This window comes from Dermacentor silvarum, chromosome 11, assembly GCF_013339745.2.
Source record: "Dermacentor silvarum isolate Dsil-2018 chromosome 11, BIME_Dsil_1.4, whole genome shotgun sequence".
NCBI lineage: Eukaryota > Metazoa > Arthropoda > Arachnida > Ixodida > Ixodidae > Dermacentor > Dermacentor silvarum.
The window spans coordinates 96075459-96202220 of NC_051164.1; the positions used below are offsets into that span (position 1 = coordinate 96075459).

At 43.9% G+C, this 126762-nt stretch overlaps 3 protein-coding genes and 1 long non-coding RNA gene across 4 annotated transcripts; all 4 read left to right on the forward strand.

Moving 5' to 3' along the window:
- The first annotated feature begins 8219 nt into the window (after window positions 1-8219).
- Window positions 8220-18590, forward strand: LOC125941340 (neprilysin-like). The gene is made up of 6 exons (XM_049658381.1): window positions 8220-8408; window positions 9341-9427; window positions 10246-10376; window positions 15631-15856; window positions 18331-18408; window positions 18474-18590. The coding sequence occupies exons 1-6, from the start codon at window positions 8310-8312 to the stop codon at window positions 18588-18590; spliced, it is 738 nt and encodes a 245-aa protein (XP_049514338.1). The 5' UTR covers window positions 8220-8309.
- Window positions 18591-19778: 1188 nt separating this feature from the next.
- LOC125941372 (uncharacterized) lies at window positions 19779-20928 on the forward strand. Its single transcript, XR_007464207.1, has 3 exons — window positions 19779-19828; window positions 20699-20750; window positions 20857-20928. It is a non-coding gene; the product is annotated as an uncharacterized LOC125941372 (long non-coding RNA).
- An 8805-nt stretch (window positions 20929-29733) lies between these two features.
- On the forward strand, window positions 29734-34048 carry LOC125941371 (membrane metallo-endopeptidase-like 1). The gene is made up of 3 exons (XM_049658474.1): window positions 29734-29815; window positions 31594-31670; window positions 33894-34048. The coding sequence occupies exons 1-3, from the start codon at window positions 29753-29755 to the stop codon at window positions 33991-33993; spliced, it is 240 nt and encodes a 79-aa protein (XP_049514431.1). The 5' UTR covers window positions 29734-29752; the 3' UTR covers window positions 33994-34048.
- A 16636-nt stretch (window positions 34049-50684) lies between these two features.
- LOC119432757 (neprilysin-1-like) lies at window positions 50685-79332 on the forward strand. Its single transcript, XM_049658473.1, has 19 exons — window positions 50685-50738; window positions 52026-52187; window positions 53622-53702; window positions 54636-54835; window positions 55815-56009; window positions 56459-56545; window positions 57582-57712; window positions 59185-59410; window positions 61173-61271; window positions 63299-63376; window positions 64182-64294; window positions 67077-67135; window positions 68422-68473; window positions 70626-70693; window positions 74295-74425; window positions 74819-74884; window positions 76826-76930; window positions 77042-77118; window positions 79119-79332. The coding sequence occupies exons 2-19, from the start codon at window positions 52103-52105 to the stop codon at window positions 79216-79218; spliced, it is 1953 nt and encodes a 650-aa protein (XP_049514430.1). The 5' UTR covers window positions 50685-50738; window positions 52026-52102; the 3' UTR covers window positions 79219-79332.
- Window positions 79333-126762: the final 47430 nt, after the last annotated feature.

Here is a 126762-nt window from a genome sequence, read left to right on the forward strand (position 1 = left end):
GTGTCCGATGTGCTAATGATTACGTTGGAGTGGTGCGATGGTGTGTGCAGCTACAGAATACGACTGCCTATATTCTGGTCGGTGAGTCATGACTAGTTTAATAATTCATATAGCTTACGGGCCTAACAAAAGAGAAATAAGGGCAACGCAAGAACAAGCGCACAGAAATATGGCGTTTGGCAATAGTACAAATCTTCCTTAGTTCTTTGTGTTGTTTAGTGCCGGTAAGTTATGAATCACAATACTTCATACCAGGTAGCCAACCCTTCTTGCTTAAATTGCTTGTGCTTTTAATTCTACAATTTTTTTTCTGGTAATTAGAAGGGTCACTAAAATGACGAAGGCGGGTAATATACTGGCCCGTTACATTTGAATAGATAGAAAATAAAGATACATTTTCCCGTCGATGCAATTACATCATCAGCTCATCTGAACTATTATCTAAAAATGCGGCAGTTGTATAATGTACGGTTTATTCCTAATTTTTCAGTGACCCCGAAGAGAAATGTCTGCCTGACAACGGTGTGCCGAAAGAAAGGTAGTTCAAGTAAATTAGACAAATTTAGAACTACTGGCATAATATTCTTCAGAGGGGGTCATAGCGCTAGAAGACACGGACAAGGACGAGAGAACAGGGCGAGCGCTAACTCAGACCTAAGGATCTTGCCGATCCTCATGCCGTGACCAAATGAGGGCGCAAAGTCTTCAAATAATAGCTTGACTTCATATTTAAGTTTGCGCCCTCATTTGGTCACGGCATGAGGATCGGCAAAATCTTTAGGTCTGAGTTAGCGCTCGTCCTGTTCTCTCGTTCTTGTCCGTGTCTTCTTGCGCTATGACCCCCTCTGGTGTATCTAACCAAGTAGTCTAAAAAGCCATACTTTTAAATAATAATCTTGTCTAGCCTTGTTTGTAGTTGCTTCGTGTCGACTCCGTGACATATTTATTTAAAGTATATTAGTTCATCAAGATGAACCACTACCTATTGAGGAACAAAAAAAAATAGAAAGAAAAAACAGGTATGATGTTGACTATGTATAATATGCTATAAAAGCTTCATTATTTAGGTGCAGAACAAATAGTTCTATCAATTTTTTAATGCACTAAGTTCTAACACCTTGTGAAGTGCGGTGTGGCTTTACACGCGAATCGGCAGGCTATAGACCGTTTGATTGATTACAAACATAGGTCCTGCAATGACTTCCGGTTTTGCCCACTGACGTAGCTGCTGAATGTAACTGGCAAAGAAGCAACCATACGTTAAAACATAAGCCCTCAGATTTGCAAAAGTTTTACCCTCTATAAACATAACCATAGTTTTACAAGTGCAGTTTGCAGTGATTACACGAAAAAATAATGCAAGTATATATTAGCCTTGAAGCATTACGCGTCATTCTTTTATTTGAAAACGTAAAAAGGGACTTTCCTTACACTGAAACAACTTGGGAAACATGCTTTTTGTTCCCGCGTAGCAGACTGATAAGGCACATGACCGGAAATTTCTTGGGGGCGACACGCTCGCGGCCGTTATCGCGAGCATGACGCCGTCTATAGCCGTCAACGCCGAAATTGCAAGTATGTAGTATTCACGTGGTATAGAAGACCACCGACGCGCCCGCCAGTGAGCCTTTACTGCTGCGGTCGAAAGCCATGCAGTGATTATTCAGCACGAAGTTGGCAGCGGACCGCAATATGCGCTCTTGATTATGGTGGTCTTCGTATTCGAGCCGCTTATCTAATTTTCTGTTACTTAGCTGCTTCCCCTTCGACTCTTCAGCGAACTAAAAAAGAAACTGTTTTTACACCCTTTGTGGCTTATCTTGTCCGCAAACCTTATTCATCACCTAAAGATATCTTACGCGCAATTCATTTCTTCGGCGCCCGGCTATGTCACGCTGACACGGGCACGCCGTTCGCGACGTTATGTGTGCCGTAAGTGCATCATTAAAGTGCGCACAAGATTAATTACATATTGCAGGGAATAAGGTAAGCCCCCAAAACTGCGCATTTATGAAGAGTATGCACTCTGCCATCACGCAGCATGGTCATTGTGTGGTATTACGTCACGACCACGTTCCGTTTCGGTGACGAAGCCGCGCTGCGTTTGGCGCGCATTTTGAACAGGTCGCATTGAAATGCGACATATTTATGCTTATGTTGCGCCCTGGAGGAATTCTGGCTACGTACCCCAATTCTTACGCATCGGCGCACCTTATTTCGCTTGAGGAAAGTCTCTTGCTTAGTTGTTTTTTCCGCATACTGCAGCGCATCAGAATTCTCCTTCACTGCCTAATAACGGTGTCATTATGGTAGCTAATTTTCTACAGTATATAAATAAATTGAAGAATATGTCGTGGTAAAAATAAACTTTTAGGGCTTACCTTACACTGAACGCATTAGAGTAAGGTTTTGGTGACGACTGTGCTTATAGTGAAATTTTAATGAGGATATGACAATTTTTACCGGATTGCGATCAATCCAAAGCAGATAATTAAACCTTCCATGAAGTATATTTGTTTTCAGAAATTTTATCGGTCTATATGGAAGAGCTTTACATAGATAAATACAGCCATGGAAGTCCGTAAGCTTTGTACAGAAGACAGTCGGGGAGATAAAGCTGAAGTAGAGGAAATCAATGCAAGAAAGAAAAGAAAGAATAATACTGTACACTGCCTTGAAGCTTGCAGTTCCTATTTGTAGGGTGGATGTCATAATGAAAAAATCCGTGATGAAGAAGGGGAAAATACACTTCATTGTTATTTGAGCGGTACATTCTGTTCAAATACGAGGTATTCGATCACAACACCGTTAAGCCCGGGCGCCAACCTTCTAAGCATTTGTGCATATACGTTTGGTGTACTGCTGAAATGCACCGCACCGTTGTGTATACGCGGCAAATATAATAGCTGGTTTCATTTCAGCGAGGCTTTAATTGATGATGTTTACATGCGTTTCATCAACGCTCGTTGATATTTAGTAAAAAATAACCGGTATTTACACACAGCATAAAACATTCAGCAAATAGTTTCTGCCGCAACTGCACTATTTCTTCAGTGTAAACTGGCCATAAATGAACAAAGCGAATGACAAAACACTGCGCATCGGGTTGATGCGCATAGGCCACAGAGTCCTCTTCTAATTTGTGACGAGTCAGTGCTGAGTAAATACCTTACTGGAAAAAGAATGCTAAAAGCTCGAATTTCAGCGGATGAAATTAGGAGGAGCTTGAACACTAAAGCTGACCCTTGCCAAGACTTCTACGAATTCGTGTGTGGCGGATGGAAGAAAGCACATCCCCTTCCAAAGGACGCCGCTCATTACGGGGTATTTCAAAAGCTCGACGAACAGCTGAATACAGAGCTTAGAGGTAAGTGCCGCTAAAAACGCAGCCTCCCTTTCTAGCTGGCATCAGATTTGACGAGTAGCTTTCGCATGTGTCATCTCCGATGTCCCCAATGAAATGCACAATGAACGCGAAGAAAAGAAAAGTTCTCCTTACAACTTCTGGATCCACATGAAGAAAAATTCCTTCATTTAAAGAAAAGTTACATTACAGCATATACTATGAACCTGATATCACATTCATGCCATCAAATGTCTGGGAAGAATTGTCGAAGGTTGGTGTTACGTATATTTACACAGTTGTAGGATTTCCGATTCAGCAAATGCAACTTTTTGTGTCCTTTAAATTTTTTCACAAGCATGTGCGGTAAATATAAATTAAAAGCCTGCCACCTACAGTCAGTATGATTTCACTAAAATATTCAAACGCGATAATTTTTAATGCTATTGCCGGTTGCCTATTACTGTGTATGTGCGCTTCAGGTGTGCTTCTATAAAAGAGGCCCGAGGTCACATTTTTCTTAAAGGAGAAGTGTGCGATTTGGAAGTTCAGTTATACAGCATCGCTTTGTAGCTAGACATAGGTATACCGAATAACATATTTACGCAATATACAAATATTTGTATCCATGACGGAAACTACAAATTCATTATAATTGACATAAGTTGCTCTCTTTTCGATTATACTCATCAAAAATAAGGTCAACGTACTGCATGATCCCCTAGATTATTATAGGAATAACTGACGTGCCAAGTTTTATGCAATAATTGATATTGCGTACTGACAGCCATCTTGCTTCCAGCAGCAAGATTCCTCTCATACATGCATCAAAAAGCGCTTTGTTGCATTTTTAATGCTACTTACTTCCATCTACTCCCGAAAATGCCACTTAGGCGAAGACCTTTCAAGAAATAAGTGCTGTATGTTGTGTGTCGTCTCGGAGACTATCTTTGTTACCGAGTTCAATGCTGACGGCACAAGAGAAGTTCCGAAGTCTCCCAGCCGATACCATCAGAGGTTTGAGCTGTGCAACCTTAAGGCTTTTGGCTCGTGTGCATGGTAATAAAAATACTAAGGGTGTCATATCCATCATGCATATACCACACCTAATGTGTCCATTACGACATCTGTCTGATGTAATCGCAGATCACATAAAAGTAACAAGCTACCGATATGGGAGATAAGAAGCTATCGTAAATACTTCATAAAAATATTCTGGACAGACTTAAACAGCACACGTCTTACCTTTCATGTCGAATGTCGACAAGCGTGAACATTTCTCGGCACAAAAAAAATTGAAAAATGCGAAAATCCTGACGGTCATACGCACACATGTTCGTTTCTCACCTCATAATATAAATGTCTAAACAGAGAACGTCAAATTATGCAGTGTGCACGTTTGCATTTATTATTCTTATGTTTTGTGCTTAGGAGTGCGTAGATACGTTCGCAGTCTCGTTGGAAAGATTCAACTTCTGTCCGTGTTCTCGGATTCTTTTGTGTGCTTTCGTTTATGTGTCTTTCGGTGTTTTTGAGCACTCTCATGGGCTTTTCTTTGCACATATTCACGGGATTCAATTCTCTCCGGTGTTTTTCAGTGCTTCTTTGGGTTTTTTTCTTGCCCAGCGAAGAAAAATAGCCGTTGTTGCTCAGGTGCCAACTTCTCTTTGAATTCTCATAAAAAAAGCAGATGCGCTGATTCCAAACGCTCTTCATTGTTGACCATACATCATAGCCAAGCTGTAATTCTAAAATGCGAATGTAAAGGAAGTCCAAACCTGCTAATAGTGATGACAATATAAATATTCAACATGTGAAGCCTTTACAGGTTAAAGAGTTCATAGCGCATGCTTTTACGTTTTACCTCACAGTGATATCGGAAGTTACAGGTTGCCATGTCCATTTTTTTGCATCCGGCTGTTTCAGAAATCCTCAGCAAGCCTTTACATTCAGGAAGAAAACGACAGAGCGTCAATGAAAAAGCAAAAATTGCATATCAGTCCTGCGCTTCAAACGGTACGCAACTTATACAGTTCACTTATGACGTTTGAAGTGGGCAATGTCGTCATTCTGATCCTTAATTATCATTACAAGTAAAACCTAATAGACGAGGCTTTGTCACGTCGTTTGTGTTTTCGCAGTACCCATTGCTTAGTAAGAAAATTTGATTTCTGAAGCTTATCTTTACTCGGCCTAATGGAGAGTATCGGCAAAACAGACCTTCATATGGTAATTGCCTTTCATTTTCAACTCTTAGTGCATCATTTCCTGCCAGGCTAGACATTTCATGACAAGAACAAACATAAAAAGGGTTTTTTCAATATGTGACCTGAATTGCGCAAAAAGTCAACATTTACGTTCGCATTTTTCGTTGCTGCACTGCGCCTGAATTTTGCACGATTGCCGCTCTTTCCACGACAGTGTCCTCGTTCACTTTGCTGGAATTTGTAAGAAACTTAAGCGGCGGTAACCACTGCGCCACTCTTTGCCTACGTCATAACAATGATTAGTTCTACCAGAACACCCACTTTACACCAATTACACGCGGTCAAGTCCTTAAATCACATTGGTCGCTGCACCTCAAATCAAATCTTTGTCGCCCCACTGCGCCATTCTTCACAGCATAATAGCCATACCTTTCAACCCCTGTACACGGCGGCACGCGGTGACTCTTGCTTTATTATTTCAAGAAGAACCGTACTAGCAGGTTTTTCGTGCACGCACCACCGAATTTGTCATCACGGCCAGCTGCCACAGAATAATTTCCTGATAAGTTCCTATCACTTATCACAGCAATAGCACAGTAAAATAGCATCAAATTGAACGCAGTAACAACTTACTACAATAATAGTCGAGACTTACATGGTGGCAGCATTGCAAAAGATATGCCTTACTTACTTGGTACATGGCACATTGTAATGCTCTAGAAGTTAACCAAACACGCGGCAACCTATGAGCAGTGCCATACAAAGAACAGCCCTTTAAAAGTCACGCTGAGATGTTTTAAAGCGTTACATTTTGCGCGTTCTTATTCCAGTACTTCTAACTGTTGTCGTATACGCTCTAGAGGCCGTTTTCTTTTACGAGGTATACGTTTGCAGGTACGTTCTCTGCAGTCCTATCACATGTCGATGTCAGCTGCAATACTCGTTAGAATTCAAGATACGCCAACTTTGTGAAGCCCATCTTTATGGCGCGAGTTCTAAATATCTTGAAAGACGAAGTACTGATAATGTTTTCATGCGACACGTAATAGGTAATCCTGGACGAAGAGACATGGTCTTTCTTAAAAGACTTCTGACGAAAAATGGATTGGGAGAATGGCCCTTGGTCGAAACGACGACGTTTACGGAGTCACATAGACACCCGACAAAATCTGAGGATGACTGGACGCCGCCTTCAACGGAGTGGACAACGACGCATCTTACAGAACCTCTGACAAATTTCTCAAGTTGGACTACCGAGTCGACACGATCGACTATCCACTATGCACTCTCATGGAAGGTGCCGAGAAATACCGAGATTTATTCTACACAACCTACAGAGGAGTGGACAGAACAGATGACCAATTCTACTCCACCCAACACGATGGAGTGGAATCATTCAAGAATTCGTTCAAGGTGGTCGCGGAACGAAAATAAAGTTGTGTTTCCAGACTACAAGTACCTGCTGCTGACAACGGGAATGTCGTCACTGTTCGACTATTCTATCGCAAGAGATCCTGAAAAGCTCTCGTCACATATCATCAGAGTAAGCTTTATTTTCTTACTTTGGGAAGCATGGTATGTTGGTGCGGACTTCCTGGAAGAAGTTCCGAAGAAAAGTGGTGCTGTCTTTAAATTCTCACCCGTAGTCACGGCAAGCTACACAGCTTCACTGGGATTTATGTTTTGTGATCAATCTGTGAGACGTGAAAATATAGTTTATTCTGTAACTGGGGCCATACATGACCACCAACGATGGGTGGCTGGAGCCATAAGAACATTCAAGAGAGGAACAAGGACAATGTGCATGTTTATTTCACAGTTTGAAATGTTATAGCTGTTATAACGGGCGATAAAGTAAACGTTGGATCACATGACATTGTCTTCATATCAACACACACACATCTTGCCATCTACACGTTATTAACGCAGTAGTTTAAATTCTTTTAACCCTTGTCACAGGTTTGTTTGTGGCTAACACGGAGGGTCGTCAAACTTTGACTTCGTGATTAAACAGCAGGAAACAACAATGCGAGAAAGGACGAAAGACACTCAGCGCACATTGTGTTTCGTCTTTTCTTGCGCCTTGTCCTCTTGCGCTGTTTATTCGCGCGCTACTACCACCTGGGCCATCAGGTCACCATTGAGGTTTGAACAGCACAATAGAATGAAATGAAAACACACATTCCAACCTCTTGTAATAAAATATCGTAAAGACTCTTAAACATTCTTTGTTAATTAAAGGCTGGGCAAAGCAGTACTTGAGTATGCATTTCGTAATACGGAACATGTAAAACTGACTAGACTGCGGAACCTGCCAGGATTTAGTAGTATGTAATTTCATAAAACAAGTGATAGACATTTACAAACATCTTCAATTTACTAAGTGCAGCCTGTGTGGAATAAATGTCCTTGAGCATCGACACTTCCTTCGATCGAGCTCTTTACCACTGTTACAGTAGGTCACTGTTATTATCATTCCATATGAGCTTCACTAATTGGAACATGCGAATCCCGTTTTACATTGGTTCCACCAACTAAGTTGATTGCACCAACTAAATTTCGCATGAATTATCAAAAATGTTACATTTACTAGGGCCACTTATTGAAACGAGATTTAGAATGTACAGCGCTGAACTAACTGCCAATTTTTGTTCTCATTACAGCTGGACCAAGTCACATTTCGTTTACTTGGACGAAACGAGCGCTTGCACCCAGAAACGAAAAGAAACCGTGCATTGGTCAGTGCTTATAAAACGCTAATGGAAACAGCACTGCGCATCATGAAACCACGGCTCCACAAGAATAAGATAAAGGCTATCACTGAAAAAATTTTTGCTTTCGAAAGGGAACTCGCCAAGGTGAGCTAAATCCGTGCTGAGTCTACATCCATGCTGAAGTGAACCGTTAGTCGTTTAGTTAACTGGCTTATTTCCTTATTCAGTTCTTCAGTTACGGAGTTGACTACTCTTTTTCGTAAACTACATTAGCAGATGACCCCTGGCGCGACGAAACGGCTGCTCATAGTACGAAAAATTTCACCTATTCACTTTTTCGCATAGGTGACACCGATTTTTTTCTTTACCTTCTTGCGCAACATTAACTTGCCACTCCCACGTTTATCTTACGTCTTCCTTTTATCTACAGATGGTCACCACCAAAAGCAGAGGCCGTACCATTTTATAAATAACAAAAGACTTTCATCATCATCGTCGGCTTTCACGAACATCATTATTTTTCAATCATCCAGGAGCATTCATGATGCGTTTTACTAATTTATAGTTTTTTGGCTTTACTTTACAGTTTGCATATTTAATAAATCTTTTCGCTACCACTAGAGCTAAAAGACAGCAATTCACTTTTTTTAAGGACCGACTAAGAGTGCCACTACAATATCTGCAAAAGGAATACATTATAATATTAGCAAGTCCTACTTCAAATATAACACCTTTTTTTTTCAGGGTTACCCTGTATTGCCCAAACACAGTTCCACAACAAGAAAAAATAGAACAACTTCTTCATCTTGATTTCTGACCATGTAGAGTGCATTTGTGCTAAAAAAACTGTATTTGTGATAAAACATAAGCGTGGTAATTATTGAGTAATTCCTTTGTAGAAATTTCAACAGGCCTAACTTTACTCAAGCCGAGTGAAAACGCAGCTATGGACTATGCGTCACGTTTCCCACCCGTAAATCAGCATCTTGAGGCATCAGGCTAAGTGTAGCATGCATGCTACGGTGGGTTTTACAGGAATCAAGTGAAAATTTACGCCTTCCTCCCTTTTCTGACAGCGGAGTGCTCCCGAAGAAGATCGACGAAATCAATGGAAAATCTATAACAGAACCACTGTAAAAGCTCTTGAGTCGGCGTTTCCAGGCGTAAGAAAATTGTCTCCATATTCCTGGATTGTATCAAGTGAGCTCAAAACCTAAATAATCTGGCTGCGTTTCGTGCCATTTCCGCCTGCCAAGACGATGATTCGAAGTTTGTATCATAAGCCTACCGTAGAGGTGCGCGCCTCAAGATAATATCGCACGCTACTAAACCAGCATTAGAGGTGCTCAGTGTATGGACACGGCCGACGTGTAAAAGTTATGCAACAATATTTATGATTCTTGTCTTTCAGATATCATAAAGTGGCAGTATAATACGTACTTATTCAAGTGATTACTGATTCAACGTCTGTAATTATTCTATGATTGATGGCTTGTGTCGGAGCCATGTCATATGGAGCAAAGTTATAATAACAGTTACGGCACTTTTCTAAGACGATATTGGAAGAAGTGGCCGATCAAGAGGCTTTCTATACCAGAAACGTTGAAAGCGTTGTTATCAAGCGAGCTTTCCTGTCCCCGCTAAGCCATTGTAGACTGGGAAATCTATAATAAACCGACTTGTCTTGTCAGGAAATAAATTCATATTAATACTGAAAAACGGAACGGTGACCAAAGTGGTGTTGTGAAAGAATTCGACATTTTGCCTTCCACACTCGTTCACTCGGGACCTTCTTCCCGGAGCCTTGTTCTCCGAGAACTAGGCTCCAACGCGGAAGCAGAAGCGTCAATCTATTTCCCAACGTCACTCTGGGCGGCGGCCTGTTTGTCTGTGTCTAATATATAAAACCCACAATGGCTGTAGACGTTAGTGTGTTCGTCCTGACCTTTTCTTGTTGTGATGCAGTTCTCTCTTATTTCAGCTTCCTTTGTTGGACCTTCTCAACAAGGAATTCCGCGCAGTTAACGTAACGCTGACGGAAAATGAAGTCGTCAGCATTTTCGCCAGCCCTTACTTCGCATCGACAACAAAGTTGCTGCACACCATTGACCCGTTAGTGGAAGCATACAGCGTTTATATGTTTGTGTTTATTTATGCATATTCAGTTATTATTGCGATAGCAATTATATGGACACTCAAAAGCAGATTTCTGCCGTCGGCGTCGCCGTCGCCGTCGGCGTCGCCGTCGCCGTCGCCGTCGCCGTCGCCGTCGCCGTGAGGTTCCGTATGACGTCAATGGAGATGAAATCGTGGCCGCGCGCCGCCGAACGCTGTATGTGCGAGTGAAAGGGCGCGAGGGACGCGCTCTTTCACGGGGAGTGAACGCACGGCGGAGAACAAACGCGCGTTCTGCGCCGTGCTTCCTTAAGGGCTGCAGAAGTAGGCGTCTCTTTCCTCCTTTATAATCACCATATATGTAGAGCAAACGCGCCTTCTTCCGATGCGCGAGAGGCCGTGGGGGAGGGGGGGAAGGGGGAGGGAAGGGAGGCGACGTTTAGCTGCGGCACCAAGTGCCTATTTATATCAGAGGCTCCGGCAACAGTCACCAACGCCGCACGCATTTTGAGCGAACGCGGGCAAAATGCCGACGGCGTCGACAACAGTTCGGCGCGTTGCCGGTGCTGCTGCATGTCCAAGTTTATACAGCTGATAAAGCTAATATCATTACTCCGTATATCTCTCTACAAATTTGCTATCGCAATTGATGCTTCACCTTTCAGGTGAAACTGCGACAACTTTTTGATATACGAGAGTGTTTTCTAGGTACAAAGAAAAAGCGGCACATGAGATTGACGAAACCTTTCTCATTCACATGGGGGGTCAAATGTGTGTCGCTGGATCATCTGTCGCATTGCCTGCCTGTGAGAGAGTATCTGAGTACGCACCATTAACTTTTATTGCGATAGCAATTATATGGACACTCAAAAGCAGATTTCTGCCGTCGGCGTCGCCGTCGCCGTCGGCGTCGCCGTCGCCGTCGCCGTGAGGTTCCGTATGACGTCAATGGAGATGAAATCGTGGCCGCGCGCCGCCGAACGCTGTAGGTGCGAGTGAAAGGGCGCGAGGGACGCGCTCTTTCACGGGGAGTGAACGCACGGCGGAGAACAAACGCGCGTTCTGCGCCGTGCTTCCTTAAGGGCTGCAGAAGTAGGCGTCTCTTTCCTCCTTTACAATCACCATATATGTAGAGCAAACGCGCCTTCTTCCGATGCGCGAGAGGCCGTGGGGGAGGGGGGGAAGGGGGAGGGAAGGGAGGCGACGTTTAGCTGCGGCACCGAGTGCCTATTTATATCAGAGGCTCCGGCAACAGTCACCAACGCCGCACGCATTTTGAGCGAACGCGGGCAAAATGCCGACGGCGTCGACAACAGTTCGGCGCGTTGCCGGTGCTGCTGCATGTCCAAGTTTATACAGCTGATAAAGCTAATATCATTACTCCGTATATCTCTCTACAAATTTGCTATCGCAATTGATGCTTCACCTTTCAGGTGAAACTGCGACAACTTTTTACTTCAAAGTTCCCAATGCAGGTCATTATATGAGGGCTGGGAATTGTTGAAGGCTAAGTAAGTATTGATTCTTGTGAATGGGCTTGAAGGAATTTGAAGGAAGCAATGTAAGTTTTAGTGGAGCGGGAATAACAATCAAGTCTCGCGCAGTCCGCAGAAAAAAGAAACTTCGCTCGTACCTAGAGATACGGGGCGTTCACGCGAAAAGAGCCTCGTAAGTGTTAACAAATCGTCAAGAGTGACTTGGTGTAGGTATAGGTTAATGTTGCTCATACGCAGCTCTGATGGTGCCTTAGTGCGTTCCTGTGGGGAGCTCAGATTACGTAGTGCGTTTTGCAGAAATTATACGTCATTTAGTGCAAAATTCGCGCTTTTCCCCTTGTTCACCGTGGCTACTACACATGATCCGTGTCTTGCTATACAAGTATGTAAATTTATTGAAAAGGCACTTTACCAACAAACAACACAGATTAATCATAATTGACATCCTTTACTTTACGCTGCCGAAATTGCATCCAACGTCATCCGGAATGTACAGCGCATGTAGAAATTCTAGTATCGGTGACACGTACGGCGCTGAAATCGTACAAGAGCGAAGGCACCCGCCCGAGAGACAATGCGATAAAGTTTCAGTTAGGCGAAACCGGTTTGTCCAAACTGCGCATGCATGGAAAGCACCCCTCTAGGTGTCGTCTTCCTGCCTACTTCAGACTGCGCGGTACGCGCACCGCTAATATTTCTTAGGGCTACAATCAAACATGTGTCATTTCCTGTAATTGTGAGCAAACATGTTGGGACCTGTGCATTTTTTTCCCGCTGATATTAGACGTAAACCTGCAGCGCTATAGACCGTTTTCGCGGAGTAATTTGCTCTGGAGAAACCAGATGGCTCATGCGGTGGCGCGCCGGGCGTTGCCTCAGCTAGAGCGTACGAATATGAAAGCATTACCGCTTCTGCCCTGCTACTGTGCGGCAATGCAACAGGGTGATCCCTAACACCCAGTGTTAAATTTATGCTTCAATATGTGGAACGGCAGATGGAAGACGTGTGCAGTAGTTGGCTGCAAAAGTAGTTACTGCCATATTTAAATTAATTTGTGCGCTACAAGCTCCTGGATCGTTGCTGCGCAAGGGCTGTCCTGTGTCACTGGCCCGAATTTCCTCGAAGGCAAAAAGATTAATTCACGCGCCAGCGTTGTGTCGCTAACTTCCTAAGAATTCCACCACGAAACGCTGGCAACAGCGAGTACTGCTCGTTACACAGATACACAGAGAGTAGGCCGCTGCTTGGCATAGTGTTTCTTGCACATTATCTACGCACATCTGCCCAAACTCAACCTTAAACTTTAGACAACTCTGTCACCCACGTATCAAGAATGACTGAATTGGCGCACTCTTGAATCAATGCGCCGAAGCATGGGTGACGCAAAACAGCGACAGCACACGAATGTTTTAGGCTGAATGTGTCGTGACGCTCGACAGAGGAAGCGAGTGAGAAGCCCTAATACATTTCGGCTATACAAGCTATTACGAACTACAGAACATCGACGTTACAACCTGGTGTGCGGCAAGAACAAATCTACCGCAGCGGAGCAAACTCTCGGGCTATTAGGCAGAAAAATAAACAATCAGATAGTGACCGATAGTGATCAGACGAGGAACGTTACTGAGTCAGAAACGTGACAAGCCATTGCTTCAAAGCGATTGGCAAATAAAAAAATGTCACAGTTTCGCCCTAAGGGCAAAGCAATGAATGCGATAGCAACACAGCAATGTCATACGAAGTAAGGTGAGCGGCTTTGGTAGCAATATGAATTGTAGTAAACATGCGCTGATTAAGTAAGCAGGTGTGCTGCGGCGTAAGTAGACCGACATGAAGAGAGGCTCGATGACCACGAGAAGACGCGTGTGAAACGGTGGTGTTGATGAGAAGCGCTGCCCGTGGGCAGCGCGTCCGAAGGGACACACCTGTAGCGCTGCACTGCCGATCCGGGCAGCATTGCATGTGTAGCGTGCGTTGGAAAATGTCGCCCGACTAGTACTAACTGAATGAACGAGCGTGGTGTGAGCGCGCACAAACAAACACGAATAGATCACACTAAATGACTGCAGACAACGACTGTCACAACGCTGGCAGCAAGCATATGCCCCAGCGGACGAAGGTACGTGCGGTCTATCGCTTCAACGGAAACTGAGCGGCGAATGCACGGCGCATAAAGGTCAGAGCCGTGTGGAGATAAGAGACGGTGCGGACGAGCGACGAGCGCGGTTGTTGGCAGAGTAGAAGTGCCCCCCCCCCCCCCCGCTCCCTCCGGCGCTGGCTTCCCGCTTCCTTGCTTGCGCGTGGGAGATGAGTGCGTTCGCTCTCCGTGATAGCGCGCGTCCCCGCACGCTTCCGCTCGGGCATACGGCGCGCGGCGAAGATTTTATCTATACGGAACCTCACGGCGACGGCGACGACGACGGCGACGGCGACGACGACGGCAGAAATCCGGTTGAAGTGTCCATATAATTGCTATCGCAATAAAACGAAGAGTGAAAGACGCTGATCCTGATTTATTTCATAACCGGAAAGTTTTTGCAGCTCGTCCACACAGTCACTCTATACAATATACACCGAAACAGAGTTCTGATGAGCCATACCGGCCATCATGCACATTCATTGTAAACACGGAGGCAACGGAGGCAGCTGAGCCAAGCAATTGGTGCGCCACTATGTGATAAAACATGGCGGCGTCCACGTGGTCGCCGTGAAAAGGGTCTATATCACATGGACTTGACGAACAAACAAAGCACCGTTGAGGATTTCGATGGGCAATATTACTCAAAAACAAAACCTAACAAAAAACACATAATCTTCGCTAAGTCAATACATCCATTTTGATCATACTGGAGTAATAAAAAGTATAATGTTGAAGGGATCACATTACCTTTCATTTGTTTCGCAAACGTATTCCTGCTACAGATGTTCTCAATTATCAACCTATTATTGATTTAGTTGTTGCATAATTAAGTAAGCAGCGCAGCCGCAATGGTTATACAAAGTAGCATAACCGCACGCGTTCTAGCCTATCCCATTTACCTCTACGAATTTTGTGAATGACCCAGTGTTACTAGGCTAATTTGTTTTTAAAGCGCAGCTTTCTTGCGGAGTTCGGGGCACTTTTTCTTGCGCATCTGGCCTCTACCGCCGAACGCGTTGCAGGGGATAGTTTCGTCATCTAACAGCTGTACGGCTAATATCTTTCAACGAGTTTACCGCTTCAAGCATAGAGTTTCATACAATAATTACTAGAGGGAACTGCGGCAGCGTGTCTACGAAAGCTGCAAGCAGGGCGATTTAGCCAGCATGGGAGTTATGGTTAGTCACATGGATTTGCCTAAACTTCGCCCTTTTGGCTTCAAATGGCTATGTGGCTTTGCAAACGCATCAGTGCGGTGTTATAATTATACGTATAAAAAACATTAATAAAATTCGAACACAGAACTTTTAGCTCACTAGCCGGATATTGAAACATGCATTAGGGTTTGTTTTGTAATTGTGTTGTTTGTCAAGTAATTCACGCCCGAAGCGAAAGACTTGAAATGACAAACATTTGCTATTTCAAGTAATTCGCTTCGGGAGTCTACAGAGCACTGAAAAAGAAAGCAAGTTCAGCCATTTCCTCAGGGCGTCAGAGCTCATTCTTCCGTTTCAAGCGTGTAATTAATTTCAAGTAATCCACTACCTTTGCTACTAGTGGAACTTCGAATGCTTCCGTATTTTTTTTTTTACATGTCTTCATCCTCTAACGCAGGTACACGCTCTACAACTACTTGGGCTGGTGCGCAATGCAAAAGTGGGCCTATTATGCATCGAACAGCTTTCGAAACGCCATGCAAGTTTTCAGAACTGCTGCGTACGGATATAAGGAGGCGATACCAATCTGGAAAACGTGCATCAAGCTGCTGAAAGCGCGCATGTGGGAAGTTGTCGGTCGGCTTTACATCAAAAACAAATTTACCCCGCACGCCAAGAAGAACGTAAGTCGGAATAAGCAAAGTGTTAATGCACGACGGAGGTCATTTTCTGGTACATGGAAATAGACACCTCACTTGCGTCGACAAAAGTCATAGGTTGGGGACTTACGAACTTTATGATTTAGCACTTCAGACTTTCCACCCTCCAGCCCTTTTTGCACATACTTTCGTGACTGTCGTGAAGTAGGGCACCAGTTTTAATTCTACCACATCTTCTACGTCTTGACGACGCATACCGTTTATACGTGACGCTGAAAGGCAGACACGCAAACACACGCACAAGTCCAATGAAAAGTACAGCGCAAGCGCCGTTCGTTCTACTTGTGTCTGCATTTGTACGCCTACCTTTCAGTACCTGTCTGTTCCTGCCAACTTTCTCAATTTTCAGTCGTTATAAACCGTTTATACATTGTACACAAAAGTATTAGCAGGAAGTTTAGCTGCGTAGCTTCTCATGGCCTTTACTTACAGGTACAAGCAATAGTTCACAGTATACGGAGAAGCCTAAAGAGAAGGCTGAAAAGCGTTACGTGGATGGATGAACGTACTAAGCGAAGGGCCCTTCACAAGGTACGCTCGTTAGCTTAATATTTCGCCTGCATTACAACCTGTGGCTGACGGGTCCTTTTATACTTTTCACAGTTATTATCGTTCACTTTCACAACAATATATTTATTTTTACCACTAGTTTAGTTCTAGGCATGAATTATGCCACGAATTCAGTGGTGATTAAGCGGTAAATGCGAGAGCATGCGTTAGCATTCGATCGCACCTATTTGAGGTCCTGAATCCACGATTTACGTACTGCGTTCGCCACATTTCAAAGTTGTTGTTCAGGAGTTCAGTCGACACACGTCCTGCCTCTTCCAGGAGCGAAGTGCTACTAACAGTGTGCTGGAGCAGACCTCCGTCAGTGGCACCATATATAATATATATATATATATATATATATACGGCGTGTTTAAACTATCATGTGCCAAGAATTCGAAATATGCAAATTCCACGTAGCTGGACAGAACCAGGGTAGTGTTTACCGTCGCTCGGAAATACTCAGATAATTTTTGCATTACGCCTGATTAATAAGAAGTCGTAATTAATTATGCAACTTTAAAATATTATAAGTAGATAAAAAGTGCCAATGAGAAAATTGTAGAGGATCATGGAAAACTCCCGATACAACTTACTGTTGCTCATTACGTGCTACATAAAAGCATTTTTGCGAGCGTGAAAGAAGCCCACGAATACACAGAAAGTGCCTCGCGCAGCCAATATACCTGCCTAGCTTCATTATTTCTCTTACTGTCAACTATATAAAATATCAGTTATGCCCATTTGCTCTATCGTCCACACCGCTCCCTTCCTGTCTCTTAATTTTATGCCTATCATTTTTTCGTTCCATCGCTCTTGCATCATACTTATCATCATCAGCCTATGTTTATGTCCACTGCAGCACGAAGGCCTCTCCCTGTGATCACCAATTACCCCTGTCTTGCGCTAGCCGATTTCAACTTGCGCCTGAAAATTTCCTAACTTCATCACCCCACCTAGTTTTCTGCCGTCCTCGACTGCGCTTTCCTTCTCTTGGTATCTATTCTGTAACTCTAATGGTCCATCGGTTATCCATCCTACGCATTACATGGCCTGCCATGTGCTCTTTGTGCGGTCTTTGTGCGGTTCTTAATAACTTGTTCTCGAGCTTCTTTGTTAACCTCCAAGTTTTTGCCCCATATGTTAGGACGGGTAAAATGCAATGACTGTACACTTTTCTTTTCAAGGACATCGGAAAGCACCCAGTCAGGATTTGGCAATGCCTGCCGTGTGCACTTTTTTATTCTTCTGTAAATTTCCGACATAATGCGTAGAGTAGATAATCGGTGGACCATTAGAGTTAAAGAAAGGGTGCGAAGAGAAAGGAAGCGCAGTCGAAGATGGCCGAAAAATTGGCGGGGTGATGAAATTAGGAAATTTGCAGGTGGAAATTGGAATCAGCTAGCGCAAGACAGGGGAAATGGGAGACCGCACGGAGAGGCGTTCTTCCTGCAATGGACATCAACATAGGCTCATGATGATGATGATGAGGATGATTTATAAACCGCGTGGTCATGCTTAATGCCAGTTTCTCTATACTTGCGTTAGTATGAAATAAGCGCTGTAGGAACATTAAAAAACAATGCGATGACTTTGCAGAATATTTAGAAAAACATTGCAGCTACGAACAGAAGCAGATATGCAGCTCTTCACTAGCCTACCTGAACGACTAGCGTTTCAGTTTATTATCTGCTAAATTATTTGAATAAGTAGCCAAATGTCTCATAAGTTGTCTGCGATTATGGCTACTACATATGCCTAATGCTCAGGTATGAACAATACGAACAGATTAAGTTATTTTACAACTGCAGACCAGCCGTGCCTCTGAATACATAACACTAAAGATTCATGACAATTTAATTGTACCCGATGTTTTCTTTGTATGACAGCTGAAAGAAGTGAGGGCAAAGATCGGTTACCCTCGATGGATGCTGAAAATCAAACACATCGAGAGGCTCTACGAAAACGTAAGCTAAGCACTCCTCCAAAGCACCCATTTCTGGCTGGCAGTAATGACATCACATTCTTTCAGCTCGGACAACTCAGTCCAAAAGATCCATTTCTGAAAATCTACCATAAACTAGACGAACACGACAGGAGACGTGCTCTGCTGGATCTGCGCCGTCCATTTAACAGGGCACGTGAGTGAGTATCCTGGTTTCGTTTAACACACGTATTATGGCATAGGCGTTAATAGTTTTTTTATTTCTTACTTCGTCACCACGTGTAGTAGACTATATGTATTTACTAAGATATATAAATTTATCCACCCACTTCATTCATAAAACAGTTTATTCATGTGTAATTCTGAAAGTTATTGGTGTTTCTCAAGTCAAGACAAAGCGATCGTTGCATTTATTACATAACAGCAGAACTTTCAGCAAAAGGCTGGAGGAATAGAGCCAGCATTGTTACCGCTTAAGAGAAACCTTTATCTCATGGCTAACTCAAATTTATCTGTTCGAATGCTTGTAAAATGCAGAAATGCCCTCATGAGATAACCGAGGGACCGATCAGAAACAACATTTGTTGCACTTGAGCGAGAAAGTGAAACTCTAGTAACACTAGGAAGCAGAATTTTTATTTAGAGCATCACAATATTTCCGAAAATTGCAAATTATTGGTAAATTAGAAAAAAATATATATATAGGCACGTAGTCTACATATATATGTAACTCCGCGCCTTGAACAGATATTGCAGTTCTATAAACAGCATATTTTAAAGAATTTGAAGCATTAACATCTGAAAAATGAATTTAGTCGTACGGGAAATTGTTGCAATTTTCAGGAGGATTTCGAAAAAGTGCTGCTCACACATTATTGACTTATATTTCAGAGCAATGTATAATAATACATCAAGTGTATATCGCACTTTAGAGGTCCCACTAGATGCAGACAGTATAACCTATGCGCCGCTAGATATCGCCTTGCACCAACGAGCCTATCCGCACTGTTATAGTACACACACCAGCTAAACGACTCTATGCACCGCCCCCCCCCCCCCCCCCTCTCAGCCCACACACACACATGCTTTAGGCGTCAAGTGGACAACCGGAAGCCTCACGACAGCACCCACTTCATTTATCCAAACACAAAATTTTTCTAATAAAACAAAACCGTAGACGGCACTAAAAAGAAAAAAAAAACCTAAGAAAAAAAGGAAAAAAAGGAAACAAGACACCGTGGTAAACTTGAAGAACCTTTAATGCTAAGCATTCTTAAGGGTGAAGATCATTGCGTATTTGCTGTCTTGAACCATTTCCGTCGCTCCTCTCTCACACGCGTTCACCGTTTCTGGATTTTACTTATCTTTTTTTTTTGTTTCCAGGTGGGGGAGGGGCCCAACTGCCGTAAACGCTTTTTACAATCCGGAAGCGAACGACATCAGTAAGTTAAACTAACCATCCAGTGCTTTTGCGAAACGCACTTGGATATGTTTGACGTCGCCCTCTCCTTAAAGAACAAATCAACTGTCATCAAAGAACAAATACAACGTATCAAGTATATGAACATATGAAATTCTCATAGGAAAACTATTTTGTTTCTATATACCACATGCTGCCGTATGTTAATGTTAACATATAGAAATTACATATGTAAACCTGCATATCCCTATATCATACGTGGCATGTCTAGTGTAATAGTTGGAGCTTGCACCATATGATATATGCCACATGTCCATCTGATATATGGGAACATACGATTTTCTATATGGAATCATTATATATGTTCACATGGGATTATTGGTTATGGAAAATACCATAGTTTGTGATATCCCGCTGAAAGAAGGCATGAGTAGGTACTCATTAATGATTATGTTTCAGGAAGTTAATAGATGGCACAGTGGACACCACATGCGCCAGATAATAATAATTCGCATAACTAGATAATTGAAGTGGAAAGGCAGACAGTGAACGAAAAATTTACCACCCCACTAAGATCTTTCTAGTGAATGACACACTGGGCATACGTACAATTAACGACACGAAAGGCGTACCCATATTTGGACATCTGATCTCAAGAAAGCCCCTTAGCGACTTTACAGACGCACTGACATTAATTGAGAAAATTTCCTACGTCAGCGTGTCTTTATTAAAACGGGAGGTCTGGAAATGTCCTACAAATTAAAATAGAATATCACGATGTACAAAGATAATGTACAGAACGAGTCCTCTATTAGGAGGACCCAAATAAATCTGGTGTCTGCATTCTAAACACAAGAGAGAGGTAACAAGCCTGGTTCTCAATTTCTTGCAGTTTTTCCTTCAGGAATTCTTCAAGGAGTGTTTTACAAGGATGGCCTACCGGCGTATGTCTCGATATTTGGCATAATATTTGAGCCGTGCACTTAAGTAATGCTTATTTCCGCCACTAAAAATGTTCATGCGTTCGTTCTTTTCCCTTTACCCGTCTAGATCTGTGAATCTTGGCGCCATTGGGTTCGTGGTCGGTCACGAGCTGACACATGGCTTCGACGATTACGGTAGGTGGGTACTTTATAGGATTTAGTAGGCCAATGCGACGTGCACATTTGAAAGCTACTAAAACCTAACATAACTAACAGCACAAAGCGTATGAGTATGAGTAGACACGGGTACGTAGGCCAAAGGGTGCATAGAATTATATAAAAGTATAGGCTCTCAGCCTTTCTCTGAAAAGTATCGCCAGCATTGCGCGCTTACACTAAAAGTATAGTACCGTATTTGCAGGATTCTACCGCGCCCCTAATTGTAACGTGTGGCTATATTATAGTGCCAAAATACATTTAAAAAATCAAAGCCCCTTTCTTAAAGAAAGATCGGTGAACGCGAAGCTTTCTCCCATGCAAACTGAATCAAAGTCAAAGTCCAAAGCCAACGACCACGCAACGAACCCAAGAAATGCTGAGCGACCCGATGCGATGCACATGTGATTTGACTGCTTGTTTAGGATTCTACGCGCTCGTATTTTTTTTATCGTTGAAGTTGAATGACAACACATTTGGTTAAGTTGCATAGCCTTTATTTTAGATCGTGTAGCCGTTGATTACACGCACACACTCACACTTTCACGGACGACTCTACTACTTGCACAGTATTGCCTTGTGATCGTTGTGGTAGACGGTCAAGAGGCTCTGCCTTTGCCGATACACGGGATTGGCCTAGACGGGCACGACCGCTGCTCGCGCATACGTTCGCGTACGGCAGCCTGTTCTGCCGTGCGCTGTACCCGTGGCCTATACCCATGGTGACGGCCGGGAATGCATTGCGTGACGCGCGTAATGCAATGCAGACATATGCAGATCGTCTGGGTAGTGTGGCTTTGCAGTTCCCATTGTTCTTATCGGTACAACTGCGAATCTAAACTGTGGCGTTGCAGTTCCCATTGTTCTTATCGGTACAACTGCGAATGTAAACTGTAGTGTTCTACGATACGTATGTCGTGTGCCGTCGCTCTATTGTGTGCGCTGATGCGCAGATAGTTCTATTGAGTAAGTTAGCTTTCCTGCAGTGCGTTTCCGGCACTCCCGACTTTAAAAATTTTGTCCCGATTCTACCGCACACGTCAAGTAACAAAACATGAGCCGACGCGGTCCGTTTTGAAACGATTTTAAGGAAAAAAACAAAGGCACACAGACACGCAGAGTTAAATCTTAGTGGCTAGTCTTTGTCCGAGTCCGACGACACTTCCTTTTCGCTGTCTACCAACCACACAGTCATCTTCAGTTCCATCTAATGCATTAAAAATGCCACACATCTTAAGGACTCGCGCAACCATCGTCTGCAAAAGGGTATTTCAGGCACCATGAACCCACCTTGCGATGTTTCCGAGCGTCGCTTTCTTCAGACGACCCGCTGGTATGAAAGTCTGCCCCTTGAGCCAGTTATTTTATGGGGCGCGGACGTGGTCTTTCATTAGCTTAGTTACGCAAATATCCAGAGGCTGGATTTTAAATATCATGCCACCAGGAATTATGACGAGGTCGGCTTGGCAGGCTGCGAGCTTTGATTTCACGCGATCAGTAATGTGGCACCCGAAGGAATCGGGCACCAACTGCGCGCATAGTACGGTCTGCTTCCTGGCCTCTTCCCCACAACTAAGTCGATCCAATCAATCATTATCTCGGTGTCCATCCACCCCTTCGGTTGCACTCGAACAACCAGTATTATCGGGGAACGTCATGTTCTTCGGCACCATCTTTCGCTTGAAGGTCAACTATGGGCTCAACTTGTATCCGTCTGCGGTGCCACAGAGCATGACAGTAATTCTGTTCTCGTTGCTAGAGGAAATGTGTACTTGCTGAGCCCCTGTGGATTACACTGTGTAGTTCGAGGGCATGCAAAAAAAAAAAAAAAAGAACGGCGTTTTGTCGGCGTTTGCGAGGGGCTCAATTGGGTAGTTGTTCCAGAGGCAAAGTTTGATTACAAACCGCAGGAATGAGATTAACTTCTCCTCGTAGGCTTCGGGGAGTTCTTGGCCTATACTTGTTCATCGCCGAAGTGAAAAGCCGTTCCTTCTCATAAACTTCTGAACCTATTCTCCTGCTGGCTTTGAGACGAGTCCTATGGATTTGATGGCGAGTCCTGGCAAGCTGGAGGGCCTTGACTTCGATAACATCCAAGGAGACGGGTAGTCGGTTCACATGCAGCTTCTCGGCGTAATCAGCAAGTGAGCCTCCCAGTTGTGGGAATCGCCCACGATGAAGGCCAGAAAAGCGCTTTGCAATCGACAATCTGTTTCATTTATCGCCGCCAGTCGCGGAAGCATGTCTCAGGAACGCCTAACACACGCGTCGCTGCCCGGTTACCCTGTTCTTCAACCAGAAGGATCACCTTACGCTTGAAGGATGCCTGGTAACGAAAACGACTTTTTTTCGCCTTCCTGCCACTGGACTACCTCTACAAAAAGCGGTTAAGCAGAAGCCCTATGAGAGGCGCACAGCAAACTGGAAAGTGGCGACCGCGAACCAAGGCCTAAGAAAGCAACGTTCGATGGCAGTGTGGCTAGCGGCCTTAACTGCATTGAGCTTTTCTTTTAGTAAGAATCGGATTTGTTTTTGATTTTGAGTAGAATTAGTTAACATTGGAACGCAGAATGAAAAATTGAGCACACATTTTATTCAAGACAGAGAGGGAAAACATTTATTTCGACCATCGAGGTCGTAGCTCAGGAGGTCGAGTGGGTGGTGTCCTCGTTCCAGGACTCCACTGGCCATGGCTGCTCGACGAACTTGTTGAACGAGCGCTTCTTGGCCCGCCAGGGTATCGCTGGTCAGCTGTACCTCCCACCGTTCAAATAACGTGTTAGGTGATAAAGTGCGGAGGTTTGCTCCCGCACCTCCACGAGATGTGGAAGAGTGTAGGGCATGTGTGGACGCACCAGGGGCAAATGCCGCGATATGTCAGTGGGTACATTTTGCTGTGTTGCGTAGGTTTGGGAATGTGTTAGTTTGGATAAGTATGAAAGCTACTGCCTCGTCTGCGCTGAGCTTTTTTTGAGATGGAGGATAAATCCTGCGGCTAAGCCGTTGTATCTAGAAGCGGTTGCAGTAATTGGATGGCCGGGGCATGAAGGTAAAGGGTGGGGATTGATGGGACGATTGCTTTTGCCCCGCTCGGTTATTAGCACTCGAGCTAAGGCGTTCGCCCTTTCGTTCCCCTCCGGTCCCGCGTGGCCCGGCGTCCACGTGATTGCACGGGATTCTTGCAGCCTCGGGCCTAGGTGCACGTTGGAACCGTGCAAGTACGGTACAGACATTGTTTGCCTGATCGAAATATATAATACGTTCTAGAAACGTTTCCCTCGTGTTAAATTAGCTATGAACACAAGGAAGATTAAAAGCACTTAGAACAAACCTACTGTCACGTCATTCCGATCTCGAAAAGCATTATATGGTCCACCCGCATCGTTTTTAAATGCGCTGGCGTATATACGAGTATATATATATATATATATATATATATATACATATATATGTATAACCGATACTGACTGATGTAATGACTCCTTCCTTGCGTCATGGCGTTATTTTTTAAAGAATGAGGCATAGACATTTTCGGCCATAGAGGTTTCTACAAAAATTACTAAAGGGAACTGTGGACCTGCGACCGTTCAGCTGCCATGGGAATAATGGTTAGTACGTGGATTTGTCTAATCTGCGTGTTTGTTCCCTTCAAGCATTCTTGGTAACTTACTGCGCCTGATATTTCCAAATTTCCTAAACCTCATTAGTTTCCTAAACACAGCCAGGCAATGAGTCGCTGCGCTTGCGAGTAATTGTTGGATATTGCAGCATTTACAGGAAAATATTTTGTTCAAAATGATCAATTTGCGAAGTCACAAAGCCGTTTGAAACCATAAGTACGAAGTTTAGGCAAACCATTGTTCTCGCTGTCATGCTGACGTTGTTTGAACTACAACCCGTGAAATTCCCGTGGGCAGTAGCGCCAAAGCTCCCTGTATAGTAATTTTTGTAAGACTCTATGCTCACGACAAGGTTTCTTGCAAAGACTAAAACGCAGGTCAAAAGAGACGGATGTACTTCCTCTGTGAGTTTATGTTACAAGGACACTCACCAGCAGCAAATCCCTCCAGATGAACTAAACTTCACCTTAGTTGAAAGTTTACACAGTTGTATTCAATGTGCATTAACAGCGATGACATGGAAACATTGGCTGAAGAAGAGCCCGCCCAGCTTATTCTATAGATACCTAAACTGTCACAATTTTGGGGCAACTCTTGCAACATTAAAAAACCACACCACAACTACATTACAAATAGACAGTATATTTTTTATTATTTTAGGTAGTCAGTACGACGCGATGGGAAGCCTACGACGATGGTGGAGCAACAATACACGCCAGCGCTTTTTGAAGCAAGCACAATGCTTTGTTGACCAGTACAACGAGATCGTCGATAAGACCACAAATATATCGGTTTGTATTGTCTTCGGCCATTGCTTGAGTGGCATAATTGTTTTTTCGCACTACTCAAGTTACATTTTTTTTGTAACCAGCACCAGGTGCATGCAACTGCGTGCTTACGACGGGACAGCTGCGGCAAAAATACTACAATTGTGCACTCGTATAATTGAATGGAATTTGCCCAAGACCTACAATACGGTTTATATTATGGCGGTCGTGGGGGATATCACGTAATTTCTGCGTGACATTTTCAGTCTCCCCATTAGAGAGGTAAGAGACTGCCATTCGCTGCGTTAGTTGAGCGATCTGCTCGACTGGTATGTTGGAGCTTTACGTTGGAGTATGAGTTTGCCGGATTTCCACGTTACCGTTGTCTACAGATCAGGCCGCAAATGCAAAGATGCTGCCTAGTTCTATCAAGTGACCTTCAAAGTTTGCGATCATGACGTGGCGGAAGACAGCGGTTTCCTTGGAGCTGTCACTGCATCAGTCTGATCACATGGCAGTGCGAGGGTGCCGAATTACGTCTTGGTATCGTCCACTTGTACAGCCAAATTATCACTATACCTGGACACCTTTCTCAGAACCAAACAATAAAAAACAACCAAATGACGGCAACAGACAATCAAGCCAAGAAATGCGTAGAATAATTAACATTTTTTTGTTTAGTTATTTAAGTTATAAATAGGAATAACAAAACAGGAAATGAAGGGACAAAATCGGCGGATCCCGTGCATATGCCGGAATCGTTGTTAAGCGAAGCTTTCTTTGATGTTTACTGGAGTGTCTTAGCTCCTCCTTCATTCCTGTGCAGCTCAACCGTTCTCGCCCAGTGCACGCGCTTGACCTGTTTTGTTCACTTTACATCATTATTCACACAGCTGATTTATTACCGGCTCCTTCACTTTTCTGTACCCGACTTTCGTTTTATTGTTGCCGACTTTTTTGGTGCTTGCCTCTTATTCGACTTGTCTATTCGGGCACCTATTCAGTGGTACATAGTGGTTCTGGTTGTCTGACCACGAATCTTCACATACACCCAATGCCACGTGTCCAGTTGTAGATATCCAGCCAAGTTGTCCATTCCGGCATATATCCAATAGTCCAAGTAGTGTAAACTCGCCAAGACAGCATTGGTCTGCAGCGAACATCCGCAAAGTTGAGAGAAAGGGCAAAGAAAGCTTGGCTCTAAAACTTTATGAGGAACATATACCAATTGTTATCAAAGAATGCGATTAACATGCTTTACGATGTTGTCATGGGCGGTGCTCCCCTTACATACGTGTCCTACGCGCACGCTAGATCCAACCGGCACTTGGAGCGCCACTTAATCAAACACCAGTTTGGAACCCCGTGCAGCGTCTGCCACTTCCTCCAGCCGCTGCTACCAGAGGCGCAGTGTTTCAAAGACAGCATCTCACAGCGCAAACTGTCACGAGGGAAGAGTACACGGTACCATGCGGTACCACCCTGCAGTACCGCACAGTATTTCCGGTATCACCGTGCTGTTTGTGTGGCTGTGTTAGACTGCATTATCATCGGGATCGGCCAAGGAAAGAGTTAGACAGTCAGAGCCATCGCGGTTAGTTCCAAAAGAATGCTGAACGCATTAAAACATTGCGCTATCGGTGGGACTCGAACCGACAGCTGAGCTGCGCAGCCTGCTGTACCCCGTCCTCTAGGGTATCTGTGTATGTGTTCCACACCTAGACCTGTGTATCTTTTATCAGTTCCGTTTAGGAGTCCAATTTGTCTACAAATTAGACGGGGTGCAAGCCGCCACCACAGCTCTATCGGTATTGAGTTATGCACGCGCCGTAGAGAGGTTGGTGGTTCGACTCTCACTGGCACCGTGTTCTCCTTAAAGCCATTTTCATTTACCTTTTCATAATTGCTTCTACATATATATTATTAAAACGCAAACTTCCGCTTTGCGTTCCTTGGCGTCTTTGTCTCTTAGTTTCACTTCCACTAACACAATGGTCTGCTCTATCAACCCTAGATCTCTAAGAAATCAAGTTCTGTCCACTGCAAGCATACTTGGCGCCTTTGAGACTAGCATCAAATTTCCCCAGCTTATTAGGTTGATCGAGGTTGATCCCTACGGAGCCATGGTGTTTGCAGTTTCAAGCGAAGTGGAGAGAGTGTCAGGCATAAATTTCGGCAGCCTATAGTTTAACAAGAACGCAAGACATCGCGAACCTATATGCAAAGCGAACTTCTCTACATGCTACAATTCTACGCAGGAATTAAAACAAAGACTGTGCTATGGCCCGTATAGAGCAATTCCCTAAAGGTCAATGTGCAAATGTAAATTGAAGATGAAAAACCCAAAAGAAAAAGTAAAGCGTGCGGGTTCCCTTGATAACCATTTGTTTATTCTTGGTGCGTGCATTGGACATTTCGATATTTTAGAGCGTTACATATCGTGAATGGGAGTTTCTACGAGCCTCTGTTAAGTACCTTAGGCGACATAGTAAAACTGGCATAATTTTTTCCCTTACATAAACAAGCTCAACGGAAGGAATACTATTGGAGAAAATATTGCGGACAACGCAGGCATCCGGCTGGCGTTTCAGGTAATTCACTGAACTGGTATTTCTGAATGGCGTTGCGTAGAACCAGTTGATTCTTCGTAACGACGTTGTGTGTAAGGAATTTACTACTTCACAGACGAATAAGATCTAATAACACTTCAATGCACACTATGCCATGAACAAAGCCTGGAACATTCCCATCTGGTGCAGGGCAGTACGTTCTATGAAACTGAGGAAGTAGGTTTACTTACAGAGACACTGACATAAATGAAACACTATGTAGATCCGATGTATCACAGATAGGCATACGCGTACAATTGATATTTATTATACCAAATTTAAATTCAATTCCAGGGTTTTACATGCCATAACCACGATCTCACGATTTGGCATGCCGTAGTGAGGTGCTTAATAATAGTTTTGACCATGTGGAGATTTTCAAACGTGCACGTAAACATAGATACAGGAGTTTTTCCGCATTTCGCCCCATCAGAATGCGGTCACCGCCGCTGAGGTCAAACCAGCGACTTCGTGCTTAGCAGAGCCACGCCATAACCACCGAGCTACCGAGGGGAGTGTTCTCTTACTTTAGACAGTGTGCCATAACTGTCACTGAAGCCAGTAACTTAAAGCTTCCGTCAAATAGCGCCACAGAATAGGTGAAGTTTGTAGTTTCCAGTGCCTACATTGACGCCTAAATTGAGTGCCATAAAGCATTGTGCTCTTTAACAGCATGTTGTCTGATAGTAAAAGCCGCGTCTACATCTAAACATACGCGTCCTTACGTTACGCTTGCCTGACCGCGTTATGCTTGGTGGAACATTCGATCGCCCTTGCATCAATGCCACCTTATTTTGCGTACAATATTACATCATGCATGTCATTTTTCTTGCAAGTGTTAGGAACGTAAGCATTACATTAGTATTCTCATTGAACTCGCGAGTATGTCCACTCAATAGGCGACAGTTTCTTGCGCAAAATACGCATGTGACATTCGTTGATGGCATGGATGGAAAAGGACCACTGCCCCTTAATGGTGATCGGTCAGAGTGACCTAGTAGTGTTGACATAAAAATATTGGTTATCAAAAACAAACAGCATGTAAAACATCTTGACATGCTCGGTGGTTTCATAGTTGTTGCACCGAAACACTGCGAAAGTCGAAAGTGACAAACAACACAAACTGTTCTGGCTCTCTCTGTAGTTAGGGGCAGTGTTCCTTTCTCACTTTGCGCGGTAACTCGCCGAGATCAAACTTAAGAAAAGGGGCCATTGAGCGTTAAACTTTCCTAACCACATGGAGCCTCGGTTGTCGTAAAATTACGCAGCGGATTAGCTACTGGGCCCTCCTTTCTGGCACCGTAAACTACCGTTATCGGTAGTATTACCAAACGGTGTTATCTCCTCCTAAACTCTAGTGGGCCGCTGAAAGATAGCAAAACTCACAAACTGAGAAAAACTTAGCGAAGTTTACCTTGGTCAGGTTCTGAGACCATTCATGTTAATATACGTATGTCCAGCATCATTTTGAGTCGTATAAACCTTCCTTATACATCAGGTGTGGGCAATACCGAACACTCGCCTTCCTTACAAGTCGATCGCAGCAATGCATAGATTTGATTTTGAAGAATACAAGTGACTCATATTCGAACCGTAGTTTTGACACGTAATACTCCAGAATTAAAGCCTTCTCATACTCGTCCTGAGGTTCACACCGCATGATGTAACAATCACGAAGGCACCTGAAACTCTACGCAATCATATGATGTCAATTACTTAATGGGCAAATCGAAATATAGAAAAAAAATGTATCTGTTTTTTTTTCGTTTTAGACGTACGAGGCTATGATCAGACGTTCCAAGGTACGAGACATGCGGCTTCCAGGCTTGGACAAGTATTCAGGGAGGCAACTGTTTTTCATCTCTAACGCACTGGTGAGTGCTGACCATACATAAATCCGGCTGGCAAAAAAAAACAACTAAAAACTTTCATTTACCTATATTGGTAATTTCCGCATCGTGTTTCACTGCTGAATTAACGTGATGAACTAAATGGGTAAATAGCGAGGAAATTGCGTGATCCGTATCAATAGCTTCTGCACCGTGTTCCATCACTGACTTAAGGAGGTATGCCAGTATAAAAGTTACATGTGTGTAATCAAAATTATTTTTTATACTCCCCTATAATATGACGCTTCAACAGTGAATTTTCATATGGGAATAAATCAGGCGTTTCCCCTACCCGAAGACGGGAAAAATAATTTTCTATGTGTCACGGTAACCAAAGTGCCTCGTTCTAATTACAAGAATCTCAAATCCAAAGTTTGCCCAGGTGATGACCTTTTCTATTTTAACACCAAGCTAGCGTTGTCCCTGGCCAAGTCAGCACAACCCATTCTCCACTTTTCACAAGTGCTCAGGCGAAGGCTGTGCTTCCTGCGTCTAAAAGTGTGAGAAGCGAAAAGCTGTTGTTTTGATGTATTCGGGGTAAAGCTCTAAGTTCGACGGAGTCACTCATCAGCAAGATTTGCTCGTAATACTTAAAAAGTCTGCTTCTCAGACTGTTGTGGATATGGTCGCTTCTAATGCCATACTTTGCTTCACCGAAGCGAACAAAAGCATTGACGAAGTTGTACAGACATTGGGCGACCTTCCACTGCTGTAGTTGATCGCTTCGAGCAACTATAGAGACTGGAGTAGAATTAAAATAATCCCTGGAACACATTAAGCTGAAGCTCAATTAATGTGCTAATATCATTTCATTTCATTTTCATTTCATTTTATTTGGGCCCATTTACAAGCAAATGGAGGGGGCCAAGGTAAAAGCTGCTTATCGGCAGCTTGAGTGGTCCCTGGCCCCCTTTACATATTGGCAGAACAGTAACAAAGAACACTTTCAGAAATGAAAAAAAAAAACGAATAACAGTGGGTTACATCGATTAAAGGGAATAATTTCATTTCTTTCACTTTGAGTACACGTGGTTTCACTGTACCATGGTGATTTAAATTATAGTTTTCACAAGACAGATGAGCTCCAATGGTGTCAAGACATGAATGTCAACTCCGGCTTCTAGATAAGAATTTAGTAGCCGTGGCAGGGTGTTTGCGACCATTTGATGGCCGTAATTTGTTCTCGAAAAAGGTATAAGCCATTTGTCATGGCTGCGCGTGTCATATGTGGGTGTATACTCTTTTAAGTTTGCTATGTTTGTTATTAGGTTGCTTCTATCTTTTACCTGAAAGTAGTAAGTGCGTAGGAGAATTTGTTTGTAGAGATGATGACTTTTTGTTATGTTGTACTTGTTGAAAAGACCTTCAGTGTGTGAGTTGTACGGCACATTTGCAATAGCGCGTATTACTTTTTTTTTGCATCAGTAGTATTTTAGAGAGATTGGAAGCCGATGTTGTGCCCCATACAAGATGGCAATAATTTACATGCGAGGCAAACAGTGCATTATAAATGATAAATTTAGCTGACGTTGGTAAAAGGTACCGATTTCGATGTAGTATACCTGTTATGCGGCTCAGTTCTGTGGAGTATAAAATCTACGTGAGCGGGAACAACTCGCGACAACTTGCGAAGGAAAATATAACAATTGGAGCGCCATGGCAAGTAGAGTTGTAATGTCGGATTCACACATGAGGATGTGCTCATGTTCCATAATTTGTTTCACTTGTAATAACCTCAAATTTAGTTATTTCGTTTTGCGCAGATGTGGTGCGAGAATACGAGAAAGCAGTTTTTGGCACAACGGATACAGTACGAACCTCACTGCCCCAACAAATACAGGTAAGATGTCAAGCGCGTAGCGAATCGAATAATCGGATAAATTTTAGAGTTGGGCACTTCGGCAGCATCATTATTGCCTCTCCACGACTTGGAAAGAGACAGAGAGAGAGTGTGTTAGAGACACCTTGAAATAGGTGGCGCAGATGAAGACTTTTTTGTGCTTTCTTCTAACTCATCATACTCTAGCAACACGTGCAAGGCATAGATGCCAGTAACAATTTAATGAGGGCTAGTTGGTTCATAATTAGAGCAAAAGGTATAAAGTAACAGCGCGGAAGGAACAACGGCAGTAAAAGGAACGACGAAAGGTCCTGTGGTGTTCGTTCCTCTTGTCGTACTTGTTCCTTTCGCGCTGTTACTTTATACCTTTTGCCTAGATGCCAAGCCAGACTTCAAATGTTTGCTGCGCAGTGATTTTTTTCTTTTCAGCCATACTTATAAACGATACCTCAAGCTTCCTTCGTGCCTGTTAATTACAGGTATTACCAGCACGCTTCTCATCATTGCGCTTTCTAGGCAAACGCTTCTACAAAAAAAAAAAAAAGGAAACTGGCCCTCGCGACCCAGGTTTCATCCGCGGTTCCGCGCAATATACAGCCATCGATAAATAAACTGGTGGGTAATGCAGTCATGGCAACTGCATGACTGCAAAACAGGTTTTGAGGGACGCCACTGTGAGTGGCTCCGAATAATTTTGGCCGTTGTTTTCTTTTAATGTACACTCAAGGTACTTCAGGTAAGCTAGCTTTCTTGCAATCCGTTCGCATTAAAATGCGACCACTGCACCGGTTAATCGAAGCCTCGATCTTGTGATCAGCCGCGCAGTGCCTTGGATAGATATAGCGCCCCAGCGGGGGTGGGGAGTAATTTTGCCGTCGTGATGCTACCATCATCGTTATCATAGTGACGCAATTATTAACCTCGTTGACTACGTGTCATTAAAAGAAATTCACATTTCACTCATAATTCTAGTCACTTGGTGTTTCATATATAAAACGTTTTCTAGCAAAAAAATCATTATTTCCCTGACAAGCGATTTATCTCGATCATTAGTTGCAACTCGATCTATGGTGTTTCGCAATCGTCCAGCACGCTTTACACTATTTTCTTCATCATAAACCCATTAATGCTTTCTAGCGTTTAGGTTAGCATGAGACACTTTCATCCTAAAGACACTTGCATCCTAAAGACACTTTCAGATTAACGGAAACCGCTCACAAGACAAAACTTTATTAGCGTAACAATAAAAAGATTATGTAAAAAAAAAGAAAAGGTTGGAAAGCCTGAGAACATGTTATGGTGCCTTTGTACGTCTCCCCCCTCACTCCCCCCTTTTGTTGCTCTTGTGTGTTTAGCGCTCCAGCTAGCTACTTATTTGGTCAAGTACTAGCAAACCTAAACTTCTAAATTTTCTTATATTAATTTTACGTGCGCGTGGCGGCACTTACAGAACAAACCATTTTGAAAATGGTGATCTAAGCAAATGTGATCACTTGTATATGCTACGTCATAGTACAAATTCTCATCGCTGGACGAATCTCACCCGCGAAATCTGCTCAAAACCCATGGCATTTATCAGCTGCTGGCGTTCCTTATCTGCACGGCTTGCCGCATCGTCTGAAGAAAGTGGTAGCATGGTGTGGTTGCAATGTCTTGTTTTCGAGCAACGAACAAGTTGGGCAGTATCAAGCAACATGAAAGAACGGTCACTTGTGAGACGATTGTCGTTAATGGCATTTCTTTGTCAGCACCCTAGCTCCGAATGCAGTAAAACAGATTTATTGAAACAGGCATTTTCTAATTACTTGAACATATACAACTGTAAAGCTACCTGTAACGAGGTACGTGCAGTGTTGTGTCCAGTTTTGAAGGAAACATCGAATGCGTATATTAACAAATGTGAATGCGACAGCTTGCAGCGGTGATGGAAATAAATGTTTGAGAAGACATTCTTTTTTTGAAGAAGAAGAAGAAAGAGGGCGGAAGGCAACATGACGGCACGAATACAAGCTTTTCTCACCATGCTGTTATTCTAGCTTTCTCACAATAGCTTAGTCGTACTGAATTGCGGAAAACAGTGAGAGTTCTCTCAGAGAGGGGGATATACAATATAAACCCAGTGGCTTTTGTTCATCTTTCAGTAGTACCTCACTCTGTCGACATGTAGAATATATGATACCGATGACGTCAACTTGCATCTTCCTATTTTTACATCTTTTGCAGAGTGAACGTACCCTTGAGGAACTTCCCAGCCTTCTCAAGAGCCTTCAAATGCGGAAGTAACTCCGCGATGCATAGAGGAAAGAAGTGTGTCCTGTGGTAGACATGAATGTGTCGTACATATGAAAAAGAAATATCACAAAATGGCGCAGCATACCAGTGGCCGAAAAGAAATGTTTGCTGCTTCGTGCCTTCACCACTGGCTGATCATTGTGGTGCTCTTATAAAAAAACAGACAACCTGAAAATGCCCGAATATCATGTTCAGAAAACAGACAGCGAGAATTAAAGCTGCAGCCCATACTACCAGATGGTAAAATTTTGTTTTTATGTACAGGTCAGAAAAATATGATCACTCGCAAATGACAGCAAACTATTTCGCAAAACCAGTTGAAGCTTGCAATCTACCCATACTTTCCGCGCACTTTGTGCATTCCAAACTGGCTTACAACGACGCACCAAGTTAAGAATTGTTGACGACGACAGCGATCACCTTGGTCGACTTGCATTAGGATAGCAGAACTACTGCTGAGTAACATTCCTGTATAGATTACTTTTCATATCATAGAACAGCGGAAACCTCATTAATTGTCTTCCTGAAACATTAGTGCTAGCAAATCGATTAATGCATCACCTTTACATAAGAGCGTGTAGTCCTCTTCGTCAAGTGCGGATTTACTGTGATTACTCGCGTGACTCAATGTGATTTATGACTTCCGCCTGCTGATCTGAAAGTGTGGAGGCCTCTGAAACCTGCACAACTTGTTTGGTTGAATCTCTTTCCCCTTCTTTGTCCCTTTTATTGTGTAGTCTATTCACTTACAAGCTCTGCATCCTTCATACATGGCAAAGTAAGCGTTTTCTCATGCAAAGTTGTATACGGGATGTTGTCAATGAAGAGTTTAAGGTTTAGGCCCGAACGAGGTCGAGGATCGAAAGACATTCCAACGACAAGCCGGATGTTATGGATATAAATATCGGTGCCACTGTCCCTGATTGACACCATTCCCACAAAGCCCGAACTCCATTTCATCGAATAACTTGTTCACATTTATATTTGGTCATGGATAGTACATTTCAGCACAAGGAAATGATAAAGGTTAAAAAGATAATTATGGAAATTGAAACCACCCTCCAGTGCAGAAGAAAAACTCTACTATGGGCTTTGAGTCGAGTTTTTGTGCACCTAATTAAAAATTATGAGATAAAACTCAGCTTGTCATAAATGATACGTTGGGCCTGATAGGACATAAATTTTCTTTACGACCAGTGTGGATAGAGCTGCTTCTAAACGAGATCCTAGCCAGTTAAAGCTTGCTTGTTTTCGACTTTTTTAAAACTTTCTCTGTACCCTTCTATCATCTTTATTTCTGTTTACCGCCTTACCCTAGCAAAGGGTAGCTTATGTATTGGCACCTGTTTTTTTTTCTTTTTCTCTTCCCCAGTCCCTGTATTTTTACGGTACTAAATATAGTTACCTTCGCAGGGAAATCTTGTTGTGTCAGTCACATACCGGAAAAGAAGGTACGTATCCGTATTATTTAGCCAGCGTTATACATGAGCATCGTCATTAAACCAATATCACCAAGATAAGGTAGTGCTTGACTTGACCTTTCCTGACATTTTCATGCCAGGCACGGCGTAAAAACTTTAGTCTTTGTTTAGCAAGACACCACTTGGGCAAAGGAAAACGGGCTCGGCGAGCGTACCATTCAGAGCCGTCATAGACACGTCACCACGGTTACTTGTCAAAAGAGCTCGAATATAGGTCAGCCTTTCTTGTTACTTTTGTTGACCCTTTGCACGCAAACAAGCCATAAGCTATAATCGGCCGCGCCGCTTTTTTGTAAAACCTACAACCCGATCAAAATGTCACAACACGAAACCTCGGCTTACCGAAATCGAATGACGAGCTTTTTTTCATGACGTCGTACAACACTCATTATGTTACACAAAATGAGAGAAAATTTTTTTAGAGAACAAGGACAATGATGACAACGCTTGTCTTTGACCCTTCGTGCGTCCTTCGCTGATAGCTATACGGTGAAGATATAGCTCTAGTTGCAAGGCGCGAGAATGTGAGATAAATATATTTCAGAAAAAAAGCTTACAATGGAAATGCGCTTACAGAAACAACTCATGTTTACAAATTTGTATGAAGCATTGGTTTACACAAGTGTTAACTGCAGATGTTTAAACAAGTGTAATTGCTGTTGTTAAATTTCGACTCCAGTTTTCACGCTGGTCTTGTGCTGCTATGCTGAAGGTAATATTTACCCAAATAAAATATTTCTTATCCGAAGAAAAACACACTGCTCACCTTATATCAGCGTAGATGAAAAATCAAACGTCATTTTTGACAAGAAATGTCTTTCAGTTTGGTCTAAGGGGTAACATCCTAAAACCGCATGCAAAGAAGACATGTTATTAGAAAAACAAAATTTGTCCGTCCGATGTGCGCAGCAAGTATCATCATCAGCAGTGGCTCGAGCGTCGTCGTATTCTTCCACAGCCGGCTTGTTGTGCCACTGCTCCTGCGTTCGTCGTCGTCGTCGTCTTGTTCCACAGCTGACTCCGTTGCCGCTCATCATTCCCAGCGTAGAATTTCACTTCTCTTCTGTTGTCGTAATGGGGAGGCAGTGTTTAGGGGGTATGAGCCATTGCTTAAAGGGGTGCGAGCCATTCATTGTCTTACGTGACGGACAGATTTAATTTTGAAGCAATTTAATTTTGAAGAATCGCAAGCGGCAATGTGACAACGGCGGACTGCGGGCATACCGTCCGTGAAGTCGATTTCTCCATCGCAGCCGAACGTGTGTGTGTAACCTCAGTAAGAAACACAAAGACACTAATGAATAATTCAGGAAGACTTCAGTGTACCGTCGGCATTAGCCCTGCGATAAACACCGGGGCCGCACGTTTCAGCTTCGCTGGTTAACCATCTATACGGAGTGCTTGGGTGGTGATTTTAATATTATTAGTTACATTTGGCCACCGTGCTACCCACGCTTCTGACTTTATATTGTTGTGTAGAGCAAAGAAACCATTGCTAGATCATGCATTTATTGATTGCAGAGATAGCGTGGTTGTTTCACCACAGATGACGCAATCAGACCTACATTTAGCCTCTCGCTGGGCATTCAGAGAGGCACAGCTCGGCAGTACCTCTGTCGCTTCGAGCGGGAACGGTCGGGTTTGAGAGAGATCACTAAGCCACAGGAGACGTATTCACTCAGACTCAAGCTTGTGCTCACCAGGAGTTGTAAGGCCTACAAGCTTGCAATTTTTTTGCACAAATTTCACGCTTGCGGCTATGACGGCTGCGCGTTCGATCCTCACGCAAGGTCCAGAATTGCGTCATAAGACTCAGGCAGGATGAAAAAGCGATGCTGATTCGTGCCCAGAACACTTGGGCACTAAGGACCCACTACGAATAGGAATCGAGAACGATTGCAAGAGTAGACCGTAGGAACGCCACTAGCTGTACCATAGGGTAAGCGCGTAAGCTTTCTATTGAAAAAATAAGCGCCATGCGCCTTACTTTGGTATCGTTGCACAGAGAAAAGAAGCCATTACTCAATCATGCATGCGTCGCGTGTACAGGTGGTGGCGCTGTCGCGCCACGCGTGACGAAATCGGAGTTAAATTTAGCCGCACGCGTGACGTTCAGAAAGGCGTAGTTCGGCAGTGCCCCTCGACATCCTACCCATTTTTTTGTTCATTTTTATGTAGTACATCATAAGTGCAGTAAATCAGCCTCAGCTAGGACATGAGTAACTTCGGAAGCAAAGGAAACGCAAGTAACGATATAGTGAGTAATGGTCAAGAATTAAGGCTGATCTGTTGTATCACCATCATCACAAGCATATTTAGATATTCAGCCGGACAAATTTTATTCAAGAAACGTCGAGTGACTCCAGCTCTGTGTAAACCATACTCTCCACGTGCTTGCAAATTTCTGACATAAATAATCCATCTGCTTTTATTCAATTTTTCTTTCACGTGTTACCTGTGCATGTAAATTGCAGCGAGCGATAATAATGCATCTGAAACTGCATTAATATACGACTAAAATTTATTTTTGTATTGTCCTAGAGCGCGCTCTAACACACATACACCAATGAATAAATAGTGTCATGATTGGTCAGAAGCATGATATGCCACAAGTCATGCGCACAATGCTGTGGAGAAGCAGGTTTTACAAAAGGTGCCGGAACCATCATAAATTAGTTTTATTATCTGTCTGCAGGAAACAATGTGTTCAAATTGACGTCTTAAAGAAGCTGCCATAATAACGAGTGCTTCAAGATTTAGATTCCCACAGTACAGTTATGAGCAATATCGTCTGTTTGAAGCATAGTTACTCTTTTTGGGGCTAGTTGGTTGAAATGCGTGGGAGACGCAATTGTGAAGTTCACATAGAAAAAAAGAACAGGAATTCGAGTGCTACCTTCTGTCCTTCTTGCTACGTCAACGTCTTAGTCTATGCTATACCTATTCCCTCCACATGAAAACTACTAACCAAGAAAGGTTTTCTTTCTATATCATAGGCTTTGTTCGCGATATTATGCCATCTTCTTTTTCACCAAGCAGCTCCAAAAAGCCTCATTGCTATTGATGACTCATCAGCCGAACAAAGAACACTCGCATCGGATGTCTACAGTGAACGACACCAACAGCCATTCTCATAGCCGTGGTACCGTAAGTCATTTTTCCTGAGTCAACCGTATAGACTGACTACAGCGCAGACCACCGCTACGCGTAGCATCGCCGGATTTAAGAGCTTCGCGCAGCCAATCAATCACGATTGCTCAGAGCGTTGTGATAAAGCTGAGTGCCATTTCACGTACTTGTCTGTGACAGTGACTACGTCGCTTGTACAGCCGGCTACTCAAGTTTACGGGGCCTGAGCACATAGCCCCGAATTCGAAGTGTCAACCGCGTCCTTCAATAATTTTGGTTTCAGTTTGAAATATAGCCTTTGCAACGTACACAATGATCCACTATCAGAAGTGTCATTACTTAAACATTGCCTCCGATGCATTAACAGAGATTCACATATGCCGTGAAACCATTGTAACCAGAACTTTTGAGATTGATTAAATATTAACTGTTGGCAACTCTACGACATACCACGTAGCACCGACGTGGCCAACAAATGCTGGAAAGGCCGGCTGGGAAAATGCTTTCTCCTATATTAAATGTAATGCACTATTTTCGTCATCGGAGCCAAGGCCAGAGCAAAGTGACGCTCAAGGTTGAGATGATGTTTTAATGACGTTCTGCCTCCGAAAAATGTGGGCCGATCCCGGATATAGTGAGGTCTAAAAATGTGGACAGAGTGCGAATTAAGCCAACCCACCGCGGCAGGTGATGCACGTGAGCGCAGCGGTGAGCTCAAACACCAACATACCATCGTTGTCAAGCTGTCATTTTCATTCCTGCGTTGTCACTTCAATGCCTTCATGACATCGTGATTGCTTTTTCGTTGTCACTATATCATGATTTTCGGCCGCTTCTACTGTGCTTCTGTCACTACGCCGTCATATTGTTCCCATCGCGTCGTCTTCACGCCGTCTTCAAGCCGTCTATGAGTGATATTTCAGCCACGTGACGCACAGCTCGGTTCCCTGCTACACAACCAGATGGTGTTGCCCTTCTCTCATAAGTGAGAACCGTAGGTAACATGCACCTTCCAGAAGCACGTGGATTTAAAGTGGACGGAAGCATCATCCGGTCAGCAGTGGAGTTAAGCAAGAGGTGTTTAGATTATTAGCGAAAAAATAAATCACCGCATATCCACGAAGTGAATGATGATGAGTGTGCAAAGCACCGGGGGATCATTCGGGTAACCGTGAATCCCCTGTATATGTATATATATATATATATATACTGTACATGTGTACAGTATATACAGCGCTTATATAGCCCTTGTGCACCGCAGCGCCCCTAGCGGTCTCCATACAAACCAGAGCTACGGACAACGGACGACGAGGGACAAGGCTGCAGATCTAAGGTGCTTCGCCCCTAAAAATAGGAAAGAGATTGGTATGACCGGTTACAGTCATAGGTAGCGACACAAGGTAGATTTTGAAGAAAAAATATAAAGGAGATGTATACAAAAATGCTAGATAAAAAACATGTATAACATACCTGATTAAATCAAGAAGGCTAGGTGGCCATCCCATTTAAAAGGGGATGCCATTAAATCATCATCATCATTAAGGCCCCAAAATTCTCATCACATAGGGCGACGGAACCAACCCAGGCTTCGAGGAGGTGCTGCTTTCAATGCGCCCTGCGCATCACGGGTGGCGGAACGCATCCGGCACCAACGTTCTGCCACTTTCCTCCCCACTAACTCCTCATTTCGCGAGAACTGTGCGATAACCAGCAAGGAGCGCCTGGTCAGCCGCTGAGACCTGTCTTTTGCGCGAGGAGTCCAGTTATTAGCCACGCATCCTCGATTCCACGCCTTGGGGTGGCGGCGCGGGCACTTGCCTCCGCATCTTACACTGTGGCCGTCACGTCGCTTTCTCGTTTGCGACAAACACAGCCTGCGATTCCCGCTGACAGCGTTTCCGCCGCTGTGCCACAACCGCTTTCATCCGTCTACTTTGACGCGTACGATGTGGAGATAGGCAAAATATTTCGGAGATGATGTATCACCGGAAATGATCGCACGAGAATATCGCCCCTGAATTCAACACACCTTTGCTCTCTGTGCGCCATTGCGGCGCATGATCGCGGGTGAGTTACGGGATACGTTCGCACCCATTGCGCGTTTCTTTTTGTGGTGAGCCGTTTTACCTTGCCTCATCAAAGCTTTGCTTGCATCGATTACCACAGTGCGTCGGACCGATCCCCTTATTTGAAACATCTTTTCAATGCGTTGAGGCCAAAGCTGATGTTCGCCTGCTGATGTCAAAAGCACGGAAAACAAGGTTGCTACTAAAATTCATCTGTTGGAGGGCAGGTATCGTGAGTGCGCTGGTCTAAATTTCAAATTAAATTGCGGGAAAGTCCATGGAACGATCATTCACACAGTTTAGTTCACGTGATTGAAGTACACATCGAATTGCACATGATTGCTATTGCACAATCTGAGTTGATGCCTACAGCTTAAAACACGTTACTACTTCTTGCTGGACTAGTTGGGTCATGATTATTAAGGGAGGAAAAAAAATTGGAGGACGCTTAAGTTTCGCTTTTAAGAGTGGAACGCGATAGCATTCAAAGATCCCTGACTGCTTCTCACGCTTCCCGACAACTGCAGCTTAAGCAAACTCTAATGGTTACCGGGAAACACTGGCGGCGATATATGCACGAAGGCGCGCCTTATTTTGGAAACGCGGAAATTTGCATGGGGCGATCCCAGAGATATTGATAGCACAGCCGCGCCAAAAAAATTGCAGTTTTCAGGTTACCGTTTTTGTTTGGTACTTTTAATATTTCAGTCTGAGAAGAAGATTTAACATAAAAGGCATGCGCTGTGGGTGTTTTATTTCATGACATTTGTTTGTGGATTGTCATTCTCATAATTCCGAGGACTAGCTTTGCCAAGAATGAAAGACAAGGTATGAGCAACAATATTGATAGAATGGTGTGGCAATATAACCCGCATATACGGCATGTCATATAACAAGGCATGGTATATACATGTACCTAAATATATTCGGAGGGCCTGCGTGGTTGGGGATGATTTTCTCCGCCACCCACCGACATCGCATGCCGACGCCGCTTGCCAACGCCGGATTTTCTGCGAGACGGGGTCCTTAACGCTATCGCGTTAAAATGCAAAAACTACTAAGGAAGCAACCGAACAGAAACGAATGTCACTCGCAACGAACGAGTGACGTTGTTTCCTGTGCGGTCGGTTTCTTACTCGTTTTGAGTCTTCCACTTCAAGAAACTTGAAACAAATTTCGACTCGTACTGCTCTAGTATTAACTACGGGCCACACTGTCAAACACTTTCATACAACTACAAGATATTTCTAGAGAACTTAACATTACGTTGGGAATGGTAAAGCACCGTGCTAGACATGAACGAAAAGCGCGCGCACACACGTACACATGCACGACCTGCTGCGTCCGTCTCTTCCTTTTTTTATGTCTTTCAAGCTGCTTTAACATTTCCACTTTAGAACTGGCCCACGCTTCCATCTTGGTCAACTAATGCGATGCCAAAAGCTTCCCCTCAACTTTTGCAGATGCGATTAACCGTCATGCCCACTGGGAGTGAGTGAAACTTTAATCAGTCCACAATAGACGCGAGTAAATTCAACGCCACCTGGCTAGGCCCACTTGGGGACCATAGAAAATTATTTTCGACGCTTGTATAGTGCGTTAATTACCGCACTTTTCTTGCAGGTGATGTCATTAACCATGTTATCCTCAACGTATCCTATATGCTGCGATAGATTTGATCGGTCGAAATGCTGATTTAAGCGCGGGATACTTAACGCAAAGTCCATCCATGCGCATTTGATGCGTGTGTGCGAGGTTTCAACAAACCGCTTACTCTGTAAATAATTATTACGATAACTGTGCCCTAACTAAAATATTATTTCATTCTTTTCATCTGAAACTTCTTTCAGTTAGGTCAGCATAGGGGGTCACTCGCTAAAACGGCATGTAACGAAAACATGCAATTCTAGATCACTAATATCTAAACAAAAGTCCTTATGACGCGCCCTACTTTGGTAGCATTATGTAGATTAGCAAAGCCATTACTTAATCATGCATGGGTTGTGTGCACAGACGGAGCCACTGTCCCGTCACGTAGGACGCCATCGGAGCTAAATTTTGTCTCTGGCTCGGAGTTCAGGAAATCATATAGCTTACAAGCTTGCAATTCACTGCACAAATCTGACGGCTTCTCGGCTATGGCGCCCCGCGTTTGACACGTAAGGTTCAGAAAAACGCGTTGAGAGACGCGGCCCGCATGACAGAGGGATGTCCATTCGCGTCCACTACCTTTGAACACGGCGAGCGCATTACGAACATGGAGCGAGCACAATTTCAAGATTAGACCGTAGGACCCCCACCAGCTGTATCGTAGGTTAAACATGTAAGTATTCTAATGCCTGAATAAGTGTCACTTGTGTATTTAACGACTTCATTTCTGTACCCTAGTAACCATAGACACTAAGAAGCACGCGCAAGACGTTTCACGCACCCCACTGTGACTGCGTCGCCGATACACTGTGCCCGATAATTTTGTTTATGTGCAAATGTAATTTATATTGCCCCAAATAGAGGTAGATAATTTGATCAAGTGTTCCTCAAGTGTTCAAGTGTTCCTCAAATGTTCCTAAACTGTGTTTAGGTACTTCAGGATTACTTTGTAGGCGCTAAGTAACGAATCAAAGATTACGACGTCAGAAAGTTGAGACCGTTTGTTCGAGTAAAGCAAAACAGTGCCCTATCATTTTGTTTGCGAGTCGGAGAAAAAGGTCTTGCACAGTGGCTAATTTTTTTTTCTTACAAGAAGTCACTTTTCACGCGAAGCAGACAGCATTCAAGGAAGTCCGACCTATTTTGACGCACGGAGAGCCCTTGACTTATGCTTAGAAGGATGTTGTCTAAGGATTGCGTGACATTTCGATCATTCAAGACTCCGAGCCACGGCACTACTTAAATGCGTGGTGGCGTACGTAAGCAGTGTTACCGGTTCGACGACAGCAGACAACAAGCTCCCCCTTGTCTGGCAGCCACATTTCACGACGGTGCATCGGTGAAAATCAGTGAGAGTTGCTATACATTTGCAAAGACTTTGTGGAGGACGATTAACCGTAGTCTACATGAGAAGGTAAAGTGTTGCTTCACAGAGTACACCTTTGTTTACCCGCTGTGGTAGGTTAGTGGCAAAAGCGTCGCGCAGTTGAACTCGAGGTGGTTGGTTCGATCCAGGCTGCGGCGGCCACATTTAGACTGGGCTTAAATGCAAAGCGGTTTTGTACCTAAATTTAGGCGCACATTTAAGAACCAGAGGTGAGGTCAAACATAATCAGTCGTCCTGCCCTATGGCACGCCTTATAATAATATCGTGGTTTTGGCTCCTAACGCCCTCCCTCCTCAAAAATACCTGTTGTGTTATCTACCAAGTGACATGGTTTGATTACGTTCAAACCGAGTATTGAAGTTTATTGTGTAAAATCTACTGAGTCCATTCTTTTTTCTTAACAAAACATTTTTTTAGTAAAAATGTGTCGATACCGTCACCGTAAATGTATCCAAGAGGACAAAACGCTTTCATGATGCCCAGTTAAATCGAAACAGCCACTTTTCGAGATTAGTGTTATGTTAGACGAAATACAGCTAGTTTCGCACCTGGTGTTATCGCTAGATGTCAGCAGCGCAGTTCGCAGAATGCGGCTCGCGCATTCTGGAGAAGTGTCTGCACTGGCTCTGTACGAACTTGCAACGCTGAAAGCAGAGCTGGCCACGCGATTGCGCATTAGCAGATAGTAGACTAGATCAGATGCACACAAATTTCGCCTGATTTGTCAATGCACGCGCATTAACTCAAGCGTGCCAGATGGTGCGATCGCTTCCTGTACGTGAAAGATACGAAGGCTATTTGTTTCGCCGCGTCAAACCTTTCAATTAAACGGCTGCAAATTTATTTATTGAGTATAGATGTGTAATGCCATCAGTGTGTAGTTTTCTTCTTGTTTTGTATTCTTTGCTACGACCTGTTGATGTGTTTCTTGGTCATCTTACTTCTTAAGCGTATCGGCACATACAGGTGCTTGATCAAGCTAATTCTCCGTTTCATTTGGAGTGATCAGAAAAATGAGACAGGTGAAGCTGCTTATAATCTGCAGGTCTCAGTTCAAATTCCACCTCACAAATTGTGCGCTGCACATTTCTGAGAAAAAAAAATCACATTTCCCCGCCTTTTCGCGAAGGCTCAGGTACAAGTGGCAGAAGTGCATAGTCACAAATCGTTGGCGCCGCACTATTCTTCAGCGTCCCTGTTCGCGGGCTTGCACCTTCAGCTTTACGCCGAAATTACGCGTACGCTGCACTCGTATCACGCTTCCGTGAAATGAGCTCAGTACAGCCTCGATTGTTCCGTAAAACACTGGCTGGCACAACGGACGGTGGTAACCCGCTTCACTCGAAGGCTATAATCGCCGGGAAACTTGAAGAAAAGCCTGGTCTTGCATAATTAAAATACATCCCACTGCATAACACCATTCATTCAGCGTTACTGAATGAACCAGCTCGCAGCGCAAAATTTAGAAAGATAGGGCAGCTCTAGCATGGCTCGCGCAATAAATTATGACAGCGAAGCATATACCATTTGCGCGAAGCAAAACACGTCTGTCGTTCCATTCATTGCGGCGAACGCGTTCACTGAGGCGGCGCCTTTTTATGTTTTCGTGAAAAAATAGAGGAGGAGCTGACTGAGGCGAACGCGAAATTGTGAAAGAAAAATAATAAAAACAACACGCCCACTTTGATAACAATTTAATGATTAGGTGTTTGGGTTATTACTCACGCCGTTCAAAGAGCAAAATTGGGCAGCCGCTTTCTTTCAAGATGATTTGTTTTAGTTTCTAAAAATGACAGAAAATGTTTTTCGTTTTTAAAGATACAACGCGTAAGGTAATTGAAACAACCCGATCATTCAAAAGAACGCATTTACCGTGGTTAGTTCACGTTTCCTCTTCTCTAAGAGTAACTTGAAGCACATATTCACTCGTACTCTCGCTTTCGTTGTCGCAAACTGTGCTAGAGTAACCGCAAGTAGCCATACCTTCCCAATCAATTTTGTACAGCGTGAATTTACCCACCGTGGTGGCGAGTGGCTTTGGCATTGCACTGCTAAGCCCGAGGGCGCGGGATAAAATCGCGGCCGCATTCCGATGGGGGCAAAATACGAAAACGCCTGTGTACCATGTACTGGGCACACATTAAATATCCCCAGGTGGTCAAAATTAATTACTCCGGAGCCGCCCACTACGCCGTGCCACATAATCGTATCGTGGTTTTGGCACGTAAAGCCACAGTATTTGATATTATTAAAGCGTGCCTTTCGTCACCAAAAAATTTTCGAAGTTTCGCCCGAAAGGTGAAGCCTCGAGTGCGATAGCGAATTAGTGGACAGCTATACGAAAAAAAATTATGGGCAGCTTCTCACTAGTTCTTCTCACTAGTGGTGCGAAGACTGGGCAAACAGCGAAGCTGGTGACCCCACCTAGCAGTATCTCGGTTCGGCCAAGTTTTTGCGAGGTTATGCTTCGAGACTCGGCCACACCAGCTGCGGTGGCTCAGTTAAAGCGTGGCGCTGCTGAGCACGAGGTCGCGGGATCGAATACCGGCCTCGGCGGCCGCATTTCAATGGAGGCGAAATGCAAAAACGCCCGTGTGCTTGCGTTGTAGTGCACGTTAAAGAACCCTAGGTGGTCAAAATTAATCCAGAGCCCTCCACTACGGCGTGCCTCATATTAAGAACTGGTTTTGGCACGTAAAACCCCCGAAAGAAGAAGAAGAGACTCTGCCACGTTTTGCGCAAGATCACCCCGGAATCATCGACAGCCCAAGGAGCAACGAACACTCGGTAATCAAAGTATCTGGACGCCTCTGAAAACCAAAAGCCTATGCTCGGTTTCGCGGGCTCGTAACTCCTGATCTGCGAATTGCCGTCGTTTTGCCTCCGCTTCGGCGGTGCGATAATCGGGATTGGACCGAAGTCGTCTCATTCTCTCTCGAGTAGCTGCGCGGTGGCTTTCGCGCCGCGCTTCCTCTTCGGGAGTGGCGCTCTTCTTCGGCCACCCCATCTTCGCAGCGATGTGCTCAGCGGAGACGGCGGGTCTTTTATATCGGCGTGGCGGTGACACGGAGCTGTACATCCCGTGGGTCAGCGCAGTGACGTCACGGCTTAGCTCCGCCTCTGGGAAGCCGCGGCAACTACTCCGCACGGCGCGGTGACGTCATGGCTCGGCAAAGCTAAGACGAAGCGATGTGGCCCGCGCAATGACGTCTTCGGTTCACGCAGCTGTGGCGAAGCGTTGCTAGGGAATGCATGGTGACGTCATCGCCAGGCGGAGTTTTTGCGGCGTACACTCGACGGACCATCCTCGACCTTAAACGGTTCCGTTAGTTTACAGGGGTATGTACCATTGCGCTTGAACCCCTTCTGCACTACCACAAGGATCGGCCCAAATTTCGGCCTTACACCTGACGACAAACGCCCTGGTTAAACAGGTTCGCGGTTAATAAGGATTGTAGTTTTATCGGCCGTTTAAAGTTGTAAACATAGGCATACTAACTAAATTAATGAGCATGGTGTCACGCGCGCACAAGCAAACATCAACGCATTTCATTCGATGACCGCGGAAACTCGCTGACAGAACGCTGGAGTGAGTAAGCGCGGCTGCAGCAGCGAGCGCATCGGCCTTCGTGCTGTCGCTCGCATCAACGCGAACTAAGCCGTGAAAACACAGCGCAGGGCGGATTCTGTCACCGCCGCAGTTGGCTCTCAAGATACAGCGGCCCGGGCGGGCGCGTGCGACGTAGAACGCCCCTCCCTCCCTAGCCTGCTCCGGATCCTTGCGGCCCCGACGGGCGCGCGCGGCCGCTCGGGCCGCCCGTAGTAGAACGCCCCCTTGCCCCCCCCCCCCCTTCCTTACCATTCTTCCGAATGAAGACGTTGCGCATCCTTGTCGCTTCACTCCCTAGCGTGCGCGAGGTTGAGCAGCGATCGCCGGCTCGCGCTCGCATGCTTTCACTCGAACATGCAGCATACGGCGCACGGCGACGATTTTATCGTCCTTGGACTTTATACGGAACCTCACGGCGATGACGACGGCGACTGCAGAAATGCGCCTGGAGTGCTGCATATAATTGGTATCGCAATAAAACGAGAGTGCGCAATAACGCTGGTACGCCTGACTCGAGCATGAATTTAGGCATTATTTGCGCGCTCACACTATTTACCTGACGTAGAACAAAGGACCCTACATTTGACTAGAAATTGTATTGCATCGTGTTCTGCTGTTTTCACTATTTTTCTAGGACCAGAGATGCGGGCCAAAAACCTTGTAGAAGTGGCATTCCTTTTAACGTGGACCAGCTGGGTTTCTTCAAAGCCAACAGAAATCGCTGAAGAAAAAGGCAAGTCCAGAAACTTTCCCGATTATCACGTCTTTATATAGTGACAATTTTTGGCATCAATTCGTGAGGGAGGTTGTCTATATCGTGCACCAAGTCCCGTAATTTGTAAAGCCGACAATCAGGGGTTCCGAGTAACAAAGTTGGTGCAAATCGAAATAAACGCAGGCAAAGCGTCGTAGGATCACATGAAATCATTATTTAATAAAATTTTCAGGCATTCGAAGGAGCCGACTAATGCATTATGAGGGGTGTTTCAAACAGAAGCCTGTGCCATATGTCACCCATCATCATCATCATCACAATTATTTAGCTAACGGTTGTTATTGAAAAACGAACGTCGCGGCAGCCTTGGTGTCTATCTCAATTTTTGCAGAGGTAACAGGACAAAGTTACTTTCAGATATAGCGCAAATAAGTGCACATAAACAGAACAAGACACGACAGACGCGGACGAGCGTGTCTTCTTCGTGCGTATGTGCACTTATTTGCGCTATATCTGAACGTAACTATGTTAGATCAACTTGCCCAACAGGCAGTCCTTCTGAAGTAGCAGGACAAAGCCGAGGAAGGTCTTCGTCCTGCAGCCCACCTAAATGACTTGATGATGACAATGATGATGCTGTCTGCAATCGACTGTGTGTCAGTGACGGCGTAACTTCTTATCCGCACAAAGAAAAATGTTGCATGGCAAAAACACTCTCTGCACAGGTACAATTAGGTACATAGCTGACTTAGAGCGAATTTATATCGTCTCTCGTGCTTTCTCTTGCGCCACCCCTACAACGAAATCGGCGCTCCCCCCCACCCTTAGAGGTGAGGCCATCACAGCCCTACAGAAGTGCATATCAAAATCAACGTCCACCAAAGGTTTTATCTATTCGCGTGAACACCGATATCCACCTACACTCACTCTAGCTCCTCATTTATGTACCATGGCGACGTGGCCGAAAACCACGCAACTACGAGGAACGAAAAAAATCCCGAAATTCACCAAACTACCGCAGATAGTGCGCTCATACCAAAGGTTGGCAAAATCACAGTATTGAAGCTCATCATTGAAAGCAACGGCTACAATAGAGAACCACACGTAAATTACACAATATGACATCTCAAAGCATGCAACTACTCAAACGAATAGCTAACAACATAGTGGAATGAAAGAAGGCAATCTGCTTAGACTAGTCCAAGCGTTCGTAATAAGCAGAATAGTACACGTTGCATCGTACTTACGATGGTACTCGTCAAAAAGATACAAATTCGACTGCTTAATGAGAAAAATCTACAAGCAAGCAATCGGACTCTCCATCTCCACCAGCAACGATAGACTACTGCAGCTAGGTCTACAGAATACATGGATGAGCTAATCAAGGCACAACGCATAGCACAATATGAACGCCTGTGTAACAGGTAGGCAAATATTGGATCGCATGGGTATATGGTATCATACCCAACATGCCGTCAAAGTAGATATACCCAGACACATCGGAGGCATGATAACCGTTCATCCAATACCCAAGAATTTGCATCCCACCCACCATCAGGGTAGGCGGGAAAGCAGAGCACGCGATATACAGAAGAAATTCGGTAACAGCAAGGACACCACATTTGTAGAGGCAGCTAGATACACACACAAGCGCGCCCACAAAGCAGTGGTGATAAATTACGAGGGGAAGTGCACGACGAGCGATACAGTCAACACGCCACACGTAGAAACCGCAGAGGAAATAGCTCTCGCGTTAGCCATAGCACAAACACAAGCAGACATAATCATCAGTGATTATCAGGCGGCGACACGAAACTTCGCCAACGGTCGAATCTCCCCAGAGGCACTACGACTCCTAAAATTAGGTAATAACCACGACAGAAGTGTCCATCTCGTCTTGACACCCGCCCACACACTACCAGACGGTAGCAATGATGCACCGCATGGCTCGAGAGCTTACGGACCGAGCCTCGGTTAACCCCGCCTCACCGAATACCGACGAGTGGGAGTGGGAAGATCGAATGATCAAATTTCATGAAATTACACAACACCATAGATTGCAGAGGCGCACATTCCCGCCGCCTCACCCAAAGTTAAGCCAAAAACAGTCGGTCGAATGGCGGCAGTTACAAACCAGATCGTATTCGAGTCCAGCTATCATGCACATAATACAAGATTTATACGCGACTGACAAGTGCAGACATTGCGACTCTAGAGCCACCCTAGAGCATATGCTATGGCAATGTACGGGTATATTACACAATAAAAGTGATGCAGTCTCAAACAGCGACCGCCTTCGCGCGCGATGGGAGTCTGCGTTGCTCAGCTCGGACTTGCAGCACCAGCTCTGGGCAGTCCAGCGAGCCGAGGAAGCCGCCAAGGGCCAACAACCCTTGGTCGAAGCCTAGGCGGGGTCCAGGCACACTCCACCAAAACGCGCAGAACACGTTAGGACTCCCTCAGGACAGTCATTGGTAAATCATGGTAAAAGCGTTGCTTTCGAACGAGTTCACAAGCTCCTTGGAGTGAAATAAACTAAAACCACTTTAATTTGAGAAATATTATTAATTTGCTGAATGATTTTCCGCACCGGGAAAAAACAATCGCCACATTGCTTTTTCTTCAATCATATCTTTTTGTTATCAAAGTGTGTCCTTGAATTCTGTCCTTTTTTTCCCTAGGAGCGTACAATGCGAGAACCTACAATGTGTGTGCAACGCCTGCCTGCATCGAACGAGGTAATACAAATTATGCTATGATAGACATGTCTGGTTTTTAAGTATATAATATTGATCGGATTATGTAGCACTTACAGAAATGTATAATTTTCACACTAGCACCGATATAATTCTCTAGACGTGAAGGTACTGCTGGGAAAGGCTCCACTTTCCACGTTTCCTAATAACGATGTTTGTGACTTCAGTTGCGCTATCTCTATTGTAGGGGAGCATGAAGTACTTTAATAGGAAGCATACAACTACTGATATTCACGAAATAGCAAAAAAATTCACCGATGACAACGACACCCCCTAACACAAAATTTGAGCGCAGCGCTATACGTGTGTTCATTTCGCGATATAGGGGCTGGCGCGGACAATTTGTCTCGTGCGGCGCGTTGTAAACGGAGCGAAGTGTGGCGCGACTGCACCGTTAATCCGGAGATCGCGAGAGCCAGCGCGTGGGCGCTGCTCAAAGCAGCCGCCGCCGAGACCTCTCAGACGACGCGCGCTACTCTGGAACCATCTCGTTAATCGTCGCCACACTACGATCTTCTTCTCACGCTTTCGCCATACCCTCCTCCGCTTTCCGCCTCATGGTTCCACTCATGGTTGCTCTCCGCTTTCCTCCTCACGCCTCTTCCCTCTCACCGCTTTTTTTTTCATCCCCGGCTGCGCTCCGCGTTCGCTCTCAACTTTCGCTGTGCTCGTTCGCTCGGTTACGAGGTAGGACGCCGACGTTCGCCGCAGAAACGGGCGCTTAGGAACTGTGCTCTAAAAAAATACCAGAGAATCATTCGTATTCAGAGGCTGCTGTTTCGCCTTTGGTGTAAACTTCGTTTTCGTTCTGACTACTTCAGCCAGTGGTTAAGTCGAAATAATGACAAAACTTTAATGATTAACTCCGCCTCTTCTTAAGCCATTGATTTCATCAACACTATGTTGAAATAAGTAGTTACTTCAGTTAACAAAGCAAAGTTTGCACCATTCTTATCACTACGTTAATTATCTAGTGTTTTTTTTTCATGAAGCTAGTGATTTCATCAATTCTGTGTTTAAGTAAACCAAAGTCATTAAACACGGCAGTGATGTCAGCGCGACAGGTATTCCACTAGTTCTATTGCAATCTCGTCAGCTCCCCGTGTAACTCCACCTGTTCGTAATCACCACTTCTTCATATTCCCGCAATCTAAAGGAGTTATTTTTTATAATAACACGACATCACAGAGGAGCAGAGGGATGTACCTTTGCATAGGCATGATGAACATTTACATATGAGCCGTGTTCTGTTGTGATTTCTTTATACAGCACTGCTTATCAAAGACTCCCTGAATATTTCCATTGACCCATGCACTGATTTCTACTCATACGCCTGCGGCGGCTGGATGTCAAAGCACAACATACCAGAGAGCGAATCTACAACGAGCAGTTTCTTCCTGCTTGACGACAAACTACGGGAAACGCTTCGAGGTAGGACATTCGCTTGACTCACATTCTCTGGAACCTGAAAGCCTGCATGACGGGACTATTCACGTTCTTGTGCATAAGACAGGTACACTGCGGCAACACGAGGTATTCTATAGAACATAGGACTGTGCCCTTTGAGCCGACACATCCCGTGCAAAAAGACAAATCACAATAAAATCAACGCTTGGAAAACGTTGTGGCAGAAACCACTGAAGATCATTGTTCCTGTTGCATATCCCCATGACATCCGTGAATCACAGATCCTTATGGGCACATCCACACACGCACGAATTGGCAATCTCGCTGCCAACCACAATGCCAAATGATACCACGACACAGTATATCTTTAATCACAGCACAGCAGTTGAGAATTCTAAATAAAACAAAAGATTAGGGGGAACGTACGACACAGGCGCTGATTTCCAACTAAAGTTTATTGTGTTGGGGCGAAAGATCTAGGCAGTGAAACAAGTTCACGTAGGGCCCATCTAAGATGACTATACAAGTATGCGAATAGTTGTAATGCGTCATGTATGAAGCGGGTGTTGCAGCCGGGCTTCTCTCTCGCGCTTCCACCTGCACACGCTGCGCCTTCTGGCGGCGCCGCCATGAAGTTCATGAAGACCCCGTGGCGCATACACAGTTACACAAGTAGGAGTCAGAGAGGAGCACTGAAGAGCGACACATACCTGGCCCATGCCGAGCGTCCCCAGGGGCACATACTCAATGAGGCATACTCACGTGAATTTCCCACATTTTAGACTGCACTACCTTCGTCACCGACCCACATTTTTAGACTGCACATCTCCGGTATCCACCCATACTTTCGGTGTCACAGCTAGATAATCAGGTAGCCAGAAAGGAAACTGGCCTGACAATACCAAGAATGATATTCGCAATAAAACAATGTAAACGCAAAAAAAATGCAAACACACTAAAAATGATTATGTAATTGACTGGGGGATTTTCAGTCCACACTGGTGGAGGGTAAGGAGTGAAGGGGTTTAGGGTTATTCGTGCAGATGAGCGATTTCTTTTGTCAAGTTGTTAAATGGATGCCATGGTGACGCAAGAAGGACCGCACTAAGACATTAGTGAAGACCTCGATGATCTCGCGTCTTCACTGATCTGCGTGCTTCTTGATGACGGCGACTTCTTGGTATTTTGGCCTGCACTCACATGACCGGGAGTGCAAAGCCAGCTTGCTTCCGCAATTCTGCCACGCGTTGTTTGCATGCTCCTGGAGGTGATCGTTGAGGCAGCGCCAAATAAGCACCGCGTATGTTAGGCCGCAGGCCACCATATCTCGCATATTCCACAAGTGATTTTGCCTTCAGCTAGTCACTGAACTGTGATGTGCTGTTTTCATCAGGCATGTAGGTCCCGCTGCTTTTCTAAGATAGCTTCAAGTTCAGTAATTGTAATTCTTTTTTTCAGACATCTTAGGAAACGCGACAGTTGTTGAGGAGGGTCAGACTGCAACGGACAAAGCTGTTGTCGTCTACAATGCTTGCATGGGTGAGTAACAGCATCGCGCACAATCAATTAGGTTCCTTCATTTCTGTCACAGCAAGTATTTTGAAAACGTCATGGGAACTACGACACGCTCATGCACATAACGAGTTCAGACAACATTGGAGAACTTCCTAGAGAACAGCACGGCTCAAAGTGTTAAAATGTAAGCTGGACGAGTATTCAAACATTTAATGTAAGTGGAATAGTATCTTCTATTTATTTAGTATTAGAACGAAGAATTCACAATTTTTTGTTGTCAAGTATGTTTTCCGTTCAAGCGCTAAAGGTATACGAACAGTTGAAGTCAACAGGAGAAGGACTTTTGAAAATGGACACACTCCCGAATAATTCTGCTGCAGGACATCCGCGGTTGTTGTACACACGGACCAGTTTTTCAGCGCACGCATGGAGTAGGTGAATTTTGTACAAGTTTTGAGATAAATAAGCACGTCCTGCTTCCGCAGCCTGCAAGTTTGTTTTATTCGTTTAGGCAATTTGATTCGCTGATCTCACTGAGTTTGCCTTTCTTTAAAAAGACGAGTGGCGCTCTACTATAACTTTTACCTGGAGATATCGGAGATAAGGAAATATCGTATCCGAGTTGCTAATTTGAAGTTAGATTCTGCGCATGCTCCATGTGGTAGTGGCGGCCTACTTATGTACGACTACTGAAGCAATAAAGACATATGGTTGTTAGTCAGCGCCCGTGTCTGTGCTCTCCCTTCGTCCTGTTGTTCAGCGCTGTTTCGTACTGCTCGTAATCATGAACCAACCAGCCCAAATGCGTGCCCTTCTAACCGCTACTGACAACGCAAGACACCGTGATCGACTACGTGGTTAACCACTGTCAGTACTCGGGGAATTGGATCAGCAACTCACTTTTTTTAGAGATCCTGATCTTACTCGTTACCTTGAACTTTCTCACCCCTCTTTCAGCTGTTCCTCGTCTCGAAGACCGACGTGATGTCATCCTTGCTATAATGAATGCTTCTGGGCTCTCTCAGTGGCCTCTAACTTATCAGCCCAAAGATCAGAAGGCCAACGCTGAAGACGTCCTTGTCCAGACTGGAATTGCTACAGTACTTTCAGTTGGTGTTTCAAGGAATTTGCGGAATCTTAGTTCTTACTCCGTTCAGGTAATTATAGGAGAAAGCAAGAAATCAATTACTTTTCACTTAACTCCCACTGAAAGCCACAATAATGCATGGCACATTTAAGAAAATATATACAATTTATGAAACATTATTTGTACGCACATGTATATTAGCTGAATTTATTCTGACACTCTTCCTTTTATGGGAAGAATTTACTAAGGAAAGACTTAAGTGTTAGGTTGTAATAGAAAATGAACACTGGAATAGAAACAGGTGATTGCAAATTTAGTTGCATCTAAATTAACCAGATGGATATTCATGAATAACGTATATATTTTAATGAGGTCCCTGCACCACCGAGTTGAACTCGTGACGTATCGTGCACAGAAGCAGATCGCCATAAACGCTGAGTCATTGCGGCGGATTTGTCGAATATTATACGGCTGCCTTTTTGTGTGCGCGCGTGAGAAATAGGGCGTCTATGTTCCTGACAGCAAGGTAAATTGGTATTTTAGTAACTAACTATCGGCAGGCCTACTTTTCCTCTAGGTGTCTACAATAAAAATGTCGTCGCTGCTACACTGGTTCACGGGCAGAACGAGCTGGCATTGTAAAAGTAAAACAGTGAAGTAGATGTCGAACTGAAAAAAAAGCCATGTAGACACAAGTAATGACGCTTACACATTATGTTTTTAAGAAACGTGAATAAGCCGCAAGTTGAATTGAAAAAAAATATTAGTTACCCTTATGAACAGGTAATTTCTCTCTGAAAAATGTAACAGCGCTAAAGGACAAGGAGTTAGGCAAAGAAGAACACGACACCGGCGCCGTTCTTTGCCTACGTCCTTGTCTGTTTAGCGCTGTTATTCTTGCAAAACATCAGTTTGCCACAAAATCGCCCAAGTTTCCCTTCTATGTGAAGTTACTGCATGCGTTACTTAAAAATGAATGACGTCAAAATCATCAGTGAATTTTTCCAATGAGCAATGACCACCAAATGGCGTCCTTCTTTTCGTTCCAGCTGGATCAGCCAGATTTCACGACGATCGGCAGAAACGAGATCATCAATCAAACCACGGACTATAGCATGCCGATCATTAAAGCCTACAAGGATGTAATTGAAGTGGCGCTGAAGTTCATGAAGCCCAACCTTACTGACGCAAAACTAGCCGTGCTTTCCGACAAACTCCTAGACTTTGAGGGAAAATTGGCCAACGTAAGCATGTCTTCTTACACCGAATAGCATGAAAGGTGTTCTTCATTGGTATAGCATGTGCATAAGCTCACAAAGAGAGCCTTACTCGAGATTCACGAGATGTGTAGTACCTATTGCAATACATTGTACCTGATGCAAGCGAAAGCAATATCACTGTGGTCACACTGGTGCGCAGTGCGGTGTCGGGAGGGATGTCACATCGGGCAATTAATACTTATTAGTATCGAGTAATATTTAATTATGTATTACACGATTTGGTTTCTGGTAATACTTAAATAAAACAGGATAACATGCAACAAACTCAAAGTGAATGTTTCTGGAAAACTCATCCGCATGGTGTCTGTAGCATACACAGAAATGCTTTGCCTGCTTCCAGTACACGTACAACTTGGAGTCTTTGTGGGTAGTTAGAGCCTCTGTGCATCAACTCAAGCCTTTGTTGCTTCCAGCTGACGGCTCCTCCTGAAGAAAGGCGAGATTTGCTGGAGATTTATCACAGAACCACCATAGACGAACTGGAGAGAAATTTTTCAAACGTAAGCGTCATACTTTTCAGTGCCTTACAGTAGCACAATGAATATATGAAAGAAAAAAAAAGTGTCCGACGATTAAGATACTCCCTAATGCGAAATTTCAGCGCAGTTAGATACGTGTTTTTGTTTCGCCATATATATTGAGGCAAAAAATTGAGACCGAAATCTCCGCACCGACTGGCAGTGGGCCAGTGCCGTCAGCGCCCTCGCAGAGGGAGGGGAAGTATGGAAACACTGGAATGATCACAAAACCCACCCTGTCAGCTCAGGAATATGGCATTGTGTTGAGGAGCTCGATGTCGTGGGGTCAATCCCGATCACCATGACTGCATTTTGATGTGGGCGAAATGCAACTAACACTCGTGTGCTTAGATTTGGGCGAACGCCAAAGGAGCCTGCGTTACCAATGTTATTCTGTACTCCCCTACCACAGCGCGCCTCGAAATAAGAGTGCGGTTTTGGCACGCAACACCTTTCAAATTATTTATTTTAATTATTTCAGAATCGCCTCACCACAACTGATAAATTTATTTACACGGAACACTTCACCCAGAACATTTTGGAGCAGTGGTCCATGGTTGAATTACTGGACCATCCTACAGAAGCGGACGCTTAAAATTTTATCAATAAGCTTTTGTGGAGGATGACGCATGACGTCATAAGTGACTGTGCGCCGTCTGTGATGATTACTGCTATACAGTAAGCAAGTACTTTCTGGAGTGCTCAAGAGGCATATTGAACTAATGTATCTGAAAATGTGAGGAAATTTATAAATGATGGTTGAAACACGAGTAGCAGATATGCTTCTTGAAATCCTCCTAACTCCTTGGGCTTGACCGTCAAAAATGATCAAGCGATTCACAATGTTTGAGCTTCAAATAAGGCTTTCAAGCTGTAATACTTTGGTCAACTTAGTCTAATGATACCTCACCTTGATATACTTTTTATTACTTTTTCAGTATTCTTTAAGTATTTATTATCCCCTCGAAAAGTGTTTTGACTAACGGCGATGGTCGTCTCTGTCTTTTTTTTTTTTCAGATTCCTATCCGCGCTTTGTTGCAAAAGCAGTTTGACAATGTAAACATCACATTAGCTCACAACGAGACTGTAGAACTATTCGCTCTGAAATATTACGAAAAACTGAATGAATTTCTGCGACGTTCTGACGTGTAAGTAAACTAGGAACTTGAATACCGCGCGGAGAAGGCCACAGGCCGCGCGCGTGCCATGAATGGCCTCTACACGAAATGTTGAAACATGACAAAATTAAGTATCCAGTTTGTCTAGAAGTGTCACGCGTATCCGAGCAGGATCATCGCTTTAAAAAAAAGAAACACCCCAGGAAGATGAGAACGTAGTCGACAGCTGTGTCGAGGTAAAGATCACAAATAACAAAAACGTTGGTGAACAACAGATATTTCTGCAGTGTGATCTATCGTACGGTCCTCAAAGCAGAGTACATTTTGTTGGAAGCCCTAGGGATGTATTTGTATAAGTTCCTCGTCCTCATAGAACCTTAATACGTACTCAGCCTCCTATTCCATTCAAGGTTAACTCGGAAGCAATTATTTAAAATGTCTACCTGGGAGATAACGCCATATGCGATTTGTTTAAGTACCTTATTACAGTCACGTTTTCTGAAAAGTGACAGCAAATTTGATCTAGACCAATTCATTGGCACAGACAAAAAAATCACCCTTGGAGTGCGCCTACACAGTGAGTTGACATGAAATTCCAGGGCGCAGTACCAACCTAACAATCTGCCGCGCGATGTTACACATACATCACCGTTTTTAGGGGGAAAAAGAACGGCCTTAATAATGGGAGAAAGCCATTGCTATTGAAGACTCCAGATATGTTTGCCAGACTATAAGTCGTACATGCTAGTCTTGAGGAGATTTGTGATGCATGAAATGACTCAATCGTACCCAGAGAGTTTTCACTCGCACGCAACATGCATAATCAGCAAGCACAAGTAACGAGTATCTAGAGTGTCGGTTCAAGCCAGTGTCTCGCAGGAGAACTATATGTGCCTTCGTTGCGCGAATGCAGTAGTAGCGTTGTTCCAAGGTCTAAGATTATGATACAGTTCCTAAGAGCTGCGGCATAAACTTAAAGCAACCATCAGGACCGTTCTTGGGACCGGAAAGCCCGTGTGCAAACGCGCCAAATATGGGGAAAGTGTCCGTTTACTTGGAGATACTGGGAGTATTTCTGGCAGCCTCCAGCATACAAGTTTGTAATAACAAGCGACTTGTAAGCAAGTTACATTCCTGAGCTGTTTTCGGCGTAATTAGGATAGAGAGAAGTTCTGGACTTCTCGCAACAAATGGCCACAAAATATGAGCCGTCGTTTCCAACTAAATAGCGGTAGTTCAATCTTTATTGCAAGATATATGTGCACATACAAAGTGTTTCATTTAGCACACTAAATGGGGAAGATAGCTTATATGAGGGAAGCAGTCTGTGACAAACGCGCTACCTCGCGTTTTTTGCACTTCAGTGTTATTTGAACTGTCCACCATGGAGCTCTGGTACGGCCGGCACATAAGTTGATTATTCCAGGAAATTTTGGTTATCTTCAATCTAACAGTTTTTCTCAGTTTAACTGCAAGCACCTTCTTTCAATTTTTTCTTCTAGTGACACCTTGTACAACTACGCCGGTTTGCGTCGCATGCTGAGATGGGCCGCGACCGTATCGCGCGAATTTCGAGAAGTTTCCTTCAAGCTTCGCAAAGTAAAAGAAGGTGTGCAGGTTGAGAGGCCGAGGTGGCAAATTTGCGTCGATGAGGTGAACGATGATATGCCAGATATCGTGGGCAAACTATATGTGGAGCGCAAGTTCAGCCCAGAGGCCAAGAAAGAGGTAAGATCAAACGCACGTTCTGATGAGAGCAATCTGTTGATGCCATCGTTGCACTGCAACATTTTTCACAATAGAACCACAACAACTTAAAGCTAACGTCGTGTTCGACCGGTCAAAATTGAATAATAAAGGATGCCGACAAAATGTCTTTGTCATCTATAAAACGTGCACGGCATACTGCTTGTATCTGTTGTCACCTCAGCATAAAAAGTGCGCTTTTTTTTTCGCGAGCGCGTCAAAAGCTCCGTGAAATACTTATCTTCATGTGTACAGTCGCAGCGGAAAACGATTATCACAAGTGACTAGCAGCCTCAGCGGCAAAATCACGACACGCGGCAAAAGTGACTGGTGTCCGGAGCGGAAAAATAACGACACGCTTTCCGACGGCCACCCGTGCTTTGGAAAATGCAATGTGCCGCTCCGGCCACCAGTCACTTGTGCCGCGTGTCATGATTTTGCCACTCGACCGACAGTCACTTGTGCTAATCTTTTTTCCGCTGGGACTGTACGTGTGGTATCGAAATTTGGAAGATAAATATTTTAAATAAACAGCGTAACAGGAGTCATTCGTGCATTTAGTGACGCTCAAGCATAATGGCATGTATCAGTCACACGATTTCGTGCAAAGTTTAATTGCTTAAGCTGCCTTGTAGAGAAGGCATTTCTTGAGAGGCGTCACCAGAATCAAGTCTGGTCAAGTCTACTGCAATTCAGAGCAAGTTTACATGTTTGATTGGTCAGATTTCATTATGTTGCGCAGATAACTTACCTAAAATCTTGTGCGGGCTGTTACTGATATAAATGTACACTGTACATGAGGCATCAATGTTCATCCAGTGAGTAATGGCGTTACATATTATAAGGACCATACTCTTGGTGTCTAGAATGTATTATATGATACCTTGAGAAAAAAGAGTAACTTACAGGTTTTGCGAAAGTGAAGCAAACGCATTTCAGGCGTGCTCGCGCTTACGAACAAAACTATATTGTTAACTTTCTAATTGCATACGTCTACCAGTGCTGGGAACGAAAACAAGCAGAAAGCTCAAACGCCGTGAGCAAACATGTAGCGTTCATTTCCTGTTTGCATACGAGCACTCTTTGTCACAGGCACTAAACTGAATAAAGCATGCGGAAGCTAGAAGCACTGCGTCCGCGACAGCCTGGAAAAGATCGCAAATGTGTGGCTATGATCATGCGAGTCCATTAGCTTAGAGCAAATTTCTTAAGGAAGGACTCATCTCGTGAGTCCTTTCTTCTGACTGTGGCGCACCAGGTGGAAGATCATGTTGAACTGCCTCGTGGTGCACTTGTGTAAATGAAGATGCTCTCCACGGCGCAAGGCAGCAGGAGTTTACTTGGTGTAGTTAACAAGGGTATGGTATTTTACAACAGGAGTCAATTTCAATTGCGTAACCGATAACACTTGAACATCTAATGTCATAAAACTTCATTTCAGCAAGCTAAAGCTTCCTGAAATGAAGTGAACTAAAGCTTCCTCCCGCCGTGGTTGCTCAGTGGCTATGGTATTGGGCTGCTGAGCACGAGGTCGCGGGATCGAATCCCGCCCACGGCGGCTGCATTTCTATGGGGGCGAAATGCGAAAACACCCGTGTACTTAGATTTAGGAGCACGTTAAAGAACCCCAGGTGGTCCAAATTTTCGGAGTCCCCCACTACGGCGTGCCTCATAATAGGATCGGGGTTTTGGCATGTAAAACCCCATAATTTCATTTATTTAAGCTAAAGCTCCCTCGTTTCAGGTTCAAGACCTTGTCAGAAGGCTTATGGCTGTCTTTAATGAATCTTTGCAAAGGTTTCAATGGATGGACAAGACTACAAGAGAGGCGGCAGAGGCAAAGGTAAGTAGTACCCTGGCGAAACATTAAAAATTACACAAACAAGACGTGTGCGTCTTTTCATTTTTTTTCTTGCTGTTTGCATACATTTTTGTTTATACCTGTCGATCTTGTAGTCTTGTTCAAAGTGCTCATTGTTTAATTGTCAACATTAGTGGTTGTGAACAAGGCAGGAGTATGCAATGCTTACCATTTCTACAAAAATGCTTGAGTGCGTTCAGAAAAAGAACGCTCAGTTCAGTGCACACTTCTTTAGGTCATGTTCATTTAACATCCGCAGCGGTCATTCTGCGACTTCCACTGCTTCGGCTATACGAGACACACTCCGGTATTGTCCCACTTTGCTATGGCGCTCGCTTGTCATAATCACCGGTGAGCGCGGCAGCCTGACCACGACTGCATGACGCGGACGCAGTGACGATGATGAAATGACGAAAAAGCAATGACGCTGATAGAACGACAAAGGCCGTGTGACGACGACCTGCATGACGACAAAGAGATAACGATTCTTGAATGATGGCGATGGTATATAACGACTACAAAGTGACGACTGATTATGACGAATGTATGACGAGCTGGCCTGACGAGGACTGCAGCATGAAGCCTGTATGACGACGATGGCGTGACAAAAATGACATTTTGGGGGGTTTTGCGTGCCGGAACCCCGATATGATCATGGATCAATTTTGACCAGCTGGGTTTCTTTAACGTGTACTCAATACGGCCATACGGTGGCGTTATTGCACTTCGCACTCATAGAAAGATGGCATGACGATAATTCGATGACGAAGCTGGAGTGACGATTATGCCACGACCGAGACGACAATCATGGCAGAATCACGATGAAATTATGACAGCATGATTAGTATAGAATGAAGGAGGATTGTTGATAGAACGACGAATGCATGACGACAATAGAATTAGGGTTATTGGAGTGATGACGACGGTAAAAGAAAAGCATGACACCGGCATGCTCGCATTGGTATGACGACGACTGTGTGATAACGATGGCGTGATGACGACGGCGTGATGACGACGGCATGTCGAGAATCCGATGACGAAGTTATAACGTTGACAATAAAACGACCGCAGCGGCCTCACGAAGACGGTATGACGAGTACACAGTGACAACGATAGCATTGATATGTGGCAAATTAGATAACAAGTGTGCGACCACAATTGGGTGACGATGGCTGTATCACGAACGCTGTCATTCGTCCGCACAACGATGGTGTGAGGACGAAGGCATGACGAGAGTCGGATGACAAAGCTGGGATGACGAAGATGCAATGATTACGACGGTATCCCGACCACAAGCACATACCTAGTGGCCCAAGCTACTAGACGACTTGGGCCACTGGATCCTCCTAGAAGGCGTGATGAGAACGGTATGACGAGAATCAGATCACGAAGCTAGAATGACGACGATTGAACGACCACGACGGCATCACGACCACAAGCACATACCTAGTGGTCCAAGCTTGTAGAAAACTTTAGCTTCTGGGCTGGCGTAAGAGGCTAGATAGATCGATTGATAGGCTGAAAACACCTGAAGTAGGCAAATACGGTTAATTGCATTCAAAAGTACCCTAAGGATATGAGCCCTTCCTTAATACTTTCTTCTAACTTAATAGACTCTCATGGTCATGGTCACGCAGTTGGGATCTCTTTCAGGCGTTTGGGTATCCACATTGCGTTCAACTTCATTGAAAGAACCCAGAGAGAACAGGTAGCGCAAAATATAGACGCATTGTACGTTATCTTTATTTTAGCGGCTTCTTTTGCAGTGTCTGTAATCTGTACCCGTCTCTGACTATTACCACATATTAACGCTGTGGTCACTAGGCCAAAAAGTGTGATTTTGCACAAACATATGCTTGCGTTGCGTCATTCAGAAACCCAAAAGATTGTTCTTGTTCTTCGTCAGCCATTGACGTAAAAAACGCGAAGGCTGCTACATGTGCGCATGCGGCGTATCTTATAGGAGGTGTGCTTTCTCAGAGTACGAAAATTTTACCTTCTTTTTTCAGTTGACGAAAATGGCGACCAAAATTGGATATCCTGACTGGCTTTTCAACACGACATACATTGAAGAACTTTACAAATTTGTAAGTACCTACAAATTCCTTAAGCTTGATTACTGTAGAAGAGACAAACAAAGACGGCTGGTTTTGAAGTGGGCTCTGTGTAACAAATAATTTTTCAAATCAGTTTGCTTAGGGAAAGGACACAAGGTCTGCTCACCCATTAGGCATAGACGCATAGAGAGAACATTGTTTTGAATTTATTCTAGGTTCAGTGAAAAACAATCGTTCGCATTAAATTTTGTTGCAAAATGCGATTGCATGTTTATTCCCATCAATCTGTACAAGTGCACAGGTACATTCAAAAGTAACAAAAATGAACTAAGGAGGAAAACAATATCAAATAGTCAGTGATAAAAAGTGTAATAAAGTATGACACGGGGAAGCACTCCCAAGCAGGCCTACACGGTAGTCTATGACGATCATCCACGATTGAAGTTAGCGCGCTTTTGTTACAGAGGCTAATCACACAATTGTGACATCACAATGAAAAAATGTTAGCTGGGAGGCTGTGGTTCAGCAAGCGCTGGTCTTGTGGGTATGCGCCATCGCCATGGTAATTGGAGGAGGTTCAGCAAAATACGAAGTCCACTGAGTGCGGCACGTACCTGCTGCTTGCATGTTGCTTCCGTTGATGCACAAAATAACGAATGCATGCGCGTGCCTTCGTTATAACAATTTCTTTGCTGCCATGATGATGATGATGATGTGCACATAGCGTGGCTTTAACTACATATGCTCACTGGTAGTAAAATGTTTACGCGTTCTTATTTGTAAACAATGGGCCTTTCTCGTTTCCACGTAATCACCCAACTACTTGCTACTGCAGGTACCAAAACTGTTGCTCAATGGCTCTTACGGGGCAATGATGTACGCATTGTCGCGAAACCATTGGAAACAGGAAATGCTAAAGTTACGACGGCCGTACAACAGGGATGCCGCGTAAGTAATGAAACCAGCTTTTATGCATACATAAGTTTGCAAGGCTTTGGAAAATAAAATTGTAGTCACAGTGAAAGAAAAACGCATAACATAGCATGTAGACGCCTTGGCAGACCTAAAATGATCCTGTTAGTGTTATGCACCGAAACTAAATTGAGATTTGTGGTACAGACGCTGCAAACCTTTTCACTACGTAGAATGCAAACTTACTTTTTTTAAATGTTAGCTCAACCCACGTCAGAATGCCGGGCGGCACCAGGGAGCCGGTAGTAGGAGAACGTGTACACACCTGTGAGCAAAGGTATATGGGCAGATGCTGACTGAACAAACCTTATTTGCGTTCAGACGCACAAACCGAAATTCACGAGTGCACCGGGAAGGTCTCAATGCTAAATTTGGAGTGGAGTCCTTGTTTCCAAGTTACATTTTGTGGGGTCTCACTCGGGCTCTTGGGAAAAGGAACGACGACACAGTAGTGCAAACAATCAAAAGGGCACTTATTGCACCTTTCATGCACTAATACATGCTAGCCGAATTAGTACGCATAGAACATTCACATGGGCGCGCGACAAATCAAGGAAGTCCGACTCACCGCGACCGGATAGCGAGCGAATATGTTCGCCCCATGCTATGACACCATCGCCTAGTCGTTCACATGTACGGTCACGCGAACGGCGGCGCGTTCGAACGATCCGTGTTCGTCCATACCGGTGCCCTAGCCACGTGAGACAGTCTCGCGAAGCGTGGATCGGCGCACGCGCGGGACGTCCGCATCGCTCACCGATCCTAACCCGAAGAGGAAGCGCCTTCGACCTTTTTCTCCCAAGTCACCCCGCCGTTCGGTGGCGTTAGCATCGCGACACTCGCGCCATCTCTCACAATGCGCCGTAACCACCACGACCGCTGCCGGCGCTTAGCCACGCGGTGAAGCCGGACTACAGGATACGCGAGCTATGCGGGGAAAACAACATCAGGGGACGTGTGAGAGTCGCGCATCCACACAATTTATAGGCGGAAAAGAAAATCGTCTTTATCGCGGAATCTCTGACCCACACAATTTGCTCATGGAAGTAAACTTTGCACTAACAAGCAAACCTCAAATAATAAATAACTGCCATCATACTGTCAGAATGACCTATTGCATCCAACTACTTAAAATATAAAAAAACTGTAGGATCGCTATCAGTAACGAGGACAATGACGAAGGTGTTTCGTGCATTGGTGAGCTCCGTCTTCTTTCAAACGCAGAAGAAATTGCTTTTTCTGGTGTTGCAGTTAACGGGGGGACTGAAGAAAAATTATTTCTAGAGTTTTACGTGCCAAAACCCCACTTTGGTAATGAGGGACGCCGTAGTGGGGAATGTTGATTAATTTTGACCAATTTGGGTTCTTAATTGTGTACCCAATGTATGTTACACGAGCGTATTTATATTCCGACTCCATCGAAATTGGGCTGCCGTGCTCGGAATTGAACGTGGATTGAACCCTCGAGCTCAGTAGTGCACCGCCATAGCCTCTGAACTACCGCTACCGCGGCGGGTGATTTACAAAAAATGATTTGACCAACGTAGTGATTAAACTTCCGGAACTATGACATTCGAGAAAACACTCACTATGGCGAGGTAAACATCGAACAACCGGCTAGACTGGTCTTCTTTTCACAACTCGTCTATCTCCTTCTCTCCCACACACAAACATAGGTGCGCAAACTGTCTAAATATTGAACTAAAATTGAACAGCTGCTATGAATTCACGTAGACGTTCGTAAATTTCACGTTATATTTCAACAAACATATATTCCTCGCCAAAGATACCAAGCAGCTGAAATTTTCTAACGCTGCCGTTGTGTCCAAGAGCCGATGATTACGTTCCCACAATGAACAAACGGCAATGACACCTTAAAGCGGTTTCTCTTATCAAAAAAAAAAAAAAAAAACGTCATGTGCTTACATTGTTCCTTGCTGCTACGCACGGGGGCATGACAATTTTCGCTTTCATGATGCGGTCCACCATGTGCTTCAAGAATTGATGTCCTCGTACGCCCTCAAGAATATGGGTATTTTTAATAATTGGTCCAAGTTACAAGCTACGCAGTTGAATTGCCTTCCACGACACGTTGACTCTATTGCGGAAAATATAAACAAGTTTTTGCCATTCTTTACATACATTCAACATTTAGAAAAAGATATGATATCTGACTGTATATCTTAAGTCTGTATTTTGAATAGTCCTTCTTTATTCCCCTCGCAAACTTCGCAGTGAAGCAAGAACGATGCACGATTTAAACAATACAAAACCAAAAATAGACACAGCAAGAAACTCTAAACGTGTGAAAACGTCTATGGAAAGTTCATTGAGCATTTCGTCTTGCTTAAATTACAGAATAACTGCCCCCCCCCCCCCCTTCCGCTCGCAAATACACCTAGACGTGGCAGACGACGCATACTGTCCCTCTTGGTAGACAAGAATGCAGTTGACAAGAAAATCGCTCCCATTCCATGTTAATAGTGATGCATAATGCAGAAACAGATTAAAATGAATTAGACAACAAATATTCGAGCTAATCTCACAAGACAAAGTGGACATATGTTGGCCAAGTTCTTGAGTACGTGGTTTATTCATTCAAGCGAGGTAAGTGTGTCTACCGAAATTTCCGGCGCTGCGAATGAGACCAATCTTCATTTGATTAACAAAGAAGCTCTAAATAATAAGCAGCAAGTCAGTAATGACTGTGCCCATCTGTCGTGATGCGCGTCAGTTTGACTTTCGTGATTTTGTTTAGGTGGCAAGTCGGCCCCGCCGTTGTCAATGCTTTCTACAGCCCGAATGCCAACGAAATGAGTGAGTGTTCATGAACATTTGCGATGACGTCGTAAGCGTAGATTTCTTTCTGCTTAGCCTTGCTCAAGTGCCATATATGTATATATTGACACGGCTCCAGTGAAACTCGCCTTGTCTAACCCACAGCTGAAAATATTGAACGCAAGAGCAAGCAAGCGCACCCATGCCCACGAATTTCGGACATTGCCCCTTCGGCAATCTGTTGAACATCCCCGCAGCACACCAGCGTTACTCAATAGCCACTGTAACATGGCCCTGCAAAAAAAGCGTAAATGGTTACTCTGCGCAGTTCCATTAGCTTGGAATTCAAGATTTGTCCTTAAGAATAGCATGTAGTAATGGATATGCTTAATACAAAAGCCAATCTTCGCGTCACGCAGCGGTACTTTTTTATATATTTTTGCACTTGAATGTATCACAAGTGACCGACGTAACTGTCCGTTGCATCAATACATGTGAGCTGTATTATTCGTTTTAAAAATTTGGAGGACGCTTAAGCTTCGCCTTTAAGAGTGGAACGCGATAGCATTCAAATGTCCTTGGCTGCTTATCAGGCTTCCCGGCAACTGGCGTTTTTTGTCCAACTTCGCCTCCGCACGCAGCTGCTCCGGAGGCCAGCGCCATCTGGATGGTGTTTTTGCAAGAAAGAACCGCGGCGCGCCACTGCATGAATTGTAGAAATGCTTCAAAAGGTGTATGTGTTTGACTCTCAGCGCAAGAAAATTATGTTTTCTCGTATATTCAAATTACAATCCGAAGCTATCACGTCTCTAGGTTGTAGGTAATTCGCACTTTATAATTTTTCGGACAGATTTTAATTTGAGAAATTTAATTTCGTTCACTAACGCCTTGCGCCACGCGGAGGGTCTGCGCGGTTGGGGTGGTTCGGGATGATTAGTTCCGCCAATCATGCCGCGCGCCCACGCCGACGCCGACGTCGGATATTCTGCGACACGGGGCCCTTAACGCTATCGCGTTAAAATGTGTTAGGAGCTGTCAAGAAGACAAGGGCACGAAAGCTGGCCCCAGTCTCGACACGTTAATAATGTTGACAAAAGGTAAATGGAAGAGCTGATGAATCAGCCTTTCAATAAAGGTGCATGAGCTCAATTGTGCTTTTGCTGCAACGTGCTTGTACTAATTGTGATTATTAACGTACACACCAAATACGAGATGCGGCATATCTTTTATTTATTTACTCAGCATTCACCCCTTAGCATTCTCGACAATTTCGTAAATTTGGCATCATTGTTCGAGCCTAGATATAAACATTGATATTTGTGCAGTGTTCCCTTCCGGTATCCTGCAAGGGGTCTTCTATGAGCATGGCCTTCCACGGTGAGTCGCTGAATGCAGTGAATGATTACTCTGAACGGAATCGTTCAAGTAGCTGAGACGTCCATAGCTTAATTTTCTTTGTGTATCTGTGAGGTAATGTTTCTGCCAAGACGAACTTTTCTTAATTTCCCTTTCAAAGAACCCCACTACGAGTTATTGTCGATACCTCGAAGAGTAACGAATCTACGGTCTGCATTGCCGTCCAGCACATAAAACTCAAAATCAGGGAAATCTCTTGAACGTAAGCTCCATAAAATATGTAAAAAATGGTGTCAGTCAACACTAGTAACGATGTTGGTAACATACGAAAACAACTTCGAACAGTCGCTATAACCTCTTTACATTTAAATGCTATAAATTCCTGTGAAGCCGGTTGAGCAATTTCCACATCATAGCAGGTAACCTAATCTAATAACGATTTCCTCTTCAACCCTCAAACTTCTTCGCACAGTATAAGCACATGACTGTATAACCAGAGACATCTGCAAATGTTTTCCGAAAATTGTTTCTGGACGCAAACAGTGCTTGTCAACAACCGTTAATGTGCTGCTTCGGATCTGATTTCTTACATCCCCAAAATAAACAAGACCACATGATCACAATTGCAGCTTACAACCGCTGCATGTGCTGAAACCGTGCATGTCAACAACCTTCACTGAGACACTTAATGCAAAATACATTGCGCTGTGTTGGTAAATTACGCTTCTAGAATACAAAGAAAAAAAACATTCATACTATGAAAGGAGGGTGGACCATGTAGAAAGAAAAATTTAACAACCTTTAAAATCCCGGTTGAGCTAGCAGTGATGTCATCGATATACACAGTGCCTGCTTGGTCGTGGTAAATTTTAATCAGCAAAGTTAAATTAAATTTTTATAATAACGAAGCAGAGCGCTGAAATTAGCAAAATTCGCGAATTTTTACTGCGTGACGATGCCTTAAGTTCGACAATACACTTCAAAATTCATAACGCCACTCTGCCGGACTGGCACTGGGGATTAGGCGCGAAAAATCAAAAAGAGGATTCGTGTTTATTTTTCTTCTGTATAATGAACGTCCTGCCACAAAGTGACTAGAATTTTGGAGGAATACTTTATTGCTATGAACGTATTTATTGTTCCTATTTAGTGTCCCTTTACATGTCGTTTCTGTAACGACCTTTAAATCACTAATGCAAATAAGAATAAACGCAGATTGAGAATGAATTTCTTTGCGTAATCAAGCTTAGCCAACTTGCGTTAGCTGAAAAAAAAATACCTGCATTGCCACACTTCTCTGGTGACTACTATACTTCGCATACAAAATATGACGACTGAGGCAAGTTGAGAAACAGGCACTGTTTGTTACCAACGAACACTTACCAACTGTTTATTGGTAACTGCTCGTTACAAAAGTTAGAGATAAACAGTTAAACAGCCGTTGTTTGTTAATTAAAGCTACGACATCGCCCAGCTTTCAGTTCAATTATAATTTCGTCTATGTTGATCGGTACTGAATATACCACGTGATTCTTTAGTTCCAGCAGACATTTCATTAGCACGTAGAGGAATTGAAGACGCGCAGCAGTGGAAAGCGTATGAATAACGAAACTTCCGATATATTGGGCTCCCCATCAAAAATGCGTTAATTATTATGCATTGAAAATCAAGTTAACATCGGCCTTAACTTTGCAAGTAGGCTTTGAAGCTTTTGAGAAACTTAATCGGCACATGTACGCAGTTTGTAGTATATTTTCGCAATGAAAGTTGCGAAAATGGTGCCAATCTTATAATTACTGATAAGCGTATATGATATCGCCATCTTCTGCGTAAACATATGCAATTTATACATGATATCTGAAATAAACGAACAAATGCCAATCAGCGCACTTTAAATCATACAGCTATAACATATGTTTGTCATACAATGTATGTGCGTCTATGCAAGCCATATGAAACAAATAATGTTTAAAATGTTTGTTCGGACTATAAAAAACACAAGATATAGCCGATCTTCAACTCTGTTGGCAAACTTCAAATCGAAATAACTAGAATTATGCGCGTTAGAAGTTTCCATATTCCTCCTGCAGCGTTTATTGTGCGGTAAATAAAACAAAGTCGTTCATCACAAACGTTAATTGTCCTATTAACACAACTGTATTTCCAACAACAGTTCCATCAACTTCGGAGCTATTGGCACGGTGGTTGGTCACGAAATGACACATGGTTTCGACGACACAGGTGGGTCCTTAGACAAAGCGCATGCACTGACTGGCGCTCTCCCGGCTATTAGAAGTTATGGGACAGTACCTGTATTGCACGAAAAATATTCAAACACAATACAGTCCGCGCGAAACAAAAGTACAAGTATCGCCGACTCTGGTACTGAATAACAAATCTAAAAAGTTGTGTGCCCTTTATTTCAACTTATATATGCAAGCATACAGAAATAAAATGATACATCAGTTTCATCATGTTGAAACCCATTTTCTTATCTTTCTCCTTTGCTTTATATTTCACTCTGCTATCAACTTTCTCACAGGTGCTTAAGCTGACGTCTGTTCATATATTGCATATTTCTCGTATTTTTCATGCCTGTTATCGTTCGCTGTTGTAGACCTTGTGCACACACTACTAGGTTATCTTGAAGTACACTCTCACAGCAACAGGTTCTCACGTATGCAACTGCTTACGTACAACAAGAATCTAACTACAATATAGGGGGCGAAACGCAACATGGTCCTTTACATAGATTTAGGCACAGTCTCAAGAATGCCAGGTGCACAATATTTCCAGCCCTCCGCTGCGGCATTTCTCAAGTCACAGCGTTGCATTGTGAGGTTAAACCCCTTGAATGAATCAAGAACCTAACGATAAGTATGCGGATACCATATCTATGTGTTACACCCAGTACTTTAACTTCTTTTTGTAATACTTCAGTGACCTGCGCAGGCAACCATGCACCTTAGAGAGACACTGCTAGCCTTCTTTAGGCATTAACCTTGAACAATGGAGAAAAACGTTATTCTTGGCGTGGAAAGAGGATTGGTAAGCCAGAAAAACCCGCAACCGAAAGACGTGTTGCTATGCCATACGGAAGTTTCTGCAAACAATCTCTCGCCATGTCGTCACAAACATGGTGACGTCATACCACACCATGACGCCTACAATTGCCTGAGCAAAACAGATAGTAAACGTCAAACGAAATCTACCTAATCTTCTCGTTGAGCACTGTCAAACACCTGCAGTTTTCCGTCGGTCTCAATGCGTACGCCAGTAACGCCCCTGCCAACGTTCCTCATCCACGCCAGCGTTATGAGACACCTGTACTTGCCAGGGATGGCAGCTCAGGCATTGCTTAATTTTTTTGCTGGTAAAGTTGCGCTATATTGCGTTGTAAGCGACTCAACTTCGCAAGTTTTGAGACTTTTCACTTAACCACAATGGCTTAAATACTAAGAAAATCACATTGGAAATCGTCACGTCACACTCAAGCGCAAGGGCTTCAGCGAGAAGTTAAAGAAAAGAACTTAGACCTTCATTTTTGGTTCTAATATTACGCCCGCGACCGCGGAATTAAAGACAATAAAGTTCTGATAGAATGTTTTATCAGTCTAAGCCAATTTAGTGTTTCTTCTTATGAACCTTTAACAGCCACTATACGCAGAGACTAGTCTAAAGTTACGGGAATATCCGGTAAGCACGCCCTCACAAAATCCAGCGTACCTAAATTTATATTTCAATAGGAAATTATAAGTTCTGCTTTATTACAATAGGAAAAATATGCAACTCCCATCTTAATGTAGGATTCATGTGAAGCGAAGCTTTCCGTGAAGCGGGTAATTAGGTGCTATTTAAATTATGGGGTTTTACGTGCCAAAACTCAGTTCTGATTATGAGGCACGCCGTAGTGGGGGACTCCGGAAATTTGGACCACCTGGGGTTCTTTAACGTGCACCTAAATCTAAGTACACGGGTGTTTTCGCATTTCGCCCCCATCGAAATGCGGCCGCCTTGGCCGGGATTCGATCCCGCGAGTAATTAGGTGCTATACACCTGTACATCTTCTGACAGCGTTTTGAAACATTGCACTTGACGTCTTGCTGGATTGACACATTACCGCGATCCATGCGACCACGGATTATACTATCTCCGATTTGGCCAACTTTGTATATGCCAACGTTTCCAAGCTCGGCCCACTTTACTGTTGCCCTATCTTCATCATCATAAGCCTTTATTTATATCCACTGCAGGACGGAGGCCTCTTCCTGCGATTTCCAATTACCCCTGTCGTGCGCTAGCTGATTGCCAACTTGCGCCTGCAAATTTCCTAACGTCATCACTCCACCTAGGTTTCTGCCGTCCTCGACGGCGCTTCCCTTCTTTGGTACCCATTCTGTAACTCTAATGGTCCACCGGTTACCCATCCTATGCACAACATGCCCTGCCCAGCTCCATTTCATTCTCGTAATGTCAATTAGAATACCGGCTATCCCCGTTTGCTCTCTGATCCACACCGCTCTTTTCCTTTCTCTCAACGTTAGGCTTAACATTTGTCGTTCCATCGCTCTTTGTGCGGTCCTTAACTTGTCTCGAGATTCTTTGTTACCCTCCAAGTTCCTGCCCTATATGTTATCACCGGTAGAGCAGCCCATCTTCAGCATTGACCTATTTTATCCAGTAGGAAACAAGTTCCAGGAAGCTTCGCTATAATAATTGGCCGTTTCGCGCGAAGAACTTAAAGCGGTAGCAAGTGTCAGCGTGGCTCTGGAGCTTCTCACACGGTGTTCTAAATATACGCGGAGGCGACATAGAACGACGCAGCACGCGAAACAACTGCTGCTGCGCGAAATGAACAGCTCCCCGGCAGGTATCAGGTGTCTCATAACGCTGGTGTGGATGAGCAACGTTACGCGATGGGTAACGCGATGAGACCGATGAAGAATGCAGGCGTTTGACAGTGCCCAACGAAAGGATTAGGTAGATTTCGTTAGACGTTTACTATCTGTTTTGCTCGGGCAAGTGTAAGCGTCACGGATGGTATACACGCTAATCCTCAGCAGGAATGTTGATGTGCATTCGTCCAACGCTCACGCCCAGCAGCGGAAGCTAGAACGCGTTTCTCGCCTCGCTGAAGAGTCGGTTTAGCAGAGCGTGGTGGTCCACCCAGTTAGTTTCAGCGGTTTAGCAGCCAAATACAGCGCGTTTCTCTGGAGACCCTAACACCTCCCACGCGCGGCCCAGGCATGCGCTGTCGATTCCAGAAGAGCACGACAGTGGCGGAGAAACTAACGGTGCGAGCCCGCCTGAAGTGTCCATATAATTGTTATCACAATAGTAAAGGAAATTACGCGCTTGAAGGCGTGTATTTATTGCAGCGAGGCTACTTAGGTACCGTTTCTAGTATCACGGCATAATTGCGTAAATAGCAGAGCCGGCCTAGGGCACATCTTCAGGGGTAGTATGGATGGGGCTGCATGCACGCTGATTTGCCTTATATGTGCTGTCCTGTATTTGACCTGATTGCCAGGACAGCAGCAGCAAGCAGCTGCAGCCACGGTTATAAACGTCGGCGAGGGTTCCCTAAGAAGGCTTCGCTTCAATAGTTCACTGTACTAAACGCAAGCAATGATGAACAACAATTGTACCTTTATTTGGCGTAGAGGTGACAATAAGGTTTCATAAGCGAGAAGGGATGCTAAAGGGTGGAATTTGAGTGACCAATCACATGCAAGTATCACTCTTCTTACTGGAAGTAAAGTATTACATAAGATATCAAATTTCGTAGTTGTTACATCGTTCGTTTAAACAGTGTTTTCTTTTTTATCTCGTGCCCGAAAAGGAAGCCAGTTCGACGCAGATGGTGCTCTGAAACAATGGTGGACCAAGCATACCCGCACTGAGTTCATGGAGAGGACCAAATGTTTCGTGTATGAATACGGAAATATCACTGACATGCAAGTGAACATGACGGTGAGAATTTGAGCTAGTTCTTAATCTTGGAGAGGTGTTGGAGAACATTCTTTTAAACGACTGTTCATAAAGAAAGTGTCCAATATATTAAGAAGAATAATACTGTCAGATTATTACTGCCAGGGTTACAACGTTATTACTGTGAGATATTTTAAGATATTACTACCGTGAGCATCCTTGTAGGTATAGAAAACGTTTGTACCCCGGTGGAGGTCGAACAATATGACAAAGCTTTACTCGCAACCCAAGCTTCAGAGAGTGCAGCAACAGCAACGAAACGTATGGTCGCGTTATACTGTCTTTGTGTGTTTGTGGTAATCGTAGAATTACGACGCCGCACCTGAAATTAGTGATTTCGGGTGAAACACCTGAATTTTTTTTCACCAAATGCAGCTTAATGGCAAAAACACCGTGGGCGAGAACATTGCGGACAACGGTGGACTACGTTTGGCTTTCGAGGTAAGGTCCCCTGTATCCCGTCGTTCTTTCCGGTGTTAAATGCAGTCACAGTAAACAAAAATCGCTCAAAGTAAACCAAATCAAACAAAGCTAACATTTATTTTGGCATCAACATTTACAGAATAACGTGTACGGTGCAGGCTAAAACCTCGAATATTCGCCTTTACCCCATACGCTACCAGCACTAGGCATGTACAAATACTAGTCGGGCAAACATGCAGCTCACTCTGCAAAAAAGACAATAAGGCTCACGCGGCCTGAAATGCGGCACATGAAGTGTGTGAGACGCCTCAAGCACTTTCTCGCTTGCCATGCTCTGATGCACAATTAATGGACATTGGAGTAAAAAAAGTTGAATACATTCCGAGGACCATTGTTATCAAATTCTATTGATACATCAAAATGAGAAAGCCTGCAAATTTTCGCTCTCTGCTAACAAATATCCAGGTTCCTGGATGGTTTATTAGGTGTAATGGGTGATCTAGTGAAGTAATCAAACTATCCGTCAACCTACAGCTTTATTACTACCTAGCCGAAGTTTGTGGAAGTGATGTCAAATGGGTCGTTTTCATACACAAATCAAACCTTCATTCAAAACAACGGTTCTTGAACGAATTCGATTTTTCGAACTTCAATACCCATTCAGTTACGCAGCCCCGAGAGGACGACCACACAGAAAAGGGTGCTAGGTGTCTCGAGCACGTCGTGCCCTGCGTATATGTTTAGGGATGATAGAACACTGTCCTCGTTTTTAGGAGGTACTTCTACATTCTAAACGCATTACACATTTCGCGAACGAAAACCACTGCTGAATCGAAGCATCTTGAGAGTAGCTGGCTATGCGGCCTCGTTTGTGGTTCCGGAGTTTGTTTTGGATGGCGTATTATGTTCTGCAAATGAAAACGGCACCGGCGCCCTCTGCTTGACAAGCAGGGAGGAAATACTAACCGCCGACAACTTAGCGGTACCTTGGCTTTACACTCAGCACCAGCAGTAAATGATATGCGGGGCGCGAGGCATACGTGAAGCAGGCGTTCCAACGTGCAAGCAACATCGTGAGAAGGCATATGTTGATCCGTGCCGATGACAGTTCGTGCAAAAGTGGCGCGCGACGGTGGGTTCAAACCTTGCACTGCGCTGACGTGTAGGATCGCGCTGAGAATTTCACGAGAAGTGGTCGAGGAGGAATACTCATAAACCACATCTGCCGTAGCGGCGGCTTTCATATTCGGTGCGTATCACTGGCCTCTTTTTCAGGCACAGAAAAACCTTCCATGTAGCACGTATTGAGTAACAAAAAGCTGGATCGAGAATATCCCAGTACGTTCTACAATCTTCTCATTGACACTTTCTCTCTGAATTTAATATTTGAGAAGTTGATTAATTAAAGATAACTAATTAAGTAATAAGGCGCCATACAAAAATTGTTGGACTTGATCCAAGTGGCGGCAAACAACACTACCTTGTTTCTGTCCTGCTACCTGGCAGATTCATATTTTTAAAATTTGGCTGAAGTTACGCGGAACCCATGGTATGTCATCATACGTTTACGTATGATCCTTTGGCAGCAAAAACATTGGTACCAACAAACCAAACACGCCAAAGAACGTGTTGGGAATCCTCAGCATTCGACCGAATTCCACATGGGAGAAAATGTTTAAAGCTCACTCAGCAAAGTGCACGAGGGACAACATATTTTGTTCTCACTTCGTGACATTTCTTTTGTGAGTTCGTATAATAATGCCGCTAAGCAAAGCTACAAACAGCATGACAACTGTTTTATTTAAAAGCATATCCTTCTTCTGACATGCATTTTGTACCTTGATTTCAAGCAAAAAGTAAGACAGTAATCACTGGCGATTCACTGTGTAAACATTCTTACGAGCAGGGCCCGCCATTGCCTGCTTAGCTTCACCAATTGAAATCAAATCCTAATTTCAGGCCTATAAAAGACTCCTGGAAGTAGAATACAAAAACATAGACACTCGACTAAAGGGCTTGGAAGAGTTCTCTGGGGAGCAGCTGTTCTTCATTGCAAACGCAATGGTAAGTGCCATCAAAGCGGTGCCATTTTTAATGAGCAACCATATCCACAGAATTGTCTCTTGAACAAAGCGCAAGTGCCCAAATGTATTCGTCATGCTCTTTTTCCCACAGGTAATGTGCACCTTGAGCCGTCCTGAGTATGTAAAAGAGCAAATTCAGTATGACCCACACAGCCCAAGTCAATACAGGTAATTCAAAATAGTACGTTGCGCCATTTTATAATAATTGCGAAGGGGAGGAGAGAGCGTGAATAAATTTTGGTTCATCTAAAAATAAGGTTGCCGTTTTAATACCCCGAAGAGACATGGGGGCATATGTTTAAAAAGTTGGTTGGCTATTAAATTTACTAGATTCCGTGTCACATAGCGAATTCCGCCTCCTCATTCTGAGAAGTAGAAAAGGAAGGCATTATTTGCTCCACTATGCACAACATTCTGTTAGGTCATTACCAAGTTTCACTAATTAAGGTTTTTATTGCTAATTTTGCTCAATTGAACCACGGTTTAACAGCAGCTCAGCTGTGCAAATCAGCCAGACGTAGGATTTATGCCTCTGAAATTAGCTAAAGAGTACGCTGGCGTTCTACTTTGGAGTATAAAACGAATGTGGAACTTCAGTATACTTGGCAAGAAATTTCGAAGATAAATATCTCTCAATAGCTTTAAGTTCCAAACTTTGTTTCTACACAAAAGGCACTCCTCTACGTTCAGGGCTTATATTTTTCGCGAAATAAAAAAACTACGAAACAGCCGAAAGTTTTCGTTAGCTATATGAAAAAAGTTATATGAAAAAAATGTTAGGCCTAACGTTAAGAGTCAGGAAGAGAGCGGTGTGGATCACAGAACAAACGCGGATAGCCAATATTCTAGTTGACATTAAGCGGAAGAAATGGAGCTGGGCAGGCCATGTAATGCATAGGATGGATAACCGGTGGACCATTAGAGTTACAGAATGGATACCATGAGAAGGGAAGCGCAGTCGAGGACGGCAGAAAACTAGGTGGGGCGATGAGGTTAGGAAATTTGCAGGTGCAAGTTGGAATCAGCTAGTGCAAGACAGGGTTAATTGGAGATCACCGGTAGAGGCCTTCGTCCTACAGTGGACATAAATATAGGCTGATGATGATGAAAACAGTTGAATCAGAGACTCCATGTAGCAGTCAGATATGGTTTGCAGAAGCATAGGAAGACACTGTAACATTTAAGGCAGGCAGGACAATCGATTTATCCTAGTCTTAAATGGCACAAGCCGCAAAAGCACAAACACAAAAAAAGGAGACACGTCACCAGCGGTATAGCGCCAATACCTGCTATACAGATGAGGTATATGACACCTCTGTTCTAACCACCCCAACATAATTCATTCCCTATATGTTGGGCACAACGATTCAAGGGTTGGGCAACCTTATCTGCCTTCATCGCCTTTAATGATCAGATGGTATTTAACAAGGCATTATCTGACCGGAAATTATTCCACAGCCTCCGGCACCAAAGTTAACAGCGCTACAGCACCACGTTAACACAATGGCAACATAAAAACACCTCAATTTCGTCACATCTGCTCCACTAAACATTGAATTCAGAGGTTTAGTGTGATGGTGTAAACTGAAAATTGTGCACTAAAATTATGGCTTCCGTAGGTGACACATTAGCAGCAAAAAAAAAAAACCTTTTTCCTAATACCAAGCTCCGAAAACTTTTGTACTTCGGGGTACCAACTCCTCTGTACACCCACTGACAAAAACATGCATGTGCTCGATGCACTCTACGTTCAATTTACGGTCAGCGCTACTGCAAGGGGGCCTTGCGGTCATGCATATAGGTCACTCAGCGTTCTTGCAAGATCAGGAGGCGATAGTGACACCCTTCCCACTTGCCCCACCAAGAGCTATGAATGTGTTCCCACTGCTCCGGTTGAAGTCAAACCACGTGGCAAAGAGTCTGGTCTGGATAATTTTTGCAAACGACGTGAACGCGTCTTCTGGTTAACATTATAGCAGTAGGCGGCCGACTACAAATACTCTAGGGGCAATGACAGAGCATGTTTTCTCAACAAAGCTTCTGCCTACACAATCAGCTTCTGCTTATTGCCACAGGAAGTTGAATGTGAGAGATGTCTTACGCAGAGCGCGCGCTTACAAACGTGATGGTGTGTGCTAACCCTGTGCAATGTTTGGCTTCCTCTTTAGCGTCAACGTACCAATTTCAAACCTGGCAGACTTCTCCAATACGTTCAACTGCCCAGCGAATTCAACTATGAACCGGAAAGACCGCTGCACTTTCTGGTGAGGGGTAGTCACAGAGGACGAGAAAACAAGACTGCGGTGTGCAATTTTTGCGATATTTCATATTTACTCGGAACACGCGCCAACCGACCCATTATTACAATAAAGTACATTGGAAAATTTCCGAGAAACTGCGTAACTTTCTTGCAACATACCTCGCACAGCAGGTCAGGCAACAATAACAGAGCACGACTTAAGAAAACGCTTCGGCCGCAAGATCCAACATAGAGGAAATTGTGCCCAATTGATTGCCCCATCACATGCATCTGCGCACATCGATGCACCATCACCCACGACCGCGTTAAGCAAGTGGTCTGCGCACCGGCAGGGTTGATCAGACACCTGATGGCCTTCCAGAAAGAATGAAACCATTGTTTTTTTTAGAAATCGTGGCCTGTGTTCATTCACTAAAATGTAACCGTTGGCATATCAGCTACAAGAACTTGTTCTTGTGTCTCACTGCTTAATTTATGTTTCTGTGCTCTGTTCTTGTTTTTATGGCTGTAGAACGTTAAGGCTTTCTACAACAATCAGTGCGCTGAACTACCCTATACACAGTGCTTCGTGCTGAGATTCTCATGGCCGAGAAAGAGCTTCCGTGATAGAATTTTGTTTACTGATTGTATGTTTTTAGACGCTATAAGCAGGGCTACTTCAGAAGCTATTTTATTCTTATTTAATAATTATTAATTATTCATTTACACTGCAGGCCAATATAGGACTATAGCAGAGGTTGGAATAATATATATTACTATACATTACACATTAAAACATATACAGAACAAATCGATAGTCACATTAAAACATACAGAAACAAATCAAAAAGGCGAGAGAAGAGACACATAAAGAGAAGATGCGGCCGTGCTTGTACGTGTCACTACTTTTCTCTTACTTCACGCGCATCTCTGTCCGAATAGCGTCGGGTCAGGAGTCGAAGTGCTTGTTTAATTGGGTGAGGAACATTGAAGGTAAGTCGATGAGTCATGGGTGCTAAACACAATTGCTTGTACTTAGACAGCCTACACAACCTATTTTTTATCAAATTTATACGATTCACCCGGATCTAAACTACGTATAAGCCAGCTTGTAATGCTGTATTTTAGGGTAAAAAAGATACAAAGAGCAACTCCTTGACGACATGCGGGAAAATACAGCTTCAGTAACCTCTCGTTAGCCCTAACACTTACATGGAGCCATCATCTTACCAATGTCTTCAGGATGAGGCTTCGCTTCAGAGGACACTTTTGGGCATTCGTCACATGGTGCCATCGCGTAGCAATCTTTGGTGGCCGAAATATCGCCAGGATGGATTCTCCGAACCTCAAGGCTTCGCTAAGCGTGTCACTGAAGGCAGTCGCAGATGCGTCGTCAGGGTTACTTGGCCAAAGGGCTCCAATAATGTAGAGCCATTCGACTTAGTTGTTTTCACCTCTTGTATAAAATGAAAAAAATAATTGTTTCTTGCTGGCTTTACCGGTCCTTCACAATGTTGGCATCCACTGAAAATATCAGCGCCCAAATCATCACTTGAAGGACGCTGTGTTAAGAGATACCTTTACCGGCATTCTGTGCCTTTCGAGTTGTGGGGCGTGTTTGGGTAAATCATGCGTATTTTTATATTTCTGCAGCATGTGACACAATTTTCAAGACATCGAATGCTGCAATGAACATACATTCCGGCTACGGTTTACATTGATAGTACTCATGACAGAGATGCAGATAGTGTAAAAACGACAGAGAATGCTCTGACGCTAAATTTGGAACTCAAGTCGCAACTGGCGCCTTGCCGCGAACAAATTTGCCATTTCGAAGAAGTGAAATAATATTTCTCATGGCAGAGATTAGAAACAACCACTATAACAATACCATTAGTAATACAAAATTATTAAGACAGTTTTCAAATCTATGGTACCGTTACGCTCTCTAGAAATAAGTTTTGTCTTGGCGTACTGGTAATACGCCAAAACAAGACAACCAGTTATACTTGAGGTTAAGGCTTTGTCCTCTTTTTTCTTGGTCATACGTTGTCTTTTGTAGCTTGTCATTTCGACTCAGCCTTCGAAAATCTACAAAACTGTACCAGCTAGCTGAAATGTAGAAGAATAGAAAAGCGGACGAGTTCAAACCTATGAATGTTTGCACAGCGCACGAACTCCTCTTTCTGTTGTCTTGGATAGCTTGTGCACTGTGCAGAAATGGATGGCTGAAATGTTTTTACTTCCCCAACTGCCTCTAATGTTTTCAAGAAGAGATAGGGATCGAATATTTAGCTTCGAGGGCGCACAATTAACATGACCATCATCGTAATGATTGCCAGCAGCACCCATTCTAAGTTCACTTCAAGGAAGTAAGATCGTGGCTTTCGTAAGATCTATGGCCCCTGTTTTGCGTAAAGAGAACTGCTTCAATATCAGTTATTTTTTGCTAATCTTGTATACTTATTACTCCACCTTATCATCGGTTGTGTTTGACTACTTTTCAATTTCTTTGACAGCCTCTTATGCTATGAGTCGAGCAGAGCAGTACAAATTAATGCGTGTCGATAGGTGCCGATGTTTGAATCCCATATTTGTCGTGTAATAACTTGCCTCCTACTCGATGAAGCACATTTATGAAGATTAAAGCTCGGATCAATTGACACGTCACATGGCTTAGGAACCGGGCATGATGAAGACGGGTTCATGCGCGTGATCCGTAGAGAAACAACGCTTTAGTATATTGCACGACACTTACTAGGTTGTCGTGGGTGGGTTTACCCGAAATGTTCAATAACGCAATATACCTTGCCTAGAAACCTTTATTTCTTAGTAATGCGCAGAAAATGTTGTAATGACCGGCCTACACAGTGTAGATGATGCATTATCAAACACAGCCATAATAATGGAAAACCTATGTTCCCCACAGCGCAAACGTCCCATCTTTCCGGAACTTCGTTTCTGTGGAAAACGACATGCGCAGAAAGGTCAGATTAAAGCCGGATGTGCCGGACTACTACAACCATGGGGTGACGGACAAAAAATATTTCAGAGGCATTGCTGCAGTTCCTAGATGATGCAGAGCTACATGCTTTTCCAAAATTATCTTTCATTTCAATTGTTTTCTTATTGTGCCATGTGGAAATGCATCGAAAAACGTGTCACAGGCATGGTGACTCGTCACGCTTCCGGCGACCAAGCCAAAACGAACCAATGAAACGGCTGGCCAGCTGCGTTACATAGCCAATTCGTCGTCATCGCATCTATGTCAAGAAAGTGAAACAGTCCATATCTAACGCTAGAAACCTTTGATAAATGACCTACACTTTGCTGCAATACGTCACTATAGGGTTGCTACCGTGACCTATATGTGCCAGCGGAACAAGAATCAAACAGTGCCTCGGCGCAACTCCTATGCGGAAATTAGACGCGTTAGTTTACAGCCCATGAAATTGGTACCCTCTCAAAGAAATATTTTTGAGCCATAACCTGCGTCATTGCGAGGATAATGAAGCTTTCGTTTGATACAGTGCTCCAAACTTTTTTTATATATTGCTCTACTTATGTTAAGCTTTACTGTACGCACGCCCTATATCGGTCACACTCACAACTTTTTATTATGAACTTCGCCGCAGTTCCATCTTGCAGTTTCTTTTTTTTCGTTTGCTTTTGATATATTTGGCCTTCTGTATGTCATCTGACTTCAAGATATTATAGATACTATTTTTGTAGTTGAGCTCACATTGAGTGATTTTGGCACATTCGTGCTTACAATACTTAGTTACAACGTGTGTTATGCTTACAGAGGTGCCGTATTCCTGCTCTCTAACCAGGAGTTACGATTTGAGAATACGAATTTCCCAGTCTATATCGTCCAACGACGAAAGCTGGAGAACTCAGAAAATGGGAAATATTGTAAATGTTCGGGAAATGACCAGCGCTGCATCAGCACTCTGTATTTCCTTCGCATCTTGCTGCGTTCTTCATACAAGCAGCGCCTCCACGCTACTTTTATCAAGTCACACAACTAAGGGTAAACACATGACAACCGCTGCCTGACGACTGCGTATTTACTCTGACGGGTTTTCACTTGTCAACTGCCTGCGGTCTTCATTTGTCAATATACTGCTCCACGAACAAGTCAAATTCATAAAGCTTTTAAATGTTCGAAATACGACAAATAAATCATATGCGGGGACGCATCAGCGACCAAAGCGAAAAAGAAAATGGCTGATGGCTGCTCAGGGAAGATCGCGCTTAGACCTTTCTTAACTCGTTCTGACACGAATTATGATTGACTGTCGATACATGTGTGAAACATACATAATCTTATGTCAGGGTGCTTGAGACTCCACTGAAAGCCAATCAAGGTGGTAGAATTACTGTGCATTTTATGATGAGTTATCATAATTACGGTGTAACTAAATGTTTCAATATTGTAAAATCAGTCATGCAACGTTTATTCATAAAAAAGATTCAATCACCCGCTCGAATTACATGCACAAGTTATTTATTGGCCACAAGCATTTCAACAAATAAAAAAAATATATTTTAAGGTTGCTACCGATGTGCCCCACGTCAAACACCACGTAAAACACGGTAGTGCTTTCCCCAAAGCGGTACTCCGTAGCGATACATATGACTCATAAGTAAAATGAAGTAATATAGGTTAGCAGAATGTTCAGTTTACCCTAAACCTTATGTATGTGCTCTACTCTTTGCCCCCGCTGCACAGAAATTGCAAAAATAGGTTGCGTGCACATGTGTGAAGGGGTCAAAATGGTTCTCCTCATTTGTTCACGCAAGCGAGAATTTGATTGCATCGAGGTGGCGAAGACCACACCGTTCCCCATTAAAAAATACACATAACTAAACGACTACGTTTTTTGGGATAACTGCTCGGTGAGCTGCCAAAAAAAAATATAGAGGCACCGTTTTTGAAGACCGCCGCAATTGCAGTACCCACAAAACAAAAGCAAAACATTCAAATAACTTAGTACTTTTACCAGCTCATTATCAGCCCAAGTTATAGGTATCGCACACCCGAATGGATATAGAACGTGAAAAAGAAATGCCAAGAAGAACCCTTCAAAAATGTTGTGCAGCTGCTTCTTTGGACGGTTGTTATAGGTACAAGTTCAAAGGGCTTTTATGGCGCTCCTATTTAGGGCACAAAGAGCTAGAACGGTTATGGCAGTCAGGTGTTCCCACGCTGAAGTGTAGGTCACAGCTGCGCGCTGCAAAAGTGGGAAAGGCATTTTTAAGACTCCAGCGCGGAACCAAAGAGGGCAAATAATCTCGCCAATACCACAACAACCGGCTCCTTGCTATAAAATACCTCATTCATATGACCAAGAAAAGGCCTGACACATCGACGTTCCATGAGAGATGTTTTCACTGTAGGATGGTGCGACCCCTCAAGAAACTGTCATCTTGGTTTCTGTCGAACTGTCTTTCTCCAGCATAAGAGACGAAGGCGAGTAACAATACGTCAAAATTTGTAATATAACCCATGCCCTTCTTAAGGCCGAAGGCGCCACGTCTAGACCATATTCATAGGTCGTCCTCTGCAGTTGACGCTTGGGTAGTTCAAACCTCTTTTCATGATAGCTGCACGCAATAATCAACAATGGCGGGACAAGAACATCACCCGTTTGTAGTTGAAAGTTCATGTCTTCGACACGTCCCAAACGATGATAAAATTCAGTTACAAAGATTAGTCATCAATGACAAAGACAAGTCAACTTGTCGAAACATTTCCTCCATGCTAAGGATTCTCCTGTTACCCTGTTTTCGATTGCTTCATCTTCCAGTGAACCATTTTCTTTATGGAAAGGCATACACAAGGATTATACCACCACGAGAACGATCAGCTCAAAAAGCGCATGCAGCTTCAACCATGCAGCTCCTCAGGCCTGTCGAGAGCATGAGCTATAAGAGTTTCGTGGAGTGCCTTTACACGCTCCCGAGAGCTGAAATAAGGCTAGGCAAGCAGCACCCCAGCACCTTTTGATCCCAATTCTATCGCGTGCACCAGGTGCAACGCGTACCCCACTTTTTAGAGCCGATGAACAAGTAACGTTGAACAAATGTTGCTAAATTAAAATGCCTGAAACAGGTACTAGAGCACGTCGTAGGAGCATAAAGTGTTCCGAATTTCAAAAGCGCGTACTCGAAACAGAGCCACACGTGGCGATATACAACTCGACTTTTTTTTATAGTTCACAAGTGGTAGCCGGCACGGCCATCCTAGGGCAATTATTTGTAACAGTTTAGAAATGAGGAAAGAAACTGTTCGGAACAGCGCTCATAGATCTGTCCCTATATATATACCGTAGAGAACATTTGACATGCCCGCAGCGAACTACAGTGCCATTAGTGTTGTTCGTCTACAGTGAACTTCTGGGGTGAGGAACATCAGACACTTTCTTAAAGTCCCTGTGGTGTTGACCGTCACCGTAAGTATTTTAAACAGGCAATGTTGTTGATCCTCTGTTTCTTGCCACTTTTGTGCTGGCTATTGCCATGAAATTATTTCAATGCTTATTTTGTCAAGGCTTAAAGGAATACTGTATCTGTGTCAAGGAAAATCACCCAAAAATAGAACCATTGTAAGAGCAAGCGTATAAATACTCAGTCATATATAGTCGCTTGTTAAGCGTGCAGCGCTTAATAACCAATGTATTTTGTATGGTGGTCGTGATAGGCGGCCAGTCCAACTGACAGGCGCGTGAAGAATTTGCGACACCCTGGTTGAAAACGAAATAACTCTATGATGACAATAAGGGATGTCATGTTTGGCGGTCATATATTCAGAGGTACGGCTCATAATCGATGGCTAAATTTACTGTGACGTTCACTGTGCAGCGATTCAACCGTTACCGCGTCAATTCTGGCCCCTATCCGCGCACAAAGCAAAGAACTGAGAAACTACTGGAACGCTCGTCTTCACAGTTACACAGACGTGCAAGACCGCAGGCTGGCGAAGAAGCGTCACGAGGAAATATTCAAGTTTGTAAACAGTTAAGGTTATACTCCCAATTTAAGGTTTATAACATTTCCGACTAATTTCCTTTACGGCATGGTATTTCGTACACATTACGTGGCGAGAGTGACGCTTCCTAAATATCGTAAATAAAAGGCACTACATGGAATATTTGTATTTGAAAATGGGGCCTATGTATTGACGTTTCTAAAGCTGTTTGATTTTTGCGCTTGTTTTTATAGAGTTTCTCATTATTACAAAGAATTTGCCGAAATAAATTCAAGTAACATTTTTCCCACACAACTAATTTTTTTATTATTAAGCGTTAAGCGTCCCTAACCAGTACTAAATTTCGAAATAAGAAATAAGTTTGCTTTCCGAGCACATCTTTTAAATGTCCAATGTTTGTTTTACTATTTGCTCATCTTGAAGTACTCTTATTTTGTCCTGTTCACTTGTTTGTCCAGCTATAAGTTCTGATAACCTTTGTGACGCTTTGCTGACTTGATTACTTACCCTTAGCATGTTCCGAACAACTAATACGGCATCGTGATATTGCGGGATAACCAGGTTTGCAAGAACAATTTATTCCCGAACGCCAGCAAAATTTAGAATAGGTGCATGCATGGTTTAAACAACTTGCGCATTACGACAAATCTGTCAGGAATCATTTTCGCGTAATAAACACTACAGTGACGGAGTAAAAAAAAAAGCCGTTAAGCTTTACTGCGAGATAGGGTTGGACTACTTTTCTCTCTTTTCTTTCCTTTACCACAGGAAGAGCTATGTCACGCATACACCTCATTATATCATCCTGTCTTGTAACGTCGATGTGCCTGGATGCTTTAAAGTCAACGAAGATGAAGAGTCAGAAAGGCAAGTTTCTGAAACAACGAAATATTGCCACTTGACACGAAGCGCTGATACCGCTTATAGTAGTGTGATCAGCTATTGTGCAAGCTGGAATACTTACACAATCAAAACAGCAGTGACAGATCGTAAAGGAAAAGCTTCCCCTAATAGCCCTGACTCCCTTTCTGGTAACGTACAGCCTGCAGCCGCTCGGTAACTATCATTTGCGGCTCTCTCACTTACTATGTAATGTTTTCCCCATGTTTTCTTTTCTTTTTGCATAAACAAAAAGGGTGCAGTCGATAGCGGTAGAAAGGAGCACGCTTGTTAAAGCAACGCCAACATGCGAGGTACAAGCAATATGAATAAGATATGTAAAGTTGAGCCGTATAATATGTCACCTGTTTATAATACCATACCGCGCTTTCTCGCACCATGCGCAAAGGTTTGGTGCACCATAAAATAAGCAAATTAAAGAGGTGGTTGGTGCGGGCCCTTAAATTTCCCGTTCCAGCTTAGCTCTGATGGTACACATTTTGACAGCGTCGCCAAGCTGCTGTCTATTTAAGCTGTCAATGAATGTAGAGTGTAATTAATTACAGTGTAATTTAAGGTAAATTAAAGACTATAAAGTTTCGAGAACGTTTTTTTTTTCAATTAAACCGACCCGCACGCTAGAACATATCTTGAAATCAATAAGTCACGCAGGTCTGTCGGCGCTGTGGCTTTAGGACGGGAAGTTCAAATAACTTACATTTAACCTTCATTTTCTCGGCTAATATGGATATTTTTTCCACCGGAAGAAGGAAAACTAAGTTTAATCAAAATTACTCCAAATTATAAACTGCTTACAACTTTCTCTTTACTTTCCCTTCAAATATTTTCTTTTCCGAGGCAATTATTATGGCACAAGTGTTTACTTCTACTTATGGTGGCTTGCATTAGATTTGCATAACTTGATGCACCAAATATTCTAATTTCAATTGTGCTACTTGAAAAAAAAAGTTATAGTATCAGAACTTTACTTGAATATAAGCTAACCTTTGTCTTGTCTTCCGGTTTAGGCAAATACAGCGTGTGTGACACTGAAGTGTGCCTTCAACGAGGTAAGGTATACACAATACAATCTTTCTACACTGCTCGTTCCATGGTACCTAAAAACGTTTTAGCAAGCGTGAATCTTAAGGTGAAGAATAATTTTATAATGCGGTCCCACTATTATCCGCAAGCAACTGCGTTGAATCAGGGCTGCAGTGAAGCTTTTATAGCCGCGCCCATACCTGTCAATATTCCCGAGTCATTTTTATATGGCATCGTTATGGCTAATTATGCGCCCTCCAGAAGATTACAAAAGGGATTCCGTAATAATGCATAGCAATATAGGCCTACTTTGCCCACTTTGGACGTACTTGGTGGAAAAGAAAAAAACTTCTGTGGCGATGTAGCAGTAAATGCGAGAGAAATGCGTTAACGTTCCGTCGCGCCTCTCAGGTCACGGATGCATGATTTAGACCGAGTTCACCACATTGCAAGTGCAAAGTGTCAGGAGCTCTCTCGACGCACGTCCTGCCAGGAGCGAAGGGCAACCGACGGTGGCCCTCATCAGACCAACGTCAGCTTTAATATATATATATATATATATATATATATATATATAAACGGTGTATGCGTACACATACACACATGCACTATCTTCTAAGTTCTCTCATCCCTACTCAACCTTAACGAAGTGACCGGTTTCCTACACTTCGCACAAACACACACATTTCCCCCCACTTTGACGCTCCTCGCTAACGCATTAATAGGGGCTGATCATGAACCCCGTTTAACACAGCGTCTCCATGGGGGTTAGGTTCAGTTAGGTAGACGTTAGTTCTCTTTCCTGTCATGGTAGACGACGACAATAGCACAGTGAAGTTTAAATGCAACTTTTCACCCCGGAAGCGGTTTCTTGGTTTACAGCTAAGTACTACTTCATCGTTCTGGCATCAGAATGAAAGGAGAATTGCGTATTTTCTATACTGACATGGTGGCGCGCCGCCGGCCCGCTTTACTGCAAACGGATAGCTATTTCTGAACCACTTGCCTCCTTCAGGGGAAGTAAAACGTGATGTAGACTTTCGCTACAGTTCAACTAACTACGCCAGCAAAGCTCAGGTGTTACCTCGGCGGTCTTCTGATTGATTACCGATATCGATGTATGGACGCAGAAACTTGATGCTCTACCATTATACTATGCCACCAACGATGGAATGAAAAATATTAGACCAAACCTTAAGAGACAGGAAGACAGCCGTGTGGATTAGAAAGAAAACGGGGGTAGACGATATTCTATATTGTTAACATAACGAGGAAATAATGAAGCTTGACAGGTCATGTAATGCAAATGGTGGATAGCTAGTTGCAGAATCGCTGCCAAGAGAAAGAAAGCGCACTCGAGGACGGCAGAGAGTTAGGTGATGTGGTGACATTTCGAAATTCGCAGACCAACGATGGGCTCAGCAGGCGCAACACTAATTCACTGGAGTAATTACCGATCGCTGCGAGATGCCTGCGTCCTGTAGTGGATATAAATAGCCTGATGATGATCGCGGTATGAAGGTCTAGCCTATACCGGGTGTTTCAACGAACACGTTCAAAAATGTTTAGAGGTTGTCTGTAGCAGATAGCTCAATTCTAGTTCATGAGCTGGTCTACTCCAAGAGGCTGCAATTACTTCCACAAAGAATGTTATGCATAATCGACTGATTGACCAAAATTCAGTAATTAAGTTTTTAATTATTTACTTTATGGCCCATATTGCAATTTACAAATTCTAGCCGTGGAGTTTGCAAGGCAGATTCCCTTGGAACGAATTTGTAGGATGACACCAGTTTCAAATGTTAATTCCGAAATTTGCGGAGAAATGCATTAGCGTTCCAATTACTTTCTTAAAAAACACTGTTTGATGCGTTGAAGCACAAGAGCAACTGTTAATTAGTTAAAAACCCAATAACCATAACTGACGCTCACAAACGCATGAAAGCACAAAAAAACATCGGACAAGGTTGCACTCGGTCGTGCAAAGCTTAAGCACAGCGAAACTGTCGATCCTCAAGTAATCTTACTGGCTGCTGCTGCTAGGTATGAACTTGGTTGCTGCTAGCTCTTAACTTGGTTTAACTTAACTACGCCTGTAGGAAGGTATTCTTGAGCGATCATTTTCAGAGGTACCTTCCCTTTCGCGACATTTCGCGTGACTAGCGCTGGACGCATCGACGCCTACAAGCGACAGCGGTCCTGGTATGCCACAAACGCAGTCAGGCTGACCAAGGTTTGCACAGTGCCGAGAACGCTGTTGCTTGCCGACGCCGAACGCGTTGGCGACATTTCGCGTGACTTGCGCTGGATGCGTCGGCGTCTACGAGCCAACTTTCAGCACCTAATATTCATATGCCCTGAGCTCCAGCCACCCTCTGAGTGGCAACTCGCCGACGTCGAGGGATGGGAGACCGCGGTGTCTAGCTCCAAACCAGCCGATCAGATACGGCTGGTGGACTGGGCTTCGAGGGTCGCTGAGGGCCACAAACTCCCGGCCACCCTACGCGCTCCTGAGCCCCCTCCCAAGTAGTTTTGTTACATAAGGCTCACGAACAATAAATGTTTACCACCACCACTTACGAGCGACAGCGTTCCTGGCATGCCACAAACGCAGGCAGGCTAACCAAGGTTGGCACGGTGCCAAGAACGCTGTTGCTTGCCGACACCAGACGCGTTGGAGGCTAGCCGCCCGATATCAACCGGCCAGCTTCGCTGTGTCTTGAGCTTTGCGCGGGCTATGCAAGCTTTCGCCTTTTTTTGCTCCTGGCTCAGCGCACCGCGGAGAGAAGAGAGGCGAGGGTCGGGAAGAGAGGGAGCTGGCGAGGAGGAGACCGCGTATGGCTTGATACGAACTTGATACGAGTTTCTTGATACGAACCACGAACCACAATTTACGGCTGGCTTAAACAGCTTCGATGTTAAAACCCTCATATTACGTTTTATCTACTCGTGAACAGACCCTTCGCGATTGGCCCTGATCACGTGAACGCTATAGAAGCTTGAACGCTTCAGTTTGTTCCTGGTAATGATTTCCAAGCCACAGGGTGGTACCTGCTTTAGCGGACTTTCATGACGAACCGCGTTGAATCCAGCGTGAGAAAACCCAGCTTCAACGGCCTAAAACTTTACAGAGCGTCTTAGATAACACTGCCAGAACCAGCGTGAGGTGCAGGGCCCTCGAAATTAAATAGGCTGCTCTAGTCACGCAAGCTCGTGCCTTCACCAATAAAGTAATACTTGCACATTTTGTTGATTTAAAAAATTGGTCCAATACCTATCACCAGCTTCAGGTATGGCGAGCTCACCTAGCTTTGTTAAAAATTCAATAGCCCTAATTTTTAAAGAAAATTTCCGTCTCGATGCACTCGCTTACTTTATAAAATTATGTGTTTTACTAGCTGCAATCATACTCAAGTATTATTGTGCTGATGAATTTATTTCAGTCTAGGGCTATTGAATGAAGTTGAATGCACGAAGCATAATTGCCATTTGAGCCCAAAGCCCCGACCACACTAGAGGAAAAACGCACGCAGAGGAAGTTGCCGCTCGGCAGCATTTTCGTGACGCGGGAGGGATCGGCCATGGACGGATTTCTCGCGGCGTGCGCGCGCCACCGACAGAAGAGACCAATCAGAGCGGCCCCTTCAGTGACGTACGCTAGAGAAACTGGTGCCTGACCACTCGATTCGCACTCGCGTCTGGTGTCTGCCGGCCTATTCGTCTCGCACTATCACCTGCTCGCGTCCACTCTCATTCGCGCTTGTTTTGGCTGCCGTGGTTTGCGATTGGTTTTACAATGATGAGTCTAAACTCAGACGTCTCAATGGAAAGATTTTTTGTGACGGTGTACCGTATCTGACTCTGTAGGACATACAACGACCTGGAGGCAACATCGAGTACCTCATTCTCCTGACACCGCGACAGAAGAGAGCACAACAACATGATTATGATCGCAGTGGAAACGATGTCGTCATCATTATCTCGCACGACTCGCGCGAAGAACGTCGATCTGTAAGCAGACGAAGGAAAAAACGCGTGACATCTCGCCGCTACACGCAGAGTAAAAGAGAGGAGGCGGTATTTTCATGCTGTCACGGGACTGCCGCAGCAGCGTTTTACCACCGGTGGCGCTGCGAGTGCGTTTTTTCTTCAGGGTGGCTGGGGCTTAAGAGCAGCACGATTTTCCGATTGAGGTGCACGTGTGCTACTCCGTAACGAACGACATTCAACAACTTGGCTGTGGACGTGAAACTTGATAATATAAGACGTCTATCAATGTTGGCTACAACCTTGGTTTTCCTTCCAGCAAAGCTGATCAGTGAGTCTCTTAACACGTCCGTACACCCATGCGATGATTTCTACTCATACGCATGCGGTGGTTGGATGGCCACGCACAGTATTCCGGATAGCCAGTCGAGCACCGGTTCTTTCGACTTACTGAATGATGAGCTTCAACAAACATTGAAAGGTAATGCGCATAATACAGATTTCTTTGTTCCTTCTTGTGCTTTCCTTAACACTACATTTGACATGATTTTTTGCATAGCCGACAACACAAAATGACTAGTTACACTGGCATCAGTACCATTGCTTGCGCAGTCGCACCACTTATGTCAGAACCACACTCGCCATGTGGGATCATTATATAAGTCGTTCTGGAAGCATATATACAGTTGTAAGAGTAGAAAAGTAATGCAAGGATCAGGCTGGCAACAGCTATCGGAAGAGGCACAACGCCTGCCAATATTTCAGGAAGGGCACGTCAGAAACATGAAAGTTGAAGATAGCAATAATGAAAGGGAAGCGGAAAGGAAAGAGTGTGATGTCAGATCACGAAGACTAAAGCACTAACAAAATATAGAGCACAGCAACAGTAACCAACGAAAGTATCACTGCAGATTGCACTTATTACAAAAGCACTAAAAATACAGAGAAGTGCAAGAAGTTTTTTGAAAACGCGTAATAAAACCAGTATAGCGCTTTCCTTGTGGAGCCACGCTGATCGGCTTCACGCAATGATGAAAGGCTGTTGGAGCGGTCTTCGTTCTAATAATATAGTTTCGGATTTAAACTGAGTGGCAACGTAGAAAATGAAGCCCATTTCTATCTATGGTTAAAATATCTTTAAACAAATTACACTATACTGAAAGTATTTATGACTGCTTATCCGACACGGCAACACTTTTTGATTTATTCTTGAACGTAAATATTGCACCACTATACCGGTCTACCATTGCTTCGGTTCCTCCAATCACTTTATCGCTTCATTGCAGGCGGAAGTAGCCTCCTGGCTTCCTGATAAAAGCTACGGCTAAGTTTATAGTATCAGTCTAACTACCGATCGGCAGCAAATCTAATATACGAGTAGCATTTACAAATTTTCTCGTTTCTTTCTCATTAGTTACTCATGGCTTCTTCACATGCATCTATGTTTACACCTTATCATTCAATCAATAAGACATACGGCCATTACTAGGCCAAAATTTATGTAACATTACCATACCAGTAATTCAATTCATAAATCATTATGCGATATCTTGATTATATCATATCTATATCTATCTATATGACCGTTTATGGATTATTCATATATGTATATGATTATATATTATTATATAATCAATTTATATATATTGGTCTCGATGTATTTCTTCGACGCATATCCTTATTAAAGTGATCCATGGTTGAACTACACCGCGTACAAAAGGCAATGCCGAAGTACCCCAAAAAAGTTGAATCAATAAAGAATCACAATAATATTTTCACTGCACGATTCATGGCCGATCCTCCAGAGTGGATTGCGCCCTTTCACTAAGGAACACCAACAACGACAAACTCTGTGTCCTTCTTTTGTGCGCACTCCTGTTCAACGATGAACTATTGCCGACTTTCCCATATTTCACTTCTATTGCTACTGAAAGTGATTATATCATTCGTTCTTTCTCAGACATTTTAGAAAACATGGCCCCTATTCAAGAGGGGCAACATGCATCGTACAAGGTTGTACTCGCATACAACGCCTGCTTGGGTGAGTTTGGTTTTGAAATACATATTTTACGTGCAAATCATCGTACGTCTTACTAGGCTGAAGCTAGCATCATGTCAGCTACCACATTTCATGTAATTGCATTAGTATCGTATCACTGTTTTTTTCTTGAAACTTTCATTTCCATTCACACGACTTGAATATACTTACGTTTACCATATGTCTGTCTTTCTACAGCTGTTCCTACAAACGAAGATCGACGCGATGTTGCGATCACACTGATGAACGAATCTGGTATTGCACAGTGGCCTGCATATAATGAAAATGATGACCGCAATAGAAGCTTCGGAAACAGCGTGGATGTGCTCAACCAAACAAGAATATTCAGTATCCTTCAAGTTACCGTGGCAAGAGGTGCCGAAAATCTCGCTTCACACATCATTCAGGTGAAGGAGCCGTGGTTCATGAAAGTGTCGGTGAAAGAGCAATATCCAGTAACCCGAAATAAATTCACGGTGAAACAATTCAGTATTGCTACTAGTATTGACGTGCCTACCGACTCCATAGCTCCCGATTGACTGAAAACGCTTCGTTGTTATTTTGTGTGTCTCGAAACATTCAGTTGCGGTGTTTCCGTGCCGAAACCACAATCTGATTTTGAGGCCCACCGTATTGGAGGACTCCGGTATAATTTTTGACTATCACGACTTCTTAACGGACATCGAAAACACGGTACAAGAGTGTTCTTGCATTCCACCGCCATCAGAATGTGGCCGCGCGGCCAACATTAAACCAGCGACAATTTCCGCTGAGTTCGCAAACGTCAATTTTACGACATTACAAAATCTGCTCCACCTTGCTGCATTTAACTGTAAAATGCGACTTCCTTATCGGCATGTTCGTCAACACTATAAATTCGAGTTTTCAAATTCGGCCTAGTAGCTCCACGGGAACGTGATTTCTCCCCGACGCTTAATGCGCCCACCGGGTAAGTTTTAGGCAAACCAGAAAAAAAACTTAGACAGCCTTCGTGCACAAACACGCGCTACTGTGGCTACAGGGCGTACGCGTGTATATGAACACTATGTGAGAAAACTGCGTCACTTGTGGCAGACAAAGAAGTGACGTCAGATTGTGCATGGCCTGTGGGATTTGAACATGCCGGTCATATTCGTGGTGCTCGCCAGAAAGTGGCAAACAAAGAAGCGTGGTCGCATGACGAGCCTCAAAACTGGGAGCGCGCGCGCAAGCTCGGAGGCCATGCCAACCGTGACAACTCGTAACTGTCTCTCGAATGGCAGCATGCGCTACGGAGATTATCTGGTTGATATCAAAAGAAAATAAAAGGAGTCTCATGGAGAAGGGTAATTAATCAGACGGCACAATGGTGAAAGACTGTCAATGTTTCTTACACATACCAGAGTTGCTCGTATTGTGACCATTGTCGCCACCTCGGCGCTGGTAAAGCAGCACCTGCAGAATTCATGTGCTTTCCGCTCCGCATCTACTGAACTTAATTTACGCTGTTTTGCAGCTCGACCAATTGGATTTCCAAGTGGTGGGAAGAAACCAGCTCATACACCCACGGGATGAGTACAACAAGCCTATAATAGATGCCTACAAGAACTTCATAAGGGCAGCAATGAAATTTATGAGACCAAATCTCAGGGACGATCTACTTACGAAGCTTTCAACTGAACTTGTAGACTTTGAAGGACGATTAGCCAATGTGAGTAACGAATTCTCGAAACCAGTCATGTTAAAGTTGCTTGATTAGTTTTTAGGAAAGCGTTAAAACGCAGTGAAAAGGTAATCTGCTCAGGAAAACACAAAAGGGACATTTGTCGCTTTCTTACCTAGGAGTGCGTTTAAATGTTTGATAAGCTAGAAAGTAATAGATTTTTTGAATTCCTAACTTTACATGGGAAGCTGTGATGTAATCTGACTAAATATCTATATGTGCTCGCCATAACTGCCTTACAGAAGGCACATTAGCAAAGCTCCGTGTAATTATATTTTAAAGAAATGATTGCATTGTTTCTAGCTAACAGCACCTCCTGAAGAAAGGCGCGAATTGAAGAAAATTTACCAAATAACAACCATCAAGAACCTTCAACGAAGCTTCTCGAACGTAAGTTGTGTGTGAAAACACATCGAAAAACGTTAACTGATACCTGTTACATTAGCGTCCACATTAAATGCTGCTTCATGACGGTTCTCATTGACACCTCGGCATATTGAAATGCGAATAAAGTGCAGCGCAGGCATCTAGATTATCTCTGTTGTGTAACATTCAACAGAATTGAAGCGATATCCTACCGTGCAGTAGAGTGAGCAGTATTTATTATAAATACGCCAGCATTAATTTTTTCGTTGATTCATTCATGCATTCATTTATTCACGATTCGATATAATCTCCAAGCTGATTGGACTGTTCAGTAGGAGCTCGTTGAAAGTAGTGAAACATACGAACGATACAGCACCAGTGACGTCGGTTTCTGTTCTTTATACCTAAATGCCTGCCAGCCGAAAAAGTTTGCGAAGTAGGCCGAGGAAAAATATGAGAAAATTGTGTGCATATACTGGGATCCTTATGAAAATAAGAAATACAGCTTGTACGCGCATTTCCTGGCCAGTGGGCATAACAGGATTGTAGGCGTGAGTGCCCATACTTAAACGAATACACCACAGGATGAAGCAACTGCCTTAAATGCCACATACGACATCTCTCTGCAATGCACTTATCGCGCTTACAAGGAATGTTGTACCTATTTCAGAGCTTTCCTACAGACATTAAAGAACAAACGACACCCCTAAAAAAGCTGACTATGTTTACTTCGAAAACAGCTATAGACTACGAACTGAAAATGTTTTTTTCCAGGGGGCCGTAGAAAATGATCAAATATGAAGCATTTCCTTTTCATTTGTCTTTAAAATATTTATTTTTCTCTCTTCAGGTTCCTCTCTTGAATTTACTCACAAAAGAGTTTTCAAAGGCAAATGTCACGCTGCATGAAAACGAGACTGTAGAAATCTACGCATTAGATTACTACCGCAAGCTGAATGATTTTCTTCAGACTGCCAAACCGTAAGTGAAAAAAAAATTCCTTTGTAGATTTTTGATATTATTGATACGGAAAAATATGCGTTGTTATAGTCGAAATGTAGTTTGTTCGATTGTATATCAAACTATTGTGAAACAAATGCGTTGTACGAAGAAAGAGGTGGTCACAGTGAAAAATCTTCGTAATAGATAGTAATAATAACTAACACTCTGTAAATAATTCAACGAGCACCCGTGAGTCAAGCCAATGTGTTTTTGTAAAGTTCCTTCAACATCTGGCGAAGTGGTACCTTAAACGTAAAAACCGAGCTGGTGTTTGGCATCTTTGGCAGTAGCCGGCGCCTACCTGCTGCTTGCAATAAATTACGTCGCATAACTTCTTTCTGTTAGCAAAATAAGAAGCGCTTCATAATAGCACAGGGATCAATACGGTCATTGTACCAGTTGTAGTCTACTAGTAAAGCAGACGACGCATATTTGATAGGATTCGATATTGTCGCCAATAAATTGCTCAGGCCAGCGCAGTCTCTAGCAAGGTAAAAAGTTTCATAACAGGTTGCAACTACGCTTTGTATTTTTTTTATCACAGCGATACACTGTACAACTACGCTGGCCTTCGAGAAATATTGGATTGGGTCACGCATTTATCCAAAGACACCTGGAATGCATCACTCGAGCTCCACAAAGTTTCTTCGGGAGTCTTGGAGGAGACACCCCGCTGGAAAGTCTGCGTTGGCTTGTTGAATTCGGCGATGCCAGAGGTTGTCGGCTACCATTACGTTCTACGCAAGTTTAGCGAAGACGCCAAGAAAGAGGTAACATTCGTGTAGAGAGAAAGAAAGAAAAGAAGAGGTGAAAGGCTGAGATATTAACCAGATGAAGTTTGCGATTGGGTACTCTACAAAGGGGGGTAGGGTGTGGGTAGAAACGATAAGGAAGAGAAGATATCCCCGTCAAAAGAAGAACGCATCAGTTGGAACACTATAGTTTATCGGTCAGTCCTGTATTGCTGCTTTTAAAAAGCACCTACACATCTGGGTGGGTGTTATAAGCATTTGTGACGTGCTGAACCCAAACAGCAGATTTGTTCAACAATGCCGAAATGATAAACCTAAAGTTGATGATGAGGCATTTATCTTTCATTTATCAAGAAGTTGATGGGAGACGTGTGGGAGACGCTGGCCTATAGACAAGAACGTCCGAACTGTGTTGTGTCGCACAAGCGTTTCGGTAAGAAAAACGCGTATATGAGGCAAAAGCGTCTTTGTGAAAGTCGTCGTTACTGCTGTTATCATACGATCAGTATTAGGAATTTCCACTGCAAGGTCCCCAATGCAGAGGAGAGATGGTTGCTTTAAGGAGAAAAAGTTAAAAGAAAGAGAAAAGGGCCAGTTTAAAGGGAACGACCGTAAAACTGAAGAACCACCATTTTTTGTAGACACGTACGTACTACAGGCGATATTGGCTGCCGGTGCATGGTGCAGTTGAGTTTTAAGAGTTTCGAACAGTACTACTCTTATGCATTCATGTATTGCGCTCTTGGTCCTTTCAGGTCGAAGACTTGGTGAGAAAGATAATGGTTACTTTCAATGAAACGCTGCAGAGCATTCAGTGGATGGACAATAAAACTAGAGAGGCTGCAGAGGAAAAGGTACATGACACTTTTCAAGCGAAGCTTGTATTGCCTCACAAGTGTCGGCGGTGGTGGTGGTGTCACACTGAAGCCCTATTGAAAACCTGTCGAAAATTCGCGTCTCGTTCACTTGGTATATACCAAAATTGGCATAGAAGGGTACCAATGTGTGACTAACATGACTGATAGGTCATAACATCAACAGCATCACATGCCGAGAAATCACGTGTGGCGCATACCAGCCTTGGATATGCGGGTAGTCAGGGGCAAAAAACGAAAGAAGGGAAGGAAGGAAAGAAAGAAAGAAAGGAGGAAAGAAGGAAAACCCGGCTGCTCCCAGAGTAGAGCCGGTGCAGGGGAAAGCTGCGCCGGTACCCGGTCACGTGACGCGCACGACCAATAAAGGTTGTTTGAAATGTCCCGGGGCAGGAAAGGGAAGAAAAAGGGCTTGGATTCGCACTCCGGCGGGCTTCCCTCGCCTCAGAACAGTTTCGGCGCCCGGATGGGAAGGAAAGGCCGCGCGTGGTGCGTTTCGCCGAGGAGCAGGCTACGTTTGAGCAACAGCACCGCGAACTCGCTCGGGAAAGGACTCCTCGTCGACGTGCTGATTCTAGCGTGAGGGCTCCCGAAGCCAACGCGAAACGTCATCGAAGAGCCGTGGACCCCGAATTGCGGGAGCGCGATGGCTGAGGCCAAATGTCAGCGAAAGGTCGCTGACCCTGAGTTTAGGGCAAACGAAGCGGAAAGCTTCGCTTACCCCCATTTTCATGACAGGGGAAGGGCTCTGAATTTTTACTTAACAAAATTTAATGCAGCAGTTTCTTTACTGCACCATCGCGTTTTGTCCCGCGGTTATTTGCGCGTTTAGCTATTTCATCTCTAACACTCCTTCGAGAAACTTTCATAGAAAAAATTCTGCCATTAACCAGTTCCACTCAAGGAAATGTATGTATCAGGGGTCTTTTTTTTTCTATCTAAACAGATTATTTTTTATATATCGCTTGGCAGGTATACTACTTTAGCTGAATTACTTAGACATTATTGAGAAAAGAAAATGCACAACATAAGATTACAAATTCACCAAATTACTTGCGAACTAATCGCTTTTGGACAGATACTACAGTCTGCGAATAGCATACTCGTATAAAGAGTTAAGGGTGCACAAACATCTTGACTGAATTTTAAACCCAGCGGAAGTTTTGAGATAAGCGCTGTCAAAGTGTGGCAAAGTGTCGCAGTTTTTCAGCCTACTTTTTTTACCAACATGCCTTCTTATAAGCAGAGAAAGAAGATACTCGAATGCATTTTGTCGCACAATTAGGGATATTAAGTATTGAAGATCGTGCCATCTTCAAAGTTTTAAGCGGGTGTGTCTTGCCAACTCACCTGCACCAATCGTATTACTTCGTTATGTACCACGAAGTTATTAGTTAAAGCTTATTACAGAGCCAATCGTGCTTTTGATTTCCCGCGCAAGAGTGCCGGCCTGTTCGGGCAATTCTGCTAAAATGGTGTAATCGTGCTATCTGCTGCATATTATTTTACAAAAGCTGTTACGAAAAAAAAAGGTGGGTGGGGGGTGTCGTATGTAACACAGCATCTGACTTGAAACAAGGAATAGAATATTCGACTAACCTCGAGATGACGTAAAATGTGTTCCCATACTTTTTTTACGGTGGGGTTGGTGGAACACATGCATTGATATTAAAGCGGTGCTTTCTTGGCCTATACACTGCTGGGTTTGGCTTGGTTGCTGCTGCCGCTGTTGGGTTCATCAGTGTCTAGGTGCATACGTTTGTGGATATAAACGTAGGTTATTAAGTGCGCCGAATGCAGGTTGGCGAACGGACCTATATAACCCTTGTACGAAAGCGATAAGGTAGTGCGAGTACACATCTCTGTTCTGCGTCATAAAAAAAAATAACTTCCTGCATAATACATCAAGATCGTTTGTCAGCTAACAAATATATCTACACCAGGCAGGCCTGTTCATGGTTTGGTTCATTATTTTTGATGTATCCTTTGATTCAATTTTTTTTACCAACTTTCAAGAAAGAAAGAGAGATTGTGCTCACGTCGGCTATTATCCGTTTGCCGTTCATAAGGAGGTAGCTTAGAAAAACTGCGGCACACCCGCAAAAGAAGGCGACTGCACGATCTATACTTTAATAGGATTATTGATAGAATGACTACACCAGTATATTACTTGTATTATCGACGTAAGCCTCTCCGTATTTGGCTAATTGTGCGGAAATCCCAGAAATGAGAATTTCTCAAAATAGTAGGTCAGCACATTGGCGTTTTATTCGTTTTTTTTTTTCAGTTGAGAAAGATGGGAACGAAGATTGGATACCCGGAGTGGTTATTTAATATGACTTACGTCGAGCAGCTTTATAGATATGTGAGTATACGTAACCAACAAGGCTGTAAGGTCGACTGGCACATCGCCAAACTGTGACCGACACGAAGACGAAACTAGGTGCGATAAAGTTAAAGGTGTGTGAGAAAACCAGAGGACTATGTTTTTATTTTTAATTTTGGTTGCGGGGTAGCAAAGTGCAATAAAAGCTTTTTCGAGCTGAGTAACCATATCTATGCATGTCAACCACGCCAAACGGTCTCCAGAAGTATGTTCCCGTGTGCGTCTGCACAGCCTTACTGACGCCATGCTAACTTGAGACAACACCATTGTCTTCATATACTGACAAGCGAGCGGCTCGGTGATAACACCGCACAAGAAAGCGCACGTGATCAGACAAGAGGATCTGAGAATGTGCTTGTGATGAATCGCGTTCAAGCACAGACATGCTTGTTACGCGCTTCGCAGTCCTTCTGTCCTCTTTGTTATCGCCATGCCATTCTCATTTTCCTCTTGTACCCTCCCTAAGCGCAGAGTACATAGTTACAGGGGTTACAACAGCTACAGCAACAGTCATCAAATCACTGTCGCAGTAAACCCCCACACATAAGCTTATGTGATGGTTAGCAGAAAAGTATGTGCAACCATAACTTTTCCGACCCTGCAGTCAAACTTTTATGCACGAGATCACATTTAGTCGCTTCTCTCCTGTCTCAATAATTTTCGTTCTCTCCTTTGATTGATGCCCTGTTCCACACCTTTGACACTCACCTGTTCCAAATTCAGCAGCAAGCCGGCGTGAGATCATGAAGTCCACCTAAATATGCGATGTGTGCCCTGAAAAAAAATGGGAATGACAGCTGTAGCAGCCTATATTTACATACACGCTACTGCTTGCCATTCACATTGTGCTGCATTTTACACAGTACATGGTTCACTAACTTTGAACAAATGAGCGATTCTTGCAGGTACCAATGCTTCTGCCCAGCACCGCCTTCGCGGAAATGCTGTACCGGATAGGAACCAACAACTGGATAAGAACGATGCAGAAGCTCCGACAACCATACAACAACGACGCAGAGTAAGCGAATAGCGTTGTTATAGCAAGAGCTATAAATAAAATAAAATAGATGTATCGTGTTCAATGTTCCAAAGCAGCACACGGGTTGTGCAGATGCGGCAGTTGAGTTCTGTGCGTGTTTGTGTGTGCCCGCAGAGGGGGGGGGGGGGGGGGGGGGTCCGGATAAATTTTGGCCTGATAAGGTCAGCCGCTACCAGCAATCGAACCCATATGTCCTCGAGTTTAGCACCAAAACGTCATGAACGTTGTGCTAGGACAGCGGACAGCATAAGTTCCACCAAAATGCACAGGCGCAATTGGTTGGACGCGCGGAAACGTTGTCGGAATTAAAATCAGAGTGTGCTCATCGTTGTGTACACGTCCTCGAACTGCGTACCCCCAGTAACTTCTTCCACTCAAAGCTCGGTGTTTTCAAAACTCGTTTAAGTTTTCTATGGTAGTCGGTGAGTTTAATTTGACATTTTCTCCAGTCAATCCCATTCGGGAAATATTCATAATTTTCTACGAACATTTTGCTTTAGTTGTATATCTTTTATTTATCCACTCTCCTCTCCCATACTTTAAAGGGGCCCTGAACCACCTTTTATTGAAGTGGAGAAAGACATGGGGTATTTCAGAAATACTTTTGCTTCATAGAGTACTTCGATGCGTTCAGCAGTAGCGGAGTTATTGGCAATCGAACACAGCCTCCGCTGCACTCCCGTTCCTTCTTCAATGCCTTGCACTGCGACGGCTACGGTGAGGTGGGACGTGGCCATAACGCTCCGCCTTCGAAATGTCACCATGGCGCGCAGTTCATATTTCCTTTTGGATGTTAACGTAGACGCCACTAATTCCGATTTTGGTGCCTACGGCGCTAAACGTAAGCCAAACGGGGTTGTCCTCAGCGAGCCGCAGTGCGCTTACCCAGTGGACTCGTGGCGCCACCCGCGTCGGCCGCAGTGTAACCGACCGCAGCGACCAATAGCAGCCGCGCATTGGAATGTGCTTTAATATGAAATGAAGCACAGAGAAAAGAGTGAGGACCATGGCTTCTGTTGACACGAGAGTGTTTGAGAGAAAGGGGACTTCGCGCTCCGCTTGCGAGCTCCACGCACCGCGTACGACAGCAAAACTTGGCTGAGATGTTCACAGCAGCGCATGCTACCCGCGGACTATCTTATTGCCCCAAGCCTGAGGGTAGGTTCAGGGCCCCTTTAAAGCAATTCTGAGAACTTAGGTGAGCGTGGCTACACGGACTAGCGCTACAAGTTAGAAAATGAGAACTTGGTTATTAAGGACGTAACAAAGGTCAACCAGGCTCTAAAACTCCTGTACGAGATAATTAATCACGCTATCCGAAGTGGAGGTAGTACAAATAAAACTAGCTTACTGGCGTGTATTATTAGCGGAGATAATTTACCAATACTCGGCCAGCTTCTCGAAGTGGCGCTGCCAGTTCTAACGCCCACCAATCGCGATGCATTTTTTTTTCATTGCTCTTTAGGTGGCTTGTTGGCCCTGCCGTTGTCAACGCCTTTTACAATCCGAATGCCAACGAAATGGGTAAGAGCTAAGTGCATCTACGACTACATACGTGCAAGTGGTTACCCGATGCTGACATAAAGCCGGGCATCTTGATGGCATTTAGAGTGAGACTGATTTATACGCCTAAAAAAATTAGACAGCCACATGTGCACTGTGGTGACAGGGCGCTAAGAGCAAGTTGTTTGCCTCACCAAACGCACATGCCCAAGCAGGCACAGCATGAACCAAACTTGATTTAGACATTTTTTCTCTCCAACCATGTGACAGAGCTACAAATGTATAGTGAACAAAAGATAGGGGTCGATAATGCAATTGCCGGCACAAAAAGACCTCATGCGTGACATGTGCTGAGACTCACACTGTGGCACCCATTTTAAACTTTTTCGTGATTGATAAAACAGCACATTTAAGCAATAAAATCAACACAAGCCATCTTGCCTCCGGTTTCTAGTATTAAAATGGCTTTATTCTATAGCTGATATGTGACTCGTACTTCACGAGCCACTTAAGGGCACAGTCTGTAGCTTCGAACCGTGCATTGCTCTCGCGACGTTCTCCTTTAGCAAAACTTGGGCGAGGTTAATACTTCAATAAAAAGTCGCAGTTTCGCACGAAAGGCGAAGCATCGATTGCGATAGCAAATTTGAAGCGAACTATACGAAGCAAGGATAGTAGCTTAATGGGCCGTATAAAGTTGTAAACATTCGCTTACTAACAAAATAGACGAGCACGGTGTCACGCGCCCACAGGTAAACATGAACATATCTCACTCTATGACCGCGGAAACTCGCTGTGAAAACGCTGGAGTGAGAAAGCGCGCCAGCCGCAGCGGGCAAACTGACCTTCGCGCTGTCTGTCATCTCGCTTCAACGCGAACTAAGCGTCGAAAGCACAGCGCAAACAAAGCTACCGGCACTCGGCGCATGCACTTTGTCCACATGGCAGATCGCTTTGAAGATGAGGTCCGAGTGAGCGCGTACTTCGCCCACATCGCAGATAGCTTCCAAGGTACGGCGCCCGCGCGGCCACGCTGTGAGCAGCAGCCGAAGTAGCAGTACGCACCCCCCTTCTTCTCCGTCAACTGGTCACCGCGCCTCGCGTGTGAAAGAACAGCGCGCGCTTGCGGCCTGTCTTCCTCACTCACGTGCGCTACATTGAGCCGCGATTGCCGGCTCACCTTCGTACGCTTTCACTCGCACACACAACGTACCGCGCGCGGCGACGATTTTATCGCCGTTGGACTTTATACTGAACCTCACGGCGACGACGAAGACGACGGCGATGCCGACGGCAGAAATGCGCTTGGAGTGTCCATATAATTGCTATCACAATAAAACGCAGCGCGACTGAGTCATGGACAAGAACAATTTGATGTAGCTTTACGGTTCTTCTTGTCCTCGTCTCAGTCTCTCTGCATTTTCATCCAAGTTATCCTTTACCTCCGACTCCGAGTTCTGTGAGGAAATGTTGCGTTTCTACTTCCAGAATTACGCGGTGGCAGACCAATTTAGTACTCAGAAACCTGAATTGTCTCTATCGATTTGTCAAACGTTAGGTTTCACAAGACCATCAATTCAAGTAAGCCAATTTCTAGATCTTGCGCACAAAAGTTTTATTTGTACCAAAAGTGACACCATTGGTTGAGCGCTAAGGAGGTGCGTGCTACTGCTTCGAATAGGCTCCGTTTAATATAAACATAAGAAATTCCAAAATATTGTTCGTATAATATCCTGGGCGCGTTCAGATCAGCGCCTATGCAGTTTCTAGACAAATAGGTAAGAGTTTGTTTTTTGTTGCGACACATCACTGGCACCTCTGAATACGACCGGTGTGACGCATCAACGTGCTATCGTGCTAATGACAGCGGTTCAGTGGTTTATGGTGCTTTCAACCTTGTTGACTGTCCTAATCACATCTAAGAAGCTGTGCTGAATAGTTCATCTGCTGACAGACGCGGACCTCCAAACATAGCGTTAAATTATAGCGACATCGACGTATTTTGCAGTTTATCCCTCGGCCATTCTTCAAGGCGTGTTTTATGAGCATGGACTTCCACGGTAAGCGATTTCACGCAGCCGAGAGCTAGCTTCTTTATTCATATTTGCCTACCTGCAAATTCGTTATCTTCAACCAGTGTGGGATAAATCGGCGAGAAACAAGCTGTTCATTTACACAGTGCATCACTGATGACCAGGATTCGCCGGTCAAGTAAAATACTGGAACATGCTTAATTACTTTGCCATCTGCAGCTAAAGCTGACGTCAAGGTCGCATAAACGTGTCAGTGCTAATGCGACCTTCTGAAGCTTGCCAAAATTATAACAGCAATCTAACACGCGTTCCAACATCCGAAGCTGTCTCTATACTCTTCCTGCTTCACCTGTTAACGAGGATGGTTAGCTTAACACCTGATGCCGCTTTCAACAGTTCCATCAACTTCGGAGCCATTGGTACGGTGGTCGGGCATGAAATGACGCACGGTTTTGACGACACCGGTGAGTGCTTCAGATAAAGTTGGCGCAATTTTAGGTTGGGTTATTTGAATTTTGTACCTAAAATACTGTATATGCCACATTGTATCCATTGGTACCCTAATAACTTATGCGTGAACTATCCTGACTCAAATGACCAACCGCCGTAGAGGCCCAGCTTTTGCTTTTGTCCAAACAGTCCAAATCCAGCAGCCTCTGAAACCAGCACGGACCAGGTGCCGCCCATGACCAACGCACCATTTACAGCGCTTCCGTGGAAGCGTGCATAGCGTGCCGCCATGCAAGAAAAAGATTCTGTACGCTGAAGCTATCTTCGGAGTTTCAGAACCTGAAACAAATTCTTAAGGAACGTATGTTTCCTGTATTGTTAGGAAATTGCACATTTCCACTCATGCTCCGAATTACTGCACGCAGGTTTCAGCAGTCACTGTTATATTTAAGTCACTATGCGGTGAAAAAAAAAGGCACGTTATCTTTTCGTTTACCAGCATTCGCGATTTTGATATACATGTTCAGAGCTGCGCCAGTGTTAAAGGAACTCCGTGGACGTGCGGCTGACACTGTGGCTATCATAAAGGCCGATTTCAGGGGAGGCATGACGTAGGGAGCGGCCACCAATATTTGACACAATGGGTGTACTCCAAAGATAACATTCTCAGACATCAGGGCAGGATTCCTACGATCTCTTTAGCACTGCGCACCGTTGCATACTTTATGCAAGTCCCTACTCCATAAGTAGGACTTCATAGCGAAGTGTAAATCGTTGCTAAGTTCTACGCTACGTTATAACGATAAAATATGACAATAACATTTGAACACTGAAGCAACACTTGCAGAAACTCCCAAATGTAGTATCTGAGAGTATATACGATGGCAGCCAATATACTAGCCCAAATTTCATGTATAAAATCTCAAATTTGGTAATAAAAGGCACAGTTATTGATAAACTCAGTATTGTTTTTTTTTCTTGCCAAGCTCGTACGATAGTTAACGATACTTTAGAAATAAATGCATTATGCAGAACCAGCTTTTCGGTACGCTTGGCCACGTATAAGAGAGAGAAGAACTTTATTTATTTCCGGCAGATTGCTGGGCTGGGTTCCCACCTAGGAGCCAGCGGAGAGACTGTAGTCTCCCAGCAGCTTCCTTGGCCTGCTGGATAGCCCACAGTTGCTGGTCCAGGCCTGAACTTAACAACGCAGTCCCCCAACGCGTCCGAAAGCCCTCATTGGAGGCCGCGACCCCCGTATTGCTGATTAATGCTGGACATGCCCATAGGATGTGATCTCGTGTGGCTCTGGTGTTACAATACTGGCATAGATTGGTTGTATGTAATTCGGGGTATATATGGTTCATGATGACAGAGTTCGTATAAAGCCAAGAAAGATATTCAACATACATGCGTTATAAGCTTTGCGCTTGCTTGCGAATGTGCTCAAGCTCGCTGACACTAGTGACCTTCGTAAAGGAGATTTTGTTTTTATTCACACGCGAAGGCAGTCAGTTCGACGCCGACGGTGCGTTGAAGCAATGGTGGAGCAATGATACCCGCTCGCACTTCGAGACAAAGTCGAGATGCTTTGAATATCAGTACGGAAATATCACCGACAGTGCAGCAAATATGAAGGTAAGACCTGAGCGTGTTTGTTGGTTACAAACGCTGCGAAGTTCGACAAGGATGTTACACCATAAATACGTATTTCTAACGAAAGACACAAGAAGAAAAGACAATCACAGAAACAAAATGACGCGTGTCATCTTGTGCTTGTGGCCGTGTTTATAACGCTAAACATCTTCCATTTTGGTCAGTATAGGGGCTCGCTTGCTAAAACCGAGTGTAACGTTACATGTACGTAATGAAATGTAACGAAATCATGTAATAGTAGTATCAGTTATATATCTGCGACCATGACTTCTAACACGCTTACTTTGGTACCGCTGTATGGCGGAAAGAAACCATTGATCAAACATGCTTGTGCTGCGAGCACCGATGGCGCCATTATTGCTCCCCGCCTGATGCAATCGCAGCTAAATTTAGCCTCTCGTTCAGCAGTCAGAGAGGCTTAGCTTGGCATTACGTTTGTTGATCCGAGCGGGAGAGGTCGTGTTTGATGGAGCTCACTGTGCCATAGTGGGCACCTATAAAACTCAAACCTGTGCTCATGAGTATTTATGAGGCTCCCTGAATGTGCAACTAGTTGCAGAAACTTGATTGTTGCTTAAATATGGCGTTCCCCGCGTTCGACACGTAGGGTCCAGAAATGGCTCTGGAGAGAGACTCGGACCATAATAGAGAGCGAATACACATCCAGCAAGCACCTCTGGCCACGGCGGGGTCCCTACAAATACAGAGCGAGCTCAACTGCAAGATTACACCTTAGGACCCCCCCCCCCCCCCCCTAGCTGTATTATTAGTTAAAAATGTATGCTTTGCAACGCGTGGCTATGTGTCACTTGTCTGCTTAGTAACGTCATTTTTGTACCCTAGTACCCAGACACCCTCAGCAGCGCGCACAAGACAATTCCCGTACCCTTCGCAGAAGCGTCCACGATAAAGCCTACGCGGTTTTTTTCTAGTATGTTTCCTAATAACTATGCAGCACCATTTGCCATCCATGTTCAGGAACTAATGAGCCTACACAAAGCGACTTATTCAGTGTTATACCGCATCTGTTACGCTGATTAAAGTGTCTCCAACACGCAGGTGTACTCTTATCATGAGCTATAGGGCGCTGCTTGCTTGTTCTACATAAAAAAACGCTATATTTTAGCCCTACCACAAAGTTGTGTCGTAGTTGCAGTTGAGAACCGTAGAAAGCGGTCGGGATGTCCCTAAAGACAGCTAGAGCGGTGTTCACAAGGTGATATATGCGTTACAACAGTTTTAGAGCGTCTCTGAGCGGATACCAGATCACCATAGATGGCAGGGTCAGCATTGTCAGCGAAACCATATGGTGCATTGGCCAACTACAAAATTTTGTGGCGTGACTGTTTAAATTCGAACGAAAACAGTCACTCTAGTTGAACGATTACTTTTTCTGCACCATATGTGGTCAGTTAAACAGGACACGGTGCTTAGTTGGTTTAACTTCTGTGTGGTCGATTTAAGCTCTGCGTTGAAATAATGTAAAGGACGCACACACCGCGGTGAGTGTGCCTTTGTTTTGTCTCTGTGCAGTTTGGCGCTATTCAGAATTCAAGGTGATAAACTAAGAAGCCGAAATTGTGACGTTATAAAGTGAAAGGGAGCACTGCTTTTGCTGCATGCAATATCATAAGGCCGTGAGGAACATGAGAGGGAGCACCAATTTTATTGTCGATAAATAATTACACCTGGCCAAAACATGCAAACCCTTTATGGGAGTTCCTAACCGGACCCTCTCCACCGACAAAAAATTATTCCTATGGGACACTTTTATGCCAGGTATCGAGCTTAATTAACTTATCCATGCGTTATGTCATGTGTTCAAACTAAAACAAATACATCTGATGTCTGTTTTTGCGAAATGGCCTAACCGAACCGGAATGACAAATTGACTCGTTAAGTTTAGCATATTTATATTATTGACGGTGGTAAAGTAATACATCCCTCTATCGTCAGCATCTTTCTTTTATGACGTAGTACATCGGCCATGCAATAACCAAAACGTATGCTGCATTTTCTTCACACAATGCAGCTAAATGGCAAAAACACTCTGGGTGAAAACATTGCGGATAATGGTGGCATGCGTATGGCCTTCAAGGTGAGTGGAGCTAACATCTTGAGTGCCTAGACCGTGTAATAGCTAAAATTTGCAATTTAGAGGTAAACATTCGCCCCTGGCAACAAGTTAAAAAGAACTAAGATTATGACGCTTCGAGAACCCGTACGGGTCACAAAAGCGAAAAAGTCAGGTCCGTGTCTAATATATATATAAGCATTTGCAACTATACTGTGCGACTTTCCAAATGCCACGATCGAGCTAGTTACGTAGAACAGATCCATAGCTAAAGGCTGGGATATGGTATTTCGCATTGGCACGTTGCGTTTCACATACTTGGTCTAAGATATCTCGCTTCATTTCTCACTGTGGATATGTCTGTGGTTTTCATATGAAAATGAGCTGTAAGTGGCCTGTACTTTGTGTTCCTCTCTGTTCTGCATCGCCTGTAGCGATGAATTCCTGCGAAACATGTACGAACAAGACTCAGTGTGACGCAGTGGAGTGCTAACGAGAAATAAAGATTTAATTTGTACATTTGACACCTATGAAATGTGGAAAGTGCCTTTCTTTCCTATTTACGGCACACCATTCGGAACACTCAGTAAGTATGTCTGTGGTTTTCTAGTGGCTCTAGATTCCATTGCCTCCGCTTACATCAGTTGAGAACGCTCTTAAAATGCCAAACGTGTCAAATAGCCTTAACAAACAATGAACCAAGCTGAAACTGACCATGCGCATTTGCGTTGCTTAAATTGCTAGGAGTAACAATCCTAAACACCAGTCTATGTAAATGCTGTCATCTGCAAATGTAAATGCTGTAATGTGCAAAAGTACATCAAAACTCAAAAGTGATCACAAACAACCTGAAGGCTTAGCTTCAGCTCTGTGGAAGAATAGTCAAGAGTGTACTGCGCCTTAGGTAGGCCACTAGCCTAATAAGTTGAGACATTTTCCTAACAATTGGTTTGTCCTTGATAACTGTGGTGATAAGTGTCCAAAGTGTTATGTACGTGTCAGACTGTAAACGCGGGTAGAACGGCAGTTGCAGAAATAGCTCGTCAAGCTTGTACAAACGCCTAGTTTTCATTAAACTTCACGTATAGAAAAAAATACCACAGCACTTATCTCACGATAACTGAACGATATTGTGATTAGGATCGAGCTATGTAGCGACGTACCACATTTCTGAAACAACGATTATTTGCCATCTGTAGTGGTCATTCTGAGACTTCCGTTGCTTAGGCCATTCGCGACATACATAGATATCGTACCTCTTGGCTACGGTACTGGCCTGCCAAAGTCGCCCATATAATCATTGTGGTATCACGGGGACTCTATGATGACGACGCAGGGATGGAGATGGTAAGACGAAGATGGAATGACAAATGATGGAGGACTGCGATGGCATCCCTACGGTGGTATGACAACGAATGCATGATGATGATGATCGATAGCTTTTAATGGCGCAAGGGCATCTTGATCAAAGAGCGCCAAGTCTATGGATACATTCAATGATTTATAATATAAATACAAAACGTAGGACAAGAATGTTAAGGATGTTAAAGTGTGCTATATAAGGGGGCGAAAATCTCGCAGTGACAAATGTGTAAAAGGCCTAGTTAAACAATGGTGTTCCTGTTATATGAAACATTTCGACTGCGTATAGGTTATAAAGAGAGATTTTGGTGACTGACTCTACGAAGACGATAGCATGACGACGTCGACGTGAACCCGATGACATGACTAGAGTCGGATGACAAAGCTGGAGTGACGATGAGGCAACCACCTCGATGGCATCACGACCACGAGCACATACCTATAGTGGCCAATACAAGTGCCACTGGACTACTAGTACTACTTTGGCCTAGTTGGAGTAGTCCTAGTCTGGGCCACCAGACTAGGACTACTTTGGCCACTGTATCGGAGTATAAGGCGCGACGCAGAAAGCATGATGAGAGTCAAATCACGAAGCTGGAATGCGACCATGAACTATCACAACAGCATCACGACCACGAGCACAAACCTAGTGGCCCAAGCTGGTAGACAACCTGGGTCACTGTGCGGGCATTAGAGGCTAGATGTATGGATAGGCTCTAAACGCCGGATCGAAGCAGGCAAATAATCCTAATGGCACTAATATCAACCCTGGTATTGCTGCTCTATCAAAAAGTTAATTAATGAAACGAGTTTTAACTACGCTACAGCGAGTCTACAGGTGCCTCGGCTGATATATGATCACCTCCTGCTGTTCAGCATGCAGTCGCGAGTTTGACTGCCGGCCGCGGCGGCCACACGACCATCGCCTACTGAGACGCTAGCAGAAATTATTTTGCACGGTCACCCTAGGTCGCACTGAAGAACCGAATGCACTCGAATGCGTATTGCTCTAGTAAATGGCGTTTCAACGTATTGCGAAATTCAAGAAGAGTCACACACCAATTCCATCATTGCCAACGCGTTTTCATTCGTAGTTACAACGCATCGGCAAGTGCAATGACACTGCATTCTATTGACTTTTAACCTTGACGTTCTTATCTTCAGTTATAGTGTTGCGCATGGGTAATTAAGCCCGCTGTAAAACTTGGATAAATGTTTTTCAGGCGTATGACAAGTATCTCAAGAATGAATGCCGAAACGCCGAGACTCGTTTAAGTGGCTTGGAGCACCTATCGGAAAGAAAGTTATTCTTCATCTCCAATGCGATGGTATGTAATTTGGCGGTGAAGGTATTTAAAACCACGGTCCCCAATATAGCCGAAGCAGTTTGTACATACACCATATAGAGCCGTTCGTACGTACTATTTCGAGATGAATTATGCGTGCGGTCAGTTCCGATGACCTCTGACGGACGCGGAGCTTTGCGAGTTCAGAACAAAGATTGAGCCAGGTACATAATTACAGGCATTGTTACGGAGCACAAATGTGTGGCTGTTTACATACGCCTCACTCTTTGCAGATTTGGTGCAGCCTGACACGTCCGGAGTCCCTCAAACTACAAATTCAGTATGACCCACACAGTCCGAGCCACTACAGGTAAGTAGCTTAAGGTTTATTTAACGAAAGCGGTGTCCATCACAAAATAACACAGTCCGAGGAAACACGCGAAAAAGTCGCCCTATTCAGGTGATTTGATACGAACTCTCTTTGCTATTTTGAAATCACATTAAGATTTAAAATGCTATAATTTGAATGCTGGTCCTAGCAACCAACGCCCATAAGTAATACCGTAAGCCGACGTGTGGTGTCGCCATATGCAATGAGCCTTTTAATTATTTTATTTATGCTTTACCTCTTCACCATTTTCAGTTTACCTCTCTTCACTATTTCTTTACTATTTGACGGAATGAACGCCGAGCAGTCCTGCAGCTTTTGCACAGCAAGAATTGACTATAAAGGCAGTTCAACGCAACATAATACAGACACCGCTAACAGCCAGCAAAACGCCGCAATGTGGCTTCTAAAGGAATGATATCGCATGCTGCGCATTAGACTAAAACAACGAGAACTAAAGTGTCCAAAAAGACAACAAATTAGTACCTCCGTCATCATCATCATCAGACTATTTTTATGTCCACTGCAGGACGAAGACGCCTCCCTGAGATCTCCAATTACCCATGTCTTGCGCTAATTGATTCCAATTTCCACCTGCAAATTTCCTAATTTCATCCCCCCATCTAACCTTCTGCCGTCCTTGACTGCGCTTCCCTTCTCTTGGCACTCATTCTGTAACTCTAATGGTCCACCGGTTATCTACCCTACGCATTGCATGGCCTGTCCATCTCCATTTCTTTCTTGTAATGTAAACTAGATTATCTGCTATGCCGCTTGCTCTCTGATCCACGCTACTCTATTCCGGTCTCTTAACGTTACGCCTAGCATTTTTCGTTCCATCGCTCTTTGTGCGGTCCTTAACGTGTTCTCGAGCTGCTTTGTTAACCTCCAAGTTTCTGCCCAATATAAGTTAGCACGGGTAGAATGCAATGATTGTACGCTTTTCTTTTCAACGACAGTGGTAAGCTCCCAGTCAGGATTTCTCAATGCCTGCCGTATGCGCTCCAATCCAATTTTATTCTCCTGTAAATTTCTTTCTCATGATCAGAGTCCCCTCTGAGTAATTGACCTAGATAAACGTACTCCTTTACAGACTCTAGAGGCCGACTGGCGATCCTTAATTTTTGTTCTCTTGCCAGGCTATTGAACCTTATCTTTGTCTTCTGCATATTAATCTTCAACGCCACTATTACACTTTCTCGGTTAAGGTCCTCAATCATTTGCTGTAAATTGTCCCCATTGTTGCTGAATAGGACAATGTAATCTGCATACCGAAGGTTGCTGAGATATTCGTCGTTGATCCTGACTCCTTAGCCTTCCCAGTCTAAGAGTTGAATACTTCTTCTAAGCATGCCGTGAATAGCATTGGAGAGATTGTGTCTCCTTGCCTGACCTCTTTCTTCATAGGTACCTTTCTACTTTTCTTGTCGAAAACCAAGGTAGCTGTGGAGTCTGTCTTTGTAGATATTTGCCAAGATAGTGACGGATGCCTCCTGTACTCCTTGATTACGCAATGCTTCTATGACTGCAAGTATCTGTACTGAGTCAAATGCCCTTTCATAATCTCTGAAAGCCAAATAGAGAGGTAGATTGTACTCCGCAGATTTCTTGATTATATAATTGATGACGTGGATATGATCCATCGTAGAATATACCTTCCTGAAGCCAGCCTTTGTTGGCTGAAGTCAAGTGTTGCCCTGATTCTATTCGAAATTATCTTGCTAAATATTTTATACAATACTGAAAGCAAGCTAATGGGTCTATAATTCTTCAATTCTTTAACTTGTCCCTTCTTATGGATGAGTATAATGTTGGCGTTCTTCCAGCTTTATGGTACACTTGAAGTCGTGAGGCATTGCGTCTAAAGGGCCGCAAGCTTTTCAAGCATGATATCTGCTCCATCTTTGATTAAATCGACTGTTATTGGCAAGACGATACAAGACTATGCAAATGAACACATCAAGCAAGATTAAATTCCAATTAGACCGATCCCACCGACCAATATGCGCATGCGCCAGTTTTCGGAAGTAGCAATACCACCATCTTGGTTGTAGTCAGCTGGTCAACCACACTATGGTGGCTAGAAAGGTCACCATAACCACACTAGAGTGACCTAGAATACTGGGGCGTGTCCAAAGCGCTGCGCGAATGCATGGGAGGAGCGAGGACCTTTTCTTGTGAACTCCCGTGTCGCGGCGCTGCTGTACCGGACCCGTGGGCTTTCTCCTCTGTGCAAATGTGGGTCCAGAATCAAATTCCTACAATTTTTATGTATAAGAAGAGATTTCTGCTGGTGGATTACCTCCAACTGGGTCCATTTATTATTACAAAGTAATTTTCTGCAGTACTTACGTAGTCGAGGGCAAATATAAAGATAAGACGTCGAGGAAAGCTCTCGAAATACCTCGTCCCACACTGCAAGTAAAACAATGGAAAAGCTCAGCTGCTTAGGCTTTCAAATTATGCCCCACCACCCTGTTCTCCGGACCTTGCTTCTTCTGACTATCATTCTCCCCCAATGTCGAAAAAGGCTTAAAGGAACAAGTATTTGAAATTCTTCCAGAGACTACTAATGCGGCAAATAAGTCGTCACATCAGCAGCGGAAAGAATTTTATTTGCAGGGGCTTAAGGAGCCGCGGAAAAGATGTCGCAAACTGCATTGATTTCCTGGGAGAATTTGAGCTAAATGTCTGCAACCTGCCACACTATGCTACAATATTTTCTGCGTAAGGTTCCACACTTATTAGCACTCCCTATTAGAACTCCCTCGGCATACAAGCATGCCCCTACACGAAAAGGAAAAGCATGGTATTGGCATTTGGCATTCGCACCTATACTAAACCTAATACTGAGATTTTCTGTGAAAATACAAGGACTTAAAGCATGTTAAATTTAAATGAGCCTGTAGAAAAGCCGATATCTTCTCTCCCGCGCTAAAGTTCGGAGTAACACACCAGTACAGTCACGTTGCCTGCTAGCATCACTCTTTTTGTGAAGTTTGAATCGCCTGTTTACGTAATAGATATATTTACGTATATCGCGTACAATAGACACACCCATTTTCGCTCACCGATAGTTAAGCGACATGGGTTATAGTCTAAATAAAGGGGTTAGCTCACTTCTAGGCCAATTTCAGAAATTTCACTCAAAATATATGTTCTGTAAAGTACCTTTCGTCCGTCGAATGATCGTAGCAACAATCTAAACAAACTTTTCCCTGAAAGTTTGTAAATGGTATGATGCACTGTATTTAGCGATAGTATACCACATCTTGAGAGTATGTGATAGAGGCGCCTCATTTATTATATACATATTAGCTCTAGTTTTTTTAGTTTTTCTACCGCCGTGTCTACCCATTTTTTACATTTGTTGTATTATTTGACCTTATGTATTATTTGCACCACAAGCGCAAGAAGAGAAGAAGTTGAAGGTGTCATTAGAAGCATTGCATCGATCTCTTAAACTTCAATACACATGTTTGGCTGACTGAGACATCTCCTAATTTTGCTCTTTCTCCATAGGGTGAACGTGCCACTGGCTAACCTTCCTGCCTTTTCGACCGTGTTTAAATGCCCCAAAAATACGTTTATGAACAAGAAAAAGAGATGCACCTTATGGTAACATTGGTGTATCATGGGAAAAAAACTATCATTCTCATTTTGAAGGCCAAGCCCTGTTCCCTGGATGATTCACAACCTTAATTCTCTTACATTACTTGCGCAATAAACGTTACTGACTTTCCTCTCTGAAATTCTGCTTACTTTCTCTATTATTGCGTTCAAAATTTCGACAAGCAGGATATAATGACGATTCACTTGGGCAGCGTAATCTGCTTCTGGGTACCACGTGATGACTGCTCGGTAATATAAACTGGTAGTTTAAAAGGACAGTTTGTCGGACGGTTCGTCGGTTGCTAGTGGGGTTGGCGCTGGGCATGTTCCTTTTCACTTAAAAAAATATTCAGCGTGTCCAGTGGTGGGACTCAAACCTCAGAATCCCAGCCCAGCATATGCTCTAACAATTAAGGCACAAGCGCCTGCTTTTTTTATCGCCGTTTTGACAAAAGAAACCCGAATACAATTGTTACAAATGACAAAATGACGAAAATAGACGATATGTCTATATTTACCGACACAAATAGATTGACATTTCTTAAATACAACCAAGTCATCGAGCACTGTAATACTACCAGGCAGTTAAAACAGCACCCTATGCACTTAGGTCACTACCGCAGGTACACTTCTCTTGTACCAAACAACACCAGCTAGCAGTTTGAGATGGTCTACACACGTTATGATGGTCACGATTCCTATTCAATGGAAACAGCGGTCAAAACCTTGCACTAATTTACCTGAGTTGATTGACGAAGACTAATGTCACTTTAATTCTTACTCTAGAGCATTTGCTGGTTCGGCGAAGTGTCCTATAGCTCAGCAGAAAGTTATTCTTTTAACTTATATAACGCGTAATATATAATGTTCTATCAGCTGATGGACCTGGAATATATAAGGCAGGTAAATTTTAGGCCCTAAGTAACAACGCGAAATTCGAGCATCCAAATGTTGGAAACACACTTTAGCAGAAGTAGCAATTGAAGCAAAACTACCGGTTACCAGAATATATTAGCCCATGATGTTGTTTACGTGTGTAATATACACAAGGATCTCTATAGCCTCATATTACTTTTAAGACAAGTATCAATTGGTGCCAAATAGTTGGACAGCGTTGCGGAAAAGCTCACCCATCTTTATCCCCGTGAAACTATTGACTGAAGCTTCTTGGATGGGTATTATAGGTCAGTAACTAACAGTAAAAACAGGTTTACAACTTTCGGGGTGCATCTTGTCCCAAAATAATAATCCTCATCAGTCTTCTTGGCGTTTCTCATCAGAAACTCTGAGCTCGCTACATTGCTATGTATAATACTGTCTCACATCTAACGCGAAACCGTTCGGGACCTGGAAGTATAGTAACGGGCACGCAGAGCTAAAGAAAAAAGCATGCAAGATAGGTGACAATTATGGTTTGGGGACCAGTTAAACCCCAAATGTTGCAAACCTTTTTTTAGAGTGCCATAGCATATCCAAGGTACGTACGATAGCTGAATATCGTTTCATTGTTTTCTAACAGTAGCGAAAACTCACATTTTATTAGGTCACAGCCCTACAGTGACAAGGTTTCTGGGCACAACATCACATTAAAACTGTACAGCGCGCGCGAACACTCTTATCAGTGCTGCACGAGGCTACAAGTTCTTTATTTGAAAGACAACTTTTGGCGAAAGCTTAGCAGTGCATGCCACGACAAGTGGCTATAAGCTCTTAACGCGTTTAAAAAGACGGCAAAGTTTTCGAGTCTGCAGTGGAAGGTAAAGTAAGCTTCGCACAGTAAGTTTCACTTGTTTGATGCTATGGGAGAAGTGGCATAATTTAGTTGGCAGAATAGCAGTTTTAGCATAGAGAGGTTTAGTGCGTCCGTAAAAGTATTGTCGTTTGCAGAATATCGCGTTGCCGGAGAATGGGGCAGCAACAACTCGGGCAGCGACATTTGTGGATGCAGAGTCTTACCAGATAGCACGCCAAGCTAATACTGCAGTGACTTACACATACTACTTAACTTCTGGTGTAAAGTGTTAGTAGTGAGATTATCGTTTACTTGTAGTGCTTTTGTGACTTTCCTTCGACAAATCCACTGACGTGACAAACATTTTTTCAAACACATTGTAGCTGGACAACACGATACAAGTTGTCACTGCCAGCTTGGCTGCTGCTGCACGCCGCTCCGGTAACCCTTCAATTCGCAAACGGGAAACAAATTTACGAACAAACTAAAACTAATTTCATGAGCTAGCACGGAAAAATAGTCGCAGTTCCGCCTGAAAGGCGAAGCATCAATTGCGATAGCAAATAGTAGTATTATCGGCTGTATAAACATTTGCTTACTAACTGAATTAACAAGCATTGTGTCAGCGCGCACAAGCAAACATGAATAGAGCACACTCGATGACCGCACACAAACGCTATCAAAACGTTGGCGTGAGCAAGCGCACCTGCAGCGAGAGTTCGTGCGGTCTATCGCTTCAACGGAAACTGATCGGCTAAAGCCGAGCGCATACAAAGGTAGGAGCCGTGTTGCAGATTGCTTTCAAGATACGGTGCGCGCAACCACCCACCGCCACGCTAAGTACAAGCACGCAGTTGCTCGCGGAGCAGCAGCCGCACCCGCTCCCTCCCTCACGCGCTGCCTTCCCGCTTTCCTCCTCTCGCCTGCGAGATTCCAGTTGCCTCGTCGAGCAGCGTCGGAAGTCTTTACCACCTTCTTGCCTTGCAACGTTTTTATGTAAATAAGCATTTGGTGCCACAGCTAAACGTCGCCTCCCCTCCCTCCCACCCATTCCCCCATGGCCTTTTGCGCAACGGAAGACGTCGCGTTTGCTCTCCGCCGTGTTCTCGCTCCCCGTGAAAGCGTGCGTCCCCCGCGTGCTTTCCCGCGCACATACAGCATACAGCGCACGGCGACAATTTTATCACCCTTGGACTTTATACGGAAGCTCATGGCGAATGGCGACGATCACTGCCGACCGGCAGAATTCCGTGTGGAGTGTCCATATAATTGCTATCGCAATAAAAATCTGTTTCGCTGGCGACAGTCTGCCACGCCATGCGCAGCAACGGGCAGGCTAGAGGGGGAGACGCACGATCACCTTCACCCGCTCCTAGTGAGCACTTGGTCACGTCACCGCACGCTCTCCTCCTTCCCCCTTGGCTTGCACAATTTGTATCAAGCCACCATCCTTCTCTGATCGCCCTCACATGGTTTCCCTCGTACCTACAGCATACACACGGGGTGTGACAGAATCTGATCGCACTTGCACTTTATGCGGGACCTCACAGCGACAGTGAGGGGGAAATTTGTCTAGAGTGTCTATATTTGCTATCACAATAAAAAGAAATTGCATGAATGACTGATAAAAGTAAGAACAGGCACTTGTCTAGCTGACAATGAAAATTGGTTTTTCGTCTGAAAAATATGCTCAAGCAATCGCGCCGTAGTTCATGCTGAATCCCAAACCTGCAGTGCCAGCTGGACAAAGCTGGCCCTGGTTAGGAGGCCGCGTTTAGTAAAATGTTCTTTGTGCAGTGTAAAGGTGAAGAAGCTGTGGTATGCGGTGACCAATGAATAAAACTGGCTGCTGTTTGGAGAACACGTTGACTGAAGCTTTCTTTGTTGCGTCTACAGTACACATTGATGTCTGTGCGCACACCGTAACAAATATGCTGTCGTCGAGCACTTCCAATTTCATGATTTTCCTCGTGGTTGAATAAATTTGGTTATCGTTCTACCACACTTTTAAACCGTATACTTACCCCTCTAAACCCACCAGACCGCGACTTTACTAGCGGATTACGTAAACTTTATCCGTGTTGCCAATTCACGACGCCAAGCATTTGCTTTTTTTTATTCCCGCGGATAGGTGGAAATGTACATCGCGAAAATCAAACGAACACAACTGGGACGTGACTTCGCAGCGCTAGTGACATGAAGTGGCAGACTATTGACAAGTGTTGTGACACTGGCCGTGCTTTCAGTCCTCCCTTTCGTGGGTTCTACTGCGAAGCAAGCCTGAATATGTGGCTGTCTGTGATGCTCGCATGATTCAATTACTCTTGAATGCGGATGCACCTACTCGGCGCAAGATTTTAACATTTGCAGGGTGCTGTGGTCGTTCCATACAATGAATGAGCGTTCTTTGGATGAATGAAGCCGGCTAACGACTCGTCTTCACCAGAAGGCAAGAGTAATGACAGGTGTCACAGCGATCAAATTGACAAGAAGTTATGAGATTTCAAGACACGACTTTCAATATACGATACGACCAGCGAGGACGAGGAAGACGAAAAGTACAGTCGCTCCTAACGAGTATCTTTCTGCAATAGAAAAGATGGAATGGATGAAAACACCCGGCATGTTGAAATGTGAGTTACCGCAGTGGCAATGATATACCTGAGAAGGCGAGCGCTTAGGCTCCGATTGTGTATTTCAGAGATATTGTTATAAAGCCGCATGCTCTATAGCAAGGCAAGGACACAACTTTAATATAGAGCGGCCGGCTGTCACCATCCCTGAAACATTTCTAGTGGTGAATAGAGATCTCATTAAGCCTATTCAAACCGCGGGCGTCATAGGGTTTTCATGTGCCTTAACTGCAATGTATCTCTCTGCCTGGAACTCAAGAAGTCCTTAAATTTACATCAGCACTTGAGCCAGCAGTACGGAAGTGATGGTTTCTTTAGATCAAGACCGTTTCAGAAGACAAATTTATGCAGGCAGTCTTGAAGTGCGTGCCCGCCTCCATTGATTATCAGCATTGGGCCAATACCAAGTGCATACAAATAGTGACATAACTATGTTTAGAAATGAGGCATCACAATGAAGTTTCCCGGTGTGGTTTTTGAATATAAGGTATAAATTCAAATAAACGACAAAGTTTGACTCTAAAGTTAATCAGGCATCAAAGGGGTAAGAAGCTTCTCTAATTATCCCGACGATTAGCATGCAATAATTATTTGGATGGCGAATGAGGACTGATGACCCAACACTCTGTATGTTTATGTTTGTCGAATCATCACGGAGGGCTCGTTTTACTTGGATGTTGTGTTACCCTTATCCGAGTAGTTTTCTTAAAACATTAGACTGTACTCTACCCGGTAAACTACTTTGATAGAGCAGAGACAACATTATTTATAAGAAACTTTTTGTACACTACAGTCATCCTCCACATGCATGTGGTGGAGAATGAAGATGAAGGTCTGAGCAAGCATGAAGCGTATGCGATTACAAAAAAATAGACGAAAGGTCCACGCTTGCAAGACCTGATGACGTCAACGCATTGAAAGCGAAGGCAGCTGAAAGGCCAAGTTACATTCAAGCTACAACGTCGACGAGTTCCGAGAATGAACAGGCAAGCAGTTGGTTACCTTTTAAGCTTCTGCAATACGCACGACGGTGATGACGATTTGGGCAAGAGCTAATTCATGTATGAATGTTGTCTCCGTTAACAAATAAAACGTAGTGACATCTCATCATTCAGTTGAGGTGGTGCGCAATATTTCTAATATTGGGTAATACTGTGCGGCCCTAGCTTCCAAACTCTCACACTTTTTGGTTTATACAGTGACAAGTTATCGTAGTTTATTCCTTCGAAATGCAGCGTTAAGAGAAAATTGGGAAGAAGACCAAAACAAGCTCGTGCGAAGTACCGTGACAGTAAGAAATGAGCGCTCATCCTAGGCGCTGCAGCTGTCGAAATCAGTGGCAGCTACTGGGCCAGCTGTGAAAAACAACAAATAATTGATCTGGCAGCCTTAACACGGGCGTCTAAGAGCAGCGCGGTGTGGTCTACAACTCTTGGAGGTGCACAATGAACTGCTTAGCACACAACTATTCCTACGAAATAAAATTACTGAGCGGCCTTACGTCCATGGCAGTGCTTAACTCTGCGAAGCGCAGAAGCTCCGAACTGCAAGGTTCTATTATCAGTTGATGTTCGACTGCGTAGATGTACGAGACTTTCAATGAATTATCAATTATAGTTTCTACAGAACGGTAACAGACAAAATCACAGGTTAAGCGGCTCGAAAGCACTCTACAATTATGTCTCTTGTATATTTGACGGCTTGTTTAATGTTCAGCTACCCTAATTGCACAATTGTGCTACTACAGACCTCTGTGTCGTTTCAGACAGCCGAAAGCAACCTTGCGGTGTGTTTCGAGATCACTGAGATTGCGTGAAAATACCGGGCACGCCAGTAACATAGCTATGTGCTACACGTACGTAGTTCCATCATCATCTCTGCGTTTAAGCAATGAATTTCAGTTTTTACCATAGCAAACTTGAGGAGATGGAGATGTTGACGTACATGGAGACGCAGTTTTTGGCGTCTAATCGTTGTACTTAAATTTAAAAAAAAATTCAAGTTCATAACATAACAGTAGACAATAAAAACCACCTTTAAAAGCGATTATATCACATAGCTGTGTTCGGGTCTGAGGAGGATATATTTAGATCTGCTCAAAGCAACACGTTTCGTAATGTTAATGTTGTAATTCCTTTAGCGTGCGCCGCCGCGGTACAGGATAAACACATGACTCATCATTTTGCCGCCTTTTTTTTCGTTCTAGTTATTTCGCTCCCAACAGTAGGTCAAAGAACAATCTCTTTATCATCACTTTAGGGGAAAACAGGCGAGAAGATTATGACCGGGTTTCCAAATTCACCTTTTCGAAAGTTTCAAGTATATATTTTGAAGAGGCACAAGCAACTGTGTCACGTCGAATGAGCAGACGCGTGTGACCTGAACTTTACTGTTACACACAAACCACGTCCGCTTATCTCTAAGAACGTTTTGCAACATTTTCAAGACGTTACGCAACACGAGAAAGCTTTCCTCGCTGCTTTAGGAGCGTTTGAGGACAGAGCTTTTAATTTTTGCAAACCGCGGTACAAATAATGCTGACATGAGTTCACCCATTGGAGAAGATAAAAATAATTATTTTTCTTTTGATAGTTTCCACGTCATGTCGCAGACGCAGCTTCTCACCATGCTAGTACTATAACATGACGGCCACGATGATGCTAGTTCAGCGCATCATCACGCGTTTACGGTGACCGTTCCTTAACGAATTATTACTGTTAGCAATTCCTCTCTTGGTGGAAGACGCGCCTGCCGTGCTGTCACGTTTATTGTTTACGCATATTTTCGACCTGTTAGTACACTAAGATGTTTGCCACAATGACATCAATGGAAATTAATTTTTGAAACACAAACCGACTTTCCATAAATTTATTTAAAAAATTTAGGCATACTTTTTCAAGCTTTTTGAAAGGCATCCATTAAAACTGGGTCAGCGGCGAGCTAACAACGCAGGGGCATTAATACATTCTTAATGTTTATCTGCTGCTAGTGTCCTCAAAAAGGTTACTCGAGTGGGCAGGTTGTATGACAGCCAGCAAAAATATTGAGAAAGCTTCGTGGGATGCCAAAACAAGGGATGCTTCCGTGCTGGCGTCACGAAAGGCAAGCATGGGTTGTCAAGTCACCTTTTGGAGCTCATAGACAGGCGGTGTGTGTGTGTGTGTGTGTGTGTGTGTGTGTGTGTGTGTGTGTGTGTGTGTGTGTGTGTGTGTGTGTGTGTGTGTGTGTGTGTGTGTGTGTGTGTGTGTGTGTGTGTGTGTGTGTGTGTGTGTGTGTGTGTGTGTGTGTGTGTGTGTGTGTGTGTGTGTGTGTGTGTGTGTGTGTGTGTGTGTGTGTGTGTGTGTGTGTGTGTGTGTGTGTGTGTGTGTGTGTGTGTGTGTGTGTGTGTGTGTGTGTGTGTGTGTGTGTGTGTGTGTGTGTGTGTGTGTGTGTGTGTGTGTGTGTGTGTGTGTGTGTGTGTGTGTGTGTGTGTGTGTGTGTGTGTGTGTGTGTGTGTGTGTGTGTGTGTGTGTGTGTGTGTGTGTGTGTGTGTGTGTGTGTGTGTGTGTGTGTGTGTGTGTGTGTGTGTGTGTGTGTGTGTGTGTGTGTGTGTGTGAAAGACAAACAAAGGCGCTTGGTTTCAACTAAACCTTCAATGTTAATACGTTATATATACAACAAGGAGTCTTACGCAGAACCAATATAGCAAACGCCATTGAGGGCAAAAGAAACAAATGACAACCGTAGCACATAGCGAAGTGGGGACAATTGAGGTAATGTGCTAGAATCTATGCGTCAGCCATCGCATGCATAAAAGACGCCTGGATACCTCAATTTCTTGTTTGCCGAAGCAATAGATGCTGCATGAGTCGTCACCCCGTGCCATATCATCATCTGTAACTATCTCCCTCGTTTGCTAGTCAGCATTCTTGTGCGAAGCGGCACACTTTTCGCACTCCCGTTTACAACCCGAACTTTTATAATCCATGAGCTCCAAAAGGTTGTTGCGGTTATGAAGACGAAGCCAGCATCGTATAGTTTGTGTTCTCTGTCTATTGTAATGTTGTGGCATTGCATTTTGTGGCATTGTAAACCCCAAATTTTCAATGCCGGCTCCGCGATCATAACTGCAGCGTCCGTGGGGGATGGGAGTTGGGTAAGGTGTGGGTACAATTGGCGGTGCATTGTAAAAGTTGCAGTTGTAAGCCAGAATTGGAAATGTACGCTGCTATATACAAAAACGCTGACTAGCAAACCAGTAAGATAGACAAAGCTGCTGAAATGGCGAATAGTAACCGCTCATGCGTGAGTCGACGATCCATTGCTTGGCCAAACAAAGAATTGCGGTATTTAGGTATTGCATGTATATACATGCCATGCATTGCTGACGCAGTTTCTGGCGCAATACCTGCATTCTTGATCACTTTGGTATCGTGCTGTGATCTACTGTTTGCTTTGCCCTCGGTACGTTTTTGATGTTGATTCAGCGCATGGCTTCCTTATGTATAAATAACGCGTTCTTGAGCGAGAAAGATTTAGTTGGAAGTTAGCGCTTGTGCTTGTCTTATCTCTCTTGTGCGCTTGGTTAGTGCAGGCCAAGAAAAAACGTTTGGTCATGGAATATCGACTGGCTTAACTTCTCACATTTATTGATGCTTCCAAAAAGGGTATTCGGTCAGGAACTGCATCATATAGAGTGGCGTACCGTACACATATATTGTTAATTGTTTGCAAACGGCAGCACAAAGTCACCTTTTATAAGGTCACTTCTAAACAGTGACAAGGCTCTCAGAAACGGCACTATGGGAAAACGTGATATCCAAACCTAGCACTCTTTTCAGGACTGCGCAAAGTGTCAACAGGTTCATTCCTGTACCATAAAAGCTCGCGGCGACTGCTTATCATTGTACGTAGCTAAGGTAGCTGCGGTTAACTTGAAACGGGTTGAAGACGACCAAGTTTACCTTGTCTACAGCAGAAGGCAAAGTGGCGATTCGCAAAGTAAGTCTTTCTCGGTTTAGCGGCATGATATTGTTACCAAAATTTGTCACTCAATTTTTGTGTATTCATCAGGTTACGATTAAAGAATGAAGCTTGCTGGCAGCAATAAATTGAACACTGTTTGTTCTAAACAATGGCAAAAGTTTCAATAGTAGCAGGAACATATCTCACAATATTTTAGAGGAAGGATGAAAAAATTCTTGTTAGCGCTTCAAGTTAAATAAATTTAAAGTAGCCTACGTCTTATAAGGTTAACTTGCTACTTTTTATCTCAAAATGCACTCGCCGCAAAGAGCTTCACAATTAGCATCCAAAGAGAAATTTTGACACATGGATATCGAGTGTAAAAGCAGTTGATATAAATGAACCTAAATTGCACACAAACATTGCAGTGCATTCGCTCAAACCACGGGTTCGACAGATAGCGCTGAAGGAATCAGGAAAACTAGATAACGGCTGTCTCTCGCAAAAATGGCTAATCATTGGCCCTTAAGACGTAGTGCTCTCTTTACTCTTTTGGTTTTGATTTTTTATATCATTTCTGTCAAAAGCTTCGAAATTTATATGCTGGCACAATTTTTATGTCTTTCCTTTGCTTTCTGTTCCCGGAGCTACAAAGCTCGATGCTCTTACAGTTATGCCCGAGATGCATGCTTCGATAGGCGGAATAAAACATCCTTAGAAACGTTCCTCGTGCAAGCCAGCGTTGGCACGTATAATATATATATATATATATATATATATATATATATATATATATTCATCTAGAACGATATTGTGTGAGTGCGATGTTTTGACGTCAT

Bases quoted from the DNA above. Each gene is read 5' to 3' on its own strand.
- LOC125941340 (XM_049658381.1), top strand. From the start codon at position 8,310: ATGGAAACAGCACTGCGCATCATGAAACCACGGCTCCACAAGAATAAG. The intron at 9,428-10,245 runs GTAAGAAAATTG...CTCTTATTTCAG, and splicing joins TTGAGTCGGCGTTTCCAGGC to CTTCCTTTGTTGGACCTTCT. The intron at 15,857-18,330 runs GTAAGTCGGAAT...TTTGTATGACAG, and splicing joins CCCCGCACGCCAAGAAGAAC to CTGAAAGAAGTGAGGGCAAA.
- LOC119432757 (XM_049658473.1), top strand. From the start codon at position 52,103: ATGTCAAAGCACAACATACCAGAGAGCGAATCTACAACGAGCAGTTTC. The intron at 54,836-55,814 runs GTAATTATAGGA...TTTTCGTTCCAG, and splicing joins TTAGTTCTTACTCCGTTCAG to CTGGATCAGCCAGATTTCAC. The intron at 56,010-56,458 runs GTAAGCATGTCT...TGTTGCTTCCAG, and splicing joins TTGAGGGAAAATTGGCCAAC to CTGACGGCTCCTCCTGAAGA.
- LOC125941371 (XM_049658474.1), top strand. From the start codon at position 29,753: ATGCGGCTTCCAGGCTTGGACAAGTATTCAGGGAGGCAACTGTTTTTC. The intron at 29,816-31,593 runs GTGAGTGCTGAC...CGTTTTGCGCAG, and splicing joins TTTTCATCTCTAACGCACTG to ATGTGGTGCGAGAATACGAG. The intron at 31,671-33,893 runs GTAAGATGTCAA...CATCTTTTGCAG, and splicing joins CACTGCCCCAACAAATACAG to AGTGAACGTACCCTTGAGGA.